Here is a 144,179-nt window from a genome sequence, read left to right on the forward strand (position 1 = left end):
ATAAGAATAAATTAGATATTAAACTTTAGACTCACAAAATAGGATAGATGATAGAGTATTTTCTTTAATTTTGATAAATACAAATAGACCAGATATTACAACTGTAATTCTTGCTTGATAACTGCTTTATTATATGTAATTTTACTATGTTAAAGTGAAAACCTTCCTTTTTGATTAGCTAGAAAAGGGGAAGTGCTATGGGATGGTCTTTCTTTATGCTGTGAATATGTATTGCTACCATCGGTTAATAAATAAGCTGCTTTGCCATAGGCCAAAGCAGCTTAGAGGCAGACTGAAAATCCGAGCAGAGATACAGGGAAGAGAAAGGTAGGGTGGGAGGAGAAACTGAGAGCTGCTTGTGGAAGCAAGATGTAATACAATACAGTTAAAGCCTAGAAACACGTCGCAATACATAGATTAATAGAAATGGGTTAATTTAAGATGTAAGAGCTAGCTAGTAAGAAGCCTGAGCCATAGACCAAACAGTTTGTAATTAATATATAAGCCTCTGGGTAATTATTTTACAAGTGGCTGCGGGACTTCAGGTGGGAGAGATTTGTCCAGACCGTGGGCCTGGGGAGGACTGAAAAACCTCCCCCTATACAGGGCTCTTCAACAAATTGTGCTAGAAGAACTGGGTATCCACATGCAGAAGAACAAAACTATACCCCTATTTCTTGTGTTGCTGCTCATTTTTGAGATTGTCATTTAATTACATTTCTCCCTTCAAACTTTCCCATGTACCCTTTCCCTATTCTTCAAATTCATGGTCTCTTTTTTCCATTATTAGTCATGTTAACAAGCACAGAATACATTTAAAAACTGAAATGTGAGACCTAAAAATATAAAACTAAGGGACAAGGGAAAGGGAAAGGAATAGGAGGAGAGGAGGGAGGGTAAACTATAGTAGAGATGTAAAATAAATGAATAAATTTATATATATATATAAAACTACTGAAAGAACACACAAGCACACACACAAACACACACACGCACACACACACACACACCCCAACTCATCAGATGTATAATTTGAAAATCCTAGATTTCTCATCTTATTCCATAATTGTCTTTTCACTCTATTGTTTTCTTAATTTGATTTTAATTTGAGTTAACATCTTTGTGGTCTTGTTTCTGGGCTCTTGTTTTCATCTAAAAAGAAAAGCCTAGGTTAATGTCAAGAAGCTTTTACTCTGTGATTTCTTCTGGCAGTTCTTACTATTCCAGGGCTTACACTCAAGTCTTTAATGCATTTGTGCTTGGCTTTTATGTATAGATAGTGGTCCTGGGCAAGAAGCCAAAGTTAAATATGGTCTTTCCCTATCCCAAGATTCAGAGCTCTGTGCTAGCTGTTTTCCAATGTCTGAAAACAGTTTCTTTATAGAATTTGCCTGATTTTATAGTTTTTTCATAGCAAAAGGGAAGTCCAATAACCATTTCTCCCCTGTGGCTGGAACTGTACCTGAACTGGAACATAATACTTTATTTCATCTCATAATAACTCTATGAAATAAATATTATCAAGCCACTTTGCAGCTGAAAAGATTAGCCTTTCTGTGATCCTCTAAGACCCTCAGGGGCAAAAAGGAATCATATTTGCTTTGTTGTTCATATCTGTTGACCAGGTGTTTGGTACACAATAGATACTTAAGAAATAAACCATGGCAGGTACTGCTTTCTTCATTATTTGGATGAAAACCTGAGTCTCTGAAAGGAAAAATCAGAAAAATGAAGATGCCACTGATATCAAGTAAGTGCTGGGATTTTCAAACAGTGGGTCACAAGACAAAACTTGCCCACTTCCCTTTTTTTCTTTTTGTAAAGTTGTTTTGAAACACAACAGTGCTTATTTGTTTATGTGTTCCATGTCTGCTTATTCACTATGATTATCAGCCACCTGAATATTTAGTCCTGCAAAACTTAAGATATGTACTATATGGTACTTGACAGGAAAAGCTTATCAGTTCCTGATTAGTGGCACTGTTATATACTTTTCACCTCATTAAATTTCACAGCTACCCTGTGAAGTGAGAAATAATATCATTAACTAGATGTAGATTCTCAGACCCAGAAAGGTACTTGCCCCAGGTTCTATGGTTCATAAGAAGCAGAGCACAAATTTGAATCTGATTTATCAGGCTCTGAATCCTATGTTCTTTCAACTCTTAACAGTCAGATAACCATGAAAAGAAAATGGAAGATGATAAACAGAAGGACCCCTTTAGTGATTTGTACATCATTATATATCAAGTGGAACAAAATCTCATGTAAGATGAAGAGTCAGATTTATATATTGCAAAGAGTAGTTTAAACACTTGTTATTTATTTTTTTAAAAACTTTTGTACCAAACTCTCTGCTCATTCAGAATTATGTGCTAGGTGTTTTTTTTATGTATATGCAAGTATTTACTTGATTATATTGCTTATAGGGTATATGTTCATGTGTGCATGTATGGACTATATTACATGTGCATAAACTTTTGCTTACTTTTCCTGGTCATTTTTTGAAGAAAAATCAACATAGGTATAGAAAGAAATGTTTTCAAGATCTGTAAGGTGGTAATTGATGAAGGATGGACCCTAGTTTTCCTAATTCTCTAACTCTCTCTAACTCTCTCCATTCCTTCTCAAATCTCCTCTGTGTATTCATGACCTCAAACATTATCCTGCATATGAGGAGGGGTAAGCTCTTAGTGTCCTCTAATGTCAAACAAAATATCAAAAGCACGCCTGCTGGCAGCCTTGTGGGCCTCCTGTGCAGGCCCCCAGCTACACAGCATCACTGTCCAAATCAGTGCTTCTCTCCCCTGCCTTTTTTAAGTGCCTTAAACTCTGATCAATTCTTACTTAACTTGAAATCATACTCTGATTTCCTCCACGTGCTGAGAATGAGAATGATTTGGGGAAAATAGCTGTGACAATAATTGAGAAGGGAACATTTGGAGAAATCTTCCCCCTCTTTTCAGGAAGAGCTATAATCAGGCTTTGTGACAACATGACTCCTTCCTTCGTCTGTAACAAAGTTAGAGAAAGTGCTGGTACTATAAATTGAGAGTTCAGGAGGTGATGCTATTGACCTGGTCTTTTGAACAGGATTGGTATTACAGTTTCCCGCATAGAAACCAGTGCAAAACATTTCTAAAGCAATTTCTTCTTTGCCGGTAGCCCTTCCCTCCCTCCTTAATACCTCTTTGCTCTCCTCAAGTGTTCCAGGTTCTTCGATCTTTCTGGGGGCTTCTGTGCATGACCCCCTCCCCCACCTCAACAACCTCCCATGGTGCCCAAGATCAAATCACTCAGGGGGTAGAATTAGGATCCTTTCTCACCGTTTGTCCAAGCAGGTTTTCTAATAATGATTTCAAAGAGAGTTCTCTGATAGTAAACAGACAAACAGATATTATACAGACATGAAGAATGTCAACTTTGCAATACAACTAGCAGTCTGATGAAATATAACCTGCTGAATCAATAGATAGCTTTCTTAAAGGATTCATGTTCTAATAAAGATAACAGATATATGGCACAGCTATCCCTTATGGATGCTCTGAGTAAGTAGCCTTACTGACAAAGATTCTCAGAGTGAAAGTTGGTAGTGGAGTAAGAGTGTAGAACCTGAAAGCAAATGTAATAACCCTCTACAGCCAATGAGGAAACTCCTTTGTGATAGGAGCTGGGCAGTCATTTCTCCAATAATAGACACTGCAACAACATTCTGTCCCACAGGGAGCAGAAGCAGATCTGACAGCCTAGGGGAGACCAAAGCATCAGAGAACCAGAACAAAGAAATGAGTCACTAAGTGGGCCACTGAATCCCATGGGTCCTGCAAAGCTGGCCACCATTTCAACTAGATCTTCACCAAAAGTTTTTAATTGAGTCTATTGAGGATTTTCTTTTTTCCCTTAGGGGGATAGACCCTTGATTTTATTATAGTCATTAACAAGGGTTCATTTTAGAGCCAAGAGATGGAACATATTTTTTCCATAACTTCAAAGCTAACCATATCTCCATGTGAGTTTCTACATAAAAGGTTCTATCCTGCCCACTGGATATCTACCCAGAGCTCACTTTCTTCCATCTTTCCCTTTTCCTTCAGTATTGCCTTTCCTGGCTTCAGACGTCAGCCTCGGCTTTGCAGCTCCATTCCCCTTCGCTCCCCTAAATCTAGCACAGTAATAGACCCAGCCTGAGAGCTTGTATCAGTATCTGATTAGAGTTACCTGAAGAAGTAGTAACAGTCAAGAGGATTAGAAGTTAACAGTCACTTGACCTTCATCATTCCCCTCCTCCCTGCTTCAAACGCCTACAATTAAAAAAAAAAAAAAAAATAGGTAGAAAAAAAGAGTAAAGGACCAGGGCACTCTTTTCTCCATTTCAGGTCACTTTTGGCTGAGGTTGTTGAGTCTGAGCTTCAGAAAGGAAAAGAAATGAGTCTAGAACTGAAGATTTCATAGTCTGGCTTTTGTCACAAAAAAAGGCCCCCAAAGCACTGAGGTCTTCTTCAAACATTAATGGAAAATAATAATGGAGGCATTCAAGAAAGCATGTGCAAGATGGTAACTGAGATACAACAAAGATTTTTCACACTAGTCTTGCACTGAATTCAGATGGATAGATAGATTATACTATTTTATCCAAGAGACTAGTCTAGGCCAGTGTGAAAAATACAGTTTTTGGGGTCTTATTCATCTGTTTTCTAATTTGTATATCTTAATACCTAGGTAAAAAGGAGCTCCTCACATCTCGAGCTTGTTTTCATGTTGTTAAGTAAACATATCACTTCTCCCTACTTCACAATCACCATGAGTGTTACTTAGGATAAAGCATGCAACATGACAGACACTACTCTGGACACCTATGTGTTCAATACATCACTCTTTTTTAATCACATCTGATTACCCTTGATCTGTTTCTCTCATGTCATCCAATCTAAATGCTGTGATTCATCTTTACATCCTACCTCTTTTCGAATCCATCCTCAACTCAGGTTTTGAGAATTTCATCAAAATATTTGCAAGTGATTGTCAGGATAAAAGTAAAGGTTGACATTCTATACAGCTCCCGGGCAGGGGGCGGGGGCAGTTTTAAAGAGAAATGAAAGGCAGCATTTGGCTCAGTATCTGGAGTTGCTTTCCAACAATTTAAGCTAATCAATAAAAGATTAGAAATTGTGAACGCCTCATCTCCCCAGGTAGGGATGCTGCTGCACGTTGCTGTATAAAAGCAGATATAAGCTCTGGTATTTGATAGACTCAAGTTCTAATCCCAGCTCTGTCACTTACTTATAACAAGACTTTGAATTCTGTAGCTTCTCTGAGTCTTTTCTCTTAATGTGAAAATAGGTCTTAATACCTGTCAGACCAGGGTTTGCTAAAGATTAAACATAATAAGACTCCTTCCCCACTGCCTTGGCAAAAACAACAGGAAAGCTACCTTGGCCTCCCAGGATTCCAGGAAAAAGGATGGAGAACCTGTGGTGCTCCAAAGCCTTAAGCAAAAGATAAGGTCATGATAATGTCAGCCAGTGTCAGAGAAGCCAGAAAGACAATAGCCAAAGACCAGTTCAGAGAAAAGCATTTTGAAATAGCATTTATAACACTTTCATTTGCAACATTTTCATGATATTCTCTTGACAGTAGCCTTACTATCATAATCCTTCATCCAATGATTAGAAAATAAGGGTACTTTTCGAAGGAACATGAACAGGGTTTGGAAACAGGACTTTATGTCCTTTCTAGAAGGGTCCATCTTTTATTTTTCTGGCTTAAGCATCTTTTTGTACATAACCTTTTAGGTGTTGAATTTTTGTTAAAGTAGGTTTAGATGCTGTATAATAATAATTTGGATGAATAGTGTTTGCTGCAGAATTGTTATTGGTATGTCGAAGTGCCTACCAGTAGTATCCAAATCATTTATTACACAGGGTAGAGATAATAAACCAAGTATGCAGTTTGGGGTTTCAACACCTCAAACCACTTGATGTGTTAGTGTGAGGAGTAGGAGGGATAAGATCCTTGATCTCATAGAGTTTATTATGCATTCAGGTCAAGATGGAGAAGGCAAAAAGCACAATATATAAACAAATGCAAATAGACAAGACTAGTGACATGTGCTACAAAAGTAACTAAACAGAATACTATGATTGAGAGCAACTGGTAGGAAGAGTTGGGGGATTGGGCTATTTCATATGGAGTAGCTAGGGAAATCCTTTTCTGGGAGCTAATGTGCAGGCTGAGACTAGAGTGATCCAGGGATCAAGACCTGCAAAAGTTGGGCAGAGTCAAAGGGGCACCTGTATATTGTGGCTTGGATGTAAAGTCTCTCATAAGTCATGTGTTTGAACATGTGATCCCAGCCCTTGGTGGTATTCTGGAAAGTTATAAAGCTTTGAAGGTGAAGGTCACTGAGAATGAATGGACTTGAGGTCCTTCAAGCTCATCCCCACTTCTTGTCACTCTTTACTTCCTGGATGCAGAGGCAAAGTAACTCTTGTTCTGTTGCTATGCCTTCCCTTCCATGATGGACTATATCCGCTGTTACTGTGAACCAAAATAAATCTTTCCTTTCTTAAGTTGCTTCCTGTATACTTGTATTTAGTCACAGCAGCAACAAGAAAAGTAACTAACACAGGGTACACTACCCCCAGAAAAGGAAGTAGCTAGGGAAAAAGACTAGGGTAGAAATGGCTTGTCCCATCCCAGGAATGAAAGCCGGGTCCTCAATAACAAAGTGAAAATCCACAGGTGAGGAATTTTGAAGAATGCCTACAGTAGACAATAGAATATTGAGATGGGTTTCCAGGATCCCAGCCAACAGCATCAATAGTGTGAAAATGTGGGACACTGGATAAAGGTAACAGGAAACAAAAAACAAAAACAAAAAAAGGCTAACTGTGGATATAACAATAGGCAAGGAAGTACAGATTCCCTGCACATCCCAGTTCATTCCAGTGACTCTCCTTGTAAATTAAGGGTTCTCAATCTTCCTAATGTTACAATCCTTTAATATAGTTTCTCAATTTATTTATTCTCATGTATCTCATATGTTATTCTCATATATTCCCCAACATAAAATTATTTTTGTTACTATTGTGCAACTGTAATTTCGCTATTGTTATGAATCATGATGTAACTATCTGATGTGCAGAATATCTGATATGCAACCTCTGTGAAAAGGTCATTTGACCTTCCAAAAAGGTTGAGAACCACTGCTAAGAGCTCCTGAGGAAGAGGCTCATTTAACACACAAAAGCCCTTTCCATCTCTCTGTCTTGAAAAAAGAAGTCAGAAAAAGAAACTGTTTTAGAAAGGCTCTAACATCCCTTTGGGCTCTACCATTTCCACAGTAGTTAATATTATAATACAACAGCTACTGAAATATCTAAATTTAGGTAAATTGTTTTGCTGTGTTGAAGGAGTAATTAAATTTCATGTGGAAATAACGATTGATTGGCATTACTTTAAAATACCAAAAATGGGATTTGCTGATATTTACAAACTCACTGAATATTCTTGGGGAGAAAATGCACATGTAGATTTCCTGATTCTAAATATTTCTTTCCAGCCCTTCAACTATTAACCTGTGAGAGGGAGCCTGGTTCACTACAGTGATGAACATACTGGGCTTCAAAAGACAGCTCTGTTTCTGTCATATTGCCTAATGTCTGTGCTACTTTGAGGAACTGACAAAATTCTCTTACCTCAAACTCATTAGCAGAAATATAAAAAAAGTAGCATGCTCTCCTTATACCAAAGACTAACCATTATAATTCTGCAACACATCTTTTCAACCAAATTATTTGTGCATGTGTGTATGTATGCATTCTATGTGCATATGTTTTCACAAATGTAGGAGTGCCACATATAAGAGTGCATATAAGTATACACATGTACATGTGCAGTCATATATGCATGTGTGTGGAGGCCTGAGTTGGACACAGGGCATCCTGAGGCAGAATTTTTCTGGAACCCAGAGCTCACTAGCTCAGCTTGCCATGTATGCAGTTTGCTCTGGAGATTCTGTCTATGCCTCACAGGGTGAGATTTCAGGTGGCCCTTCACATTTCCTAACATTGTGAACAGATTTTCTGAATTAGCTCATAGAGTGGTAGGTTTCATATGTCATCTTCCAATATCCTTAGTTTTATTAACCTGCCTCACCAACTCTTCTTCCACCTCATTTCCCCACCCTTCTCTCCTTTTAAATCTAACTACCCCAGTATTCTCCACCTTTGCTTTCCCCTGCCATTTATGTGGGTGTTGGGGATCCAAGCTCCTGTTCTCAGGTGTCCACGGCCAGCATCTTAACCATTGAATCATCTCTCTAGTTTCCTAAAGATTATGTTTTAATTCTTACATATCCAAAGACCCGGGTTAGGCAATACAGAGTTCAGCAGAACAGCAAACTGAAGCTAACAGCTCTCTATTATATAGAAACTGTAAACACCAACTTCTCTAAATTCTAAAATGATGATGTCAGGGAACCATCTCTACTTTTCTAGCAAATAATGATAGATGTTCAATGCATTTGAGGTATTTTGATTTTGTGAAATTCTGATTTTTTTTTAGAATATCAAACCCCTTTGGGAGAATCTTCTGAGTGAGAAGTTATAAAGAGCCTGTGGGACATGAAAAAAAATCTGGCAGAGTTGAGCCGCAGGAAGACTTGTTCGTTCCTGGAACTCATGTTGATCGGTTAGTTATCTTGGTACTGAAAATAGAGTACAGCTAAAAATATCTTTTATAGAGAAGATACAGGTCCATCAGGAGGAAAATATGAACAAAGAAAGATGCCATATTGTCTACAAGCTCTGTAAAGGCACCAACTTATACAAATTGTGATTGATGTGGAGGAGTAAGGCAAACAAATGGTTGTAAATGCTAGCATCCTCTCAAAGAAATATTGCCACAGGTCATAGTGACATATATCTGTGTGTGATAAAAAAAAATAGGGAGTATCAAAAATAAAACAAAAAAGCTTGAGAATATCAAGGACGATGATTTCATGTCTGCCTAATTGGGAAACCAGTAGTGTCGCTGACAAAGGAAAGGAATGAGGCATTCTGAAAAAGTGTGTATAGAAGGAAAAGAAGGGTTTTGCTTGGCAATTGTTCCATGGCATGGAGAAAATCAACAGCCTACTTGAGGTGTTCAAAACCAGTGTTAGAGAATGGGTTGAAAGTAAAGATATGGATGCCATTTTTAAAGGCACTGTGTAGGAAGCACAGATTGTCTTCAGCAAGAGAAAGTGTCCAGAGCCTATACTAACTTTCAGAAATGCTCATAACTCAGAGTTAGGTGGCATGAGGAAGAAAACGGAGGGTTTGAAATACATCGGGCAGAGAAGTAGAATGCCTTACCTCAGGAACAGAGTGTTTCATGGCAAGTAATCAAAATATTCTTGACCTTATCCAAAGATGTCACTAAAGGAAAAGAAAGATTCTAAGAAGAGAGTGCTCGACACATTTTGGTAACAATTCTACTTCAGGGTAAAGGAGAAAAACAATTTGGAAATCTATACAGAGGGAAGCTTTGGAAATGTGAGAGAGAATAAATAAAGCTAGCAATGGTATCCCAGATCATATGAAACTTCAAAGAAAAACAGAGTCACAGAAACCTTCAAGCTACACAGGACAAGAGAGATAAACATGAGGTGGGAATGTACTGGACTAAATAGAAGATCTTCCTAAAATGTGAATAAACAAAAGTGCAAAGTCATTTACTGTGAAGAATGTTGTTCAGAAGAATTATGAAATAGATGCTGGGAATTATTTGTTAAATAATTATATACAAAAAAGGAAAGAACACACAACTTAATTAATGCTTAATTGGGCACTAGTCACAAAATTAATATTTGCTGGATTCCTTTGTGTTATATATACATGTATTTGAATCCAAAAACACATAATTTGTATCTTTCATTAGTGACACTGTGTGATAGGTCCAGACAGACAGCCAAGTTTAAAAAAAAAAAAATCATTTAGAGTCAAAGGAAGAACACTAAAGAACATAGTGGGGCTGAAATTAGAATCTTGTGATGCTTAGAAAATTCCTCTCCAAGAGGCAGGTGGATCTCTGTGAGTTCAAGGCTAGCCTGGTGTGCAAAGCAAGTTCCAGGAAAGGTGCAAAGCTACACAGAGAAGCCCTGTCTTGGAAAAGAAAGAAAGAAAGAAAGAAAGAAAGAAAGGAAGGAAGGAAGGAAGGAAGGAAGGAAGGAAGGAAGGAAGGAAGGAAGGAAGAAAGAAGAAAGAAAGAAAGAAAGAAAGAAAGAAAGAAAGAAAGAAAGAAAGAAAGAAAGAAAAAATTTCTCTCCAGATTCTAATGTTTTTTATTTTATACAGACAAAAATTACTACCTTCAAGATTCCTCAAATATTCCACCTTGATCTGAGATATTATTCAATATAGTGTGTTTTAAATAGTGTTTCTGTGAGCTCTGGCCATGGACAGCAGCTCCACATGAATTCATTTTAAATACTTTGGTCTGTATAATATGTCTATACTAGTGAGAGTTCTCTTGGTTGTAACAGAATATCAACTTGAACTGACATAAGCCAAGCAGGAATCCAATAAATCAATTTGCTAACAATAGGAAAGAGAGAAGGCAGGGCCCTAAGATGAGTGAAGCCAGATATACAACCATGGCTTTACTTCTCTATGCTGTTCAACACACCCGCAATTTTCTTCAACTGCAGAATGACTTTTAATTTCATTGTGGACAAAAATCAGTTCCACACTCTCATGATCATTCTCTGTGCTTTACCCCAAGGTAAAAAATCTTGGAGGAATGCTCTGAATGTGATTATTCCTGGACTTAGGAATTGTACATACCATATGCGAACTACAATTGTTCACAACTGAATTGTTCAGGTGCCCAGACCTGAACTATCAATGAGAATTATGAATAGTACGCTCAAGGTATATTAAAAAGTGGCTATCCAGAATAAAGGAGAAATCACAGTTACCTATAAGAATGACTAATCTTGAGATAAATGTATAAAATAATTTTAATAGATGTCATTGTTTGGGGGGCAATTTTATTATGATTGATTTGATTTGTTTTCTTTTGTATCATTCTAAAACATTTACAAGTAGTAGAATTGGTAAATTAAATTATAGTTGTTTGTCCAGTGAAATACATAATAGCAACAAAAAAAAATGAATGAACTTCCAGTTAGATAGAGATGTATTTCACCAGTACAATGTTGAATGAAAAGGAAGACTATAGAAAGGGGCATGACATAAAATATTCCATTTATTGAAAGGTAGTTTGTGATGTTAAAAATCAGGAAAATTTTGTAATTTGGCTAGGAGATAAGGCAACAAAGGACTGGTAATATTTTATTTCATTTTATGATTTTTATTAATTTATGTGTATATTTATGTGTCTCTGTGAGGATTTGCCACATGTGTGCAGATGTCCATGGAGGCCAGAAGAGAGGGTCAAATTCCCTGGAGCTAGAGTTACAGGAGGTGTATACCACTAATGTGGGTGCTGAGAACTGAAACTTGGGTACTCCTGAAGAACCTCAAGCACTCTTAACTAAGAGCCATATTGTCAGACCCTTCTTTTACTCCTTCATGTAGATTATATGGCAAGCAGATGGTCACTTTGTAATAATATACGAAACCACATATTTATAATTTGTGTTTATCTGTAATGATGCACTTAAGGAAGGGTTGTGTCTACAAAATACTTGTTGATAATAGAAGGGAAGAAAAGAAATGTAAGGTTTCATCTAAAGAAATGACATACCAATAATCAGAATGTTATAGCCTTGCCTAAAATACAGACCAGGAAACAAAGATTCAGACATTAAATACTGGGTTCTTGATCACACTGAAAGCTAATCATAGATTCAGAAATGAAGACCATTCTTGTCCTCCAATCTAAAATCCAGAACTTGCCACCAGCCTAAAATAACTTATATGATTCTATTTCTGATGCCAATAACTGGTTTTATTCATTTATTTGATATCTATAACAGGGCAGCCAGGAAGCCTTGGTCTACCAGCTGTAGCCCAGTGAGTACCGAATAGGAATATGGACATAATACTTTATAAATGCATACAAAATACTATTCATTCTGAGTAGACTGGAGATGTCTTCACAGAGGTATATTTACATACATATTAGATAATCCAAGAGTTATATATTCCATAGTTAGGTAGATGATCTCATAAATAAGATTGAAACTATAACCATATCAATTACCTATTAATGAATATAACCTTAATACAATCACTCCATGCTTTGGTTCCCCTAGTTGTTAACTGAAGATGATCTATGGGAGCTGATATATGCAAATACTTAGAAAGTCTCTGAGTATATGCCTTAGTCAAATTTTGGGATACTAGCAGGATACAGGCAACTGCTTCCCCAGATTATAATATGAAAAGCCTTTAGTCCAGTCTTCAATAGAGTCCTTCTTCTTCTTCTTTGAAGCCTAATAAGGATAATCTTTACTGTCTGCCTTCCTATTATCATTCTGATCTTCCACATCACCACTAGAATCACCCATTAAACTCTCATTGTAGAATTAAAAGAATTATCTGGTCTGTATCTCCAGATCTTCTACATTTCTCTAATAAACCAATTCCAAAATCCTAGAAACCACATGGTCAGACTTATTGCAGAAATGACTCCACTTCTAGTACCAACTTTCAGTATTAGTTGATTTTCTCATTGTTATGACCAAATACCTTCAAAGCTTAAGAAAAAAGGTCCTATCATGGATCATAATTCATTTGATCTTTTCCATCCTAAGAAAGAAGGCATGGGAACAGAAGCAAGTTGTAGCTTGTATTTGTGGCCATGCTGTTGCATAACTAGTTTGGTATGAGCAGACTTGAAGGACATTGAGGACGGACCACTCTCTCATACTCAGCACTCTAGAAAACAAAGTACTGACACTTCAGGACTCTGATCAGAAAAATGGGGTCTGAATCATATCTCCAGCCCTGCTAAGGGATTTGACATGGTAAATAATCCAGATGCTCATTAACATGTAACTAATCTAAACATTAGAAGATTAGTATGTAAGAGGAGGTATTCTGATAAAGAACATTTTCATTGACAATTTATTTTAACCCAAGTGGGCTAAGCAACTACCTGGGCAAGAAAAACACTTTCAGGAAAAGTTACTTGTTCTAGAGACTTTTAAACAGTCTAAAGACTGCCTACAATGAGATCTGAATCCCTTTTGGCATTGTCTTCTCTCACTCCACTTTATTCTGTAATAAACACTACCTACTTTCTATACTATGCTCTGTATGACTCCTCCGAATTACTTCAAGGGAAATAATAAAAATGTGAGAGCACAGGGACGTTCAGACAGAAAGAGAACCTGTTGAGAGAAATAGGACTTTGTTTCATGACTCTTAACAGAGTTGGAAACAAAGATTGGACAGTAAGTGGGGTCTAGTTAGAAAACAGAGGGCCAACTTCCAATGATCCACTACCTCCAGCAATGCCCTACATCTTAGTTTCTGCAACATTCCAGAACAACCATTTCAGCTAAGAAGTATTATATATACAAACCATCACACCAACCCCAAAAGGGTACGGTGTTTTCCTGAGCAGAACAGTCCTGTTACTGAAAAGCAAATTGTATCATTGTGAGGCTTTCCTCTGATGAGCATCATTGAGATCACTCACAATTCACATGTGATCCTTCAGCCTGCAGTTCAACATTTTCCCCAGTCCTTAGCATTACACTTGGCTTCCTTTCTGCACTTAGGAGTCAAGGATGGTGTGACGAGATCTTCCCTGGAAAGCACAATTCTGCCAATGAACTATTGCTGTGCAGTGGTTTTCACTGCATCAATATAAGCACCTACTTTAGTGATAAGAATAATCAACTGCTTTGTCTTCTAAAGGGATCTTATAGACAACGCCTTAGAATTTCTCTCCATGAGTGCAGTTCAATAAAGGGAAAGATAAAGCCAGATAATCCATAAATGCACAAGCACATGAATACAATTTTATCTTGTTCTTCTCATCAGTGACTGGGCTGTCATCAAGACAAAAGATTCATTTATATAAAGAACCTAGCACACCATTAAAGTTCATACCAGAGGCAAGAAAGCTCATCCCAGGGCTGCATGGGAGAATGGTAAGAAAATACTAGATTCTAATGCCTTAAACAGGTGACCTGCAAAGTCAAATAAAGGAAATAACATATTTTTCTGTGGAAATATAGAATAAACTATAAATCTAATTTCCCCAAATAAGTAAGTCCTGTCTGTAAATATAGCTCACTTCTGACTCTTCTGTTTGTACTGAAAGTAGGAATCAAAATAAAATAATATGCTAACTCTAATAGGATTAATTAGAACAATGGTCCAGAATGTTTCCCACTGGAGAATGTGGATTCGATATGAGAAATTTGAAACCGTAAATTGTCTTTTTGAATATATAATCTTGAGAATGGTGCAAAGTAAGAGCCAAATAAATATGAAGGGCCTGATACATTGGCTTTTAAATAGTAAAACACCACCATCAAGCACATTGATAGACAGAGGTCTACAGTCAAGGTTATTCTTTGTACACCAACATGGTGCTCAGAAAAAAATCCCTTGAGTCCTCTTCCTCTGTTTCTACCCTGGTTCCACAACTGACTAATTACATGGCTTTGAACAGGCTAGCTAAACTTTCTGAGCTCTGATTACTTTGTTTATGAAATGGCTTGGATACTACCATCCCCTGCATAGAGCTGTCACTAAAATCAAATAAGGTTTTCATGGAAAACTCCTGGAATAGCTCTAAAATACAGTAAAAATGCTTTTTATGAATATTACCACCTTTATTCCACTCAGTAACCAATTCTTCAGCACACACAGGTTATATGACCAATGTACTAGGAAGGCAAGAGCCTAGTAAAATTAGCAAAGCACAACACATCCTAATTCGTCCTGTCAGACACCCAGGCAAGGAACTTGTGAATCCGTAGGATGCTCCATAGAGTCCAGCACCTTCTGCTACAGTCCGATCAGAAACACCAGCCTCAGAGGAAGTCAGAAGAAAAGGAAACCTCCCATGCTTGAACGCAACACACCCAAACTTAATCCATTCTCTTCTTCACCCTTTTCTGCTCTTGTTAATTTCAATATCCCCAGAGCCAAAGTCAGACATGCAGGGGTCAAATGGTATTTTATCCTCCTGCCTTAGCCTAGCCACTACTAGGACCATAAAAGATACCAGGACACAAATAATTTTCTTTCACCCCTCTCCAAGATCACTGCTGCTCCTTTGTGTTTAGTCAACAATTGCTCAGCTAGATTCTTGTAATAATGTCCCTCTAAGCAGATCTGCTTCTGTACTTGCTTCAGGCCAAGCATGCCCTATAAAACCTCATGAGGAACCTCTCAAACTTGAAGAACAACCAAGGTAGTTCACCATTTGAAGCTATTCTTTCTTTTCCCATGATCCTATTTAACACTCTAGCCACACAAAACCACTGCAGGTTCCCAAACCTCCACTCACCCACAGTCCCTCCAACTTCTGTGTTCTTTAGTCTGCTGAGGAATGTACCATTCACCACCCATCCATAACTCTCTACTGAGCATACAAGGCCCAGTTCAAATGCTGCTACCTCTCTGGAGCATCCCTGAACTCTTCAAGTTGCCAATTCAGATGCTGTATTTTCACAGGTTTACTGCATCATGCACAGACCGTGTAAAACAATCTCATTTTCTAGTGGCTTGCTCACAGAATATCTTCCAGTGCTGAAACATTATGGATCATGATAACAACAATTACATCATTACAATAGCAGTAATCAATCTTTGCTTTTGTTGACAACAAGGCTATTAATGATGAATCTTTGGCAGATTCTAGGCATTTGTTAAACTGTTTATTATCATAAATGAATATAACTGGGGTTTATATTGATCTAAATGGCTATATGTTGGTAATGAAGTATAGTCATTCATCATTTTATCAGATATTCACCATAATCCTAAAAGGTAGCCAATGTTATTGTCCTCAGTCTGGAATGAGTAAAGTGAAGCTCTGGGTTTTAAGCAACTTCTCCCAAGGTGATTCAATGAGGGGGAGTCAAGGCCATAATATATAGTGCCCAACTCATCACAAACTTCACCAGTTTTGTGCTACGACTCCCAGAACACATTAAGCATTTAACTAATGAACCAATGATATGGGATACCCAAATATATGGCAATGGTTCTCTAACATAAAATGGCAAGCTAGGATTCAGAAAATGCAGGGAAAGCAAATCCTGATGTCTGCTGTGAGTTGAAGCAACAGTTTGGGCAGTTAAATACTGAAATGAGTTAATAAGGAAAGCTACAGAATCTTCTTCAAGGGGAGGCTTTTGTTCCCCAATGGAAGACAGACACATCCTCATCTGTCTAAAATGGTTTAAATATAATCCTTTGTAAGGTCAATAAATTGGGCTTGCCAAGTCCTTCCTAAGGTCCTTATGATACCTGAATACACAGGCTTAATGTGGCTCAGTACACAGCCTGAAAATGAGAGGGTGCTGATCCCCGCCCCAGCCAGAAGTAATCCTTTCTTCCTTTAAAGTATCTCAGCCCTCTGACTCGACTTTCACTGTGACACAGGCACTGGTTTTTGTATGATGTTCTGCCTTCTGCCAAAGCAAAGCCTATCTGAAGCACTAAGCTTGTGTGCTCCGTTTTCTCATCTTCCACAGTGCCTGAAGCAACTGTACATTTTTTTTAATTTCATCAAATAAAATTACTTGTACTTATTCAGAAGAGTACTGGAGTATCAACTGGAAGTTTTGTCTAAAACCTGTTGTCAAAACTGAACAACCCACACCATAAAAATGTTGTCTATTATCATCAAAGATATAATCTAGTTTTATGCATTCCTCCTCTATCTGTCTATCTATCTATGTATCTATCATGTATCTGTCTATCTATCTATCTATCTATCTATCTATCTATCTATCTATCTATCTCTATATGTACTTCCATGGGTATGGATGGACAGGTGGGTATGGGTAGGTTGGCATGAGTGTGAGATTTATTTTAAAATATGATTATGAGATGGTAAATTGTCCCAGGTTTGAAATGTCTGAAATGAACCAGCATTTTAGTCAATAAGAGAGAAATTCAGGTGTATTACAAATCAAAAAGTACATGGCTAAATATTCAAGCAAGTCAGTCAGTTACTAACTAAAAATAGTTCTAATGGAAAGGATTTTTCCATAGTTGTCAATCCCAAATGCTTCATAGCAATAATAAATAAATAAAATAAAAACACTTATTCTCACCATAATAACTATGGTTATTTAGAACATTAAAGTGAAAAAAAAAAGAACTTTCAAATGTTTTGACTCATTTGTTCCATATAACAGTCCTTACCATTTATATCACCACTTTAGAAGATATTTACAGGAAACTTGGAATGGAGAGATGAAAAAAATCGCTATGAGTCACACAGCTAGCAGAAGCAGAGTCTAGCCTGGAACCCAGGCATTTTCCGTATTCCAAATTTCAGAATTTTTACACTGCGTCTTTTTGTCCACACAGTCTTTAAAAGGAAAACAGTTACCTCGGCAATATAGAAAATCTAGTTTTAGACAAAGTGACCCATTTTCTGGAACAGACAAGCTTTCTGAATGTTGGCAATTAAGCTTGAATACTAATTCTCCACATCTTATAAAAATATCAGTAGTTAGCATCATTGAGCACTATATACTGCCACAGTACTAAGCACAGGACAAGGAGTGCTCATTTAACCCATATATGTCTGGCTAGTTGGTCTTCTTCCCATGTTACAGAAATGGAAAGCAGCATCTACAGTAATTTTAAGTTAACTAACTTATTAAGTAACTTTCCTATGGTCATTTGAATGATAATAGCCTTCATAGGCTGTATATTTGGGAACTGTTTGAAAGGATTATGAAGATAAGGATATGTGGCCTTGTTAATGTGGGTATGGACTTGTTGGAAGAAGTGTGTCACTGGGGGTGGGCTTTGAGGTTTCAAAAGCCCATGCCAGACCCAAACTTGCTCTTTCTGCCTGAGAATCAGGATGTAGCTCTCAACTACTTCTCTACTGCCACATCTGCCATGCCTGCTAACATGCTTCTCAGCATGATAATGGCCTAAGCCTTCACAGCAATAGAACATTGACTAAGGTATTTTCCAAGGTTGCATGGCTGTGATCAGAATACACATCAGCTGATCCAGATCCAGGTTCTGTAACAGTCTGCTGATCTAGTGATGTGTCTGGCTCCAGGCTTAGTTAGCATTGGGAAGTGGCTGTGTTTCTGGGTATGTTCCAACGTGTTATGTTCTATGGACACACCAGAGAATCACAGGAGCTTCTGAAGGGGCGCCCTGAAATGTGTTTCAGTAAGTTGTCCAGGGACTTTTGAAGCACACGGAAGTTGAAGGTACAGCAAGAAAAAGCAGTAAGAGGCCATGGATCTGAAAGAGAGCAAGGAAGACATATGAGAGGGTTTACAGGGAGGAAAAGTAAGGAAGAAATTATGCAATTGTGTTACAATCTCAGAACAAAAGGAAAAAGCAGTAGTCATTTTCAAGCAATCTGTGACTTCTCTGTACCACCAGGGACAGCAAAAGTGAAGGTAGAGAAGTTGGGAGCAATTAGTAAGACTGTTGGAAATGAAATATCTTTAGGGGAAAGTAAAGCCAAAAAGGGAAGAATTAACCTTAAATGGTGCATGGGAAAGCTGAAAACAGCAACGATGAGCAATTAATCAGGCAATATGGTACACTGTAATCAAGATTAGAAAATTCCGGAAAGACCAAATGACACAGAGTTTATTGCTGCATGGTAAGTGATCATTAATAAATGTGGCTGTTAAAAGAACTAAAGAGATGAATAATTATAGAAGGAAATGTCAGCTTCTGAAGGAACAACTTGTGGTTTTAATCACTTGGAGAAATTACAGGTAGGGACAGTGCAGAACAGAAAGAAAGCTGTACTGTGAGAACAATATGGCATGAACTTGACACTTCTTTTATATAAAATCAAAGTGGTCACATAGACACCAGATACCAGTTAATGAAAGCTTGATCTGGCTAATATACCATCACTCAAAATAATAATTTGCATAATTTTAATAACACATTGGTTTGTATTGATATCTGTCTTTGGTATAGAAACAAGAAAATTCTTCATGCAAGTAACGCCTGTGATCCTGGCACTTGGGAGGTGAATACAGGATAGTCAAGAGTTCTAAGATATAACAATCGCCTTAGCTCCATAGTGAATGTGAGAATAGCCTGAACTGCACAAAGGCCTGTCTCAAAAACCCAAAACAAAAGACAACAACAACAACAAAAGAATTTTCTTGATAGAGTTGGTTAGACATAGAGATTATTTAACTGGGAATTGACAAGGGCCCACTGGCTATTCCCTGACTGTACTTGACTAAATAGCCCTGCTAGTGAGTAAGTATAATTTCTTAAAGGAGTAATAACTGCACATGAGTGCTTCTGAACCAGGGACAGTCAGCTTCAAAGGCCACCACATTCTACTAGCTTCACTAGGTCCATTTAGAGGACTGATTTATTTTTCAAGATACAATGCAAAGGGACCAGAAAGTGATTATCAAGAAGGAAGAAAAAGAATAAGGGTCTAGTAGGGCTGCAAGGGAATGTGAGGGAGGGGGATAAAAAAGAAAGTGCCATGGGATGTTCTGTATGTCAAATGTGTTGCTCTGATTGGTTAAAATAAATAAAGTGCTAATTGGCCAGTAGCCAGGCAGGAAGGATAGGGTAGGCGGGATAAGGAGGAGGAGAATGCTGGGAGGTGGAAGGCTGGAGGGACAGATACAGCCAGCCACTGCCATGGCAAGATGTAAGGTACTGGTAAGCCACGAGCCACGTGACAAAGTATAGATTTATAGAAATGGGTTAATTTAAGATAGAAGTAGATAACAAGAAGCCTGCCACGGCCATACACTTTGTAAACAATGTAAGTCTCTGTGTGCTTTCTTGGTTGGGTCTGAGTGACACTGGGACTGGCAGGTAAGAGATATTTGTCCTGACTGTGGGCCAGGCAGGAAAACTCTAACTACAAGAAACCATACCACAGAACTGTACAATAATCCTTTCATTTGATGGACACTTCTTAAAAACAAATGCAAACATGTGAGTGACCACACACACACACACACACACACACACACACGATTCCATCAGTTAAGGGGGAACAAATAAAGGAGAATGCATTAATTAAAGTCAAAGGAAATACTAACAGTGAAGTGGTCTAAATGTGCTTCAGCCAGCTACAGTACATTCTTCTCAGACTTAGCGTTTTGCAGCAATTGTATAACTCATCCATAAAACTCACTAAGATGTATTGTCTACTTACTACATGCCAGCAATCACTCCAAATTTATATGAACTATGCTTATAATTTCCATAGCGGTTTTATGATGAATTGCTATTGCTATACTACTCCATTTCACACTTTATAAAGACATTGGAGGCAGAAAGTTAAAGCTACTATGGTATATAGTCTCCATGGACAGTACTAAGTACTTCTGCCCCTATCTATATATACACAAGTAGCTCCCCCACCCCATGAAGAAGTGACATTTTCATTCCTCCCTTTGTACCTATGCTGGAGACAGAGAAACTGTGAGAGGTAGTATTTCAATATTTTTAGGATGCCATCAGTAGTGGGCTGGAGGATGAAGGAATAAAATTCTACCCACCCACTTGCAACTGGGAAGTCTTAGCCAACACTAGTCATATGGAATTGATGGAGACCATTGAGAAGAGGACAATTCCACCCATCTGGCCTTCAAGATAAACCTAAACATGGAAGCCACCTATCACAAAGGAAAGATTGGTGGCATTCTAATTTCATAGCACAGTATCTAAAATTTCCAGGACATAATAGATCAAAACCCAAGAAAGTAATAGCATGTCCATCATCCCCACCACCAAGAGATTTCAGATAATGGAATTAACGGAGGAATTATAAACTCTCTTGAAATGAAATAAATAAAAATGAGCTCCAACAAAGCTACCTATGGAGCTATTTAGATTAAGAATTGGCAGCTGTAACTGAAGCATCTTTTCTTCCTTTTGATACAGGAATTGTTTGTTTTTTAACCATAAGGGTAAGTTGCTCACTTGTAAGCACTTATTGATAGTCCTTATTTTCCAAAGAGCCTGAGAACATATTAGTACCCTGCAATTGAACCGACTGAAGAACCTACAGCCACTGCAATGTGCAAATGCCATAAAGTTAATACCATTGTTTCTTTGAACTTGCTTTTCTTTCTGTTTTCCATAAATGTCACATGTGCTCATTTACTTAGTACCTGTTTCCAATTCTTAAAACTTGTAATAAAAATCTTTGGGACATGCTAAAATGGAAGAAACAAGTAATTTTAACTTGACATTGCCTTCTGTTCACCCTTGTTGCCAATGAAAATGTACTTTCTCTTTCTGATGAAAACAATTGACAGATGTTTATTGAGGGATAAGACCTTGAAGACAGAAATGTCTCTCATGACCTTTTCTCATTGAGTGTTAGGTTTATATAGTGTTAGTCAAGAGGTGCTCCAAAGAATGCCTTTGCCTAATCCCTACCATAAACCCTCAAATTACAGTCTTTGTGCATTAATCATTTTTTGTTTAATTTTCAGGCCTTGTCTCTTTAACTGAAAACATTCTATGGGTAGCTGACTGTAAGTGAGGAGGCCTGAATAAGAAGGAAGGAACTTGAGCTGTATGGATGAACTGCTCCTTCCTGCCCCAGGTAAATTTTAACCTCTTCACTCCTGCTGAGTTCTTTTAAAAGTATAGATAACCCATTTAGCTAGCTGTTGTACTTGACAGAGTAACAAGAAAGTTAAATAGCATGTGCATGGTTGTGTTATACAAATATAGCAAGCTCTATGCATACAAGTGATTACAGTCAGCCGATAACATTTATAGAAATTAGTAGAGTTTTGAACAAATTCATTCCCATGACAGAAGAAACTGCCCAGTAATAAAAAGATACAAATATGATTTTAGAGGCTTCCAGGAAGATAGCAGAAAGATTAGAGGGCTAGGGTAATAACTACATTACTAAAATTCTTGCCATACAAGCATAAGACCTGAATTCCACCCCTAACATTTGCATAAAAAGTGGCATGCACCTGTAATTCCAACACTGGGGGTGGGGGGAGTTTCATGAGAGAACTTGTACCAAAAATAAGGTAGAGGAGCTAGAGTGATAGCTCCCTGGTTAAGAGTACCAGCTTCTCTTCCAGGGATGCAGGTTCAATTCCCAGTACCCACATGGCAGGCCACAACCATCTGAAACTCTAGCTCCAAGGGCTATGAAGCCATCTTATGATCTCCTTGAGCACAAGGCATATACATGGTACACAGAGTCACATGCAGGAAAAACACCCCAGACACACACACACACACACACACACACACACACACACACACACACATTAATGGGTAGAAGTTGATAAAGGAAGATACCTGATATTAACCTCTGGTCTACACATAAACATGTACCTACTCACACACACACACACACACACACACACACACACACACACACACACAGAAAGAGAGAGAGAGACGGGACAGAGACAGAGAAAGAGACAGAGAGGCAGAGACAGGGAGAATGAGAAAGAAACTACCATAAGCAAATTTTTTGCTTGCACCCATGTTGTTCATACAGAGATAGTTATGGTTAGTCAGGATGAGTTATCTTTGCAACAATCAGTGTGCATGATCAGAACCAAGAGGAGACCTAAATTTCTGCATGACCTTTGTGCACATCCAAGGGTGTGTCTGACCTTCAAAAGTGCCTGAACTTTAGACAGCTTGTACTATCTCTATGGTATGTTAAACACTCTACTCCACACACATTTATCTTTGTCTAAAAGCCATTACATGTCCTATTGTCTCAGTACCTGAAAGCTCCAGAGTTTATAGAAAAATACAGGGGAACAAACATCCAAAGGCTAGGGTCTAATCTTACTCCATTACTAATTTATTGTGTGACACAAGTGTTCATCTTGTCAGATATTTGAGCAAAATATTATACATATTTACTATCTGTGGTTGGTAGACATTTTTTTTTTCCAATTTGCTTTACTCCTTTAGCATCTGCTTTTATACAAAAAAAAAAAAAAAAAAAAAAAAAAAAAAAAATTTACTGGTCTTAAGGCCTGTTTCCTGAAATAGAGTTTAATTTTCTTGCAGCCAAACTATATGTAACATCACTCAGAGTGGTGACTCGCACTACAGTTTCACAAGTGTGTATATGTGCAGATTCTGATAATTTTGTACTCTGTAGGAGAGGAAGAAAAATACAACTCAAGTTAAGAAAAAAATTACCCTCAAAAATGTTTCTTTGCAATTGGTTTTAGAGATCTTTGATAAGGTTAGAGTTGAGATAATGTTGAAGTAGTAAAGTCTACCAAAAAATAATGGCAGAAGTTCAGGTTTAACAGTGGAAAGACCTGACTTGAACCCCCTGGCTCTGCTACCCACAGGCTGTATCCAACCTTCATGTAACTGGTAATTTATGATAGTATCTACCTTTGCAAATCATATTGTTTGTGGCAATTAAACATGTGACAATAAAACCCTTGCACAGGTAAGGAAGCCAATCACCAAAAAGTGGTGATTTTAGAATGATGAAGTGGTAATTACTTGGGTTAGAGAAAGAACATAAAAGGAAAATTCCAGTCTCCTACAGCAGCAAATTCATCCTCATCAACTAAGAACACAATGATCTTTGGTCAGAAAAAGATTTCAGATCAGCTCCATAAAGCCTTCAAAGAGAGTCTGTAATCCAGACTGAATCCATGACGTCTAACTTCTTTACCCTTTAAAATGTCAAATGTACCCCACAAATTTTGGCTGATACTCATTTCCCCATGAGCTGCAAGAGAAGACATGCTTTCCAGTTCTAGAACCAAAGATGGTGATTATAGCAATATAATAATAATAATAATAATAATAATAATAATAATAATAATAAATGCAGTATAACATCTACTATTTACTGAGTCCTTTTTATATAGGCCAAACATAGTACTAAGTCCTTTACATGTATTATCTTATTTAATTATCTCATCAATATTAGGTGGCAGGTATTATTATCTCATTAAAATATGAATAAAGGTCTCAAGGTTCAAAAAGGGTAATGATTCTGAATGCCAAGATACACACACACTTGCTTATTTAAGTACTTTATTCTGCCTTATGTGAGACACTAAAATACTTAGCCTTGTTGATACTTAACCCAAGCTCCCCAGCTGCTAGGAATTTTATGCAAAATTACATGATTATAATTTCAAATTTAGGGCAGCAACTGAGAATTCTTATACTTCACCATGTGACCTTACAAAAGTATTTACTATAATAAATTTGTGTGCACTGTCTTCACAGAAGTCTACAGAATCTGAAAGCAGAGTCACACACACAAAAGAGAAGAGACATAAGAATGAGACTACAGCCCTCACAAATAAAGTGCTCAGATTAAATAACCTTTTCCTTACAACTATTTTACAACATCCAACATGCTACAGATATGGCTTAATATAATCCTAACAGAAGTTCTGTGAGGTGGATGCTATCGAAGGTCCTCATTTGATAGATGAGGTCACAAAGGCACAAAAAATACATTTATTTTAGAAAGAACTGTTCCAACTGTTCAGGATAGGATGAAGTCCTTAAAAAACCAAATAACAGGAAATAAATGTAGAACCAAATGCCAATAGCATGAACAACAGTCTAGGAGCTGTGCCTTTATTAGGAGGCATTCATAATCAGTTTACAAATAAGTTAGACATGAACTTCCTAGCCATATTGAATTGCACACTACTGAGAAATTCACAGAACACTTTAGGTCAATCCAATTTAGAACTAAAAGCTCTAAGACCCAAATGTCTGCCATATCCCTGTAAGAAAACTTTAGACTTAGGGTATCCACCATACTTGTCATTCTTATTTTTCTGTACTTCTCTTTGAATTGTTTCAACAGTCCAGTCACCTAGATATCAGAATATAGCTAGACCTGTGTGGTAGTTTGAATGAGAATGGCCTTCCTAGGCCCATATATTTGAATACTGTCTTCAGGGAGTGGCACTATTTGAGAAGGATTAGGAGGTGTGGCTTTGTTGAGAAAGTGTGTCATTGGGGGTTAGGCTTTGAGGTATCAAAAGTCTACACTCTCTGCCTATTGCTCTCTCTGCCTATCGATCAGAATGTAGAACTCTAAGCTACTTCCCCAGCACCAAGTCCACATGCATGATGTTCTGCTTCCCACCATGATAATAGTGGACTAAACCTCTGAAACTGTAAGCCAGCCTCAGTTAAATGCTTTCTCTTATGAGAGTTGCTTTGGTCATGGTGTCTCTTCACAGCAAAGGAATGGTGACTAAGACAACCTGGTTTCTCATTTTTCTTATAAAATTTAATAAATTGCTTATGACACCTTCATATGTAGAACAGACAGACACATTCCTTTGGGGAATTAGTGATAAATATTAGGTCATCTAACAATTCCATAGCCTAAATTCTTTTCACTTTTAATAAGTTACTACCAGCTGGTGCTGCTTTTAGTGAGATTAAATGAGTAAAAACGTGATTTCTTTGTTATAGTGTCTATAGTCCTATAGTTTCAAACATCCCCAAAATGCTCTTGAATTTGGCATCTACTGTGTGACTTTGGTAATTCTTTTCTGTTTATCTGTTTTGTTTTACATGTGTACATGTGTAAGTGTGTGTGTGTGTGTGTGTGTGTGTGTGTGTGTGTGTGTGTCTTTGTTTTTGAACAAGGCACATGTGGGAAAGGCAGAGGACAACTTGCAGAAGTCAGTTATCTCCTTTCATACTGTGACTCCCTGAGCCATGTCATTGGACAAAACTCAGGTAATTCTTAATGAGAACACCTTATTCCAAAGTGGCATTCTAGGGCAGAGCTTGAAAATGAAATTAAGCAGACCTGGGTTTTGCCTTTTACTTTGTTAGTGCCTCTTCTCTTGTTTTCTAGAAATTGTGTTAGGCCTAGGAGACGTGCTACAAACGTGAGTTATGCTTCCCAAAAGCAAGCATTGCAAGATGCTGAGCATGCAAAGATGATTAAGACATACCCACAGAGAAGCAAACAAGACAGGCTACCAAAGCCGCTCAGCTGACTGTCACTGTGAAATGGCTGCTGCCATGTGGTGTGTGACACCCTAGCTCTGTTCCAGCTCAGCATTAATTTTCCTTCTCCGTGTCCTGACTTGGCCCCTCACATCCCATTCTTCTAAGGCTAAACCAGAACAAAGGTCACTTGGACTGGAAGCAAAATTCGGTGGCAACCAAAGACATCAAGATAAAAGTTGGCAGCTCCACTCAAGTTCAGGATTAAGAGACTTCCTCTTTAAGATAAAAATTCCAGATGATCCAAATATAGGCAAATGAGCCCCAGCAGAACATTTGGCTTTCTGTGCTGAATCCAGGAAAGAAGCAGAAATCACCACAGAAGCAACTCAGTTTCACTCTTTCCAACCCCGTGGGCTCTATGCTAATTACCTACCCCAACAGGGGGATCGCATTTCAAAATATGGTCAAACACAAAACAGCCAAGTCAATCAGGCATTAAGTATTCAAGCACAATTATCCCGACACATGCCCGAGTACCAGCAGTGATGCAGCTTAATTTGGGAGCCGCTCCGTAATCATCTCTCTAGGCAGCTGAGATTTTAACCTCTCCCCTCCGGCCTCCTGTTCCAGGGCGCTGGCTTGGCTCCCTCGGTGTGAGAGATCACAAGGGGACCTGCTGCTCCCAGTTCTGGGGCCTCATTGAAATTCATGCTGAAGGTGGGGGAGGGGGGCCCTGCAGAAGCTCCCATTGTTGGGGAGAGCTGTGGGGGAGCAGATGGTCAGACTGGTCACTCAGTCTGGCTGTCAGATGCTCCCTAAAGTGCCCCAGGGACCAGGATGTGTGTGTGGGGGGGTTCTTTCTACTCACCACTCTGGTCATGTGTGTCTGTTCAGTATGCTCACTTCTTTATTACCCCTCAGACTTCCAGGACCCACAGTTGTCTACTCCTCAACTCAGCCACCCATCCCCCACCATCCCCACCCCCCCCCCACACTCCTTTTCTGTGGTCTCTCAGCTTCTTCTGGATCAACCAATTGTGAGCTCCAAGGGCCCACTCACTGGAAAGGAGAGCCCATTTTCCTTTGTCTCTAGTTGATGCTGAGCTGTCTTATCCAGTTACTTAACCAACTACTCCATGGTCCTCATTAAGACTATGGACATGTAATATTAACCAACCCCTCACATGGTCTTTTCCTCCTTTGCAGGGGCATGTGATGGAGTGAGCCAGACAGACTTTGGTTAGTCTTACTTTCCATAATGACATAAAATGACAACGTTTAAAGAAAGAAATATGTAAGGCCCAAGTTACAGATGCAACTCTTGCATCAGGAAGGGACAGCTTCAGCTTTCTATGTAAGACTCTGGAAGCATTAGCTGTTGAACACAGCTCCTGCTCCCCAAACCTGCTCCCTTTTAAGACTGCACACAGCTTGTGCCAAGGTAGCTCTCCAGTTAAGATTCCCTCCAGCTCTGAATGCTGTTAAGTTTGTTACTTTCTAAGCCACATGGGCAGCCCAGTGCTTGCCAATGATATTCCTGTCATCTGAATGAAGTCAACTGGTATCTGAAATTAGGTGGCAACTTCAAAGTAAGAAGTATCATTCACGACCCCTCCTGTGGCTGGAATGAATCTTTTCCTTTCCCTGGCTATTCTCTGAACATAAACGTTTTCATTGTTCAGTTTTCAATCAATTGGATCTTCGTTCTGTGTTTATCACCCAGATTATGAAAATGTTGAATGCAGAAATGATGCCAGTCATATTTATTGGTATAGGACTTCTCCTGTTGTCCAGGTACATCAATACAGCTTAATAATTTTTCTAAGAAGGGGTCCTTAAAAATATTGATGTACCTTTAAAGAGAGAACGTTATCACTTGGACGAAAATAAAAGAAACCACTTTAAAATAGAATCAACAGACATGTTACAGGGCAGACTGCCACCTTCCCCTCCCAAACACATCACAGGCATTGCTAATCAATCAAGGTCTTAATTGTAGCCTTCTACTCTGCTTCTTGTGGCACACCAGCAGCCTGTACTAATCAATCTGTGCTGGTATTTTTGGTTGCTGGTATTTGTCACCTTGACTTCGATGATAATAATCATATAGTACAAATATAAAGCTACAGGAAATGGGTCCCGCTGCCCAAAAGGTAATGGGAAGACTCCATGAGGCAACCTTCATTATCAAAAGGGCATTCTTGTCACTATCAGAAACTTCATGGTGTTTTACAATCAGCCCTAAGACACAGCCTGTGGGATGGAGTGGGCAGCATCCTGGGAGTAAGAATAAGAATCGATGGCAACGTAATAAATTAACGTTTACTGTGTCCACACGTGTCCATGGAGATGATGGACATTCATTTAGTTGCACTGAACCAATACAAAGAGCTAGAAAGATCTCCAGTGAGAGGTGTTGTGGGATTAGCAGGATAGGAGACAGGAAGGTCATTTTCCTTGGATATCACTCCGTAAAAGTGATGAGGGAAATCACTGGGTTTGATTTCCTTCTTATTAGGACATGACTTTTAGAACGGCTAAGGAACCCTCAGTGAGTTTCTTAATCCCAGAAAAAAAAAGGTGTAAAAAAAATTAAAAAGTAAAAAACTACCCCCAAACACACAGAAAAGTGAAAAATACCCACAGCACACTGTAGTTGGAGTTTTCCTGCCTGGCCCATAGTCAGGACAAATGTCTCTTACCCGCCAGTCCCACAGTCGCTCAGACCCAACCAAGAAAGCACACAGAAACTTACATTGTTTATAAACTGTATGGTCATGGCAGGCTGCTTGTTATCTACCTTTTCTATCTTAAATTAACCCATTTCTGTTAGTCTATACTTTGCCACATGGCTTGTGGCTTACCAGTGTCTTTACATGTTGCTTTTCATGATGGCAGCTGGCGGTGTCTCTCTCTAGCCTTCTACTTCCCAGAATTCTCTTCTCTCTTGTCCCACCTATACTTCCTGCCTGGCCACTGGCCAATCAGAACTTTATTTACACAGAGCACTTCCCCCCCCCCTTTTTTTAAGGAAGGTTTTAACTTTTACATAGTACAATTACATATAACAAAACAATTATCAAGCAAGAATTACAGTTACAATATTAAAGAAGATATCCTATCTATCTTATATTCGTGAGTCTAAGGTTTTATATCTAACTTATCTTTTATCATAACTGAGGAAATTATAACTATCTAGTCTTCAACCACATCAAAGACCTCAGAAGGATATAATATTACCTGAGAACTGGGAGAAGGATGTAAGCATTTTTCAGGAGTCTTGCAGGGTAGACAGAGACAGCTGGCAGCCTGGACAGTCACCTAATGTTCCTTTGTAAAGTTGGGGTATTTGTCTTCAGCCCACAGGGCTAGAGTCTCTTAGTCACTTCTCTCAGTGTCCTGTAGAATGTCTGGCAGTTTCCTCTGCGAAGCAGGAACCTGAAGGACCATATTGTCAAGCAAAGTTTAGTGGTCACCTTTCTATGGGCCCTGCATGTCCAGTCGATTAAGCAGTCCAGGCAAGAACAGTTTCTTGCCCAAATGGCTATTTTTGCCAAGGTGAAGATAAACTCCATATGAAGTGTCTTCAATGCCCATCCCATCTCTGAAGTAAATCGGTGCTGCCAGGAGCAGACATGTCTCACTGTCCAGAAAGTCTAAATTTTAAAAGTATTTTAAATGCCATATTCTGTAGGTCTTTGAAGTATTTGAAGATTACCTATCTGTCTGAAATATCTCTATGTATACCTAGAAGACTTAACTAACATGGCTACGAGTATGATTATCGTAGATGACTAATTATTAATCTATTTTTAATTATCCATTACAATTTAAATGAGCTATACAAACATAATACCTTAAACATGAGTAGAAATATGCACACAGTATAACAAAATTAACTTTAAGTTTGTATCAATAGACTAAAGTCTATACCAATGTAAAACATTTTAAACAAGTTGTTGCTCTTTAGAAGTAAGTTCCTTAAACTACCCTTTTATCCTATTATATCTATATCATATCCCCCTTTCTTCTTTAGAAAGAGATCGCATTTATAATCAATCTGCTTTAAAGAAAAATATTGGTTTTTCTCTGTCCCACACCAGAGGGCTCTTCTGATTTGGGACACAAGAATCTCTTAACCTTTTCTTTTAGCAATATGTCTGGGTTTAGAGAAGGAGTGAGCCAATTCCATCTCCAAAGCCAGCTTGATAATTTGGGGAATGTGGGCGTAGTTTTTCTTACTACTTCCTGCTGGAGGGGGGCGCTGTATCTTATGGGGACACAAAGAAAATTTTAGGATTATGGAGTAGTCCATTAGGGTGAACCTCTGAGCCAGTTGCCTTGAAACCATTCTGGATGTTGGATGATCTGGGCCATGGTGTCATCGGAGACCTTTCAGGTGGTCTTGGCTGATCAAACCTGATATATCTTAATCTGGAACAAATCCACAGCCTCTGGCTTTCTGTGGAAACAAAAGCAGAGACTCTTTTCCAAAGCAACATATCCTTATATCCAAATTTTGAAGTCCAGTTACCTTTACAATTTACATATTTATTTAACTCAACAGCTTTTATGATCAAATCTTTTGCTGCAGTAAAAAATCCCAAAGACAACATAAACCAGATTCTCTGTGTAATATCCATCTTTGTAAGACTGAAACGCTGCTGTGGCTGCTGGCTCTGACCACCTCTGCTTCCCAACTTGGCGGCAGTTACAGTACCGCCAGCTCTGGGTCTGGAGCCATGTGTACCATCAACTATCAGAAGTAGTTCTATCAAAGCAGTGCATAGCCCAGAAACTTTTTTTCTTTATTTAAACTAGCAAAGGCTAAATCTACCATGCAGCAGAGTAAAGTGCCGCTTGTAGACTCCTCATTCCTGCCACACTGCAGGTCAGACGCACACGCCAGGACCCTCCATAGTAGTTCAAACCGGCAGGCTGCCACTAACTTGAGAGAGACAACTAGGAAGCTGTTTTTAGCTCCGTTTAGAATTTTTTTCTTAGGTTTTAGGTGGAAACTTTTGCCAACACGTTGGGCGCCATTTGTAGTTGGAGTTTTCCTGCCTGGCCCATAATCAGAACAAATCTCTCTCACCCGCCAGTCCCACAGTCTCTCAGACCCAACCAAGAAAGCACACAGAAACTTACATTGTTTACAAACTGTATGGTCATGGCAGGCTGCTTGTTATCTACCTTTTCTATCTTAAATTAACCCATTTCTGTTAGTCTATACTTTGCCACATGGCTTGTGGCTTACCAGTGTCTTTACATGTTGCTTTTCATGGTGGCGGCTGGCGGTGTCTCTCTCTAGCCTTCTACTTCCCAGAATTCTCTTCTCTCTTGTCCCGCCTATACTTCCTGCCTGGCCACTGGCCAATCAGAACTTTATTTACACAGAGCGATATCCACAGCACTTGTGCCACCCGACAGGACCTAGCAATTGCTCAGCCTTTTCTTCACACCACCAAAACTGAGAAATAAGAGTAAATTGCCTGCTTTATGGCTTTGATATTAGTTATTGTTTGTGTATTATCTGCTTTACATGTATGAATAACATCAAAATGACCATATAAATCACTCCATTAAAAATATGTGTATTAGTTCTTAGAGAATTTCTTACATGTATACAGTGGTATTTTGATCATATTCACTCCCCCACTTTTCCCCCAAACCCCTCCTACATCCACACTCCCACCCCTCCAAAATTTGTAACCTTTTTTTAAAATAGCTCACTGAGTCCAATTTGTGCTGACTACATACTCCTGGTAGTGGGGCCATCCGCTGGAATGTGGCCAACCTACCAACAGCCACATCCGCAAAGAAACTCCTTCCCACAGCAGCCAACAATTGTCAATAGGTCCTTAGTTATCATGGAGTTCATAAGCACCTTCCTACTACATGCTGCAATGTTGACTGGCTTGCTCATGTTCAGGCAAGGACAGACAGTTGATGAGCGCTCATGAGGACAGAGATCCTGTCATGTACAAAAATTACTGTTTCTCATCGTTCTCCCCAACCTCTGACTTTTGCAATCTTTGCACCTACTCGTCCTGTATTTTCCTAGAGACGTGGGGTGAGAGGTATAATGTAGGTGTGCCATATGTGGCTGAACACTCCACTGACACAGATTCTATACTTTGACCAGTTAAAAGGTTCCTTGTTATTTACTGTTCCCTGAACAAAAAATTTTCTCAGATGAAGTTGGAGAGCTGTGCTAATCTTATGGGAACAGAGATATTAATTTAGAGGGCAGTTTAATAGTATACCCATTTAGTAAAACACTGTGGTACGTTTACCCTTGGGCCTATGAGCTCTCCAGACTTGGCCAGATATATAGTATCAGGCACATATTTCTTCCAATACACTTGCGCTTTAATCCAATCAGAAAGTGGTTGGTTACCCCCGTAACATTTGTACCACTGCTGTATTCATGTACATACCTTGCCATGCCCACATGGTTCACCACTGAGTAGGACTTTTGATGGCTTTCCCTTGCCCCTGTTCCTCCAGAAGACTGCAGAGCACCTTCCTGGATAAGAAAAGCTAACTATCAAGGGGGCAGGTTCCCTGTCAGTATCAACTTTTTTTCTCCATGTCCTTTGACCAAAGAGTGTGGTATCTTCAGCCATAGAATCTTACTATCAAATTCTAGTGGACAACAACCAAGAGCTATAACAATAGCCTGTATTTTTTGGTCAGCCTTCAGAACACCCCTGACCCACTCATGGGGAAGTATCCTGCACCTGACACTGGGATTTTTACTTGTTAACCTATATCTTCTAGGCAGAGCTTTATCCCCTTTGTGGGGTAACTGCAATTAAACTCACATGTGTGCACACTTGTGCTTGGCAGTGGGGGAGGGGTTGCCACATTTATAAAACAGCAAGCTTCCATATGGCTTTTTCAAATATCCTAGTATTACTTATTCGTCTCCCACCCTCTCCTCTGTCCTACCAATCTCATAATTATTCCCATTTGTAAAAAGGTAAACAAGATGCAGTTAGATTAAAGTACCCATAGTCACAGATACTGACATAGCCAAATTGGGGTTCAGATCACATTGGAGACAACAAATCAGTGTTCTTTGACCACCTACTATAAACCCACCTCAGGAGTAAATGTCCTATGCACCTATTATACATTAGGGACTATCTATGGTCCTTCTCCCACTTTGGCATGAGCTTCCCAGGGTCTTCTCTTTCCTAGCTAATTTTGATTGGTTCATATAGGTCAATGTCAAGGTCCACACTAATAGGTTCACTATCTGCAACAGATAAAAATATTTAAGGTACTCTCCTCACAAAGTGTCATAACCCTTTTCCTATACAATGAGTACCTTACCAGGCTGTGAGGAGCCACATTTGAGCAATTGTAGTTTTAAGCCACAATTAGACATGACTACATTAAAGTTATAAATACCCTGCATAAGCTATTTCATTGACGGGAAAGAAGACAATGAAATAGAAATAAGATTATGCTTTCTGAGATTTAAGGTATTCTATGAATATACTGTGCTGTAATATTAAGAATATTTAACATCTAGTCTGAGCCAGGCTTCAACCAATGAGAATAAGCAAGTTAAGAAGGTTCCCTGCCGTGTCAGCATTATGAACCCATTGACTGCCAAAATGTAAGGAAACCTGGGAGGGTAGTGAGATGCCACCAGAAGAGTCAAAGTGTTGACCAGAGTAGTATAAATTCATCAATGTTTAACAAATTGATAGGGTCTAAGAAGTGGCACAAAGGAGAAAACCAATCCTGAATATACTTCTTGGACAAGGTTTCAATATGTCAAGAAGAGTACGTTGATGAAAGATGGTTGGGGTTATTATCACAGTGCACAGAATCTGAGCACAAATGCCAACAGTAGTTCCCACACTGCTGCTGCTCCAGAAGAGACAGGGGTCCATCCTGCAGTGGTCAGCATGGTGGAGACCATGCTGGAGTTCTGAGGATGTCCTCATTAACATTCAAGCTACATAACTAATCCCCTCTCCTTCCTTGTCTATTTTAGATTCTATTTTCTTTGAACTTCCATGCTGCTTTTTCTCTGTGAAACAGCTAAGATGAAAATATGTTTATACAATCAAGTACATGTTGAGCGAACTTGGAGGATATCGTAGATGTCTGTTACATCGCTGCTTTCAGCACCCTTTCCTAATCACTTTTAAGTACAATAATTAACACAGATATTGGGCAAGGAAACCTTCCTAGGGAAAAGTTTGATTTCATCATGCCTAGTATGTGTAACTTGGAGTCTTGAAAGAACTGCTTCAGTGATCCCAGCCAGGTTTCACATTAAATATGATAGTTAGAGGAAAAACATAAAAGGCAAGCAGAATTATTTCTCGAGTACTGATAATGCTGGAATGCACACAGGCACAAGGAGGATTGGATAAGCCCAGGGATACAAAATCAGAGCAGATTAGTGTTGTCTCAAGTCCTCTGAGATTTATGTGATAGAGAGAGGTCATCTTCTCACAACGTGGGGCTGTCAAAGAGGATTAAATGGTTGGCCCAAAGCTGACCCATCTGATGATAACCTACAAAACTGTGGATGTTAGTAGCAGTCAAAAGTTGCTGAGATAATCAGCCTCACATGCCAGTTCCCAGACTCTCCATCAGTAATGTACAAAGAGTTTGACCATGAGCGTTGCAGGTTTGAACAACCGTCAGAAGGGCTGAGTCAACAAGAATGTCAATGCTGACGAGCTCTGCCAGTAGCAAAACAGATATGCCCCCACTCAAAAAAAAAAAAAAAAAAAAAAAAGCTGCTAAAAAATCCAAACTCTTTCTCCAACCACCTCTAATGGCACCACCCAATCAAAGATTCAAAAGAGTCCATTGCGCATGCCTACTGCCTGGAGCACAAAGCAGGAGCTTGTCACAAGCTGCTGCAAGCTTCATGTCTACCATCTGTCCATACATATGCCTAAGCCACCTCTGAAACCTAACAAACTCCTCCTATCACATGAGTGGCTTTCGTTCGTGGCCTCAAACCTGGAACCACTGGGAAAGAGCTCCTAGAAAACAGGCTTCCCAGCCCATTGTTAGTAAGTTTGTAGATATGGGTAGAGCTGATTTAAAGCTGGCAATCAGCAACTAACAGTCCAGCACAGAGAGGTGGTCATGTATTCTGAGGGGACAGTAAACATAAGCTTCCATGCCGAACTGCTGTGGGATGTCTTTCTGTATGCTGTGAATATGTGTTGCTCTGATTGGTTGATAAATAAAGCTGTTTGACCTATGGCAAGGCAGCTTAGAGGCAGGCGGGAAATACAAGGAGATAGACAGGAAGAAGAAAAGAGATGGGAGAGAGATGATAGCTTGCTACCTAAGGAACAACACGCCAGCAGGCTGGCAAGCTACAGAACATGTGGCAAAACATAGATTAATAGAAATGGGTTAATTTAAGATATAAGAGCAAGCTAGCAAGAGGCCTGCCATAGACCATACAGTTTGCAAGTAATATAAGCCTTTGAGTAATTATTTTATAAGTGGCTGAGGGTCGGAGGGACTGGGCAGGACTGGAGGAATGCAGACCATGGGGCTGGGCAGAACCTGAAAAAACTTCGAACTACACCTAACTATCTTGAAGGTGCTAAATTTCACTCAACCACTTAAAAGCGAGTCAGTTACATATTAAGATAACAATGGGTACAAGACAAAAATCTTACTTTGCAACTATCTAAAGAATGGACTGTAATTGACCACTACAAATCTATGGTTCTCTAACTTATGAAAGAGAAGAACCTGGAGTGTATGCAAAATACATCATGTGAAACACAACCAGTTTATTGGGAGGAAATTCCTATATGTAGGAGTGGAGCCCACATGTCCACAAAGCTGTCAAACCAAGCATGATCAACTGTTTCCAAAGTCTCCATTAATATTCATTTGTTGCTTGCTCATTTCTCTGCCATCTGCTGGTGCTTGCTACCATACAAGTGATAGTACCAAAGCTAAAGAATGAATTTGGGGAGAAATAGTGAGAAAACCCTCTTCTTTCACATGACACTTCTTTTCTTCCAGCTACTGCTCTGGATTAATATTGGGCCACCTCACCCCAAGCATCCACTAAACGGTTTGCTATCATGGAAGGAGAGTGTATTACTCCACAGGGTGTTAAGTTTCACACCTAACAGATGTTTGAAAAGTTAGGAAAGCAGTAATAGCCTGGCATCCAATAACCTGGCCCTACCAGGAGAAGCACTAAAGATGAAAGCAAGGATTTTTCCTAACCAGATTATTTTAACTACACAGCTCTAAAAGTTCTACACCAAAAATCTTCTAAGTGGTTCAAAATAGTGGACATATTGGTGAATTTCACACAGACATTTAGAAGTGAAAGAATGTATGTGTACATATATATATATATATATATATATATATATATATATATATATATACACATATATGTGTGTGTGTGTGTGTGTGTGTGTGTGTGTGTGTGCACATTCACAAGCAAAGGTATGAACTATCTTTTCAATAGTTTAAAGGCATAGTCAGGAGTTTTGGCACTAAAGGGTCATTGTTATTAGTATTATGGGAGAAAGAAGATGGATTCCCTTTGGTTAACAATCTGAAAACCTACAACTCAGGTAGGGAAACCATTCCTATCTTATTGGCAAATGTGTTTACTTAAATACTTGTATGATGCACTATCTTTTTAAAACCAAAACAGTTAAAGAAACAAGACTCCACATGGCCTCAGAAAGGAACTATTTAGAGGTTAAGATTATGGATTCCCAGGCCCAATATTAAGATAAAATTTAGTAGAATTAAAGGCATGGTGTACATTGAAACTTTGGCCACTTCTGCCCCTGCCAACCTAGATTAATGTGTGATTTCTTGGTACCTTTGGAAGAACACGCAAGTCTCTTACTGGTGTTGGGTGGAACCTGAATGGTTAGTTAGCCTCCTGCCTACCAGTCCAGCCTCCTGTGTGTTCCTTCCTTTAGCTCAGCTGTAACCTTGATTCTTTCTTCACCCTGAACTTATTCCCACCTCATCAGCTTTCTACCTGCTGTTTTGCCTATTCTTCTCCTTCATGGCTCTTTTGAAACAGCCAGAGACCCAACTACTCCAGCTAAAAGAAATCCCACCGTCAGAACTCAGCCACTGCCATTCTAATAACCCTTCTAGACTTCATAGTACTGACCATCAGGTGAGACCAAAGTGTGTCCACATTTTGTTTCTCCACCTCCCCTACTAGAGTATAAGGCACTATTGTCATCCCCAAAATACATGAATGAGCTGAAAAGTTATTCCATCAATTGAGACAGCTCTCAGAGGACATGTACATTCTCAGCTATTGTTTTATTCTTACATTCATTCAAAAAGCATCTATTATACACCTGGTCTAAACCATTTATTCTACACCATTAAACTATTGTGTTTCTTATACAGAATAGAAAAATAGACAAAATTTTTCTCCTTCTGGTGCTCACATGAAGAGATGGTCAACAAATATATGGAATAATGTCTACAGGAGAAAAATAAAGCTTTGTATGGAAAAGGTATTGGTGGTATTTCATGTCACATGTTCTGTGACATCTTGAGAAAGTAACATTTCAACACAACCTTTAAAAATGGGGAAACTCCTATGTGATATCAGACGAGAGTAACTCTTCCTACACAATGAAAAACAGGAAATGCAAGGTCTCTAAGCTGGGAGTATGCTTAGCACGCTAAGGAATAGCAGGAATGCCAGAATGCCTGGGGCAGAAAACATGGTATAGGCATAGATGGAAATGAAGCTGGAGGCTTAGTGGAGTTATATCCAAAGAGCAGTAGCAGAAGCATACAGTGAGGCCTTGAAGGCCCTAGGAAAGCTAGGGCATGTCATCTGCTCAGGCTTGATCTCCTTGGGGTTTCTAGTATTTCTGTGTGGATTTTATCAAACACAGTAGCTTGACTAGAGGCCCACGCTGACTGTAGGGAACTTCAAGGGCTGCACCAGACTTTTAATTTTCCTGAGAGAAGGGGTCAGATATGCAAAGAAGGTAAACTCCTCTATATGCAATTCTGGCAACCATAGAGAAACTTAGGCAGGGAAAAAAAAATAGAGGTGAGTTTTTGTGACTCAGCCATTAATTAAACAACAGGCTTATTTTAACTGGCTATTTGTGACATATCCATGGGTGGTGTGTTCACTTAAGCTTCATAGATAATTTCTGGTGTTTCACTAAGGAAAGCTTTGGAGTCCACATCCATCTACTGTGTTAATAGTGGATTCCTAAGCATCCTCACACCGAAATGACTTGATAAGTATGCACAGCTGTTCAGAAGCCATGATCTTGCTCTGGCTTCTTCCATTGTCTGAGCTCTTTCAGGATGCTTCAGGACTTCCCCATTGACAGGGTCCACATAGTATAGCATAGTATAAGCAGAAAATATGTACTTTGAAGGAGAAAAGTTAAATAAGAAGAATAAAGAATTCTGAACTGTTGTCTTTATAGTTTCCAAAGTATTGATAGCAATACACCAGCCTTTTCTTCTTGTTCTACCGTATGACAGTATTAACTCTTCCCATTTCAGGAACTTGCTGTCCTCTCATAATCCCAGAGAAGTCCTATAGTAGGCAAAGGCATGCAGGATATTGCCTTGAAACTTGCTCTCCAAAACTTACCCTTTGAAACAGAGTTCAGCCAAGTTAGACCAAATCATCTGTGTGGCAGAGGGGTACTGTGTGTGTGTGTGTGTGTGTGTGTGTGTGTGTGTTCACTTACACAAGGCAGGGAAGAACCTATTTTTACTATACACCAGCCATCCTGCCTTGATGGAGTTTATATCTGGACATAACAATGGGCCTATAAAATATGATAATATGATGCTTTGGTTCTCTCTCTCTCTCTCTCTCTCTCTCTCTCTCTCTGTGTGTGTGTGTGTGTGTGTGTGTGTGTGTGTGTGCGCTCAGTTGAAATCCATTCTGAAAAATACACTTGAAGTAGAAGTAAGGCTACTCAGGCCTTACTTCTCCCACTAACCTGTGAACCCTTTGAGCATCATTAGGCTTTACTGATATTTCTCCCTCCTTTCCTAGTCTTTGTCAGTAGATCTCCATGCCTGGTTTTCCAGGTGTTTCTTCACCAGCAGATCCCATTTTTTTTAAACAACAGTTCTAAACTTCCTCTAGCTAGAGCAGCACACAGCTTTTAAAAGAAGCATAATCTGCCCTTTCCCTCCGTAATCCAACCTCTTGACTCCTTCAAGAAAATCATTTCTCTTCCCCCTACACTTGGGTAAAAAGCTGCACTGCTATATATGGTTTTCCAAGCTGTAAATGATCCCCTTTGACTCCTTTTCTCAAGCTAGTCGCTATCTTTCCTGGTCTTTCTCAAGTCTGTTGCCCTTGACTTTAGCTCACCTTCTACCTAGACTTTAACACAGTCCTCATCATTCTTCTTACTATGTGGCAACCACTGAAAGAAGTAACAACTCATCATTATTAATTTTCTTCAGAAGAAGGTGTGGCTGTCTCAGGAGGATTTCAAAACAGGAATCCAGCAAACCTTGGATGTGCAGGCTGAGCTAGCTTGCTTGCACTGGTCATGGACTAGCTCCCATCAGCATTTCTATCTTCAAAGACACTGAGAGCTGAATGTACAAAGACCAATTGGTTGTTCACAAGGACCATCTGTTGCAAAAAGAAATTTCCTTGATTTGGGGTAAGGACTACACTGAGCTGTGTATATAACGATAAATATGTAGAATGTAGTTAAGGATTATGCTGATTTAGTAAAGTGGCAGTTGTAGTTTCTCCTCCAAGATCCATGACTTCACTAGCCCAGGGAGTTGGCTAGGTTTCTGATACCAGACATGATTTCCCTCTTGTTGAGTGTCTGTCAACCAACAGAGACATTATAATCAATCAAAATGAAGAGTTGTTGAGCCCACTCCCCATGGATATTTCTACAAAACAACTCCCAAACCCAAGGCTCAGGAATCATTGTAGAAGAGGGGGCAGAAAGAAAGTAGAACAAGAGAATCAGGGGAGTTATCTGTGAGATTGTGTCTCTTTTTGAATGCCTGAAGCTACAGCCATAAACCAACATCAAGTCATCAATATGACTGCCTTATTATAAGCTGAACAAGGACAACAATAGTCATATTAAGATGAAGGGGACCAGGGGGCCTTAACCCTACACAAACAACTACAGGTAGCCAAAGAAAGGTGAGAGTTGTGAATCAGTCTTCTCCAGGGAGGAGCACACCAGTGGGTTGTCTAATACCAAGTAGTCAGCCCTGAAAACAAACATGCAAGGACCAGTATACAGAATGAGGAGGTGGACTTATGTGTGTAGGGGTGTGTGTGTGTGTGTGTGTGTGTGTGTGTGTGTGTGTGTGTGTATTGTGATAACAATTATTGCAAAAAAATGTCATGAATTTGAAAAAGAAGGAGGAGGCACATGTGGAAGGTGTAAGAAGGAGGAAAGGAAGGGTAAGTATGTCATGTAACTATATTATAATCTAAAAAATTACATATAAGATGCCGGGTGGTGGTGGCGCATGCCTTTAATCCCAGCACTTGGGAGGCAGAACCAGGCAGATTTCTGTGAGTTCGAGGCCAGCCTGGTCTACCAAGTGAGTTCCAGGAAAGGCGCAAAGCTACACAGAGAAACCCTGTCTCGGAAAATATATATATGGAAGAATTGTTAAGAAAGAATTTATCTCCATATACTTTCAATAAGGAAGAATATATCTTACTGTGTTATAGAAAGGGTAGTATATAGATATAAGACCTGCTTTCATCACTAAGCAGAATGCAATGCAATTTACTATGCATGATTTTACCTTCCTGTATGCTAAAATATCTTGCCCAACTAAGAATTTTGCTATTAATCAAGTATAAGTATAGGAAAAAATGATAAATCCAAACAGGAAAGACATGCTATTTCTATAAAAATTGAAATTAAATAAAGAGTTAATATAGCAAATGAAAACAAAAATTATCATCACCACCACCACCACCACCATCCCCACCACCACCATCATCATCATTATCATCGAGACTATCATCCTCATTACCTCATGCTCACTGAGAATGAAGTATCACCGGCATATTTTAGATTTTGAGATATCATTTGGGAATTACCTGATTAGTTTAATTTCAAGGCAAAAGACCTCTCACCACTTCAATCTTCCCACCTGAAAATTCAGATACGAATAGTGCCCATTTGGCAGGGGTGTTCTATTATGTGCCAGCATATACAATGCAGCACTCTCCCTACCTGGCACAGAATGAGCCTGCGGGGATTCCATTTTTCCCTGGGTTACTTCCTTCTCTGGGCTTAGGCTATTCTAAGAAGTACCTGGCCCACATACAAGAACCTGGATACTCTCTCAAACCTGCTGATTTTCAGGGGTCTTCAGGTGAGCAGCCTTCTCTTCTGAGTGCCTAGCCTGCCGTGTCAGGCAAACACTTTCGCCGGCTGGTTAACATATGTGACCTGCTGCAGACTAATTTCTTCTGACATGTTGCCTTGAATGCACAGTCACAGAGCATGTGCTGAGGTGCTAAACACCCCCAAACTGTGTGCTTTCCAATCTGTGAAAGCTTTTTGGTGGGTCCAGGCTTTTTCTCGACCCGAGGCATCATAATGGAGCAGCACATGGACACTTCATTGAGGCAATCTGTCATCCTGCAAACACTTAATAGCAGCGGCGGTACCTGTGTGCCTCTCTCAGTGAGCCAGACACCGCTGAACAGCTGCTCCTCTGTTGAAGTTGGTACTGCATTAATAAGCTTGCAGACAAAGAAGTGTCTGTGTGGTATATGGCTCTGCACACAGACTGAAAGTAAAGCCCAGAAGGAGATCTTCATTCAAAAAGCTTACGACCCCCATTACAGAAAATTGGTTTGGGACTCAAAGAAATTAATATCTGTTTTGATATTCGGGAGTTAGACATGCTAGGTTGTCCCTCTGCCATCTTTTACTATATACTATGGCAAGCTTGGAGTTCTTTGGCACTCTGCAGCTTATATACTGTTTTCACACTTCCAGCCTCATTTGAACCTCCTGCATCCCTAAAAATATACTATACTTATATATACAAATGAACAAATTTGAATCCTTGGAAGGTTCAGCCCCATGCACAAGTTCCTGTCACTAAGAAAAGGCAGGGGCAAGGGCTTGTGACATGGCTCAGTGACTAAAGTGCTGGCTGCTGCACAAGCGTGGGGATGTAAGTTCAGATCCATCTCAAGGACATAAAAGCCACAGGCAGCAGTGGACTTCTGCAAACCCAGCACTGAGGGGTGAGACCAGGACAGGCAAATCTCAGGAGGCCACTAGCCAGCCAGTTTAATCAAACTGATGAGTTTGGGGTTTAGCAAGAGACTTGGGCTCCAAAAACATGGTAAACAGCAATTGAGGAAGACCCTCATCATCAGCCTCTGGACTGTATACACACATGTGCAAGCATGTGCACATACATCCATCAACATCAAACACAGACGCATACACACACATACACACACACACACACACACACACACACACACACACACACACACACGGAGGGTAATGGAATCCAGAAGCCAAAGCCATCCTTGAATCTGAGGGACAACCAAGTGCCTTGGCTTTCAGAAGAATTCATCACACTTCCTCCCATTGCTCCAGTCAAACTGAATACTCACTGCAGTCTTCAAAGAAGGGCCTTTAAAAGGCTGACTGTCTTCATTACAGTCTGAAGTCCCTGTCTACCAGCAAATAAAAGAGGATGATTATGGCATCTCAGACTTTCAAATTGTTACTATTACACCATTCCAGAGTCCTTTTGCTGCCGAGCCTGTGGTCTTCATCTGGGATCCTCACGGAATGTTCCAAGCCATGGAAACAGAAGACCTAAGATAATACAACAGCAAAGAACACAGAGCAGAGGTGGACGTCAAGTCCCAAGCTGCCCCTACTCCTTTCTCCCAGTGATACTACTCATAGAGAAGCAGATGGAATATTATAGATCAGCATGTAGCATTTCTTCAGTGTCGACTGTAGGACAACACAGCATTTGTCTGCACTGTCTTTAGCCCTAGTATCCCATTGAACAGGTGCTTTTCTCTACCTGAAGACCTGAGTCCAGAGAGGTCAAACAACTTACTAGGAGTGACAGATTTCATACACAAAACAGTGATGCTAGATGTCCAGGTGTCTGGACTTCTAGGATGACCCATTTCTGCCAGTCCATGGCTGGTCCTCTCAAACAGGTTACCACTGAATGAGTTGTGTGCTGCAGGTAAGGGCATCTCTAAGCCATTCATGCCAAGGCTAAAGATGAGCAAGCAGGTCTACAGCTGTCCCTACTTGTTGTGCATGAGAAGCATGACCCCAAGGCACCCTCAATATAGTTTCTGTTGCCTGTTCTACATCTTCTGAGTTTGACCAAGAAATGAAGGACAAAGGACAGGTCCCCAAACTACCTGATTTCGGGCATGAGTTTAGTGAAATTCTCTGACATTTGTGTTAAAATAACTGTGTATTTGCACACACACACACACACACACACACACACACACACATGCACACACACACACACACACACACACACACACACACACCTATAACCATGTCATATGGGTGGAAGACAGGAAGAGGGAACGGTGGGCTGATTACACGTCCTCTCTTCCTCCTGACAGCTATGAAACTACAAGTGGGTAGCTTATAGTTGAAGATAAAAATAGACACGCTGCTGCTTTCTCATCCCAGCTTTTTAGTCCCTCCAGCTTGAAAGCATATTGTAGCATTTTATTGTAGTCTGGGCTCTTGTGACTTCCCTTGTTAGTTGGAAAACTAGAAACATTCCCTCACTGTAGAGAAATGAACTTAAGTGACAGAGGTGCAGGTGTGTGTGTGTGTGTGTGTGTGTGTGTGTGTGTGTGTGTGTGTGTGTCCCTCCCTGGCTCCACTGCTCAGGAAGAAGGCAGAGAATATGCACGTGTGTGTCTGAGTGTGCATGTGCCTGGGTCCTAGGGCCTCTGAGGGAGGAGAGGCGGTAGAGTGTGAATTTGAATAGAGCGGAAATTGGAAATTGACACAGCTGTTTTTGTTTCACTGTAACCATTTTTAGAAGCTCAGGATGCACTAAGCTTCCAAGCAAGGCAGCCCACTCATCTTGGGGATTAAACAGCAGCCAGAGATGAGAATTTATTTAAGCACACTGGACATACGTCCAAAGCCTACCATAGATCCTTCTCCCATACACTGCAAGTCACTGGGCACGAACCATCTTTGGCTCGTGTTCTGCCTGCCAATTAAACTGAATTCTGCAAGTAGCTTTATGAAGATGTCATCCCCAAACTCTTTTCTTCCCTCTCCACATGCCCTTCTTTTTCCTGAGACTTTATTCTAGAATCACTTTAAACTCAGCAAGGCACATTCACGATGGCCCATGTTATTTGACTTAACCTCCTTGAGCCACCTCACCTCCAAAACAGCACAGCTTCTTATTCTTGGTTGTTTTTTCTAATTTTTAAACTAAATGTGTTCAAGTATTTCTTTGTTTGGTGTGTGTGTGTGTGTGTGTGTGTGTGTGTGTGTGTGTGTGTTATTTATGATCATGAGGACACCATAGCTTACACATGGAAGTCACTGAACATGTGGGAGTTGGTTCTAGCCTCCTATCATGTGGTCCCAATGATGGAACTTGGGTCATCAGTCTTGGCAGCAGGTTCTTTTACCTACTGAGCCATGTTGCCAGGTAGATCTTGTGATGTACATTTCTGTTCCCACCAGGTAGCAAGTGGATTTGTATCTATCACAAACCAGAACTTTTCCATGCCCCACGCAAATGCCTTGTAAAAGAACTTCAACATTGAGCTAGCTTTATGCCAGTCAAGAACAACTGAGCCTAGCTTCACCCTCACTAGATCCACCTGGTCAAACATGAGACTTGATCAACTCACACTTTCTCTAGGGTCTGTTTGCTAATCTGTAAAATAGAAATGATGTTGGCACCTCATGTACAAGTTAGAAAGAAATGTGTAAGAACCCCCAGAATGGTAGCACATACTTGTGATCTCAGCTTCTGAGTGGTGGAGGCCAGATAATCATGAGATCAAGGCCATATCTGGCTACATTTAGCAGGATAGAGACAAGCATGGGCTGTATGATACCTCATATAAATAAGTAAATAAATAAATAGAAAGAACCAAATGAGAAAGCATATTAAAAGAGGACAGTACAGTCAAGAATGATGGGCTTGGGTGATTTTGCTAACCAGGTGATAAGTCACAAGGTCTGGAAACATTTTGGCTGTTATGATGGTTTATAGGTGGAAGGGTGACCATCACTTAGAACAGAGACCAGGTGCACAGGTATACCACAATGCACAGAGCAGCCTCCTGTTAAATAATGGCCATCCCTAAATGTCAGTAGATGGCCTTTTGAGACACCCAGGTGCAAAGTCCTGTACATCAGACCTGGGCTCTCTTTCTTGGTACCACTAGTCTCACTGTGGCATCACGGATAGGTAGCTCAGTCACTTTGAAATTTAATTTCTCCATCTGTAAAATAGGAATGAAAATGTCTGACTTAGTGGCTTAGTCGGGGGTACAGAGAAGCAATATATAAAACATGCCTGGCACAGATTCAGTAGGGTCTTTTCTCTTAGTTCCTTACTCAGGTGTAAAAGGGGGATGATTCATAAGAATTTAGGAAGCCCAAGGCTTCCTCACCTTTAATTTATCAAATAAGACACTTTCCAAGTTGGCACTAGGCAGGACACAGATGGCCCATCATCTGAGCATGCATGCATGGCCAGGCCCTGTTACTGAGGTTAGGAATCATAGGGCCTCCTATTGGGTGAATACTCCAGGACAACCCCAGAGACAGGCTTAGGGTGAAATCCCTGCCCTGGATGCTCTATTAACACCGTGATACTATTTTAAAATAATGAAGAAGCAGCTTGTTGAGAAAGGAGAGTACAAAGCCTAAAAATAAACCCTGGCAACAATTCAAGGTTTCCTTTTGATTTAAGATGTACAGAATTACCACCAACTGCAATTATCCAGATGAATGGGCGAGATTACAGGTCCAGACAATCAATGTGATGGTTTAGATTTTATGTGTGAACATAGATGCAAAGGATATGCAAACCTTGGTGGATACTCCCACACGCTAGCGTTCAGTCTCCTCACAAGTATGGTCCTGGCAATCCCAGGTCTAGTCAGTAGAATTACACTACTCTGGGACAACCTTAGCATATAATGATCAAAAACAGGACAGTTGACAGACCTCCGTTAACTTGCACAAGAAAAGAGACACCATCCAATTTCTCTTTACATCCCCAAATCACCCACTCCCATCAGCTTCACATCTCCTACCCCTGCTTTCTGGCAAAACCTACTCTAAACGATTGTTAGAGAACAGAACCAGCACCTTCTCCCACATCATGTACTCAAAGCACAGTATGACCAAGGGCATAGTTCAAACCCTTGAGGATTGGGAAAAGTGGAGAAAAAGACTTCTCCCAGAAAATCAAGGGCTGTTATACCCTATAAAAGGATACAAACCAGACCGGTGTTTTTACTCTTCATTGGCGGAGATTAGTCAGGTGCCTTCCTCTGGAGAAGGACTGAGCAGGGAGCTGAATAAGCAACTCTGCTACAAAATTTGTGCTCAGGAGAGAGGTGGAAAGGAGTAAAGAGCACACAACTGCTGCCCCAGCACATAGCCTGGAGTAAGTCGGCAGGCTGGTGCCTCCTTGTTCTCCCTCCTCCTTACCACACACAGCTGCATCTCCAGAGGCGTTTACTTCCTAAGCCTGTCACATGCACTGTCAATTCATCCTGTACCTCCGGATGTCTCCCTTTAAGGAAAAGAGACTCTGGGGCAATCCCAGTAGAGTGCAAGGCCAGAGAAGTTCAGATCCCCAGTTTGCTCCCTGGCTGGAAACCCTCACAAAATTTTTTGGGAGAGGGCAGGTGAAAGGCATATAACATCCCTATGGCATCTCTAGAGTGGGCCTGAGGATGTTGTGCATAAAGAACTTTGCCCAGTTTTCCTCAGCCCTGTCATCCTTGTCCAGAAAAATTGAACTCACTTTCCCTGGGTTTGGGACAAAAGGCAGTGTTGAGCAACCCTTATAACAGCCCTGAGGGTATGTAGGTGGGAACACATTTCATAGTGACACAAAATGAGTCTCAGAGGATAGACAAGAACACCCTTCAGGATGCCCCCTTGGCTATCAAATCCACTTTATATTGAAATCTGTGCAAGTGGTTTAAAAAGAATCTGATCTTGTTACTTTCTGACCTAAAACCATTCTGAAGCTCCCAGGTTGCCTGAGGTCATGCTTCTCAACCTGGGTGCACAATAGAATTACCTGGAAAACCTGCAAAAATGGCATTTCCCAGGCCACAACCCAGACCAATTAAACCAGCATCTGTGGGGGTGGAGCTCAGACTTGGTACAGGTGAGTTTTGAAAGCTGCTGAGTGATCCTCCTTTGCAGTCAAGATTAGGAATCACTGCTCTGAGAAAGTCAAATCAGGATTCTTCATACCTCTAACCATATCCTCCATCCTCTCCCACTTTATCCTCCATCCTTCATCCATTCTTATCTACCTGGGGCTCTCAAGAGGCACACACGCTAATGTTGGGGAATATTATTTTAAGGTGTGTTACTTTTTTTATGTTGCATTTGTTTAACTCTGTGAAGCTGTGTTACTGTGCCTCTCTAAAACACCTGATGGTCTCATAAAAAGCTGTACAGCCAATGGTAAGGCAGGGGAAAGGATAGGCAGGGCTGGCAGGCAGAGAGAAGAAACAGGAGGAGAAATCTGGGAGAAAAGGAAAAAGTAGCCATAGAAGGAGGAGGACATCAGGGTCAGCCAGCCAGCTACACAGCAAGCCATAGAGTAAGAAATAATGAAAGGGATATAGAAATAGAGAAAGGCAAAAACCCAAAGGCAAAAGCAAATGGGATAATTTAAGTTAGGTAAAGTTGGCTAGCAATAACAGTATTAACATGCCTTTATCATTCCGTTGCATTACCATAGATTGTTGTGTATCTCTTCCTTTACTGAAAGCAGTACCCTGATCAGATCAGAGCTTGTGGCTGTGCCTGTGCTCAGTACATGGAGCCCTTGAAGCAAAAGAATTGAAAGCTAGGATGTATTCATACATGCATGCCTTATAGATGTTCATTGAAACATTATCCCAAACATACAAAAGGGGAAAGCAAGCCAAATAACTATGTATTAATTGATGAATGGTGTGGTGGCTTAAATTAGAAACAACCCCCCTCCACCCCAGTTTCAGGCATTCGAATGCTTGGTTCTCAGTTGGTGCCATTGTTTGGGGGAACTTGCTGGAAGAGGCAGGCCACTGGAAGTGGGCTTTGAGAGTTTGAAGACACTAGCCACTTTTCACGCTCTGCATAGTGCTTTGGGTTAAAACACAGTTCCTGACGCCAATGCCTACCCCTTGCTGCCACACTTCCCTGCCGTGAGGGATGCCTGCCCCCCTGGAAATGTAAGCCCAGATACATTCTTCCTTCTCTAAGTTGCTTTTGGTTTGTGCTGATTATCACAGGCACAGTGCAGTAACAAGAACAGAGATACCTACCAGAGAGTAGCTTCTTCCTGTGACGGCCCCAAACATGCTGTTTATGGGAGGACTATGGAAGTGATTGGCTGAAAGTAGGTTTTGGTTAGTGTCATGTCATGCAACAGAAACCTAGCTAGGACACATGGGTAACCAAACCATGTAGTACAAGAGGATGCCATTCAACCTTCAAAAGCAAGGGAATTCTGTCCCATCAAACAGCATGAATAAGCTTGAAATACAAGGGTAAATATCATATGGACCCCTTTTATGAGGTACATAGATCATACAAATTTATTAAGCCTGAAGGTATAATCATTGCTAAGGAATAGGGATAGGATAGAAGAGTAGTAGGAGGCAATGTTAGGCAAGTATAGAGATCATTCACAGAACAGCAGAAAAAAATGGTGAAGGCTGCATGAACTTTGCAGCACTTTAAAAAATTTTTAAAAAGTAAAATTTCTCCTGTGCACACTGTAGTTTATAAACATATTTTGAAAAACTTATGGAATGTATAAATAATCACACTGCATTTACAAGAGCATGTAAAGCCATACCTGTGGCCACTGAATCTGTGGGTCTCATCTATTCTTCCCCCAAAACATTCCACTCTGGCTTTTTGACCTGCTGATTTTTCTGCAAAGGCATTGGCCTTTTTGCTTTGAAAGTTCCTTAAAATTGCTGTCCAATGACTAAAATTTGCTTCTAAATTTTCACAAGCCTCCCTTATTCCCTCTCTTAATTAAATATCCTACCTCAGAAGGCATTTGTGAGTACCTCAATACCAACTTCTCTCTGTAGTGGGTAAGAGGATGCTTGCTGGTACAAAACCATAACAACATCAATGACTTAAAACTGTCCTAAATTTTAGTATGAATCCAAATCATCTAGAATACTTTTTAGAAATGAGATTACTAGATGCCACCTCTCAAAGCTCTCTAAAGTTTCTAGTGTGGTTCCTCTGGTGTGGAGCCTAGTAGTTTCTACAGATGGCAAGTTCCCAGGAATGTTTGTGTAAATGTTGTATCTCCTCCAAAGTCCAATTTAAAGTTGATTCCCCAGTTCAATGATCTTAGGCTTTTATAGTGGTGATTGGTCCTTGGGCTTCACCCTAATCAGTAGAAATAGCAGCCTTACAGCTAGGCTCTTTTACCTGCCTGCCCTTCCTCTTTGCCAGGTAAGGATAGCATTCAATGAATCATCTTAGAAACAAAGAGAAGTCGCCATTAGTTATCCAGTATGCTGTAACTTTAATTTTGAATCTTCCTGACTCCAGAACTATGAGAAATAAATTTCCAGTACTTAAAGTGATCTAACCTAAGGTACTTTACTGAAGTAGTCTGAGACTGAGACCGTGAGTGATGCCAATGCTTCTAACCCAGCAATCCCACTCTGAGAATCATTCACTTAGCACGATTCAAGATTGTTCCATTCTGACGGAACATTCTACCATGGGAAGCATTCCTCTAGGCAGTAATTAAAAACACACAAAACAAACAAAAGTATTGATGGGAAAGAACTGGAAATTTTTGTGGTCCATGGCTAGAAGATGCACATGCTACTCTCATATTTCAATAGACAGAACTCAGTACGAGGGAGTCAAACAACCAAGGTTGATATTAGCTAAGATGTATGTCACCAAGGTAGTGCAACTGGTGCTCCATCATATGTTTGTGTATTATATTTATCATCATAATAAGGTTTATTTCCCCCTGATATTGAATCATACATGTATTTTCTAACCTTCATGTCCACTTGCCATGAGGGCACAAGCTACAAAGGATAGGAACTCTCTTCTTTCTAACCTTGTGTCTTCCAGACCTAATACAGCATTTGGAACACAGTAGGAACCAAAGTTTATTTCTTATGTTACTAATTGCATTTTTTCTTCCCTGAAGTATATTCTCCTCTTCTGTGTGTTTCTTAAACCGTGGTCTCTTTCTTGCTCATGTCACTGGGTTCCTTTTATCAATTATATCAGGCCCCTATCTTTTCTAATAGTCCTGAGGACCGGCTCTTCTAATAGTCCTAAGAAAGTTGTGCTGCCCTCTCCACTGACCCATCCTGGGTATGTCAGTAATACTAGGTATTATTCCCAGTGTTCATTTTTATTTTGTCTTGTAGCCTTCCATTCAGGGACAAAAAACAAACTAAACAAAAACAATTACTAAAAACCCAATCAAACAACAACAACAAAATGACTCAAAGTCCATTCCCAATCAGACTGAGGACCCCATGAGCTGGTCTACTACAAAGCACACTCTGTAACTAGAGGTGGGCATGAAGACAAACAGCTAGATACCCTGTGGACTGGAGAAGTTTAAAAACTGTCAGCAGAAAACCAGAGTAAATAGAGAGCAACAGACACACTGTAGCTCTGAAGGGATACTGTGTATCAAGAGGAACAGAGTCTGTCTTGGATTCTCAGATCTTTCTGCTTTCAAATGAAGTGAACTGCTGGCTCCCCTTGAAATAAATTCCCTTTACAAGAGAGTCTGACAGAATCACCACTCCTCATTTATGCATGAGCAGGACCAACCAACGCCAGCACCTGTTGGCAAGATGGTTGACATTTCAACAGGGTTTTCAGTGAGACTTTATTTTATTTTCATATGCCACTTAAAGTTGGCCTTGCCCCTAATAGGAGAGCTGTTCCCCACATACACTTAGGAAAGATGTCCCCACCCCTCATCTGGGAGGAGTGGTCCCAGTGTTGTGGACCAACAAATTTAGCTGCCATCCAGGTATACATTCAGGTCTTGGAATTGGTACACTTCAACATCTACCTCATTTATGACCTGCTGGAGTGCATGAGGTACTGACCCTGAGGAATAATAGCCTCAAGAGCTCCATGACTGGGCCAACAGCAGGATGTTGGAGAGGAATGTCAGTGGAGGTCCAGTATTGATGGTGTACCAGAGACCTTGAACCTGGCTAACAACTCATTACACAATGAATGTTTGCAAGGAAAGCTCTTTGGACAAAAGGGTATATATTGTATGATACACGACAGCTCTCAGTGCCACTAAGATGAATGAAGGGGTAATGGAGAGGTGGGAAAGGCAAAGTAGCAAAGTGTTTTTCCTTTTTTTAAAAGTATTGTTTTTTTTTTTTTTTTATCTTATTTTGATTCCTTTTTAGCACTCCTTTGGAGTGGACACTACATGACTGAGGGGTGGATTCAGAGGGACGGGGAGATGAGTGGATTAGGGTGCATGTGTGAATTCCCAAAGAATCAATAAAAAAGAAAGAAAATTTTAACAAAAGAATATGAACCCCTCTACACAGATATGCCCTGTGGGATGGTGCTCTGCAAGCAAGCTGTTAGTTCATACCTTACCACCTCTCATAAGGATGGCACTTTGGTATCTTCTTCTTTCTCAGTTTCTCTGTACTATGAACCTAGACTGCCTTTCCACATCTTCCAGCATTTGCCCACAAGCCACAGAACTATATATAGTTTGTGCCCATGCAGTAAAACCTCTCTCAACAGGCTATATGTTCCTTGTTTCACTTCCTCAAAACAATCCTACATTCAAAATTTCATTTTTTAGGTATAGAGACTGGGTTCAGGAAAAAAAACTGACTAAATTACCATAAACATGGATCTAGGAATGAGTGGAAAAAGATACATGTTCCTAGTTGTAAAGGGTCACTTGCTTCAACATGCATGCTTTCACCCATTTGAATGGATTTGTACTGAGGGTTAAACATTTGCCTCAAATTGTGCTAGGTATCTGGATTATAAGACATAATTTCCTGATAGATAACTTTGAAACATTGAATGATGCATTAAATCTAGCAGACAGTATTAGATAGGGAATACACATGCTGAAGGTGCCAACTACAAGAGTCCCTAAAAATGGCCTCAAGTTTCCAAGAAGCCTTTCCCTAGACAGGGCTGAGTTTCCACAAAGGTTGAACAGGAATGGAAGCCTGACTCTGTCAGGAATATTGTGCTGTGACTGAATATCTCCATGATGCTTTATGCAACACTCTGATTATCCTGGAGTAATGGACCAGGGAGAGGAGTGGGAGATACTGTGTGGAAGGGATGTGGAGAGAATTGTCAAATGATTTGACCAAAGTATATTTTATATTTCAACAGTTCCTATCCATTGGATTTACAATAGCCCCTGTATAATTTGAAATCAAAATCCATCTCCTTATCCAAAAGCATTTCTCTCTCTCTTCCATACAAAGATGCAGTTTCCTCCCTGGTCTATTGGCAGGGCTAATTATGTTCCCCATAACACATTCCTGATTGCACAGAATTAAGTAAGGCAGGTGTGGAGGTGGCAAAATAAAACAAAATATGTGACTTATATGACAGACTGATTGGTTTCAGGGGGGATGGAGTAAAAATAGAAAATGATGTATGGAGATTAGGGAAAGGCACGACAGTCATACTTTTTCAAGGATAAATCAAATCAATTTAAAAATCATTTTACCAGTTACTACTTTTATAAACATAGTCTGAACATAGTGTCTTGTTTTATTCCATCCTTTCATGGGCTCCTGATTTGTCTCCTATTTAAAATGCAACTAAGTTGGTAGAGAAAATAGTTTTAATAGAGTATGTTTGAAGGTTAAATCACAATCATCACTTCCCACTATGTCAAGACAAGAGTAGGCTACACAGCTTTCACCTTTCTGTGACTAGCACTTGATAGAAACAATTCATTTGGACCCATAGTTTCAGAGAGGTCAGGCCTCCCATGTGGAGTCAGCAGAGCCTGGTACATTACGTTGAGGCAGGTTCAAGCCCCTCCCCCTGCATCAAGGCTGTGTAAAGTTTCCCCCCCCATAAGTAGTGGACTCCAAAAAGCCAGCTCAAGTACCAGGATGGATCCTGAACCTAGTGCTAGAGGACCCCTTAAGCAGATCAAGCTACTCAGCTGTCTTGCTTATGCAAAGGGCCTAGTCTAGTTCCATGGAGGCTCCACAGCTGTTGGTCTAAAGTTCATGAGTTCCCACTAGTTTGGTTTGGTTGTCTCTGTAGGTTTACTCATCATGATCTTGATACTCCTTGCTCATAAAATCCCTCTTCTCTCTTTTCCACTGGACTCCTGGAGCTTGGCCAGCTGCTTAGGCGTGGATCTCTACATCTACTTCCATAAGTTACTGGATGAAGGCTCTATGACAATAGTTACGGTATTCACTGATTACAGGGGAAGGCCAGTTCAGGCACCCTCTACACTATTGTTAGTAGTCTACGCTGGGGTCATTCTTGTAGATTCCTGGGAACTACCCCAGCATCCAGTGTAGCTGGGGTTTTCTGCTGTCCCACTCATGCCCATAGCCACTCAGACCCAAGTAAATACACTGAGGCTTATGTTAATTAAAACTGGATGGCCTAATGACTCAGGCTTCTTGCTAGCTAGATCTTACACCTTAAATTAACCCATCTCTATAAATCTATACCTTGCCATGTGGCTCAAGGCTTACCAGTATCTTTACATCTTGCTTCTCACAGCGGCGGCTGGCAGCATTTCCTGACTCAGCCTTCCTGTTCCCAGAATTCTCTTCTCTGTTTGTCCCCCCTATACTTCCTGCCTGGCTATTGGCAAATCAGCATTTTATTTATTAACCAATCATAGCAACACATTCATTCACAGCATATAGAGCAATATCCACAGCAATCCAGTTTCTTCCTATCTCATGATGTCTCCCTCTATCTTGGTATCTCTTTCAATGCTCTCTCACACAGTCTGTGTTCCAGCTAGACCATCCCTTTCCCTTATGATCCCATTCCCCATCCCCTACCCTCTATTACCCCCCCACCCTCAGTTTACTCAGGAGATATCATCTATTTCCCCTTCCAAGGGATATCCATGCATCCCACTAGGGTCCTCCTTCTTAGGAAGCTTTTTTGGAGTTGTGGGTTGTAGTCTAGTTATCCTTTGCTTTACAACTAGTGTCCACTTATGAGTAAGTACATACCATATTTGTCTTTCTGAGTCTGGGTTATCTCACTCAGGATGATATTTTCTTGTTTCATCCATTTGCCTGCAAATTTCATGATGTCATTGTTTTTCACTGTTGAGTAGTATTCCACTGTGCACATTTTCTTTATCCATTCTTTGGTTGAGGGGCATCTAGGTTGTTTCTAGGTTCTGGCTATTACAAATAATCCTGCTATGAACATAGTTGAGCAAGTGCCCTTGTGGTATGATTGAACTTTCTTTGCATATATGCCCAAGAATGGTATAGCTGTGTTTTCAGGTAGATTGACTCTCAATTTTCTAAGAAACAACCATAATGTTTTCCAAAGTGGCTGTACAAGTTTGCAGTACCACCACAGTGGAGGAGTATTCCCCTTGTTCTGCATCCTCTCAAACTAACACTGTTACCAGTGTTTTTAATCTTAGCTATTCTGACAGGTATAAGATGGTATCAGAGTTGTTTTGATTTGCATTTCTTTGATGACTAAGGATGTTCAACAATTCCTTAAATGTTTTTCAGCCATTTGAGATTATTCTTTTCTTTTCTTTTATTTATTCTTCACTGTTATGGTGATGTTTTATTTGTACTGAAATATGATTTTATTTGTTTTTTTAATTTAACTTAATTTTACATATCAGCCATGGGTCCCCCTGTCCTCCCCACTCCTGCACCTGACCCCGCCTTCCCCCAGCCTCTCCCTCCCATTCCCATCTCCTCCAGGGCAAAGACTCCCCTGGGGATTCAGCTCAACCTGGTAGATTCAGTACAGGCATGTCCAGTCCCCTCCTTCCAAGCTGATGTAGAGAATTCTCTGTTTAGCTCCTTAGCCCATTTTTTTAATTGGGTTGTTTGGTATTTTGATGTCTAGTTTCTTGGACTCTTTATATATTTTGGAGATCAGCCCTCTGTCAGATGTGGGGTTGATGAATATCTTTTTCCATTTTATAGGCTGTCATTTTGTCTTATTTACTGTGTCCTTTGCTTTACAGAAGCTTCTCAGTTTCAGAAGATCCCATTTATTAATTGTTGTTCTCAATGTTCTGTGCTACTGGAGTTATATTTAGGATGTGATCTCCTATGCCAATGCATTCAAGACGATTTCCTACTTTCTTTTCTATCAGGTCCAGTGTAACTGGTTTTATATTAAAGTCTTTGATTCACTTAGACTTGAGTTTTATGCATGGCAATACATATGGATCTATTTTCAATCTTCTACATGTTGACATCCAGTTATGCCAGCACCATTTGTTGAAGAGGCTTTCTTTTTTCCATTGTACAGTTTTGGATTCTTTCTAAAAAAAAAAATTGAGTGTTCATAGGTGTGTGGATTGATGTCGGGGTCTTTAATTTGGTTCCATTGGTCCACATGTTGGTTTTTATGCAAATACCAAAGCTGTTTTTTTGGTTTTTTGTTTGTTTGTTTGTTCGTTTTATTACTGTAGCTCTACAGTAGACCTTGAAGTCAGGGATTGTGATGCCTCCAGAAGTTGCTTTATTGTATGGGATTCTTTTTACTATCCTGGTTTTTTTGTCTTTCCATATGAAGTTTAGTGTTGTTTTTTCCAGGTCTGTGAAGAATTGTATTGGGGTTTTGATGGGGATTGCATTGAATCTGTAGATTGCTTTTGGTAAGATTGCCATTTTTACTATGTTAATCCTGCCTATTCATGAGCATGGGAGTTCTTTCCATTTTCTGATATATTCTTCAATTTATTTCTTCAGAGACTTAAAGTTCTTGTCATACAGGTCCTTCAGTTGCTTAGTTAGAGTAACCCCAAGGTATTTTATATTATTTGTGGCTATTGTAAAGGGTGATGTTTCTCTGATTTCTTCCTCAGCCCTTTAATCATTTGTATATAGGAAGGCTACTGATTTTTTTTTTAGTTAATCTTGTATCCTGCGACATTACTGAAGGTGTTTATCAGCTGTAGGAGTTCCCTAGTAGAATTTTTGTAGTCATTTATGTATACTATCATATCATCTGCAAGTAGCGAAAGTTTGACTTCTTCCTTTCCAATTTGTATCCCCTTGATCTCCTTTTTTTGTCTTATTGCTCTAGCCAGAACTTCAAGTACTATATTGAATAAATATGGGGAGAGTGGACAGCCTTGTCTTGTTCCTGGTTTTAGTGGAATCACTTTGAGTTTCTCTCCATTTAATTTGATATTGGCTGCCAGCTTGCTGTAAATTGCCTTTACTATGTTTACATATGATCCTTGTATTCCTGATCTCTCCAACACCTTTATCATGAAGGGGTGTTGGGTTTTGTCAAAGGCTTTCTCAGCAACTAATGAAATGTTCATGCTTTTTTTCCTTTCACCTTGTTTATATGGTGTATTACATTGAGATTTTCATATGTTGAACCATCCTTGCATCTCTTGGATGAAACCTACCTTGTCATGGTCAATAAATTTTTTATGTGTTCTTGGATTTGGTTAGTCAGTATTGTATTGAGCATTTTTGCATCAATATTCATGAGGGAGATTTGTCTGTAATTCTCTTTGTGGCATCTTTGTGTAGTTTGGGTATCAGGGTAACTACAGTCTCATAAAAAGTGTTTGGTAAGATTCCTTCTGTTTTATTGTTTGGAACAATTTGAAGAATATTGGTATTATCTCTTCTTTGAAATTCTGGTAGAATTCCAACTTGAAACCATCTGTCCTTGGCTTTTTTTGTTTGAGAGACTTTTAATGACTGTTTCTATTTCCTTAGGGGTTATATGTCTATTTAAATTGTTTATTTGGTCTTGATTTAATTTTGGTATGTGGTACCTATCTAGAAAATTGTCCATTTCTTTTAGATTTTCCTATTTCATGGAGTACAGGTTTTTAAAATATGATCTATGATTCTCTGGATTTCGTCCTTGTTGCTTGTTATATCTTCCTTTTCATTTTTGATTTTATTAATGTGGATGTTCTCTCTTTGCCTTTTGGTTAGTTTGAATAAGGGCTTGTCTATAGAGAGCTGCGTGCCGCACCCTAGAGATGGCGCTGGCTTCCGCCTTCCACCTTCCTGATGGTGAGCGCTCTCGGTAGTAAACAACTCCATATTCGGCTTGGCTTTAGGATCTGGCTTGCTTCCGTATACCTGGACCTGTCCGTGATGCCCACATGGCAGGTTAGGGTTGGCTACCCAGAGGCTATTAGGGCTGAGGAGGGGCTCCCCCCGGGGTCAGAAGATTGTTCAAGGTTCCTGAATAAACTGCAGAAAGAAGAGCTCGGTGTTGCGTCTTCCTTGCTGGTCGAGGCGGTTGCGACACTTGTCTATCTTGTTGATTTTCTCAAAGAACCAACTCTTTGTTTCTTTGATTCTTTCTATTGTTCTCTTTGTTTCTATTTTATTGATTTCTGCTCTCAATTTGATTATTTCCTGGTGTCTATTCCTCCTAAGTGAGTTTACTTCTTTTTGTTCTAGAGCTTTAAGGTGTGCTGTTAAATTGCTAGTGTGAGATTTCTCCAACTTCTTCACGTGGGCATTTAGAGCTATGAATTTTCTTCTTAGCACTGCTTGACAGTGTGCCATAAGTTTGGGTATGTAGTATATTCATTTTCATTGAACTCTAGGAAGTTTTTAATTTCTTCCTTTATTTCTTCCTTGACCCATTGGTGATTCAGTTGAGCATGTGAGTTTGTAGGTTTTCTGTAGTTTTTGTTGTTGTTGTTGAAATCTAATTTTAAACTATAGTGGTCTGATAAAATACTGGAGGTTATTCCATTTTTTTAGTATCTGATGAAATTTGCTTTGTGATCAAATATGTGGTCAATTTTAGAGAAAGTTCCATGGGGTGCTGAGAAGAAAGTATATTCTTTTGTGTTAGGATAGAATGTTCTGTAGATAGCTAGTAAGTCCATTTGAGTCATAACAACTGTTAGATCCCTTATTTCTCTGTTAAGTTTCTACTTTGCAGACCTGTCCATTGGTAAGAGTGGGGTGTTGAAGTCTCCCAGTACTAGTGTTTGGGTTTGATGTGTGATTTAAGCTTTAGTAATGTTTTACTTATGTAGGTACCATTATATGTGGGTCATGTCAGGTGATGGTAGCACAGCCTTTAATCCCAGGACTGGGGAGGCAGAGGCAGGCAGATCTCTGTGAGTTCGAGGCCAGCCTGGACTACAGAGTGAGTTCCAGGAAAGGCACAAAGCTACACAGAGAAACCCTGTCTTGAAAAACCAATCAATCAATAAATAAATAAGCAAATAAGTAAGCAAGTAAGTAAATGAATGAATGAATGAATGAATAAATAAATAAAATATTTGGGTCATAAATGTTCAGAATTGAGAATTCATCTTGGTGGATTTTTTCCTGTGATGAATATGCAATGTCCTTCCCAATCTCTTTTGATTGATTTTATTTTGAAGTTTATTTTGTTAGATATTAGGATAGCTACACCAGCTTGCTTCTTAAGTCCATTTGATTAGAATGTCATTTCCTAGCCTTTTACTCTGAGGTAGTGTCTGTCTTTGAAGTTAAGGTGTGTTTCCTGTATGCAGCAGAAGGGTGGATCCTGTTTTCAAATCCATTCTGTTAGCCTGTGTCTTTTTATAGGCAAATTGAGCCTATTGATATTAAGGAATACTAATGACCAGTGATTGTTAATTCATGTTATCTTTTGGTAGTACTGTGAATTTCCCTTTTCTGGGATTTGCTGCTATGGGGTTATCTATTGCCTGTATTTTCATGGATGCATCTAACTTCCTTTGGTTGGACTTTTCCTTCTAGTGCTTTCTGTAGCACTGGATTTGTGGATTGTATTATTTAAATCTAGTTTTGTTTTGGAATGTCTTGTGCACTCCGTCTATAGTGATTGAATGTTTTTCTGGGTATAGTAGCCTGGGGTGACATCTGTGGTCTCTTAGTGCCTATGTAACATCTGCCAAGGACCTTCTGGGTTCCAGAGTCTCCATTGAGAAGTCCAGTGTTATTCTGATGGGTCTACCTTTATAAGTCATTTGGCCTTTTTCCTTTGCTGCTCTTAATAGTCTCTTTATTTTGTATGTTTAGTGGTTCAATTATTATGTGAAGAGGAGTTGTTGTTGTTGTTGTTGTTGTTGTTGTTTGGGGGGGGGGGTCCTAGTCTATTTGGTGTTCCATAAGCTTCTTGTATCTTCATAGGTATTTCCTTCTTTAAGTTGAAAAAGTTTTCTTCTATGATTTTGTTGACTATATTTTCTGTTCCTTTGAGTTAGTATTCTTCTCCTTCTTCTATCCCTTATTATTCTTAGGTTTAGCCTTTTCATGGTGTCCTAGATTTCCTGGACATTCTGGGTCATGATTTTTTTGGTTTTAGTGTTTTCTTTGAATGATGAATCTATTACCTCTATTGTATCCTCCATGCCAGAGATTCTCTATTCCATTTCTTGTACTCCGTTGGTTATGCTTGCATCTCATAAGTTTGTTTACTCAGATTTTCTATTTCTACCATTCCCTCAGTTTGTTTCTTCCTCATTGTTTCTATTTCAATTTCCAGTATTTGAACTGTTACCCTCACCTGTTTAATTGCTTTATTTTATTTTATTTTATTTTATTTTATTTTATTTTATTTTATTTTTGGTTTTCTTTAAGGGATTTGTTGATTTCTTCCAATTTTTTGTTTGTTTTTCCCTCAATTTCTCTTTAAAGGCCTCTATAAAGTTATTTTTAAGGTAGCTTTCTTCTGCTTCTTCTATGTTGTAATATTCAATTCTTATTGTTATAGAAATGCTAGATTCTGGTGGTACCATATTGTTCTTTATGTTGTTGTTTGTATTTTTGCACTGGTGCCTACCCATCTCTTCTTCCAATAGGGTTAAGAGGTATCTGTATCTGAGGGAGCTGCTCTTGATTCAATCTGTGTTTGCTGTGTGAGGGGCCACTCTTGGTCCAATGATAGCTCTTGGTCTAATTGTAGCTGGTGGATTCTGTGTCTCAGGGATCTGCTCTTGATCCAGTCAGAGCTGGTGGATTCTGAGTCTCAGAAAGCCACTGACATCATAGGGGCATGTGTAGGTTTGATGTAAGGAATGGGTTTTGTAGATTGCAGGGTCCAGTGGAGGGTCTTGGTGGAGAAGCTTGCCTTCAGTAGTCTTATCTGCTGGCCTACAACTGAGGCAGTGATGAGTGGGGGTTCAGGGGCATGGGTTGTCCTCAGAGCCTAGGTCCTAGAGGTAGGACTCTCTGGGTGGGAGAAGAGTCATTCATCTCTTGGTCCAATCAGAGCTGGCCAATACGATATTTTTTAAACAAAATTATTTTTAAAGGATTCTTAGAGATTGTATCCCTTTTAGGCTCAAATGCAGCATACATACAGTAGCACTTATAGAGGAAAGTCTAAAATCTCTGAAGTTGATATTTTACACACTCCATAATCTCAGTCCTGCTACATCTTTAACTACCTTCACCACAGTCCAGTTCTGCTTGTTCCATCCTGCTTCTGTATGCTTCCTGAACAAGCCCTAATTCTATTTTTGTTTTTTTTATAACACTACTTTTGTGAGGCACTTACCTCCATCTGCTATCTCAGTCTAATCTATAATCATCCTTCTAGGCTTGAGGTTAAACACTTCCATTTATACATAGCTTTGGGTGATACCTATTATTCTCAGGAGACATGCTTATTGAGCTTGCTTCTATTTATAATCACATGTATCACAGAGCTTATCATGAAAGCCACAGTGGCTATCTTCATTCTCATCCTAGGACCTACTACTCATGGGTCATAAGTGTCAAGAACTATTGTCTAGATGGTTGGAGAGGTGCTCAGAGTTAAGAGTACACACTGCTTTTGCAGAAAACCCAAGTGTGGTTCCCAGCACCCACATTAGCTGACCCAGAACCTCTTGTAACTCTAGGTCCAGAGAATCTGGTGCCTTCTTCTAGCCACTCTTAGTACCTACACTCACATGAGCAAACACACACACACACACACACACACACACACACACACACACACATACTTGAGTTCCTTACTCTCTGAACCAATCTACCTGTATACGCACCCATACCTACCCCACCCCACCCACCCCATCACACAAATGTATGAGGCAATAAACACATAAAACAAGGAATGTGTGAAAGTGGTGACTGGAGACAGTGAAATACATGAAAAAATATTACTAGGAACAATGCCATCAAACAAAGTCTGGGTTCAAGGCTGGAGTGATAAGAGCATATACTAAACTTCTAGAGGACCTAAATTTGGTTCACATCATCTTCCTCAGGCATCTCAGAACTGCTGTAACTCTAACTCCAGGGAACCAGGTGGCCTCCACAAATATCTGCACTTATATGTGTGACTGCACACACATGAAATGTGTACATACACACACAGGCACACATGATTTAAAATAAAATTAATTTTGGAAAGAAGCACAGTGGCTCAGGACAATATCCTGGCACTTAAGAGGCTAGGATGGGAGGGTTGCTATGAGTTAGAGGCCAGCCAAATTTACATAGTGAGTTTAGACCATTGTGGAGTACCAAGTGATTTCCTATCTAAAAGAAGGAAGAGGTAGAGGAGAAGAGGAAGAGGAAAAAGAAGAAAGAGGAGGAAGAGGAGGAGGAAGAAGAAGGAGGAGGAGAAAGAGAAGAAGAAGGGGAAGGAGGAGAAGATAGAAGAAAGGGAGAGTAGGAGGAAGCAGCCACTACCCAAAATACTTTGGAATAAGATTTACTTTATAGTAAGTCACTGTTGAGTCCAAATTAAACTTTGTAAATATATCAAGAAAAAGCTGGCATGAGTCATATAAACTTGCAGTATATAATAACAACAAAATATGAGCACTGCAACCTGAAAAGGGAGAGTATTGGAGGAAAGGTTTTCTTATCCCCAGAACTAACAGTCCTTTATGATGTCACACCTAAAAACATCATGTATAATCCTTTAAACCCAAAAGGGCTTTAGTTCATCTTGAAAATGTAAACACTAGAATTATCTTACATGTCCCATCATAGGAGTGGTAGTTAATTACATCATCCTCTGTAATGGAAGGGCTAGGACCCCCCCCCCCCGAGAAATAGTCACAGAAAGAAAATCAGACACTTTGTAAACTGTAGGCTCAGCAATGTGTATTTACAAAGTATGTTTACTTCAAATGGAGGTGAGTGGGGGTGGTAATATAAGAAAGTATACTTTGTGGTTTTATCCCAGCAGATTAGATGGTTGAACTTTCTTTCATATGCCTTCTAACATTGGTTTTCTGCATTGAGCACCAAATGCTTTTTAATTAGAAACCAATACAAGAATGAACTCAAGCCAAACTGCCTGGGTTTGAGCCCTCTCCCAAAGATTGTCACCATGACCAGCACATGAGCATGGCACTGCTCTATGATTTCAGCTTTCTCGTCTGTAAATGGAGATGGCACTATGTTATTGACTAGGTGGTCCTGAGACTATAGAACCACATAGAATGGAAATGGTAAGGCCCGCATGGGGAGGGTCTTCGTAAATGGCATCCAGCCTGGCTGCACGTGGAGGGGCTCAGGTATATGCTGGAAGGGGAGTGGACAAATAAGACCCAAAGACAGGTTCAAACAAGAAGCTTGCCTCATACACACTTTATTGATAGAAACTCTGGGCTTCAGTCCAACGAATTATTGGTTACAAAAAACTCAGAACCTCCTTGGATCAGCACAGCTGCCAGGAGAAGGAGGGAGGAAAGAGCAATTTTCATTTTATTCACCATTGTCTTCATCTCCATTCTCACTGAACCCTCCCTTTCATTTGTATTTTGTCTTAACTGCCAATTTCAGGCTTAATTGGTAGAACACAAAGAAGCTGAAGTAAAACAAAGTTCAGCAGAATATAAAGCAAAAAAAAAGAAGGGAAAAAATGAAAACATGAATGGCAGTCTCCGACCTAACTCTAATCACACAAGCAGGTTGCCACGGCACTGAAACATACGTGACCTCCTAGTGAAGTGGACTAATGTTTCATTTACTGCTCCAATTTTCTCTCAGTAGGGATAATTTACCTGTGTGATGATTGCATCCTGCCTCCAGGGCCTCAGGAACCCTTGCCTACCATTGTGTCTTGAATGTGGAAAATCTATCTGCATTCAGTCCAAGTGCTGAAGATGACTGAGGAGGCAAAGCAATCTCATTTCCCCTCCAACACTGTCACAGACTTGGATTCAATCTATTAAAGTCAATTGGTAGATTTGTGCAGGTAGTCTAATTAGAGATATTCAGATAGCAAGCACAGGTTCCGTTTGCATTCTAGGTTAAAAGAGAAAAAAAATCAATGCACTCACAGGAATAAAGCTAAGCACTCATTCTAAAGCCACAGATTGTAGCAATGCCATGCCCAGAAGCCCAATAGAGGAGCAGAAGGTCAATGCAAAATTACCACCTTATGGGAAAGAACGATGAAAAGGTACAGAATTTTTATCTTCAGCTTCAAACTCAAAATTCAACCCAGCCCTGTTTCTATGATGCTCACCACCCACTGACAGTCCACTTGGAACTATCTGGCTTAGAGACTGCATTTTCACTAGAAACCATCATCCTTTTGGCTGAGAGACCGAGAAACAATAGGATCCTCCAAATGAGTGTGTTCCAGCTAGCACAGCTGGGACAAATTATCTATTGCATGAAGTTCATTTCCAACAGTGGTGACCCAGGCTCAGTGGCTTCAGGCCCTGGAAAGGTATGGCTTCCAACAGAAAACATGGTTAGGAGCACTTGCTGTACTGCTGAACTCCTGGCCACATAATAAGAAAGAAAGAACAGGACAAACGAAGAGACAAATGTCAAAATCTCCTTCCAGGCTCTCTGGATCAGCTTCCTCTGAAGTACCAAGTGATACTAGAGATGAAACCCACTCTGCAGTTGAAGAAGTCCTTAACAACTGTTAGGATTTGTTTATATAGAAAATGAATCTACTAAACTGTAGCCACGTGACAAGCATTCTATCGAGTGTTTCCTAGACTATCTTCATTTTTTTTTTTTTTTTTTGGTTTATTTCGAGACAGGGTTTCTCTGTGTAGCTTTTCGCCTTTCTTGGAACTCACTTTGTAGACCAGGCTGGCCTTGAACTCACTGAGATCCACCTGCCTCTGCCTCCCAGTGCCACCACTGCCCAGCTGACTATCTTCATTCTACAAATGTCCAATGCAGCAACACTAAGCCAAGAAATAAAAACAAACATAAAATGGGAACTCTGGACATATGGGTTGGGAAACCTGCAGGAACCTTGAAACCTGAAGCAACTGTTACCTTTTGTCTCATTCCCAGAAGAATTTGAAGTGGCTGAGAATTAGTTAGTATCATGACCATCATCATTTCCATTTCACAAAATGGAAATAGAGAAATACAATGATTGGGGAAAATTGCCCAAGATCATATACTTAGCAATTGAAATGAACAAACCTCACAACTTAACTTGAACTGCCACACCTGTAGTTTCTGTTTTCTGCCTTCCAACATGGGATGTATTATGCTTCAGAAATACAAACCTCACAGAGACATTGCACGTAGGCTACAATGAGATACATAGAACTATTATAAAACCTGAGGAAATGAAAACTACATTGTGTGTGTGTGTGTGTGTGTGTGTGTGTGTGTGTGTGTGTGTGTGTGCATGTACGTGTGGGTGCCTGCATCCATGTACACATGTGGAGGCTAGAGGAGGGTATTGGGTGTCCTGTTCTATTCCTCTCTACCTATTCCCTTGAGATTGAGACTGTTACTGAACCTGGACCTAAGTTGACAGCTAAGATGCCTCAGCTCTGGCTTTGTCGACAAGCATATACATAATCATGCCCAGCGTTTAATATGGGCTCGGGATTTTTAACATAGGTCCTAGTGCATACACAAGTGCCACTAAGCCATCTTCCCAGGCCCCAAAGCTAACGTTGAAACTTTCTTTTTATCATAAAGACCTGAATCACACAAACAGGTCAGGGCCACCTCCAGGGATGTCAAGTGTTCCTCCACTAGAACCTTAGTTCTCATGTGAGATGGAAAATTCTTAATAGAATTCTATACTACACAAAGCAGATGCAGATATCTGAATCCTTGCCATGTGGGTGATCAAGACAAAATATTTCTTCACTGCAAAGAATCAAAGACAGAAAAGCAACATGGCAGGAAAGAGGGGGGCCAGACTAGACCCAAATAGCTGGCATGTGAATCCTGAATCTACCCTGGGGTAGATGTCTAGGCATACTCAGATTGCTGGACATTTGTATAAGGATGAGTCCCATGTTACAGGAATGCTAATAAAGCACATGCAGGGGTCCCAAGATGCTGTGAGAATTCAAGTTAGATGCTGTTGCTTTTGTTACAAACCCTTCTAAGCCTCTGAGAATAGACAGGCAGCACAAGAGCAGTTTCGTGGCCTGGTCCATAGAATTCTCTTTTCTGACCTTCCAGGAGCAGCATGTGGCTCTCCTCTTAGGGCACACATACCCTCCTGGAACTGAGCAAGTCACTCACTATACATTACTAGGGCCATCCATAAAAGCTAAAACATCCTCAGAAGTCATTGAGAAGTTGTTCTTTATGGAGTGCAATTCCCTGACCCAAATCAGTCTTTGCCTTTGAATCAGTTTGTGTTCCCAGTTATTTAGCAGATTGATTGCTGCTATGGCAACTGCACATCCCTCTGCACAGACTCAGGCATAAGTCCTTGATACGATCCTGGCTTAGTCACTCTGGCTGCATTCAGTACATGCCAAAAATTAGATAATATTGGGGAAATTAATTGCTTTCTGCACTATAGGCACCAGGGCTGCATTGTAGTACAAAGAACAAATGAAGCCTGGTGTGTACAGTAAAGACTTTGCTTATCACCTAGCAGCTTAAAAGGAGAAAGAACTGAAGAGTCCCCAGCTGTGCTCTGGCCACACTGCTCACCTTTGGTTACCACGGTTTCTGCTACATATCAGTGTAGGATGTACCCAGAGATTGCAAATGCCATTTGGCAGGGATCACAAGTCTTTCATGAAGGCTGTCCACTGGGGAGGAATGTACAGGCTTGCCCTGCATCCAGGAAATGTTGGGTATAGGCTCTGAGAATACCACTTAGCAGCTGCATGACATTAGGCAAGCCCTTTAGCCACTGAAACCTTAGCTTCTCTGTGAAACAGAATTAAGGTCGTATCCATACCTCACAGTTGCTGGGAAGACAGAGGGAAAGGTACAACTTTGGCATGTAGATGAAGCTTGTACCCTAGAAGCCCATTCTTCTTTGTCTTTCATAGGCTTCAGTGTGCTGTCATTTTATCCACTGCCCCAATGCGACTGATTGATTAGCATCTGGTTTTATGTTGTCCTCCAAGTATCTCTGATTTCTAACAGAATTCAAGAAGAGTATCACATTTGTCACAAATACATCCTAAGATCTGGGGCTGGTTTCAGCCCTAGAAGAAAGGTTACATTCTATAAGATAATTTTGCCCTGTCTTGTTTTAGCATCCCAGGCTTCTCCTCCACCCTCCAGCTCAAAGTCATTTAAAATGGCAATGTTTATCACAAACAAGACTGAAAAGCTGATATATTCATATAAACCCAGCACCCACCCCAGAGGAGCCCTTTAGTTTACCTGTTTTGCAAATGGACTGAGTGTTGTGATCTCTGTTTGCTGAGGAAACCATATTATTAGCAGCCACACTATTTTCGTATTTGAAGAAGCCTGGAGCACTTACAGAAATTCTCCTAAACCATATGTTGTGTTTATGTTTTAGCTACTCTGTATGTATATATAATTTTCACAAATACAAAAATAAATAGATGTCCTGTATTTTTCTGAAGATTATAAACTGCAAAGAAAGAGGTATGAATCTTCCCAATCTATCAGCCTTAATGGCATAGTTCTTTTGTGAAGAGTCAGCACTAGTCGATTTTCCAGTACTTAATAGATGATAATTTATAATGCAAATAGACTCTTAAATTTAATGTACTTCCTGCCATCAAGGGTGAGAAAGAACAACATCATCAGATCCTAGCACAAAAACACCATCACACCTTAAGCCAATACCAATTTCATCAGCTTAATATGAAGGTGCCAGGATTCAAGATCAGTTTCCTGTGATAGCAGAATCCGTCAGATAAGGTGGTGCTTTGGTTACCAAGTATACCCAGAGGCAAGTGTGGTCTGGGAGATTAGGATGGCTTTAAATTCAGAGACTTGGGGTCTGGGTTTATAAACCCAACTCTCAGATTCACACTTAAAAGTGACAGCATTTATGTCCATTTTCTTTCAGAGTATAGAATGTGATAGAAGCAAAGACTTAGCCAGTGTCTGATTGGATTCCTGACTGGTCCATTCAGAACTCAGGGAACCTCAGCAAGTGATTTATTTCTTAACAGCAGGATTCCTCTTCTGGAAAGGGAGGGAATCAGTGGCCTTTGTGAGAGGTTAAGAAAAATTTACATTACCTATGCAAAATTCTGCATAGTATAGTGTCTGACATACATAAAAACTCCATAAGCATGGCTCCCAGCAGTCATAGAGTACAGTGAATGCTGGGATTGGGATGGAGGGCCTTGCTCTTATCAGGCTTTAAACAAAAAGCAACTGAAATAAACATTGTCATGAACATTCCAGACTTCTTTTGGAAAATGCAAACTTCCTTGGAACCATAATGTTCAACAGGCATTAGTTACACAACATGAAAGAAATTCAATGACTCCACCATCCACTGAACCTACTTCAGTGTATTCATAGTAATAAGGAGATAGTGAGGTCCAGCAGGTCCATGGCCTCCCTAGTTCTGAAGCCATGTGTGCTAGAACAGTGGCCCAAGACACTGTGGGCAGATAGTAACTACTGACAAGGATGGGTGGAGAGGGGAAATAGAAAGAATATTTCTAGATGAGTCAACATTACAGGGAAGTGCTAGGGGGAAAAAAACCCACATCAACTGAAGGGCAGTCCACTAAGTCCCTGAGAGTAACAGGGCCAACCCTGAGGCCAGTCAGGTTGGCACACAAGTGGTAAAGCGGTACATAAAACCATGACTTTTCTAGACACCCACCTAGATCAGATTGCTGGTCATGCCTTTTCTGTTTTGTTTTTTCAAAGATACACCCACACACCTTTGGCAGTGTTATCCTCAAACAACAAGATGTTACTTCTAAGCTGCAAGACCTTAGGCGTTATCTGTCATCACCCACACCCAACTGTCTGCCATCTTCAGCACCAGACACATCCCTGAGGACAAAAATGGCCCTTCAGTTCCTAGGTCGTTTAACAGAAGAAACAGTTGATGTTCCCTTCCCAAAATAAAGCAGAGACATGGCCACTGGTGTGAAATACTTAACAGCTAGGAGACAAAGAAAAAGAAAGCCTTACTTCACCCAGTAGGCAGAAGCATAAACTAGCCTGCAGAGAAGCACTTTGCCCTAAAATCAGTCTCTCTGGGATTTCTACACAGACCTGTCAGTTGAGACAGGCCTGGTGTTATCTTGAACTGCTTCCTTCCTTCACCACCAGGAGTCCCTAAAGGAGTGCCATCTATCCCAATCCTAACATACTTCCTGAGTCCCGTTCTGCCTCTGCTGTTCAACAGCTCCTAACTGTGAACATCACAGGGGCGCCACCAGGTGTTTTGCATCCATACCCCCATTGCTCCTCAGACTACAACAGCAAGATTTTGAAGACATTTCATGACCAAGCTCTACCTACCTTCTAAACTTCATTCACTATCCAGTCTCCACAAAGCCCCTCAGCCCACCTCCTCTCCAGTTTCCAGAAACAGGTGATGTGTGTACACCATGATGTGTGTGCTCTTTTGTAGATGGCATTTTCTTTGGGCCACCAACCAGCTCCCAAATAAAGACATGAAGACTTCATATTAATTATGAATGTTTATCCTTAGCTTAGGCTTGTCCCACTAGCTCTTATAACTCAACTGTTTCTATTCATCTACATTTTGCCTCAGGTCTTTTTACCTTTCTTTTATTCTGAATGTCCTACTTTCCTGCTTCCTCTGTGTCTGTTTGTCTGCCCCCCTGGCATCTCCCTGTAATCCCCTTTTCTTTTTCTCTGAAGCCTCCTACAACTTTCCCTGCCAGAAATTTCTGCCTATATCTCCTCCCTTGCTATTGGCCATTCAGCTTTTTATTAAACCAATCAGGTGCCTTAAGCAGGCAACATAAAACAGCAACATACCTTTACATAACTAAACAAATGCAACATACCATTACAAATATTCCACAAGACACTTCTCACCATGGAGCATGCTTTTCTCTTCCTTCTACACAGAGTTGCCTATGTGCTGACAAATCCTCCTATGAATCCTTCCACTCTTAGGTCAAATGTCACCTCTTCTTTATCATGCTTTTAAACTTCCAGATATGAGCAAAGCTCCCCACACTGCTCTCTTTGCCCTTTATATAATACCTTCATACATACCATATGGAAAGCATGCTTATTTCTTTGTCCCTCTCCTGCTCTGTGTTCTGACATGTGCATATACTCTTAGTCAGGTACAGCTACAGGAAGACATGGAAGAGGCCCAGGGGAAAAAAATTCACCGTATTAACAGGTCTTAGAAATAGGAGGTATGCCAGCATGCCATATAGTGTCACAGGGCAAACAAGTTTTGGTCTGGAGATAAAAGACTGTACTGAAGGGAAAGTCTAGACTGCAGCCTTCATTGGGAAACTTTAATAGCTGGCTACTTTAAATACTTCTAGGGGGCTTTAGACTGCTCAGGAGTCTCTAATTGTTCAGTCTGACCTTGGGGTATTTAAGGCATACAGTCCAGAGAGAGAATATATTAAAGATTAAAGTCTGGGATTGGTGTGGTGTGTGGTGTGGGGTGTGTGTGTGTGTGTGTGTGTGTGTGTGTGTGTGTGTGTGTAAAATCTAGGATGGGCCCTGTGCTATTGTTAAGAATATCTCAAAGACTGGATTACCCCATGAGGTTTTTTAATTACAAAATATAATAATATGTAGAGAAAATATATAAACAATTAAACCTCCAAACTAAAATCTGGGTTCCTTCTCACTATGCTCTGTGCCCTCTTGAAGGCTGGGCTGTGTGTGTGTGTGTGTGTGTGTGTGTGTGTGTGTGTGTGTGTGTGGTTTGGGAAACACAAATGAGAGAAAATGTGATGTTTGTCCTTCTGAGACTGACTTAATTTGCTTAATATGATGATCTCCCATGTTAATTACAGATGCAAACATCCAGGACAGTACCTGCCATCCAGTAGGCATTTATTAAACACTTGCCTAATAAATTAAGGTAAATCGCAGCGAGTACAGATATTTTAAGTTTTTCCCATAGCTAATGTACTCTGTGGAACAAAAGGTGGGAAGGAGGCCCATAATTGTGATCAAAAAGCAATATGATGTAGACCTCCACTCACTACAACAGCCCATGCTTATTCAGTGACTCCCCTATAAGAAGCCGAGTCCACTACTTATCACAATCCCCCACCAATCCTGTATCTAATCCCCCTCATTAGACCAAGAAGCAGAGTCCCAGGGAGCATAAATATTGTTACCATCTTTTCATAGTTTGTAAATGGTAAACTCCTGTCAAGGGTAAGTTGCAATCACCAACTAACCTGTTCCTTCCTACCACACAACCATTTTTATCTCTATGTTAAATTTTCAGGAATAGATGTATAGCACAGGAACTAGAACACCATACTACCTGGAAGTCTCTGAGACAAAAGGTGCTACATCACCATTAAGTGGCCTTGTCAGTAATGGATTACTGCGGCTTCCATCTTCCCGGCCCAATGGAAGGTTTGGTCATGGGCTCAGGATCCACCTCCTGCTGGAATCATTAGTGCTTCCTCTGCACAAATAAGAACCGGTATATTGTGTTAAATTGACTGACACAAACAACCATGCTTTGTCCAGAAATAGAAAATGCAATTTTCTTTAGCAAAATAGAACATAGGAAGTAGTGGGGGTTAAAATGTCATGCATGGAACAAAGGTTTGGCAGAGGAGAAAGGTTAAAATCAATCACCCCACAGGGGAAGGGAGGGGAAAGTCTGCAGTATTCTATAGTAATTATTCACACAAAGTCACACTAGAGAATTGGAAGCCATTTCTACTCAAAAAAATATTTTAAGAGGAAAGAAAAAAAGTCTCTAAGCCTATGATGTTAATATTTTGCCTTTTGTAAGTCGTTTGGAAAGATCACAGACAGGCCACTGGAAATAAACAAAAGAAACCATTTCAACATTCTCACCTCTAGTGGTGGGAAATGACCTTTTCATGTCAAAATGAGGTAGGAAGAAAGCAAAATGCTCTCTTAAAAGAAACTACACTGTACATTACTGGTCTGACTTGTGTTAAATAAATATTGCATGCGGCCATTGTATGGGACTCAGCCCCTGCACGAGGTCCCAACAGGCCAGGCTAAAAATCATACTGGAGTTGCTCAACTCTAAAATTCCACATGATCAATCTGAAACCAAGTCTCTTGTCAGAATTCTAAGAAATCAGGATTAGAGAGATAATAGCCAAATTTCTAAGTTATAATTGGTGTTACAGTGAAGGTTTTTTTTCTCCATTTGATCCCATACACATAAAAGGGCAACCTGAAGTAAATATAACTAGTTAGTTACTTTTCTATCATTCTGTCTCCATGTCAAATTTTAACTTTACAAACACCAATTACTTTTTGTTTTTATTATCTGCTTTCCTGAGCTCTTTTCTATCTATAAAACCAAATTCTATGCAGTTCATTGGAATTAAACAGCCTAGATTATGGAATGAAGTGCTACTTTACTCCAGAATAAATCACCAAGCCAAATGAGAACTGTACATCACTGTGATTCAGTTCTTTAAATGTATATGCTAGAGAAATCTAGAAGGGGCATGACATGTGAAGGGTCGTGGACCACTCATGGTTTCTGTCACTAACCCCTTCTGGAAGAGAGTTGTCCAGTCCTAGCAGCTGGTCTCCAAGTGTTGAGTCCTAATGTTCTCACACTTGCTGGGATTGCTTTGTTTTCCTCACACAAGCGGAAGATGTGAGACATGACCATTTTACAAAGTTACCAAAGTATTGGTTTTCAACAATCAAATTTGGAGATCAAAAGTAAAAGAGGAATAGTTAAGAAATGGAGGTGGAGCCCTCAAGGAAGTACACATAAACTACTGGTATTTCTCTGAGAAAGAGATCTGCATTCAGACCCTCTGGTCAAATCTGGGAGAAGACTCAACAGATGATAGATGATAGATAGATAAATAGATAGATAGGTAAGTAGGTAGATAGATAGATAGATAGATAGATAGATAGACAGATAGATAGATAGATAGATAATGTGTGAGACAGAGGAAGAAAGAGAGAGAACCAAAGGTTATCTTTTCATATTTATTTCTTTAGGTAGTATAAGGTGGTGAGTAGGAACAATAGGTCAGGAAGGTCAAACTCTATCAGCTATAATACATGCCCAAAATGTTTGTTACTTCTGGGAGATAGAAGATTGATAGAACTTAACAGATCACTAACATTGTCACAGAGTGCAGAGAGGACACACATGTGACCTTTAGGTGTTATTCCTTCTTCAGTGTCGGTAGCAGAAAGCACATGGTCTGTCAACATGCATCTGAAAATGGCCATCTACACTATAAGAAAATGAGTTGCAGAAACCTTGGAGGTTTCACTGCAGACAGCTCCTCACAAATCCTGTGCCTACAGTTCACATTGAAGTTCTTGATTGTATTTGTATCCTTTTGTTCTCATCTCCTTAAACTTCGTTTCAAAACTCTTTCCTTGGCTCTAAGGAGAAGGATGGACTATGGGCTAGAATCTTCCATCTTAATCAGATGGCGTTCTTAAACAAACTTCTTTGCCTTAGCACCTGTCTTGCAACTTAATTGGCATACAACAGTGTGGCCAGCAGCCTGACCTGGGTCCACTTTCTGCTCTGAAAAGCAAAAACTTTGGTTTGAGCTGCAAGCAGAACAAATGGGGTGAGAAAACAAGGTTCTGCTCAGGAAATACTCGGTGTGCTTAGTAACAGCGACTGTCCCTTATCTACAGCCTCTGCTTCTGGGGGTGACTCAGGAAAGTGACTCTCACTAAATATAGAATTGGATCCTTGTCACTTCTAGCTCTTCTCCCAAATTTGTTTTTATCTTGAGCAAGTCATATGACACCATCTGTGTAGTGACTGTCCCCAGAAATCTGTGTCCCTTGCTTGAGAAACATGATATGAAATGAAAGGTAAAGACTACAAGATGCATTGACTTCTTAGAAAGAGGAGGCAGTAAAAGCACTAGGGGGTTGCAGGCCAGAGAAAAAAATTTACCTTAAAAGCAAGATAAGTCTGCCTGGGGTGGGAGTGGGAGAGAAACGTGGCCAGAATGGCAGTGGTGAATTCCGTGGCATCATTGCCTGGAGTGTGCAGCTGTGCCATCAGGGAGTCTTGCTGTGCTCATCTGTAAGATGCAGAGTTGACCTTGTGACCATCTGGTTGTAACTTTCATAAGTTAAATCAGAAGTGAGCTCAAAACCCAAGTTTAAATTTTTTAGTTGTCTGTTTACGATATCTTGAAGAACAATTTTCTTAGCAACTGCTACCTGCATCAGAGTTAGATCCAACATTGAGGAAGGATAACAGTGCCTCTCTGTCACCTGCATTCCACCTTGAGCCCTGGTCTGACTGCTGGCTAATAAAAGCAGAGCTGGGGAAAGCCAAAGGCAAGAATTTGGACCAGTTGCTCCATTCTGTGGACCCAGGTTATTCTGGCTTCTGAATGAAGTCACTCTTGCCTTCACCCCCATCATTTACCTCTTTGATTAGCCATTAAAAAGGATGAAGCAAAGCATCTCCCAGCTAGAAGCTCGCTGACAGAAATGAAGGGTAAAGATCTCCTGTCATAGGTCAAGTCTGCCTGACTTGAATGTAGAACATGTAGCACTAAGCTAGGAGAGAAAAATGAGACTCTCCTGCAGTTAAAACTGAAGAGAAAATGATTTTTAATTCCTTTCACCAAAAATCCTGATGTATTTGTGCCCTGTTACCAGAACCTTCAGGAACTCTCTGGCTTCTCCTTACTAATAATGTTATTATTATCAAAAGTATTATATTTTCATTTGCAGACAGCTATTGCCTGATAAGCTGAATAGTAACTTTCTTTAAAGCCTGCTGTCACACAGTACTACTGCACCCATGCCCTGAGGGCAACCTTAAACAAACAACTCTTCTCTCCTGTTTGTGGTCTAGGGGTTTAAGATCCTACCTGAATAGAGTTGCAATTGTCTGAGAAGCCTTCTCTTCTGTTCCCCTGGAGCCCCAGAGCTGTGCTGGAAAATGTCCTGGGATCTGTCACTCAGCATACAACTTGCTCTCGAAAGTAACACATACCTGTCTTAGAAATGGCTTTGCTTTGGCTTCCTCTCAAAATGGGAGTTGCTGATGCTTATGTGACCAGGGGAAGCATTGCTTTCTTAGCATAGTTTTAGTCATAGTAGGGATGCTCTTATTCTCCGAGAGCTAGCAGAAAGCATAAACTGCACCCACGTGCCAATATCCAAATGAAAGCCAGGGAACAGCAGTGAAGGGGGATCAGGAGATTAGAATGGGGAGGTCTAATCCTCAGAGAAGGAAGGATAGTCAGTGATGGAGACATGCTTGCTTTCTGACCTCATGAAACACAGGATTTAGGAGAAGGTCAGTCTCACTAAAGAACAATCTGAGGGAAAAGCAGCCTGAGGGAAACAAAGGTCTTTAATTCTAGTTTAACAGTGTTTTGTCAATGCATTGAGGAAGTCATCTGAGCCCACTGAGGAAAGGTTCAGAAGAAATAATATTCCTTGTAACCAGAGAGTAATCAGGAATTTGAGCTTAAAAGACAGTAGACAATTTTGACAAGACTGAAAGGGCATGGTTTGCTGGAAGGGATGAGCCTTTACTAGCCTCACTGTTTCCAAAAGCAAAGGAAAGAAAAAGTAAAAGGAGCCATGAGGCTGGAAAGTGGCTATCAGCAGGGCCAGCCAAGAGGTCTCTAACATGTGACCTCATTCTGAGAGAAATAAAATGCTCCCTGGAGTCAAGAACAGGTGAGCACACGTATAAGCACACACACACACACACACACACACACACACACACACACACACACATACACACACATACACACACACACATGCAAAACAAACAAAACAACTACAGTCTCCATTCATACTCAGCCCTTCCTTCCAGCCCAAAGAATGCAGCAGAGACTGGCAAAGAATGAGGAATTCCATCCATGAGCCCCATCAAGGTACTACTGTAATCTGACCATCCTACTAAGAAACACAAAGTATTATTACTAAATGTTCCTTTTAAAAATTGGTTCATTGAGGATTTCATATACTGTGTTTTGATTGCCTACACCTCCCCACCCCAACTCCTCCCAGATCCACACCTTCTCTACCCACACACATTTGTATCCTCCTTTTTTTATTGGTGTTTATACCCATCACATCCAATTTGTGCTGCCCATAAACTTTTGGATGTGTGGCCATCCACTAAAGTAAAATGTGTACCTACCAGGGGCCACATCCTTAAAGAGCACTGACTCTTCCAGCATCAATTAATTGCCAATGGCTCCTCAACTAGCAGTGGGACTTTGTACCCATCTCCACTCTCCATGCTGGAATTTTGTCTGGCTTGAGCTTTCAAACATCTTGTCTATACTGTCTATGTTCAGCCACCTCTGCCTCTTGCAATCCCTACTTCCCTCCATAGTGATCCCTTTGGATGAGGTAATCCAGACCCAGAAAGATAAATTTCTCGTGTTTTCCCTCATTTGTGGATGTTGGCTTTGAATATTCAGATACACATACTTCATTTGGAATACCCATAGAGGTCAATAAATTAGTAAGTGGACACAGAGTGGCTTTCAAGGGAGGGGAGATAGAACTAATTGGTATAAAGTGTGTTTGGGGGGGTTGTTTTTGTTTTTTTTTTCTTAAGAATAATGGAACAGGAAGCGTTGGTGGAAGATAGGACAGGGAAGTGGAGGAAATATGGGAAGGATTGTATAACACTAAAGACCTCTCAGAAAGTCATATGGGAACCTACTCCTATAGAAGCTTCTTAAAATACATGTCCAGACATATACAAAGAGTTTAAATGGAGTCACTTACCCTAAAACATGGTGGGAAAATTCTTACTTTACACCACAGACTAGCACATAAAAAGCTCACTGCCAGGAACAGGTTACTTCTTCTGGAGCTATTAATCAATGAAGTCCCACAGTCTCCCAAACATTATAGACTATTGCTAATGCTCTTAGTTATCCCCTGGAACTTGATGGTAAATCCTGTTGCTGAAGACATATACAACTGAAGCAAGGAACATGGAGAAATCAGGCTGGCACTGACCATGATGCTTCATTCCTACTACCTACCCTTCATAGTGTTGGAAGCTGCTATGCATACTACCAGAGGAGAAAAGTAATCATCAGTCTTACCCAGATGTGATCTCCAAGAGCTCCCATAACCACTAGCCTAGCAAGACATGCACATCAGCTTAAGAGTAGCATGGATGTCATGGGGATAACTAATCACTTTCTGGATGGATTTAAAGCTCTCTTTACAAGATAAAACTCACATCAGGCATTATTATCAGAGCCAAGAACCTGTAGTTCAACAAGCCATAGGCCCTAGGAGATAGCCTACTACTATTATTCTGCTAGATGAACCCAATATTAAACCAGCTCCTAACAGCTTATCATTAAACCCATAGATCAGGGCATCTCTCAAGACTCATCAGAAAAGCACCTTTATGTATTATATGAAGGTGAACACAGAAAACCACTAGCCAAAGTGCAGAACATAAGAGACTACAGAATATTCAACCCTAAAAAAAAATCTGTATCACATCTCCTCCTCTGAATACTCAGGAATCATTGTGGGAAAGGGAGCAGAAGGATTGTAACTCTGCTTTTTACCATTTAAGATAGTTTTGGTGCAGGGGTCAGGCTGGCCTTAAACTCACAAGCCTTCTTTCTCTACTTCCCAAGTACTGGCACTTATAAGAATACTCAGCATGCTCATGTATTACTGATCTTTTGACAGTGATGAAATTCTGTATCTGTGAAACTCAGCCTGATTTAGAAGAATAGGCAATGATCTGGGAATTAGGAGACTTGTCCCAGTGACTCTATAAATCCTTAAGGAAAAACTATGTCCTTCAAATATTTGCCCTCCTCACCTTATTCCTATGTGTACTGTGGCCCCCATTAGTATAGTCTAATGAGCTTCCATAATTGTCATGTACACTTCCAATGGATATTTTCATTCTTAACATACTTCCTTTCCTTCCCTTAGTTTCCCAGAAAAAGCTTTCCTACTCTTCTTTCAACTGAACCTTCTCCTCAACACTAAATGTCAGGCAAGCAAGACTCCTTCCATAATCACCTTTGTATTTCAAATGAGAGTATAAAGCTTGTTGAGCAGCTAGTTGAATGAAATGATTTTATTGTCTTTATTGCTTCCTTCCCTTTCTTTTCCCCTCCTTTCCTTTGTTTATCTCTGAAGCAGATTGTAACCATATAGTCCAAGATAATCTTAAACTTCAGATTGTACTGCAGCCTCCCAATAGTTGAAATTACTGTGTGCTGCCATGCCCAGCATATATCATCATCTTTGCAAATTAAAAATGGAGACCTCAAAATCTAAAATAAATGGTTGCATTGTATTCTCATAGACAGCCTATGGATTTAAGAATTGAGTATCCCACATTCAGGGAAAGACAGTGCCATGGAGAAATTCTATAATCTATCATAAAAATATAAATAAAGGTATGCTGGTACACACCTTTAATCCCAACACTCCAGAGACAGAGGCAGGAAGATCTCTCTAACTTAGAGGCTAACCTAGTCTATATGTTTACTTCAAGATAGCCAGGGTTACATACTAAGACCTGACTAAATAATAATAATAACTATAAAAAGATAAATGACATTTATTTATTTATTTATTTAAGCTGAGGATCAAACCCAGGGCCTTGTGCTTGCCAGGCAAGTGCCCTACCACTGAGCTAAATCATGATAAATGGAGCTCCCATCCACCCCAGAACTCCCATCTGGACCAGAGGTGAGTGCCTGGGGTTATAGCCAGAGAGGCAACTGCCCTTGGGTCCCACCACTGGACACAGGCAACTCTGGGAGGACCTGACCAACTTGGCCCCAGTTTCCTGCCAATCAGTGGGCCCTATGGGAAGGCTCCCCTTTTACAAGACTGCAGGCAGACATTGCAGTCTCCACACCCTGCCCCCACACCCATCTGCTGGAGACCCCAGACACTTCCTGAGAATCAGAGACCAGCTCTAAGCTTCCATCCTGCCCTGGAACTCCCATCTGGACCAGAGACCAGAGGAACTCCCATCTGGACAAGAGGAGCTCCCATCTGGACAAAATGAGGAGACCCCAGGGACTTCGTAAGACTCAGAGTCCAACCCCCCAGCTCCTATCCAGCCAGCACTCTCATCTGGACCAGCGCTCCCATCTGGCCCAGAGCTTCCATCTGAACCAGAGAGAGGCTCCCTAAATCTGTCAACTCTCTCTGGACCAAGTACACTGATAAGACCAAGAATGAACACAAGAGGAGATGGGCACACGTCAAGGCAGAAGTACATACAACAAAATAAAAAGCAATACAGCATCACCATAACCTAGCCCTTCTCCAACAGCTAGACCTGAACATCACGGAATGGAAGAAGAAGAAGAAAACAACCTTATAAGTAACATCATGAAGAGGCTAGGGCCTTATATAGAAGAAATAAAAAATAAAGTAGAGGAACAGACAAACAAAAAATGGGAAGAACACTATAAAAAACTAGAGGAATGGACAATTAAAGCAGGAGAAAACAATAAATACTTGAATGAAAATCATGAAAAAGCAAGGGAGATAATCCAAGACCTGAAGAGGGAAATAGAAAAAATGAAGAAGACACTAGCAGAAGGAATGTTGGAAATAGAAAATTTGAGTAAACAAACAGGAACTTCAGAGGTAAGTATAACCAACAGAATGCAAGAGATGGAAGACAGGATCTCTGGTGTTGAAGATACGTTGGAAGAAATAGATTCGTCAGTCAAAGAAAACACTAAAACCAACAAAGCCATGACCCAAAATGTCCAAGAAGTTTGGGACACCATGAAAAGACCAAACCTGCGAATAATAGGGATAGAGGAAGGAAAAGAATACCAACTCAAAGGCACAGAAAATATATTTAACAAGATCATAGAAGAAAACTTTCCCAACTTAAAGAAGGAAATGCCTATGAAGATACAAGAAACCTATAGAACACCAAACAGACTAGACCCCCCAAAAAAGTCCCCTTGCAACATAATAATTAAACAACTAAACGCACAGAATAAAGAAAGAATATTAAGGGCAGCAAAGGAAAAAGGCCAAGTGACTTATTAAGGCAAACCCATCAGAATAACACCCGATTTCTCAGTGGAGACTTTAAAAGCCAGAAGGACCTGGACAGATATAATGCAGAGATCATGGATAACAGTCTAGACTAATATACCCAACAAAACTTTCAGTCATCATAGATGGAGTGAACAAGACCTTCCAAGACAAAACCAGATTTAAACAATACTTATCCACAAACCCAGCCCTACAGAAAGCACTAGAAGGAAAATTCCAACCTAAGGAAGGCAGATACACCCATGGAAACACAGGCAAAAATAACACCACAGCAGTAAACACCAAAGAAGAGAAGTACACACACACTACCACCAAAAACTAAAAATTACAACAGGAATGAACAATAACTGGTCATTAATATCCCTTAATATCAATGGACTTAATTCACCTATAAAAAGACACAGAATAACAGAATGGATACGGAAACAGGACCCATCTTTCTGCTGCATACAAGAAACACACCTCAAATTCAAAGACAGCACCTCCTAAGAATAAAAGGCTGGGAAAAGACTTTCCAATCAAATGGTCTTAAGAAGCAAGCTGGTGTAGACATCCTAATATCCAGCAAAATAGACTTCACACTAAAATCAATCAAAAGAGATGATGAAGGACATTACATACTCATCGCAGGAAAGATCCACCAAGATGGAGTTTCAATTCTGAACATTTATGCCCCAAACACAAGGGCACCCACATACGTAAAAGAAACATTACTCAAGCTTAAATCACATATAAAACCCCACACATTAATAGTGGGAAACTTCAACACCCCACTTTCACCTCTGGACAGATTGGCCAAATTGAAACTTAACAGGACATAATGGTCTTAACTAATGTTATGGCTCAAAAGGACTTAATCAATATCTACAGAACATTCCACCTGAACAAAAAAGAATATACTTTCTTCTCAGCACCCCATGGAACCTTCTCTAAAATCAACCACATACTTGGCCACAAAGCAAATCTCAACAGATACAAAACAACTGGAGTAACCTCCTGTGTTCTATCGGACCACCATGGTTTAAAGTTAGATTTCAACAACAAAAACTACAGAAATTCTGCAATCACATGGAAACTGAATAATGCTTAACTGAATCACCAATGGGTTAAGGAAGAAATAAAGAAAGAAATTAAAGACTTCCTAGAGATCAATGAAAATGAATACACCACATACCCAAATTGATGGGACACTACAAAAGCAGTGCTAAGAGGGAAATTCATAGCAATAAATGCCCACATAAAGAAGCTGGAGAAATCTCACACTAGTGACTTGACAGCACAACTAAAAGCCCTTGAACAGTGGAAGCAAAGTCTCCTAGGACAAACAGACACTAGGAAATTATCAAATTGAGAGCTGAAATTAATAAAATAGGAATAAAGAGAACAATACAAAGGATGAAACAAAGAGTTGCTTCTTTGAGAAGATCAACAAGATAGGCAAGCCCTTACCCAAACTAACCAAAAGACATACAGAGAGAATCCAAATTAACAAAATCAGAAATGAAAAGGAGGACATAACAACAGACAATGAGGAAATCCAGAGAATCATCAGGTCATACTTCAAAAACCTCTACTCAACAAAACTGGAAAATCTCAAAGAAATGGATAATTTTCTGGATAGGTACCACATAGCTAAGTTAAATCAAGACTAGATAAACCATTTAAATAGTCCAATAACCCCTAAGGAAATAGAATCAGTCATTAAAAGTCTCCCAACAAAAAAAAAAGCCCAGGACCAGATGGTTTCACTGCAGAATTCTACCAGATCTTCAAAGAAGACTTAATACCAATACTCTTTAAATTGTTCCACACAATAGAAGCAGAAGGAATATTACCAAACTCCTTCTATGAGGCTACAATTACCCTGATTCCCAAACCAAACAAAGATGCAACAAAGAAAGAGAACTATAGACCGATCTCCCTCATGAACATTGATATAAAAATACTCAATAAAATTCTGCAAACAGACTCCAAGAATACATCAAAACAATTATCCACCATGATCAAGTAGGCTTCATCCCAGGGATGCAAAGGTGGTTCAACATACGAAAGTCTGTCAATGTAATACACCATATAAACAAACTCAAAGGAAAAAAAAAAAAAAAACCACATGATCATCTCACTAGATGCAGAAAAGGCATGTGACAAAATCCAACACCCCTTCATGATAAAGGTCTTGGAGCGATCAGGAATACAGGGAACATACCTAAACATGATAAAGGCAATCTACAGCATGCCAACAGCCAACATCAAATTAAATGGAGAGAAACACAAAGCAATACCACTAAAATCAGGAGCAAGGCAAGGGTGTCCCCTCTCCCCATACTTATTCAATATAGTACTTGAAGTTCTAGCCAGAGCTATAAGACAACATAAGGAGATTAAGGGGATACAAATCGGAAAGGAAGAAGTCAAGATTTCTCTATTTGCAGATGACATGATAGTATACATGAGTGACCCCAAAAATTCAACCAAGGGACTGATACAGCTAATAAAAACCTTCAGCAACATAGCAGGGTACAAGACCAACTCAAAAAATCAGTAGCCCTCCTATATGCAATAGACAAACAGGCCGAGAAGGAAATCAGAGATACATCACCCTTTATAATAGCCACAAATGATCTAAAATACCTTGGGGTTACTCTAAGCATGTGAAGGACCTATATGACAAGAACTTTAAGTCCCTGAAAAAAGAAATTGAAGATGTCAGAAAATGGAAAGACCTCCCTTGCTCATGGATAGGCAGGATTAACATAGTAAAAATGGCAATCTTACCAAAAACAATCTAGATATTCCACACAATCCCTATCAAATTACCAACACAATTCTTCACAGATCTAGAAAGAATAATACTCAACTTCATATGGACAAACAAAAAACCCAGGATAGCCAAAAGAATCCTATACAAAAAACAACCTCTGGGAGCATCACCATCCCCGACCTCAAGCTCTACTATAGAGCTACTGTAATAAAAACAGCTTGGTACTGGCATAAAAACCAACATGTGGACCAATGGAATCGAATTGAAGACCCTGACATTAACCCGCACACTTATGAACATATAACTTTTCACAAAGGAGCCAAAACTGTACAATGAAAAAGAAAGCATCTTCAACAAATGGTGCTGGCATAACTGGATGTCAACGTGTAGAAGGCTGCAAATAGATCCATATCTGTCACCGTGCAAAAGACTTAAGTCCAAGTGGATCAAAGACCTCAACATAAATCCAGTTACTCTGAACATGATAGAAGAGAAAGTAGGAAGTACTCTTGAACATGTTGGCACCAGAGATCACTTTCTAAATATAACACCAGTAGCACACACACTGAGAGAAACAATCAATCAATGGGACCTGTTGAAACTGAGAAGCTTTTGTAGAGCAAAGGACACAGTCAACAAGACAAAGCAACAGCCTACAGAATGGGAAAGGTTCTTCACCAACCCCACATCTGACAGAGGGCTGATGTCCAGAATATATAAAGAACTCGAGAAATTAGACATCAAAATGCCCAACAGTCCAATTAAGAAATGGGCTATAGAACTAAACCAAGAATTCTCCACAGGGGAAGTTCAAATGGCTGAAAGACATTTAAGGAATTGCTCAACATCCCTAATTATCTGGAAAATGCAAATCAAAATGACTCTGACAACTGTCAGAATGGCTAAGATCAAAAACACAGAAGACAGCTTATGCCGGAGAGGATGTGGAGCAAGGGGAACTCTCCTCCACTGCTGGTGAGAATGCAAGCATGTACAGCCACATTGGAAATCAATATGGCGCTTCCGTAGAAAACTGGGAATCCATCTCCCCCAAGACCCAGCTGTAGCACTCTTGGGCATATACCCAAAGAATGCTCAATCACACCACAAGGGCATTTGCTCAGCTATGTGCATACCAGCATTGTTTGTAATAGCTAGAACCTGAAAACAACCTGGATGCCCTTCAACTGAAGAATGGATAAAGAAAATATGGTCCATATACACAATGGAGTACTACTCAGCAGAGAAAAACAATGACATCATGAGGTTTGCATGCAAATGGATGGATCTAGAAAAAAATCATACTGAGTGAGGTAACCCAGACTCAGAAGGACAGACATGGTATGTACTCACTCATAGGAGGATACTAGATGTAAAACAAAGATGACTAGACTGCTACACAACTGTAGGGAGGCTATCTAGAAAATGGGACCCTAGGAAAGACACAGGGGATAGCCCAATGACAGAGAAATGGATGGGATCTACATGAAAACCTGGACGACAGTGGGAGTAATGAAGGTCAAGGTTTGAGGGAAAGAAAGCTTAGGGGAGCAGGAGATCCCAGATGGATCAAGAAAAGAAAGGGAGAACAAGGAATAACAGACCATGATAAATGAAGACCACATGAGAACAGGAATAGGCAGAGTGCTGGAGAGGTCCCCAGAAATCCACAATTATATATCCTCTGTAGACTGCTGGCAATGGTCGAGAGAAAGCCTGATCTGACCTAGTCTGGTGATCAGATAACTAAACACTCTAACAGTCGTCTTGGAACTCTCATCCAATAACTGATGGAAGTGGATGCAGAGATCCTCAGCCAGGCCCCAGGTGGAGCTCCAGGTGTCCAACTGGAGAAAGAGGAGGGTCTGCAAGAGCATGAATTGTTGAATCCAAGATTGCAAAAATCACAGGGACAAATAGCCAATCGAATGGAAGCACATGAATTATGAACCAAAGGCTGTGGAGCCCCCAGCTGGGTCAGGCCCTCTGGATAAGTGAGACAATTGAATAGCTTGATCTGTTTGGGAGGCACCCAGTCTGTGGGACCAGGACCTATCCTTAGTGCATGAGCTGGCTGTTTGGAACCTTGGGCTTACACAGGGACACATGCTCAGCCTGGAAGGAGGGGACTGGACCTGCCTCGACTGAATCTACCAGGTTGGATTGAATCCCCAGGAAGTCTTGGCCCTGGAGGAGATGAGAATGGAGGGGAGAGGCTGGGGGGAAGGTGGGAGTGGGGGTGGGACGGGGGGAGGACAAGGGAACCCATGGCTGATGTGTAAAATTAAAACACAAATATAATAAATAAAAAAGGAGGAAAAAAAGATAAATGACAACATTGCCCCCTTCTCCCTTTTGAGGGTCTCAGAGTAATGCTTTAGCGACTTCAGACCTCTGGCACTAACATACTTGGTGGATGCCAGGATCTGCTTGGTGTGTGAGTGAGTATTAATTGGTAAATACAGAACACACAGACATGCTGGATATGATGATTTCAATGTCACTCTTATCTCATCTCTTCTCAGAGTTCAGTCTAGCTTGAGCTGCATATTGTAATACCATCCCAACCTCAATTTGAGTAAACAGAACTGTTCTTTTTAGGCACTGTGTGCTTGTGATGCTTAATGATAATTATACAGATCTATTTATATAAACATATTGAAAATGGTTCTGCCATTCCTATGTCAATTCATTTGTCATGATTTGGTACTTAATTCTTCACACTTGTTCTTTATAGAGTATAAAAATAATGCTTCCTGATTACAATAAAATTAGAATAAAGTCAGAAAAGTGGGAAGAAGATTCTTTTAATCACATAAAATCCCAATGTTCAATGGCATTAGATGAACATTTGGTGTAGTTCCTTTTTGGGATTTTTCCTATTTAAAGATTTTTTTTATGTTTTTTAAGTAAGGGTTATTTTTAAAGACATACTTTTGTGTAGTTTTGAAAAGAATATGAGTATCATCATCTCCGAAAATACTAATACATAGCCCTAAAGGTATTCAGAGATAAATTGTCACTTAAAAAAAATCTCTATTTTATGAGGAGTCTTCATGTAGTTTTAAATAGAAGTCTCTAAGTATCCTATTCACAGTTTACTGTGGCAATGTACCTCTTAAATAAACAAAGCTAAATAAAGTACTCAGAAAATTAATGCTATCTGAAATTCTCATTTAACCAGCATAAACATCTACCATACTCTTCTTTCTCAATATCTAAATGCCAAATCCAGTGGCTGCAACAACCTCAGAGGAGTGCACAATGAGAACAGATCAGGTGCCAAGTTGATCCTGACATCCCACACACACACACTTAGCTACTCTCTTGTCACTCTGGAGGCTGTCCACTGCTCTCCCTAGGAAAGGAAATGGGAAGAAGCAGCAGATCACTCAATCTTTCCTGCTTGGGGCTGCTGGCCTTCTTAAGAAACCCTTGGTTTTCAGACTGAAGGAAAGACCCATGTCTCATTTCTCTTTGTATGCACAGACTAAGATCCTGTAAGGCACATTACATTCCATTAGCATTTATAGATTACTGAATAAAGGCCATAGGAAAATTATCACTTAGATTGCTTTCATTTATAAATATAATGACTTAAAGAAATGTGCTTATTGTTCTCACTTAGCAAATATTTGCTAATATTTATTTATTCATTTAGGGATTATAAGGTCTAAAATCATCTCAGCTTTTTCTTTATGGTCCCAATACAGTTATTTTAGATCTAGTCATAATTATATGTACAGCAGTTAAGAGTACTTGCTCTTGCAGAGGACCCAGTTTCAGTGACCAGCATCCATATAGTAGTTCACAACAATTTGTAATTCCAGTTCTAGGAGATTTGTTCCATCTTCTGACTTCTGTGAACACCATCTATGTGGTATGCATGCACACATGCAAGCAAAACACTCATACACTTAAAATATATCTAAAATAAATAAAATAGCTTTTTAAGACAAGAACAGACCTTGAAGAAACTCAGCAAAATTCCAGTTAAATCTCATTAGCAGTATTGCAAAAGTTCTACTAGCTGCAAGGGAGTCTGAAAATATGCTTATCTCCCCTAGACTGGGACACCAAGTCAGAATTATGTTAGCAAGAAAGAAGGAGAAAATTAACACTGGCAGTACTTGCCTTCAGTAAACTATCTTCTTTAAGTTTAAATGATAGAGAGGTATAAATTGAAATTATAATAATAAAATAATCAAGAAAATGATATACATTCACTAGCAAAGTTTTATAGGTATTATCAGTCATTGATAACCAGGATTTGGCAAAATGAAGGCAGCAGAAGGTTTATTGAAGAGATCAATTGAGAAATATGAGAATGCATAAGTCCACAGTAATGCATTCAACCAGTTTTTCAGACTTTCCTGTCTTTGGAAGTGAACTGATATAGGGTAGAAACAAATTTAATTTGTCAAATATGGCTGATTTGTAAATATCCTTCTTTGATTTTAATGTAGTTTAATATTATGGAATAATTCAGAGAACCTAGACAATAGGAATTGGAAGTATATCTGCCTTGCTTCCTCTTTTTCATAATACAGTGTAGCCTCTGTTTGAAATTCCCAGTGAGGGAGAAATAGCTGTGAAGTAGTTCACTCAATTTTCTTTTTTTCATTAATAATGTCTGTTACAACTTGAGTTAGCTTTCACCTCTCAGTGTTATAAACCCTTTATTTATATTTTCCCAGTAACCAAAATTAATGTCTCTCCTTATACATGGTAGCCCTTAAATAAATCAACATGTTAACACATCTGTCCTCTTAGCAAAACAATTCAGACTTTGAATTTGTCTGTATAGTTATCATAGCTCCCACTCATTCCTCCTTCAACTTAACATCCTCCTCTAGGCAGTCTGTTCTCATGCATATCTTTTGTTCCACAGGTCCTGCAATATCACAGTGCTCTGGATTGGCTCTGGCCATTTCCAAACAGACGCAGATGCCCTTGGTGCCAACACAATTTAATTACTAGAAAATGACCCTGTTTGTTTTGGTCCAATGCTGTGGCCTTAGATTATTATTTGAGAATCTCACTTAATAAATATAAATTCCCTCTCAAACATATTTGCCATAAAAGTTCACTATAACATCATACAAATCACTGTAAAAAAAAATCACTAAGCAACTAGAGCTTTCACTTATGATTATTAAGCCATTGATAAACATTTAGATGAATCTGTTGCTAGCCTGTCAGTGTACTTCAAAAGATAGCTCTCTGTATTTCTCCATTTTGTACCAAGGTCCCAGGAATTTCCTTTCCATATCTCAATCAGGTAACTTAGAGCTTCTATATTGACCATATTCTCCATCACATTACAACAGATGTGGGGGAGTCATTTAAAAAAAAAAGTAGGAAAAGGTCATGTGGCACTAATGTGTATAGCTTCTAGATATAAACCACTACCTTATAAGATTTATATAGAGTACTAAGGTTTTATGATACCACATTCTCACACACACACTTTTTAGAGATTGAAAACTGAAGTTCATTGCAGTTATTGAACTTTAAGATCTGTAGTATTTGGAACTAAGTATTTTATTTTTCTAACACACACACACACACACACACACATACACACACACACACACACACAAATGTATGTTCTTTCCCATACCACTTCTTTAAGTTTCTGACTCAACAGTATGTCCAACAATATGATACAATTCTGACATCACACCATACAATAAATGCTCAGTTCCCAAAGACTGCCCTTCAGCAGCTAACTGAAAATTGGGATTCTAAGGCTTCCCACACTGTCAATTTTACTATACACTAAGGTTTCCTGTGATCTTCTCCTTAATTTCCACCATTCCCAAGAATAACTGACAGAATTTAGAAAAACAATATACTTTAATGATATTAGGAAGGAAAAGGTGAAGGAAGAAATTTTAGAATAAAATGTGGTAGTGCTGAGGTGGTGCCAACCACTGTGCCCTCTCTAAGTACATCAGCTTGATGTTTTCTCCAGTTATAGAAGTTCTAACATTATCATTTAGGGGTATTGAGGGATATTTATAAAGGATTCACTGTGTAGACGTTGTATGACACTACTCCTGGGGAGATATGAAGAAAACATATACTCACCTCAGATAAGGAACCAACAACAAACCAGAATATGGAAATTACTCAAGCACAACTTAATGAACCAATGTGTTTTATTGGTACTACTTGTAGGATTTTGGTGAGAGATTACTTACAGGATCAGAAACCACTTTAAGGCAGCTGCGTAAACAAAAGCTCACCTCAGCATGGGTGACAGTTCACGAAGGCTGTAAAATTGGAATGCACTGCAAAACCTGCAGGCAGCTGAACAGTTTGGAGGGTGTCCATCCCCAGTGGGTCAGTTAGTTAGAGCCTTTTCAAGGCAGCCAGCTGGTCTGTGTTTTTCCTGCCCTGCTGGACTGGTCTGTGCCCCTTCCAGATTGCTCAGTCTGAGCCTCTGCTAAGCAACTCAGCTTGTCTCAAGAGTCCTGTTTGTAGTTTTCTTTATCCAAGTGTCTTAGCTGCTTGACTTGTCTGAGAGTGACTCTTGGCAGGTCTTACTCTTTACTCCTTACTTTGGAGAGGGAGGATCCTAGTGAATATGGTCAGTTTCAGGGACTTCCTCAAGCTATTGAGTTGTTTACTTCCTGTCTTAATGAGCTTCTGAGGAGGATGAAGTGTTTCATCTCTTCTCAGATCATTCTCCCTGTTTCACCTCCCTGTGAACACCCTGTCCCTTAAAGAGCTTCCCTCCAAAGTGGAAGTTTTTGTTTTGTTTTTATCTCAGGGGAAACCACTATACAACCATAAGCATGACTGATCACATTATTGACCATTGATGATTGAACTCAATATCTGGCCCCTCTCTTCTCTGTAGAAGTCAATAATCTAATCACATGATTACATGGGGGCATGTCTCTTCCCACTTCAGTCATCTCACTGGCAAATAAAAAAATTGCTACGTAGGTAAAATTCTGTATCAGGGACCAAGGACAAAATTACATTGCTCATATTAGTAGAGACACATTTCTAACCCAACTCTCCCTGGGTTGCATATGTCTATGTTCTCTTAAAGTTCACATGTTGGGAACTTAAACTACAATGCAATAGTGCTGGGAGGGATAGCTTAAGAAATGATAGATGTCTGGGACTTTGTCCTCATAATTAAAATAAAATCATTATCATAGGAATGACCTTGTGGGAAGAGTAAAATAGGGTTCCTTCTTGCTGTCTTTTGAGAATGCTCTCTTGTTCTTTCACCCTGTGTTGGAATGACACATGAGGCCTTTAGTCATTGACCCCCTCACCTTAGATTTCTCAGCCTCCAGAAACATAAATTAAAAAAAAAAATTACTCTTTGTTTAAATCCCCAAGCCGGGATACTCTGTTATAGCAACATAGCATGGACTAAGAGATATTTCCTTACATCAAATTTCCTTCTGATGAATAAACACATTTGGTAAAAGCTTGAATGAAAGGCTTTATCAGTACAAGATATTTTGAGATGTGCACCAAGTAGAAATATCTTGTGTACAAAGTCACATCAATCTAAAAATTGGTCATCAAGAAAATGAGGCTTGAGGAATTTGTTGTTAGGTTTTTTTTCATTTTGAATAATTATGCTCAGCACTTTCCATTGTCATGTTTACCCTTCATAAGCTAAAGCATGTCACATAGGTAAGGACATCCTTCCCCACCAAGTATCTGTCATTAATTGTAGGTGAAGGACCCCAATATAATTTCACAATAACCTTCACATTTATCATCCACCTGTCAATCCGCCCACATCCACTCACTATCACAGGTTTAAGTAAACACCTTTATTCAAAGAGCAAAAAGAATAGGTTTATCATATTTTTTTTAAAGTTTGGAATACTTTGTAAATAACTTGGAAAATACATGATTGCTGTACAGCATGCTCTATGTAATTCTATGGGCTGGAAAAATTAATGGAAGACTTTCTTAAGACCAAAAGAAGTGAAGTATTTTTATGAGCCTCCTCGTTTTCTAGGATTTTCCAGAAATGGACTGAGAAGGCAACTAACTCAGTGGCTCTCAGAGTTCTCACTCCAGATGTGTGATGCTCGAAACTCCAGTCCCCAGGACTAAAAGAAGAAAAAGAACTGAACATAAAATTAAACTTTGTAACAAAAAATGGCTATATTTTTCAAATTTCAGGAGTTTTGCATAAAAATAACAGAAATCACGCTATTTTTCTGTTTTTTCCAATCAACTAGGAGGAATGGAAGTCATGTTTTAAGTCTTTATAACCAGGCTTAGTCATTGCTCACCCATCTTACAAATAACAAATTTAAAACCTAAAGACTGAGAGGCAAAACATCTGAAACGCATGTGTATATGTGTGAGTGTGTGTGTGTGTTTGAGTGTGTGTGTGCACGCGTGCGTGTGTGTGTGTGTGTGTATATATGTGTGAGTGTGTGTATATGTGTGAGTGTGTGTGCGCGCACGTGTGTGTGTGTATGTATGTGTGAGTGTGTGTGTGTGTGTGAGTGTGTGTGTGTGTGAGTGTGTGTATATGTGTGAGTGTGTGTGTATATATGTGTGTATGTATATGTGTGAGTGTGTGTGTGTGTGTGTGTGTGTGTGTGTGTGCTATATCCAAGAGTATAAATGTTACGTAGGTAGGCCCACCAATCCATGTGCAAAGAAACCAAAGGGTAATATTAGAGTGCGCTGCTATTGCATTTTCCTTTAAAGGTCTCCCCCTAAACTTGGAGTTCACCAGTTTGGGGCAGGTGACTAGCCAATAACTCCCAGCAACATTCCTATAGTTTCTCTCCCAACTGCACCCCAAAACTAGGGTTACAGGCACAAGAAGTCACACTTGACATTTTTGTGGGTGCTAGGAATCTGAACGCAAGGCCTCAGGCCTGACTAGGAAGTTTTATATCCTTGTCCATATTTTTTAGAGTATCTTCCTATATACAAAACCATGAACTCTAGAAACCCTTCAAAAACTGATCCATGTGAATTAAGGCATATTTCCTTGAAAAGGAAAGGCTTCATATGATAATTCAAGAATATAAAATGAGGGAGAAAGCAAAGCAAAGAAAGAGATTTGAGGACAAGGCAAGAGAATGTGGAGCAAAATGTAACAAAATAGCTTAACCAGAGCATTCTCAAAAGCAGTCACCAAATGCTATCTGTCCCCGATACTGGAGCAAAGATCATTTAGTCATTGTGTCCCCACATGCTTCCTAATAGCTTGGTCACTTACTCAGAACACTCCTCGTGAGCTCTTTTGTCTTTTCAGAATGACCTAGGTGCTAGGGAGGACATGCATAACAGTAGAAGACAAAGCATGACATCAGTACCTTTGTGGCACCTTTATGGACCTAGCTGGGTGAAAAGGCAGGTGTATGGATGAGCAGGGGACTCCTGTGGCAATATCTATAGGATTAGTGTCTCTTGCTCTATCATGAATCCAGAAATCAGAAGTGCATTAGTCAGAGTCTCCTTCCTGAACCCAAACCTTCTTTACTCAATGTGGATATGAAGAGACCAGAAAAAGAGAACATGATGGCTAAGAAAAGCATTAATAGCAGGGCTTCTTCATTTTGCTTTGCACATGTCTACACACTGGCCATTAGACTGCAGTCAGATACCATTATGAAAAATAAGCAGTTCCTTTGCAGACCACAAAGACATCTCAGTCCTAAACACATTTTATGAACAGGATATGAAGTTCAGGTCCTGAGACACTTAGTGAGGACAAAATACTCTAAGCCCACCCTCTTTGTAGAGACACTCGCTGAAATGCTGCACCAAACCATCAAACAGATTCTATGTCTGTCTCAGTAGCTCACCAGCAGCCACCTGAGAAAATATCAGTGACAATGAACTCACATTTCATCCCATAAATGACTTCCTCGGGCCACAATGTGTATTTCTAAGACCAAAGTGATAGACAGGATGAAGATACTCAAGTGACAAACCGCTTACACTTGTCCTTCCTCCGAGTCTGTCCAGGTTTACACAGATATCAAGAGTTCTAGTCCCAGGACAATTATGGAAAAACAGAGAAGGAGATCTTCTTCTATTCAGGCCCCCTCATTACTGACATGGATATTCGGGTCATTTTGAGAGTGTTTTGTTTTGTTTTTGTTTTTTTAGTAATAGCTTGTGTATCTCTTAAAGAGGTCCAGTAGTCCTCTGTAGATCCTGACTCACAACTACAGGTGCAGCATTCCATGCTTATTGCTGACTTAATATCCCCTTAGAAAATGTGTCAGATAGTGAATGACACAACTTACATGTTGTGCCCATATTACTTCACAGTCCATTAAGAATACTGTGACCTTTTCTGTATATGTATCTGAAGTTGTGCAGCTATGCAAAATTGGAGCTGTTCATTCTCTCTGTACATAAATAGTCTGAACTTTATTTGTCATAAAATATTTGGCTATCCAGCTCTCTGAGTACTTTCCATCCAACATGACATCTATTGAGAGGCCACTATATGATAGGCCTTATGCCAAAGTTAGGATAAACAGATGAACAAGGCCCTGATTTCACCCTACTAAAGTCACTCAGAGCAAATGGGGCTATCAGACAAATGGGCAATTACAACTCAGGATGGAAACAGCTCAAGGGAGAGGTGATGTGGAGCAGAGGAGCAGAGGGGAAGGTGCAGCCCACAGACCACGTATGAAGGATAAGAGAAATCTTTCCTGCAGTAAACCCAGAGCCCAGCCAGATCAAAGGCTAGGACACTTTTTAACAGTGGGTGTTTGAATCAAATCTATCTACTTTACTGTTCCTACTCTAAGAAGTGATTCTTTTCTTTTTAATTGGTTAAAATGAAGATTTGTGATATGATACTTCTAGAGCTTTGAATTTACTGCTGGGTGACCTTGGTCAAGTGATTTTGCCTATTTAAAATTCAGTTTCTTCATATACAAAATAAAATCACCCCCATATCCCTGGATTTCCTTAAGGGTTGGCACAGAATAAGGTGCAGAAGGCATTTGTGTGGTGCCTGGCACAGGAAACGCTTTCCATAGTTGAAGTTTGTATTAGGAAGTGTAATTTGTGAATCTCTTCTCTTGTCTTCATTCCTAGTATGCAGTTAGTCTTCATTGTCAGCTTGACTGAATTTGGAATCACCTAGGAAACATACCTCCAGGCATATCTGTGAGGGAGTTTCCAGAGAAGCCTACACAGTATTTGAATCTAAATCCCCAAACCTGAGAGCTACTCTCTCCCATTAGTTGAGACTGAAGAAAAGGAGAAAACTGAATGAGCACCAGCATCCATCTTTCTGTTTCCTGAATACTAAGATGTGATTGATCAGCTGTGGCACATTCCCCTGCCATGGAGTCACATCATGGAGCTGCCTACTGCCATACCTGCCTCTCCATGATGGCCTGTATCCATGCAAATGGAGCCACACAAACTCCTCTCCCCCATCACTTCTTAAAGGGTATTTGGTCACAAAGACAAGTGACTCATGCAGCCAGCCCATGCCAGTTGTTGGTTTGGCAATAGTGCTGTTCTGCATCACCTCAGTGTCAACATTGCCCCATAATCTCAAAGCTTTAGAAGATGAATCAGCTCATGTCTGAAACCAAACTTCTGTTTTACTTGGTGAAGGAATAAGCACTCATGATTTTTTTGTTGTTTATTTTTTCTTTACTTTGCTTCCTATTTGTATTTTTGTTTTGTTTTATTTGTTTTTGTTTTTGAAACAAAGTCAAACTCTATATCCCAAGATGACCTTGAATGTGTGATCTTCTTGCTTCAACCTCCCTTGTGTGGAATTACAGGTGTGCATCATTATGACAGGCTCCTCAACAGTCTTTGAGGAGTGGTTATGCTCCATATTTTTTCCTTAGGAGTCATAGGGATAATTTCCTGTCCTAAAACTCTGTGTCTTTTCCTGTTGGACATCAAAAGGAAGTGTTACTTTCAGATGTCCATAGTAGACTACACACAACAACAGAAAGTCTGTGACCTAGGTAAACTGACATTAAACACTGGGGAAAGAAAACAGATACTTCCCTATGTTCCGTCAAAGGCAAGTCAATGAATTAGGCATGGAAACACATCAAATGTGATCTGAAATCTTAGTTCTGTCTAAACATTTGCAACAAAGCTAAATGATCTTGGTGTATGGCACTAATCAATCATACCAAAACATAACCTGAAGAATAAGCAGGGCCTACTAGAAAAGCATGTATGTCTTCACGATGCTTGTTCTCATTCCAGTTTGATGGTGATGTTCACAAAACTCACATAAGTAACTATACAAAGTCAGCATGGAAAACAAGCCGAACAACCTGCAATTGATCCTTCTGGTTTGGGGGTGGTCAATAAAGATACAGTAAATAAGATAGGCTTCAGTGTCACTTTATTAAGAATGGGAAATACATGGTCTAGAAGGAGGTGAATTTCCACTCTTTCATACTTAAAAACTATCACTGTGATGCAAATAAAGAAGGGGAGAGATCATCCTTCCCTCTGCCCACATGTGCAGTGGCAGCAGAAAGAGGCAGAAAGAACCCTGAAGTAGCCTTGAGTACTATTCTTGTCTGTGGGCTCCCTGCCAATAATTGCTTTTGTGAAGTCACTAGGAGCTGCTGACTGACTGCATTTCCTTGTTAATTCCAAAGCTATATTTAGAGTAACAACCACTGGAGATTTAGGGGACCTGGAGACAGGTCAAGAGATGTGGTCTTGTTCTAATCAATAGACACCTGAAATCATCCCTTGACCCAGGCAAAGAGAGTAAACTCCATTATGGGGACAGAGAACGGAAGACAAAAGAAAAGAACTCACCGGGTTCCAGAGGTACCATGCTACAGCCAGGGGCTCTGACTACACGGTATTATTAGATCTTAACAACTATGTAAATCAAGGATTATTTATTTTTCATGTTCTAAAATCCGAGGCCACCTGACTGAAGTGAAAGTGCCCATGTCCTTCTGGAACTAAAGCTAACTGCCTCTGAGAGAAGCACTCTTCTGGAGGCAGGTGCTCAGACTGAAGCTAAGGCTTCTCCAGATCTTTTCCTGAGGAAGACAGATCTGTCATACCTTCCTGGCTAAGTGGATCATGAGCCTGTTTGGACTAAAAGGAGCTACTGAGGCAACTGGCTCTCCCTCAGTGGTTCTAAGCAATTCAGCATGGTTGACAAAAAGTTTCAGGGAGAACACTCACTTCTTTGAAATGTGAATCCTTTTGAAGAAAAGCTGTATAATCAGATACATGTAAGTTCAATTTTTCCCTTTCTCCTGCTCTTCTTCAGTAAGAATTAGTGACAAACACCCATATTACAGAATGATGGAGAGTATTTTGAAAGAAGACATGGCTATCACATCTTTGAAGAGGAAGTAAAGCATAGAACCCTGACTTTTCAGTTCTTCCATAGACATGGACTCAATGGTGCTCAGAAAATAGAGGTATACGTTCTATTAACCATTAAACAGAACTTCACCAACTTATGTCAAATAGTTGGCAGGATCCAACTATTATATATGGCTTCCAAAGGCATGTGCCTCTTCCCAAATTCATGTTGAAACTTGATTCTTTGTGCAATGGTACTAAGTTGTAGAACTTTTGGAGGTGATTTGTGATGAGGTCCATGTGTTTTAACAGAATGGAGGCTGGGGAGGCAGCAAGTGTGACCTTCTATCCCTTCCATCACACGAGGGCACAGCTGTCATACAACCTGGAGGAATCAGCAAGGCATGATTTTGGAGTTGTCATGCTCTAGACTGGGCTGTGATAAGTAAATTTCCTCTGTTTATAAATTACTCAGTCTTTGACATTTTGTTATAGCAGCTCAAATTCACTGAAGAGAATTTCAGTGATACAGAGGAAAATGCTATCTATGTCATTAAAGAAATGGACACAAAGTGTGTTACCCCAGTGGGAAGAAAATAATGTCAAGGAGGGAAATACTGCAACACAGAAAGGGCATTTTTGGTAGCAATTTAACAGAGCCTTTTGTGAAAGATAAGATGTCAAGAATTCAAAACAAGAATCAGACAAAGAATAATAATTCAACCTCAGCAAGAATTGGAGAGATTCCTTATTATTCAATTATAGGTTGCATGGTAGTGAATGGTGGGAAATAGTTCTGGATAAAATCAGTGTGGGTCATATTGAATGGCTAAACCATGTAAAAAGATAGGATCTTTATTCCACAAATCATGTGAAGTCACTGAAGAACTATGGTTAGAGGACAGTATAATCCAACCTATCCTATTCTGGCATTATTGTGAGGAACGACTAAAATGGTGAAACAGAAGATGTTTAAAAGACTAGTATGGGTCATATGAAAAGGGGTCCCAATCAGGATATAATGATAGAAAGAGAAATGGGGATGCACACTACAAAAACGGTAAACATAGGTAGAGAAATTAATAGAACTCAGTATCTGACTGCATGAAAGTGAGTCCAGGGTGGAAATCAAATTTGTATAATAAAGACTGGAATCTACCAGTTTTAAAGGAAATTACAGAACTAAGGAAGAAAGAGTAAGCCTAAAAAGGAGTGGTATGGAAGAAAATATATAGTTTGCATAAATTCAGTGTATGTGTTTTTATCGCCTAGTCAGATTGAGATGCTCAAAAATTCTGGTGATATAAGGTGGATCTGAATCAGAGGCACAGATTTGGGCATCAATAGCATATGGAAAACAGTAGACCAAAATGGCCCATAAGAAGAAGTGAGAGCCGACGCAGAAACTCAACAGACCTATAAAGAAAACACACTGAAAGAAAGTGATACCCAGAGTGACAGAAGAGCAAGAAGAACACATGCCATGGAGTCAAGGATGTGAGGTAGACCTAGAAGCGGGGAAGATATTGGTGAGGTGACCATGGTTCTGTTGACCAGTAAGTAAGTGCTTGGCATGCAGAATGAAGACATGAGTTCAATCCCCAGCACCTACATACAAAGCCAGGCACGGTGGCTATAATCTCAGTGCTGGGGAGGTAAAGATTCGTGGATCTCTGGGCCTCATTGGCCAGAGAGCTTTGCTTAGTTAACAAGCTTGGGGTTCCAGTAAAAGAGCTTATCTCAAATAAATAAATATAGCTATCTACTGAAAATGGAAACCCAAGGTTGACCTCGAGCCCCCCTCTCTCTGTATATACATATACCCATATACATATGTGTACATACTTACAAACACACAGCCATATGTACACACACACACACACACACACACACACACACACACACATACTAGCCAACAGCATCAATCCCACAGACCAAAAGGATATAGGCTTAGACAATTAGATGATTTTCTGGTAGTTGTGAGAACATTTTAAAGATAAATAAATGGGATTATAAGAGGGATGGATAGTCTGCAACCCATAGATAACCATTTGGTTCTCAACTATCTTTTCAGCTTTGCTCATCATTTTGCTCAAAGAAGTAATTTCCTCCACAAACTTGGACACATAGCTACCATCTGCCTACCCCCACACTGATGTTGAATGTTTTGCATTCTTGCTAATTTTGTATCCTCTGCCCATTGAATCGCCCGAATTTTGCATGGCTCAGTTCCTGCCCTAATTCCTCCAGGTGCTCTCCACCTAGTTTTCCTTTACTGCTTTCTCAAGTCTCAGAAGCGGGACAGTAACTAAGAGAACCCAGATGACACACACTGCACTTCACTGTAAATAACTTTATATTGCTATTTAATTAGTTTACACACAAAGTAAAAAGACATAAGTCCCCTCATAGGAAGTAAAATCCAGCTTTATATGTGAAGGTTTTAACAACAGGATGAAGGAGATTTGAGGGAGAGGACAAGACAAAGAAAATTCCATCAAAAGTTGGTAAATTAGAAAAATAAAGAGCTAAATAAATTACAAATGGAATCTGAAAACTATGATAATATTACGATAACATTAGGAGTAAGTGAGCATATGAGCTGAATGTTAGTATTATAGGAATAGTGGACAATAGATACTGCTTCTCAGTATGGATAGAGTGACTTAGATGTATTTTCTAGTGTTTAACATAATGACTGTATAAAAGCAGCAACAGTTCAAAAGGTTGATTCTGGGTAGCAAAGCCAGAAGTGGTGAGGAAGAGGTCACGGCAGTGTTTTTAAAGCCAGAAGTGGTGAGGAAATTTTAAACAAGATTTCATGTCTGTTACATTTTAAAGTAACCCAACTTCCAGTAGGCTTTACCAAGAAAGGGGTGTATCTTTCAGATTCTTCACAGTACTTTTGTGAAAGAGCATGGTGACCAAAGTCCACCTTGAAAAGGAACATCCTGTCACCATGGCCGAGGATGTAAGGGAGCCCTCTGAGCAGCCTCACCTACTATGGTCAAACTGGACCACCCAGGCCAAACTGCCACAACTCACCAAACCTAGAGAAGTGCTTTCATTGGGGAATCTTTTATTACTCATTTACTTAGCACAAGCATACCTAATATGTAGCAAACCTCTATTTCCATATGCTATAATTCTGGTACCAATTTATAGCTACTTAGTAAGGAGTTATCAAGCCCTTAACCTGGTGGGCCTAAACATGGTGTCTGCCTGGTCCTGTTTAAGTCTGATGGTCTTTCCTAATCCCTCTGTTCTCAAACCACCAAAATATACTTTAAGATGTCGATTTGTCATATCAAGTTTATATTGCGAATTGCAACACCATTTTCTTTCTCTGCCTGCCAGTGATTAAAGTTCAGTGTGTGTGTGTGTGTGTGTGTGTGTGTGTGTGTGTGTGTGTGTGTGTGTATAAGAGAGAGACAGAGGCAGAGAGAGACAAAATTTTTTTAGCATGAATCATATTTATCAACAATGAGTTTAATTATGACACTTTATATATGTATATAGTGTATTTTGATAATATTCATCTCCCTGCCTTGTTTCCCCCTTTTTCTCCCACTAATTACCCTTCCTCATTCTAACCTTTCCAAAACACTTCCTTCCACCACCACCTGTGTGTGTGTGTGTGTGTGTGTGTGTGTGTGTATCTGTGTTTTCTGTCTCGTGAATTCATGCCCAGTGCCATGCAGAGTACATTTGGCACATTGCAGTGATTCAAGATTTCTTTTAATCTGGCAAAGCTGAAGTACTGAGAGGAAGGAACCTATGAGAACCTACTCAGCCTCCCCCAACCTTCAAAGTTCAAGGATGCAAAGCAACAGTACCTTATCACAAAACAAACAAATAAATTCCAGATATGCTTGATTTAAAACACCATATATGGCATGTACTGTGGAAGGAAAATGGGGAACTGGCCACTTGTTTGTGTCAGTTAACAGTGTCCATGGGAAGCAAGAGAGGCAGAGGGCAGAGAGCAGACCAACTCAAGGCACCACCGCTATTTGTACAGAGAGCTGTGGAAGAAAGACAAGAGCTGCCGATGTGGACGTCTGACCTTTAATCCAAAGGGAGTCTAAGGATTGAAAATAGATCGCTTCAGTGTGGAGGGAGCTTTCAGACAGGTGTGCTAACAGCAGAGGAAAGTCAGGCATCATGTTTTATAGGTAGCCACTGGCCAGAAAAACACATCTGCTAAGGGAAGAGAGCAAAGCAATCGGGTCTGCAAATGACTCTTTTGGTCACAAGGTCGAAAATGGGATTTCAGCAATCAGCATCAGACTGAACACCCAACAATTCATCACCTGCCATGAGCCCAGGGCTTGGGAGGCTCAGCAAACTCTTGGTGTGAAGCCTCTTCTCCAATGTCTGGTATGTTGGACTCAGGTGCCCTTACAGAAAGGTTTCATGCAGGGAAGGTAGTCCTTTCTGCCTTCTTCCATGTGAAGGTAGTCCTTTCTGCCTTCTTTCATGTGAGGTCACGGTACTCCTCCCTTCTGGAGAAAATATGGCCAAGCAACAATCTCAGAACCAGACATGCACGCCTGGCACTTTAACCTCCTAGGTTCCAGAACTCTGAGAAATTTCTGTTCATTTTCACCGAGTCAAGTGTTTTATTATAAACCCATTTTGAGAAGAATACTGAAAGTCAAAACTGCCCCCATTTTATAGACAAACTAAGGCTTCAGTGACAGTCCTACCCATCTGTCGTCACCTCCACCTATACCTAAACTTTCCAGAAGACAAAGCTAATGCTCTTTCAATTAAAAGAAAAGTATATCATAAAGCAAGATAAATATGAACTTGCCTCCTGGCTGTCTACTTAGAATTTACCTGATTTTGTATAAGTCGGTTGCTAGTAGTGTCCCTGGATCTTTACAGTTAGTTTCAATAAAACACCAGACAAATGGCTCTGTTTGATCTCCTTTTCCTATGCAATCACAGTTGTGAATTATATATTAACATTTTAACATGACTTATAATTATTTCAGTGACAACATGTGTGCATATAGTCACATATACTCGGAAAGCAAGGTAGTAAAACAAATGTGGAGTCAACTGTAGAGAATTCAATTTCCAAAGACAAATCTAAAGCATAGATAGATAAAACCAGTCAGTGCCATGCCTTTAAAAAGGACATGGTCAAAGCCATGGGAACTGGTCAAGAGGAAAATAAGGAACAAAGGAACAAGGACTTGGCACATTTTTTTTAAGAAAATTAAGAATTCAAATCCATCTGCTCAATTTCCAACAAAGTTTAAAAAATCAACAGAAGGCTAGGTCCACTCTACTGGCTGGACAAGAATGAAACAGAAACTGGAAACACCATTTGGCATCATGCAGCCAGCTGGAGCATCACCAGAAGAGCTAACATGGATCCAAAGAATGAGGATAGCCTGGGATAGATCCCAAGGAAATTCAGAAGAAAAAAGCACAGACCATGATAAGGGAGGGGGAGTTCCCACTTCCTTGTGACTATTGTGGCTTGCTTTTGTAAAATGTTGAATGGGGACTGGACTCAGCGGCACCCTGCCCTTTGATTTCCATATGCCTACCACTTGTCTGTTGTTTTAGCTGCCAAGACCACAAGCCACTGATGCCAGAGAGAAAAGTCAAAGAAGGGTCTCTTTTTTTTGTCCTGTATCAACCAGTTTAGAGTAGGCAGAAAGGAACTGATTGCTATAATTTGCTTTTGCATTAATTTGACAGAACAAGGGAGAATAATGTTTCCTTTCTTAATTCCAAGTCCTTCCTAAGCAGTACTAACAAGTAGAAGCAACAGTTTTCAATAATATGAGAGTAAAGCAAAGATGATCCCCCAAACTAATAGCATCCTCATTCTTCTCATAAAGCAAGATGAGATTTTTAGAGCCGGTTTAGTTTTATAGAAAAATTGAGCAAAAAATTACAGTTTCTATATCTACAATCCCCCCCAACCATGGTTTCACTGCTGTTAACATCTTAGTAGGAAGCTTGTGTTCCATTTGATGAACTTCTTTGGTTTGTGTAAGTGTCCTGGAGTTCTGTATTAAAGGTGTGCTCTTTGACCTATAGCGCTCTTGGAAAGTGATGGAATCTTTAACAGGAGGTACCCAGGAAGAGGTCTTCTGAATATCAGTAGTACGCCTTTGAAAATGATATTGGTGCACTCTTCCATTGATCTTCCTCTTTTCTGACACTGTCTTTGAGCTGAGTGACTTTGCTCCAGCATGTGCTCCTCTGCCATGGTGTGCTCCCTTGCCATAAGCCAAAACAAGAGAGCCAGCAAGTCCAGAACCGTTCTCATTGTTACACATGAGCCAATAGATGTCATCAGTAACAGAGCCCATAGTTTACAACCTATTTCAGACTATGTTTTCCAGTTCTATGGATATTGATAAATGTATAATGGCATATATCAGCCATCAGAATATTATACAGAAGAGTATATTCCCTCCTGTACCATCTTTTTATCTCTCCATCTTCAACCTCTGGAAACCTTTGATTTTTAAAATTATTCCTGTCTTTGTCCTCATTTGCTTTCTGTTTCTGTGATAAAACACTGACCAAAACAAACTTGGAAAGGAAAAGTTTTATATGACTTGAGGGAAGCCAAGGTGAGGACTCAAACAGGAACCTGGAGTCAGGAACTGAAGCAGAGGTCATAGAAGCTTTCTATTGACACACGCACTTCCCCTAGCCTGCTCAACTACCTTTTCTATACTATTCAGGCACTGCTCACAGTAGGCTGGGTCCGCTATTTAAATTAGCAATAAAGAAAATGCCCCCCACAAACGTGTCAACAAGCCAATCTGATGGAAGCAATTACTTAATTGAAGTTCTCTCTTCCAGAGTGTTTCAGAGTTGACAAACAAGATTAGCCATCACGTCTTCTCCCAGAACACCATAGAATTGGAATCAAATAAATGATAGCCTTTCTGAACAGAATATTTTCTGCATATGTGTGTGTGTGTGTGTGTGTGTGTGTGTGTGTGCGCGCGCGCATACTCCGTGTGAGGCAGTCAAAGGAGCTCAGCAGGTTCCAGTGCCATGTTCTTGAGCCTCTGGAACTCTAAGATAGAGAAATCCATTTTATTGTAAATTGTCTGAACCATAGCAGTAGAAAATAGACTAAGGCAAAAAATTCGGTTAAGTCCGTTATAAAGAGCTGTTAGGAAGCTAGAAAAACAACTTGCATGAAACGGCAATGGCAATGGAAAGAACCTTAATTGATCATTGCTAAGTGAAAACCACCAGCCTCGAGGTCTGGAAAGATGCCTTAGAGCACCCGGTGCCTGCTGCACAAGTGTGAAGACCAGAATTTGGATCGCAGCAACCATGGAAGCACTGGGCAGTTGTCGTGGGCCTACCTCTAATCACAGCACTTGGGAGACAGAGACAGGAAATCTGCAGGGCAAGCTAGCTAGTGAGACTAGCTGCACTAGTGGGCTGTGTTTCAGCAAGACACCATGTCTCAATAAATACAGTAAAGAGAAATCAAAGAAAACACCTCTGGTCTACACACACACACACACACACCTGTATACATGTGACCTTGTACATCTGCTGGGTTCATTTTACTGCCTCAGGGCAGAAAGCATTACAGTGTCATGAATGCATGAAAGCATGATCACAGGATAAGAAATAGAGGGAAAGAACCAAACCAAATACACCTCCATAGCAGTAGTATCTCTACTCTTAAAGATTCTTGATTCACTTCAATAACTGCTCCTTGGGCTGCCACCAGGTCTCACTGACTGTCTTTCTCTTCCAGAATGACAGAAGTCACATCTCCAGACTTTCTGTTGATGGAGCAAGAGAACACGGAAAGGCTAGCTGTGGATGGACTGGCTCTTACAGGGACCAGCACTAATCCCTGCCCAGAGCTGTGCGCTGTTGATGTTATTATTAACCAGTAGGTCCCATCTCCTTCACTTTCACCACACTGAGAATCAAAGTTCCAACACAGCAGGCCTAGGAGGACGTAATCAAACCAGGTATACGTTGTAACCATCACAGACATATTAACATGGTGTTGGAGAGTCAGCAAAAGTACCTCTGACATTTATGCTAGAACAAGTCTATACCATGGAGACCTCCCCAAATCTTGAACATTTTCTCTCAATTTCCATTTTCACAGGGTACTAATGTCTAACTGCAAAGGGCTTTGTCATGTCTCCCCTAGATTGTAGGAGTCCTTCTATGTTTCAACTAGAATGGAAAGGAAGCTATTCTTTTTCTCACTCCTTTTCTCATTTATATGCTTAATAAATTGTATATCAGACTTTGTACTACTGGGATGAAAGTTTTAAAAACATTAAAACCCCTCCCTTAGACTCTCCCTTAAAATCTGAGTATCTTTGGCTCACCTTGTATCTTCTGCATTCTTTCAATAAAAGCATTTCTCCTTGTCACTCCCCTTCTATAAAAACTGCAATTATTCCTTCTTGCCAAAGGCATCAAGTCAAACACTCAAGATTATACTGTATTGACTTATTTAATCTCCTATTATTCCCCAAATATGTTTGCAGTTGTCACAAATTCATGTGATAAGGACTTCCCTTAGAAAAGAGAAGTTTAATAAACCAAGATCATGCATAGCAATCCATCTGCTAAGGCATGCATGCTCCCATCTGGTGCCTACAATCATTATCCTTGTTCCAACTGCAAAGCCTCTCCAGCACCAATCAGCAATGTTCTGTTGCATTGCCCTCTGTAGCACAGAGATGGGACACTCTGAAGATGCCACATCCCCATGGGAGGATGCAAATCTACTAGCATAAACCATGGTGGTCAAAGGGTATTCTCTAAGACTGCTTACCTACCAGGCCTGACTGCCTAGAAACAGACTACCTGGGAAAATGAATCCATCCTGTTATTTCAGTCTTGTCTGTGTTGAAAGTTGTTATTGTTTCATAAACTCTGAAACCTCAAATCTGAACATTGTCTATTCCGTCATTTTAAATGCAGGATGCAGCACAAGTGATATAGGAACATCACTACTGCCTAAGGTAGAGCATAGTCAGTTTACAAGCACAGTTGTAATATTTCACCAAAGTCCATTGGGCAAGCTGAAAATGTTAGGTTTTCCTCAGGTTCAGTTAATGAAAGGATGATCTTCTAAGTAAGCCATAGTCAGTATGGGTGTCTATCTTATGCTTCACAATACGCTATGCCTCACCTAGAACTGCAGATATGCACTACATGGCTAGGGAGAAGTAGGTGGATATATTTAGAAACATTCAATAATTAAAATCACTTTCTCTTTACCTTCTGCAAACACTTCTTAACATCGAAGTTCCCTTCAATTCCATTAAAGCATGGTTTTAATGAAATCTGTTATCTCAGCTGCTTTTAAGGAGTTATGTTCCTAGTAATTCTATTTTAAGGGGCTATCATTTCTTTCCAGTGCTTTCACACACATACAGAGAGAGAGAGAGAGAGAGAGAGAGAGAGAGAGAGAGAGAGAGAGAGAGAGAGATCTATGATCTCTCAAAAAAAGAAAGAAAGAAAGAAAGAAAGAAAGAAAGAAAGAAAGAAAGAAAGAAAGAAAGAAAGAAAGAAAGTAGTAAAGGGGGAGATGAGCAGGAGGGAACCCAGGGGAAGCAACTAGCTTTTTAAGTATTTGGAAAAACAGCATAAACAAATACACCTTTGCTTTTTTTTTCAGCAGTGTAATCTTTAAATAACCTGAAAGATTCATGATTCACTCTCAATAACAGCTCCTTGGACACCCATTCAAAGACTCATCCTCTCAATGACTTTCCCTTTCCAAGGAGACTGAGGTCACACCTCTAGACTTTTCTCTTGACACAGCTCCAGCTCAAGAATAAAGACTGAGTCATGCAAAAATGCCTATTTACTCTCTGAAAAGCACAGAGATGGGAAGCAGAATTGATATGTCAACATGCCAGTCATTTATAACTCTTTTTACACATGACAACAACCTGCTTGTTAGCTGAAGAGTGTTGTCCTAAAGATTTACCCATTTATGTTGGGACTCCCTTATTCAGCAGGAAAGTCCAAAGGGTTGTGGAGATTATAAGGACAGGACCCAAAGCACAGGTCACTGGTAGCACTAGCAGTCCCCATATTCTGTGAGTACATATGGTCAGTTAATTCAGTTTGTCCTGGTTCCAGCCTCCCTTTGGATTTTGAGATCTACTAGAACTTTATTAGATAAATAAACAGTGGGTAGCCTTTTCCCTTATATCTCAGCTTAGAAATTCCCAGGAGATACTAGTCAGTGGTAGTGGTGGTTGTTGTTGTAATATCATTAAAAAGAACACAGCAGCTAGCATTTAATGAGTTTTATAAGGAGAGAACATGAAATTCTTACATCAAAGCTAAGAGACAGCTATTGATAATGTCCTGATGAGAAAGATACTAAGATGCAAAATCAGAGTAAGCAACACTGGTCATCATTAGTCAATGGCAGAGCCTAGATTCAAGCCTGCATATTAAGACTGTGGAAGCCCCAGGCTTCCTTGACATCATGTTACAACATGTGAGATTGGAAATTTAAAAACATTATTTTGGCTTCTAATTAAATATACACTCTGTGTCTGTTCTTCCTGGGTGACTTTGCTTCTTCTTGTCCTAGAGCTTTCAGGTATGCTGTCAAGTCACTAGTATGAGATTTCTCCAACTTCTGTATGTGAGCATTTAGTGCTATGAATTTCCCTCTTAGAACTGATTTCATTGTGTCCCATAAGTTTGGTATGTGGTATATTCATTTTTATTGATCTCTATGAAGTCTTTAATTTCTTTCTTTATTTCTTCCTTGACCATTATTCAGTTGAGCATTATTCAGTTTCCATGAGATTGTAGGCTTTCTGTAGTTTTTGATGTTGAAATCTAACTTTAAACCATGGTGGTCTGATAGAACACAGGAAGTTATTCTGATTGTTTTGTATCTGTTGAGATTTGCTTTGTGGCCAAGTATGTTGTCAATTTTAGAGAAGGTTTCATGGGGTGCTGAGAAAAAGGTATATTCTTTTTTGTTAGGATGGAATATTCTGTAGATATCGATTAAGTCCATTTGAGTCATAACATCAGTTAAGTCCTTTATTTCTCTGTTAAGTTTCAATTTGGCAGATCTTGCCAGTGGTGAGAGTGGAGTGTTGAAGTCTCCCACTATTAATGTGTGGGGTTTTATATGTGATTTAAGCTTTAGTAATGTTTCTTTTACATAGGTGGGTGCCCTTGTGTTTGGGGGATAAATGTTCAGAATTGAAACTTCATCTTGGTGGATCTTTCCTGTGATTGGTATGTAATGCCCTTCTTGATCTCTTTTGATTGATTTTAGTTTGAAGTCTATTTTGCTGGATACTAGGATGGCTACACCTGCTTCCTTCTTAAGACCATTTGATTGGAAAGACTTTTCCCAGCCTTTAATTCTTAGGTAGTGTCTATCTTTGAATTTGAGGTGTGTTTCTTGTATGCAGCAGAAAGATGGGTCCTACCTTTGTATCCATTCTATTAGCCTGTGTCTTTCAATAGGTGAATTAAGTCCATTGATATTAAGGGATATTAATGACCAGTGATTGTTCATTCCTGTTATTTTTTGTTGGTAGTATGTGTGTGCTTCTCTTCTTTGTGGTTTACTGCTGTGGTGTTATCTATTGCCTGTGTTTTCATGGATGTATCTGACTTCCTTAGGTTGGAATTTTCCTTCTAGTGCTTTCTGTAGGACTGGGTTTGTGGATAAGTATTGTTTAAATCTTGCTTTGTCTTTGAATGTCTTGTTCACTCCATCTAAGATGATTGAAAGTTTTGCTGGGTATACTAGTCTAGGCTGGCATCCATGGTCTCTTAGCGTCTGCATTACATCTGTCCAGGTCCTTCTGGCTTTCAAAGTCTCCATTGATAAATCAGGTGTTATTCTTATTGGTTTGCCTTTATAAGTCACTTGGACTTTTTCCTTTGCTGCTCTTAATATTCTTTCTTTATTCTGTACGTTTAGTTGTTTAATCATTATGTTGCGAGGGGACTTTGGGGGGGGGGTCTAGTTTGTTTGGTGTTCTATAGGCTTCTTGTATCTTCATAGGCATTTCCTTCTTTAAGTTGGGAAAGTTTTCTTCTATGATCTTGTTGAATATATTCTCTGTGCCTTTGAGTTGGTATTCTCCTTCCTCTGTCCCTATTATTTGTAGGTTTGGTCTTGTCATGGTGTCCCAGATTTCTTGGACATTTTGTGTTGTAATTCTTTGGCATTGGTATTTTCTTTGACTGATGAATCCATTTCCTCTATTGTATCCTCTACACTAGAGATCCTCTCTTCCATCTCTTGCATTCTATTGGTTATACTTGCATCTGAAGTTCCTGTTCACTTACTCAGATTTTCTATTTCCAGCATTCCCTCTGTTTATGTCTTCTTCATTTTTTTCTATTTCCCTTTTCAGGTCTTGGACTGTTTCCTTCACCTGTTTCATTGACTTTTCATGGTTTTCTCTAAGGGATTTATTGTTTTCTTCTGCTTTATTTGTCTTTACCTGTAGTTTCTTATAGAGTTCTTCCCATTTTTTTTGTTTGACTTTTCATTTTCCTTATTGATTTCCTCCACTTTTTTGTTTATCTTTTCCTCAATTTCATTTTTGATTTTTTTCTTTAAATGCCTCTAGCATCTTTATAATGTTATTCTTAAGGTTGCTTTCTTCTGCTTCTTCCACTTTGTGATGTTCAGGTCTTAATGTTGAAGGAGGGCTAGGTTCTAGTGACGCTGTACTGCTCTTTATGTTGTTGTATGTACTTCTGCCTTGACATCTATCTGCCCATCTCATCATGGATTCATTCTTGGTCTTATCAGAGCTCTTGGTCCAGTCAGAGCTGACAGATTTGGCATTTCAGGAAGCCTCTCTTGGTCCAATGAGAGGTGGCAGATTCTACTTCTCAGAAAGCTACCTTACACCCTTCAGAATGGCTAAGATCAAAAACACTGAAGACAGCTTATGCTGGAGAGAATGTGGAGCAAGGGGAACTCTCCTCCACTGTTATTGGGAACGCAAGTTTGTACAGCCACTTTGGAAATCAATATTGTGCTTTCTTAGCAAATTAGGAATCAATCTCCCCCAAGACACAGCTATACCACTCTTGAGCATAGTCCCAAGGAATGCTCAATCATACCACAAGGGAACATGCTCAGCTATGTTCATAGCAGCATTGTTTGTAATAGCCAGAACCTGGAAACAACCTAGATACCCTTCAACTGAAGAATGGATAAATAAAATGTAGTACATATACACAATGGAGTACTACTCAGCAGAGAAAAACAATGACATCATGAAGTTTACAGGCAAATGGATAGATTTAGAAATAATCATTCTGAGTGAGTTAACCCAGACTGAGAAAGACAAACATGGTGTGTACTCACTAATAGGTAGATACTAGATGCAAAACAAAGCTTGAGTAGACTGCTACTCACAACTCCAGGGAGGCTACCTAGTAAAGAGGACCCTAAGAAAGACACGGGGATCTCCCAAGGACAGAGAAATGGATGAGATCTACATGAGCAAAATGGACGTGAGGGGGGTTAATGAAGGGCAAGGGCTGGGGGAAAGAGAGCTTATGGAAGTGGGAGATCCCAGCTGTATCAAGAACAGAGAGGGAGAACAAGGAAAAGAGACCATGATAAATGAAGACCACATGGTAATAGAAAGAAGTAAAGTGCTAGAGGGGTCCCCAGAAATCCACAAAGATACCTCCACTGTAGAGTACTGGCAATGGTTGAGAGAAAGCCAGAACTGACTGACCTAGTCTGGTGATCGGATGGCCAAACACCCTAACTGTCATGGTAGAACTCTCATCCAATGACTGATGGAAGCAGATGCAGAGATCCATAGCCAGGCCCCAGGTAGAGCTCCAGGAGTCAATCAGCAAGAAAGAGGAGAGATTGAATGAGCAAGAGATTTTGATACCATGATTGGAAAAAACACATGGACAAATAGCCAAACTAGTGAAACACATGAACTATTAACCAATAGCTAAGGCGCCCCCAACTGGATCAGGCCCTCTGGATAAGTGAGACAGTCGATTAGCTTGAAAAGTTCGGGAGGGCCCCAGGCAGTGGGACCAGGACCTGTCCTTGGAGCATGAGTTGGCTTTTTGGAGCCTGGGGCCTAGCTGGGACACTTTGCTCAGCCTGGGTGAAGGGAGGAGGGGACTAGACCTGCCCTGACTGAATCTACCAGGCTGAGCTGTATCCCCAGGGGAGTCCTTGCCCTGGAGGAGTGGGTTGGGGGGAGGGGGAGGGTGAAGGAGGGAGGAGAGGAAATCCGTGGTTGATATGTAAAATTAAATCAAATTATAAAAAAAATCCTAAGTCAGAAAAAAGAAATATACACTTTGTGATAAAAGGAAGTGTGACTGCTACTTCATTAATATTCTACTTATAAAAACACCACTCAATAAAAGACACATGGTGTCTAGCATTCTGTTAATGGTATCAGAAGGTCTGACACAGAAGTTCCATTATTTAAAAAAACATCTCCATGGGAGTTTCACTCATGAGCTAGATCCAGATTAAGTATTGTACATTTGTTGAATGCTACCAAGAGACAAAGCACTAACCTAAGACTTTCCACAAACACCTGTCTATGTAGGCTCAGTAACAGATAAGGTAGGCTACATTAGTCCTGTTCACCAGATGTGAATTCAAGGAAAAACATAACTATTCATCCATTCTTAATTGTTCTAAACCACTTATTCAGTATTTACTGGCATCATCCTAGAATGCAGAGCAAACATCAGACCAATACCTCAGTTGACCAGGTTTGCGTCAAGGAGAACACATAATAAGACTAGCAAAATGGAAGATGCCAGATTATTGAAGCACCATGAAGAAAAAAAATTAAACAGCATAATGATACACTGAGATGGTGATTAGAAGAAACCTCTTGGAGAGAGAGCAGGCCCTCAGCTGACAGGAGTGAGCTGAGCATGGAGCACAGGTTCAACCTCTGAGAGAATGTGCACAGAAGACATACTTGCTAAATATGACTTTGTATCTCAACCAGGTTAGGCTCTGCAGAGCTTTGGTCTATTCTCAAGATGTCTGTATGTTGGGGGTGGGGGTTGACAATTAGGAACAGGGTTATAACTGTGATGAGAAAAGTGAGAAACTTCATTTTAAATGGATACCAGGAGAACTTGCCTCTTTCTCTTCCCTCAGGTTCCAGTGTAAACTTGTGACAAGGATTATCAGGCCTGGAAACATTTCCAACCATGGTTCTGAGGACTGGTGACCCAGAACTGATCTGTGTCATCACTGGTAACAAATTCAGTGCTATCCCAGAGTCATGGAGCCTATAAATGTACAAGAAGGATAAAGACACCATTTCAATTTTGAACACTGGTTCTGTATATCTGGTCACCATTCCTACAATGTGTTTGCAGAACATGGTCCCTCAGAGTGTTAACTGTGATTAGTGGTAGATAAAATGGCTTCAATGATCAAATAAATTCAAGAATATCCACTATAAGAGCTATAGACTATAAATAGACATAGAATAAATATGCCAGGCTTGGGTAACCTCCCTCTTGTGATTATTCATGAGCATTCAAGTATCAAAAAACAATATATTGGCATTGGCCTTGATTTTCTTCTAGAACTTGAAGGTAACATTCTATTTATTGTTGAAGACACTACACACTTCAGACACATGACTTGGCTTAATTGAGTTGGGACTGACCTGGAAGCCTCTTCCCTGAGGACTAGCTCTCACAGTATCCAAAGGTGTTATGCAAGCTGCCCAGGGAAAAAAGCAATTAATAGTCCTACTCAGCTATAAAGACTGCAAACACAACTATTACCAGGATGGCAAGATATACTCAAGGGTACAATAGAGTGGTACTTGTATCTCAGTAGTAACCAACAGCCATATAATTGGGCATAAGGCCTGCTCAACAGGAGGGAATTGATGCCTGGTACCATAAACCTAACTAACTATCCTTAGCTGATAAGGTCATGAACCCAAGAATTGAACCTACTCCTACCACTTCCGTAAACCAGTGTACTTTCTAACTGCATTCTAAATACTTATCCTTATACCCACAAGTGTGGCTCTCACCTCTCACCAAACATGCCTATTTCTGTAGCCAACAAAGACCATCACAGAAATCTACAAGTGATCACAATGAAGAGAACAACTGACTGTGGATGCCCATCTCTGGCTGATCAATCTATAAGGCAATCCCTACACCAAAGCACAGGTAATTGTGAGGAGAGGGGGCAGAAAGATTGTTAGAGCCAGAGGAACAGGGTATCTGCTATGAGATAGTGTCCTCTATATATGACACAGAGCTGCACCCATAAAATCTTAAAATATGCTCACCTAAAAAAGGATCCACTTGATGACAAAACATCAGTTGGCCTGCCAATGTAGATGGAGAAAATCTCACAAGCACCCAGCCCCAAATGAAGAACTATGGGCAATTCATGGGCCTGGTGTTGAGTGTTGTCTGTTTAACAAAGTCTCTGAAATGTTCCATAGTGAACAGGACTATTAAAATTCTTTTTTATTATTGTATTTTCATTATTTAAAATAATTTTTAAATTTAAATCTATTTTAATCATATTCTTCACCTTCCCCACTCACTGTTCAACACCAGGACTGGAATTCTGTTCTTAACAGAAAAAACTTGGTGACAAAGTCTACAGTGGAACCATGATATAGTTATTATTCATTGTGTGTACTAAATGCCATAGCTTTATGCATGTCTAATATATGCTATGAGGACTATTTGATCCATGTATGTGTCTGTCTGTATGTATTTATATAGAAAATTATCCTACAACAACTCTGTTGAAAAGATAGCTTTTTCTTCCACTGTCCAGCAGCAGAAGGCTGAAGGATTTAATGATTGTTAATCTATCCAAAGTTGTGTGACTTACTGAAGACAGATCCAAATACCTGGACTCCACTTGCAAGGGCTCTAACCCTATTCTATACCTGCCACCCTGAAATCTTGGAAATATTCAAAGACTGATAAAAGCTATCAAAATACATCTTGGATGGGTTCATGAACTTCACACTGAGTGAAAATAAAACAAATGCCAAAGGAGTAAAGCAAAGGATCTTGCAGAAGGAAGTAAGCTATGAATATCCTGAAAAGCACAAATCTGAAGGAGGCCTTCTTTCTGCTTGTTCTTTTCTTTCCTTTCTTCATCCCCTTCTTTTGTTTCCCTCCTTTCTTTTCTTATTAAACTTATAGTTAGAATATTTAATGTATTTCATCACAGCATTTCCCAACATAACTTGCTTTGTTGACCTTCTCTGCCCTCTTTGTCCTATCCCCTGCCACAACCTGTAAGCCCCAACTACTCTTTTCCACTCTCATGTCACATGTGTTTTCTTGCCCTTCACACATCCTCAACACATCCTCCCATCTTGCGGTCCCTTTCTAGTTTCATAACCTGTACCTGCACTCACACCCACATCATGCATAAACACAGACATTAAAAGCTGAGACAGGCACGTGAGAAAGAACATGTGGCATTTGTGTTTCAGGGCCTGGGTTACTTCACTAGTGTATTTTCCCAGCTCTACCCACTCTCCTTCAAATTTTATAATTTTATTTTCCTTTACAGCTGGATAAAATTCCACTGTACATATGTTCTGCATTTTCAATGTCTATTATTCTGTTGATAGACATCCAGGTTGATCCCATTTTCTAGTTATTGTGAATAATGCATTAGTGAACATGGATGAGCTATGGTCGTGTAGAGAGCCTAGGAGTGGAAAAACTGGATCTTATGGATCTATTTTTCATTTTAAAAGAAAATTCCACACTTATTTCCATAATGGCCATGTAGTTTACAATCCCACCAACACTGAATAAAGTTTTCTCTTTCCCGACATCCTTGTCAGCATTATTGTCCTTTGTTGTCCCAGTGGTAGCCATTCTGAACGGGGCAAATGAGATCTCAAAGTAGCATTAATTTGCATTCTCCTAGAAGACAACATTGTTCAATAGTCAAAATATTTAGTGACAATTTGTGTCTATTCTTTGGAGAATTGTCTGCTCTTTTCACTAGCTCGTTGGATTGGTAAGTGGGGATGTTTAATTTTTAGTTTTAAAAATAATATTCAACATGTTAAGTCCTGTTTTCTAAGTCTAACTTGCATCTAGCTGTTTTGTAGATTGGGTGTAATTATAATATCTTAGTATTCCATAGTGTTTTCCTCACTGGTAATACTGTTTCTATTCACACAGTAATGCCTCAGGTTCTATAAAGAATATCTCTTTAGACCACAGTAGATGCCTGAATCATAGATAATTCACACACACCACACACACACACACACACACACACACACACACACACACACACACACACGCTTGGCAAAAGTTAAGCGCAGTTAGAGAATAACAACTATGACTAATACAATAGAGCAATTCTAACGAAATACCGAAAGTGAAGTTATATGAACATTTCTTTTTCTCAGAATGTCTTAATATTTTATGGTATCATACACTTTTCTCTCTGTGATAATGTGAGATGATAGCATGCCTAAGTGATAAGATGAAGTAAGGAAAATGATACATAGACATTGTGATGTGGAGCTTTACTTCTCTGTGTTACTTGAATGCAGATATTGTGACAATAAGTTAAATCTGATGTCCATGATGGCTTCTTAGTGAACAATGGTCAGGTACCATATACAGCATGGACACACTGGACAAAGAATGATTATGATTCCAAGTAGGATGGAATAAGACAACATGGGATTTGATCATGTGTCTCAGAATGCTGTGCAGTTTAAAACTTATGGTAATTTATTTCTGACATTTTCCATTAAATATTCTTATGTTACCTAATTTTCATTGTTAGTTCCTTTGCTTGTTCATTTATTTGCTGTTTAGTGAAATCATCAAGTTTAGGGCCAGGTATTTGCTAGGCAAGTGATTTTTCATTGAATATAGACTCTGCACCTACCATTTAATATTTTCATACCATGGTTGGCCTCAAGAAAAACTACAGAAAGTGAAACTGCAGATAAGGAGTGACTGGTGGATTTTTCATTCAAGAACTAGTGAATGCAATAATCCACTGTATATTTTGAATTTAATCAGACTAGAATTATGGGCTATATCATCTTAGCCCCCCAACCAAACACCCAGATCAGAAGCACGCTCTCCACCCGTCCAAAAGAGTGTTAGTGCCATACCCACAAACACTTGATCCAGTCAGATTCCTCCCATTCTGACGACAGCTGAGCTATTAGCTCAAACTTGTAAGCAAAATACAGAAAAATAAAAAAGTGAATACAGGAGGGAGACCTGGGAGCCAGATGCATGGTGTTATTTTTAGACAGGCCTACAAAATCTTTTCGCCCTCATAAACAGTACCTCTCTGGACTCAGCCTTACTCCTTTGTAGAAGCTGATTAAATAAGAAAAGAGTGTTGCCACTAATAGGCAATGCCCAGCGAAAACGAGGCTCTTGTGGCTTGTCTCGCATGGAAAAGCTGCAGGAAAGTACTGAATTTGCAAAGAAGTGAGCTTCATAAATTGTGTGCAAAAAGGTTCTGAAGACTCAGATAAAAAGCTCAGTTCCAGCATGCCCATCTGTTACTCTCCTAAAAGAAGATAGCTAGAAGTTTATAAAGCCAATAAAACAGTTCTGGGGCTCAAAGGCAACAGCAAGAACTTACAGTTACAAGCAAGGAGCATACAGACTGGTGCCCGCTGAGCCTGCTTTCGCCTCCCCTATGCTCTTCTCCAAACAGGAGGGGAAAAAAAGAAAAACGAAAGATTTTCTGGTTCCTGGCTTTTGACCCGCTCTTTTTTTTTTTACTTAAAAAGATGATGGCTTGGAAATTAACTCGCCTTCTGTCTTAATTTGGGTCAGTGTTCATCACAGTGAGTGAATCCTTATATGCTCCTGGACAAATTTTTCAACACACACAGATCCTCTTTCAACCCATTCCCCATCACTCCACCTCAGCCCCTTCTAAAGCTCACCCACTTTTCTTTGAAGACACTTCCTGCCTCATTGAATGGATAGAAAGCCAGGACTGGAATGGAATCCTGTGTGGGGCTGTATGAGAAATTAAAATAATATACCATCAATCGACAGAAAATTTATCCATGAACCAGAAAAATCAAGTTCTTAAACTGACAAGCCAGTCTGCAACTGTTTCCTCCTCCCAAGCGTGGTGGAGCTCTGTAGTCAAGGGTCTGGGCAAAGATTTCTGCTGTCTAGACTGTAATCTTGGCTTTGCACTTAATGACCATGGGTGAGTTATTTGACCTTTAGATCCCTCAATTTCCTCACTGGTAAATTGTGCATAATAATGTACCTTCCTCTTGGGGTTGTTAGGATTAAGTGAAATAATTTATTTAAAGTGTTTAACACAATGCTGACACATTTTAAGCCTCCAATTAATGTTATTCATCATTATCAACAGCAGCAGCAGAATCTACATCTTTCTCTAATTAAACTGTTCTTTTCTGACCTTACTATTCTTTTTTTAGTAATTACTAAGATTGCAACTATATATTTTTTTATTTTTTATTACAATGCACACTAAAAATGGCTTAAGTAATAATTCAAGCCCAAGTTTGGCTGCTGATAATATCAGACAATGTGAGGAGGAAGCCCCAGGGATACCTGAGAAGCTCCAGTCTTTGGGCTTCTCTTTTGTCGGCTTACCAAGAATGGAGCCATATCTTAGGGGGAATGCAGAAATTATGCAAACATAGGAAACATTTGTGGAGCTGCAATGTATGTCTGTTGTGTATGTATGCACATGTATGTGCATGCATGTGGAGGCTAAACATTGACGTTGTGTTATTTTTTGAGACAAGGTCTTTCATTGAACCTGGAACCAGCTGAGATTTTGTTTGCTTGTTCTTTTGTTCTTTTGTTTTTTGAGACAGGTTCTCTCATTGAACATAGAGTCTGTCTGCTGTTTCAGTTGCACTAACTTGCCAGCAAGCAAACCCAGGAACCCTTTGGTCTCCCCCTCCCCAAGACCTCCCATTCTCAATTTTTACATGGGTGCTGGAGATTTGAACTTAGGTTCTTCATACTTGTACAGCAAACATTTTGCACACTGAGCCATCTTTTTGCCCCAATCTTTCGATTTATAATAATAAAAATAAATGTGACAGAGTTGTAATATTTGTGGCTACCCAATCAGAGAAACCTTTCCCCATTTGCAGATGTTTATAACAATCCAAATTCTGGCCAGTAGTCCTTGGGTGAACATAAAAGTAAAAATTAGAGTCTCATTTGATGGTATCTCCCTTACTGAAAATAATCTAATGTACCTACTTTCCAAAGAGACTAGAGCCTCTAGCTGGTTAGCACTCCCTGCCAGGGTATAGAACACAGGACACTGCCAGCAGACATCTAGGGAACTAATTTCCCATTTCCTCCATGTCTAAGGACTTTCTAACTACACCCTTCACTTATTAGTATTAAACATATTAACCCCTGTTTTGTAAGACTAGCATGTGTTCAGCTATCTTGGAGATTGGAGGTAATTATAAAATCTTACTATTCCATAGAGTTTTTGTAATTGGTAATACTGTTTTATTCACGCAGTAGTCCTTCAGGATCTATAAAGAATATCTCTTTAGACCACGCTAGATGCCTAAAACCATGGGTAGTACCAAACTCTACACAGATCTTTATGTATATCTATAATAAATAAAGCATGTTATAAATTAAACGCAGTGATATTTCTGTTCTGATCAATGTAACAAACTTATAGTTATGCTCCCTAGGAAAAAATTTCTGTTATACATAAATTCCTAGGATGAACCCTAGTATAATATAGTACTGTTAAGGTATAGTAAAAATACATGAATAAGGTTTGAGCTGGTGGAACTACTGTAATGCATGATATTACTTTATAGGGAAAATTAATCCAAGTTCCAAGTAACTAACTCTACAAATGTAATTGACACTTGTGGTCATACTTCCATCTGTATTAGTAAATTAACATTGTAGTAATTTCATCTTTAAACTAAAATATTCTTAACTCTAACATCTTTCTTTGCAATAAGTGTGATCAAATGCAATCATTTTTGGCACAAATGTGATTACACACACACACACACACACACACACACACACACACACACAGATATTTATGCGACCCATATAATATGCAAACATCACTAGAAGGTGTTAATACAACAAGAGAAGGTCTTCAAAAGATTAGGGGGAGAAATCAAGATTAAAAGAATATTAGTAACATGGGCAGCACAGCACAGTGTTATGCCTTTGCTCTGAAAGCTGCTATCTGAGCCAGACATCTTGTTCTGTTCTATCTGACCAAGTAAGCAAGGGACTGGTCTCTTGTCTTAGTTTCTACCTCATTGACATGGAAAGAATCCACCCAGTTTGTGGAGTAGTGAGAAATAAACAAGAGACAGTAAAGATAGCTTAGTGGGTAAAAATATTTGCTGAATCCAGGATCTGGAATCTGGGAGCATCTCTGGAATGAGCTAGAAACCTAGAGCAATAGAACTCCCAGAAATCTATGATTGTGTCCCTCGTTAAGACTTCTAGCAATAGGGGATATGGAGCTTGAGCAAGCCATCTCCTGTAACCAGGCAAGACTTCTAGAGGAGGCACTGGAACACCAACCCAATAACAAAACCTTCAACCTACACTCTCTCCTGCCTACAAGATGTTCTGTAGTAAAGATGATGCAGAAATTATGGGAGTGACCTATGACTGGCACAGCTAGAGACCCTTACCCTGAGAGAGAGCTCACCCTTGAGGGCCAGGACCCAGAGGCGGGATACTACAGAGACTTAGAATAGAACCAAATATGAATGGCAAAAAGTCAATGAAATGATTCCTAATGATATTCTGCTATATTCATAGATCGATGGCTAACTCAACTGTCATCAGAGAGGCTTCACTCAGCAACTGATTGAAACAGATGCAGAGACCCACAGTCAAACATTAGGCAAAGCTTGGGGAATCCTGCAGAAGAGGGGGGGGGGATGGATTGTAGGAGTCATTGGGGTCAAGGACACCACAAGAAAACCCACAGAACCAACTAACCTAGGTTCATAGGGGCTCACAGAAACTGAGCCTACAACCTCGGAGCCTGAATGAGATTTACCTAAGACCTCTGCATATATTTTACAGTTGTTCAAGTTGGTCTTTGTGTAAGACTCCTAACAATGAAAGCAGGGGCTGTCTCTGACTCTGTTGCCTGCTCTTGGGACCCATGCCTCCTACTGGATCGCCTCATCCAGCCTTCATAGAAAAGAAGGTGCCTAGTCTAGTAGGAACTTGATATACCATGGCCAGCTGATATCCGTGCAAGGCCTGCCTTTATCTGAGAAGAAATAGTGGAGGAGGAGTGGATGCTGTGGGTGGGTGGGGCTTGAAGGGGGAGGGAACTTTGATTGAGATGTGAAAAACAATAAATAAATAAACAACAAAAAAAACTTTTCTAACACAAACACAAAAGTATTAATAATATTAACAGCTTCATTAAGCTGTCCATAGTGTCATAATCCACACTCAGCTTTTATATAAATTTTTCATTTGATTTCAACAATTACATGTATGTGTGTATAGTTATTATTACTAAAAGATTTCTCTGTAAAGAAACAAAAAAATAGAATTAAATAAGGGGCTAGCAAGAGAGCTTAGTGGGTAAAAATGTTTGCTGAACAAGCCTGATGACCAGAGTTCAAATTCCTGAAACCCTTTGTAGAAGGGAAAAGGAACAAACCACCCCCATACACACAGACACACACACACACACACACACACACACACACACACACACAGACACACACACACACACACACACAGGGGCATTCTTTACTTCTTTTAAGAATGGAGTGGAGGGCTGAGAAAGGAGTGCGGTTAGTTATTGATGGTACACAGCAAGAGGATGAGCTTAGACACCACATCACCAAAACTGGGTGATGCTGGTGGCGGCGGTGGCAGTGGTGGCACACACCTTTAATCCCAGCACCTGGGAGGCAGAGCCAGGCAGATCACTGTGAGTTCAAGGCCAGCCTGGGCTACAGAGCTCGATCCAGGAAAGGCACAAAGCTACACAGAGAAACCCTGCCTTGGAAAAAAAAATAAAAATAAAAAAATAAAAATAAAATAAAATAAATATAATAAAAAAAAAAAAAAAAGCTGGGTGAGGCTGTGTATACCCAGTGTTGAGGGGATGGAAAAGGAAGATCACCAGAGCTTGTGGTCCTCTAGTCTAGCCAATCAGTGAGCTCCAGCTTTAATCAGAGAACCTGCCTCAAAAAATAAGGTGTAGAATGATTGCAGAAGATACCTACCATACATGTATGTGTACTGGAACATCTGCACACAAACATACTCACACACACACACACAGAGACACACACACACATGAGCACCTACACACATATTAACACACACATGTTTAAATTAGTAAAGTGCTTAGAATAGCCTAGAACCCAAAAGGTACTCAGTAACTCCTAGCACATTATAAAAATATGAATTAAAAACTCGGGGAGAAGACATCCAAATACTGCTATCTGATCTTTTTCTTGTTAGTATCCAAGGCCTACTCCAAATTTTGTGAAATTATCATATACTACTTAGATTATCATATAAAGAATAAACTTTCAAAAATAAAAGTCTGGGATCAGTGGGTAAATTTTATTCTGAAATCATGCTCATCTAAAAATCTCACTGAAAGAGGCCCTTTGAGTTGACAAGCACATTATTATCAGCAGCTTCCACAACAAACTACCACAAACTTAAGGACTTAAATACAACAACATCACTGTTCTGCACATTATCTGGTCCAGGTCTTGGTATACTGGAATCCAGGTGTGGGTGTGACACACCTTTCTGAAGGTAGGAGACCAGTGATGTACATACGCAAAGCCCAGAATAGCAGCTATTAGCAATACATGATGATTAACATTAAAATTAAATAAAATTATGGATTCTGATCCTTTCAAATATGCAGGAGCCACATGTGGATGGTAGCTTCTATGTTGGGCAACACAAATACAAAGCCATGCCATCCTCATGGAGCATTCAGTCAGCCATGCTGAGCTGGAAGCGGGCCTTGGCTGGCCTCAGCAGGCCTCGGCTGGCCCTCACACTGGTGTCCTTTTGCCTCAGAGGCCAGCATTATCTTTTCAGTACAGACTAGCTCACAGAGATCTTTTATTTTAACATGTTCTTTGGTCTCTCTGCATCTAACAGATTTTTAAAGATCCTTTTAAAGGTACAAAACCCTTTATTCAAATTAAACATTATATATAAACCATCAACTGCCACTGTTCCAGTTTCGCTTCTGGTAGGGGATTTGAGACCTGCATGAGCCCCTTCCCAAGCTGGTTAACTCCTGGGGAGATCACTTTGAAAGCCACCTCTAAAGACAGATACGAACTCTTTTTTATGGAAAACAAAACACTCAATCCAGCCCCCATCTTTTTGACATTCACCCTGTCATCACTTTCATCCTTTCACTGTCTATGAGATCCCCCTCTACTGCTGTGCTTCCCCTTTTTTTCTACCTAAAATGCTCACAGTCAACTCTACAGTCGACCATGAAAGAAAGCTTCCTGATGGGAAAGAATCATCAGAGGCCCCCAAGCCAGGCACTCTTGGCCTAAGTAGAGTCCATATGGAGGGTCCCTGGGGGGTGGTGACAGGAAGAAGGAGCAAGGCCAGAGCTTGTAGTATACAGCAGTCATTAGAGGTCCAAGGAAAGCACAACATCTACTGTGTGCTGGTGGAACTGGCAGTCAACTCCTGAGAGTACCAAGGTTTTGTAATTATCTCTACCTAACTGGTGAGCTCAGACACTGAAATCCCCAAACTCATCCAGATGTCAGCTGAACACCAGCCTTTTTGTTTGTTTTTAAACTTTCTGGTTATTTCTTCAGTTGTAGCTTCCTGGGGGGTTCCCTCCCATCCCTACCTCACCCCTACCCTAAACCCCAACCTCACTCCCAACCCCAGGCTTTCCAGATCCTACACACTTGCACACAACCCACCTACCAATCAGCATTCCCACTTAGGTTCAAACTAACCAATCACATTCATCTCAAGTCAATGTCTACTTTCCCTACCCTAAGTCCATCATGCTCATTTCCACAGGCTCAAAGAGCAACTACTTTGTGTCCCCCCATGCATGGAGTTGTTTATCTACTTGCTAGCTCTTTGATTATCTTCACTCATCATTTTGCTCAGAGTGGAGACAACAAACAAAAAAGAGTGGCTTTGGTGGCCATTGAGTTTTTCAGGACCCTAGTTCCCAATTCAGCTCACCATGAGCAAAGAAAGGCTCCATTGCTCTCAAAGAACCCCACAGCAATGTTTCTAGAGTCCCTAATTATGTGCATACTATCCTGTGTATGTATGTTTGGCAAGAACATGATCCCTAGTTCTCCTACAACTATCACTTGTCTTGTGACCCCAAATATTAATATTTAGGAGCATTGCGACAGAGACAGTTAGAGAATGATAATGCAGGAATGACAATCAGCTATTTTAAATCCTTTTAATCTCAGTTTCCAGAAATACCTCATATTTTAATTTTCTGCCCACAAATATATATATGACTGTAGATGTAACCGGCTTGTTAAATAAGAAACACAGAACCGATTGCAGAGTTAAAAACCACGAGGTCAGAGCAAGAGCAGAAAACCTTACCCTTCACTGCTTCTGCTGTTCTTCCTCTCCACAAGAGAGCTACCTCTGTGTGTCCTGTCTATTTATAGACTTTCTGTTCTGTTTTCTCATTGGTTGTAAACCCAGCCATATGACCTCCTTGTCACTGCCTGTTTGTACAGACCTCCAGGTTTTCTATGGTTGGTATTGAGATTAAAGGTGTGTGTCTGCCATGCTGGCTGTGTCCTTGGACACACAGAGATCTACCTAGCTCTGCCTCCCAAGTGCTGGGATTAAAGGCATGCACCACTACCGCCCAGCTTCTGCTCTGGCTTGCTCTGACCTCAAGGTGACTTTATTAACATACAAATAAAATCACATTTCAATACAAATAAAATATCACTATCTATGACAATACTCTCAATCATTTCTGCAGTCTCTAAGTTAGAACCATTTGTCCACCCTACTTCTTTCTTCCATTACTCCAACTCATGCTCTGTAAAAGAAGAAAAATGGTGAGATAGTGCATATTCTTAAACTGAGATAGAGAACTACCATTACTAATTCAAACACATATAGTTGAAGAGAAATCATTGCAAACATCTGCAGAACTCTTTGCATATACCATGGTTAACACTAACTGACTTACAAACAGTATCTGAAGTCTCACACCCATTGGCATGCATTATCTCAGTTTCCAAAGATGAGTAAACAAGTGCAAGTCACATTGCTAGTGAGTGCTGTTTGTTTGGGGATTTCATCTCGGCCATCCACTGAGGTACCGAGATCACCATATTCTCATGGCACCTGTGTTCTTCCTGAATAATCACTGCACAGGATCTTTCACATAGTTATGTTTGTAATCATCTAATTGTTGAGATCCAGTCAAGAATTACAATGATGGAAACCTACAAGTGGGAAGTATTTCCTTTAAGATGGAGGCAAAGGCTAACAACATTACATTTGGGAACAAAACACAGCAGGACCCTCAGATGACTGTCAGGGCTTCACTGTACACTCTTGGGAAGTTCCTTAAATTCTCAGTGCATAGTCTCCTGCTCTATATAATAAGCTTAAAAATACTTGGTTCATGGAGAAAAATCTGATAAAAATAGACACGATTATTAATTTTAGTGTTGACTCGTCAACATTAAGGATAACTGCCCAGATAACCAGTAAAACTATCTAGGTATGTCTGAGAGGGTGTTCTTAGAAGAGATTGGCATTTTAAAGGATAAAATAAGTAAAGAAGGTTATCATACCAGTTTGAGTAAGCAATGTTGAGAACAAATAAAGAGAACAAAAAGGTGAATAAAAGACCTTCTTGAGCTGAGAACATCACCTATTTCTCTCTACTCCTTTGAACCCAGACTGAATGTTTTTCTGGTCATCCATTCTGCAGATGGGAGACCCTGGGAACTCTTAGATTCCACAATGTGAGCCAATTTCTAGAATCAATTTCCTCTTAGACAGACAGGTGCAGAGATGGGCAGAGGGAGACAGCCTGTTGAATTCATTTCTTCAAAAACCACAAACAGCAAAGGTAAAGCACCGGGCCCTCAGCACTCAGCAGTGACTAACTATATAGTAGTATTGTTATGTTTTGGGGGGGAAATCAGAGACAAAATAACTTGGTGACTTCTTAAAGTCTATGAAAGGGAAGTAAGGTATTGTGCTGAAGATAGACCACCTGCCCCTCTGACTTTGTTCAAAAAGAAAACAGATCAAAGATGGGACTGTCCTTCACATGGAAGGATTGTATAGAAGAATGAGAAATGGGTTCTTTCTTAACTCTCTGGAGTTGGAGGCAGGAAGTCAGATAGATTATAATAATTCTATAAAATTGGGGCTCAGTAGCCTGCTTTGCAGCCACCATCAAAATGATATCCAGTCTTGCTCCTCTGGCTGTCTCCAAGAGGGGACACACTGGAATCTAAGAAAGCTGAACTCTTGCCCACAAGGGAACTCCGATATAACCACATCTATCTCCCCAAATCCTTCTTGTCTGATAAAATTTTCCATCCTGGAACCAGGAATGGCAAGGTATAGTGACAAATTAATTCCTGCCTTGTGGTTGGGCTTCTTTTTTAGTCAGTTTGTCTGTTACAACAGGAAATGGATAGTAATCGGTATTTACTTCTCACTATCCTCAGGGTTAAAAGTCTTAGATCAGGGTATCACCATGGTCGGGTTCTTAATGATGATATTTTTCCTGATTTTTCAGCCATTCCCCTTTCACAGTATCCTTTATGGTAGGGGTGAGAATAAAAAAGGAAAGGTGAAACAGAAAACTTGTACTCTTTAATAAAGGATGAAGGGGTCTTTCACCCCTCATTAAAGGCACTCATCCTTCATGATCCCCCAAGCTTCAACAAGCAAATGCCATTTCATTCATAACTTAGGCATCAGCATATGACTGAGATGTGGGTGTGCAATTATTCAGGGCACAAGGCTAATAAAAGTTCTTATACTTTGTTTTAATACGCATAGAATTAAAGAGGATAAAGATGAACCACACTGGATAACAGAAATATCAGCATTTACTTGGATGTGTAAAATTAGCCCACAGAAGGCATTTTACAGCTGCTTTTGAGGTAACAGAGTTATTCTGAAACTCTCAATGAAGAATTTTTCATAATTCCACTTACACCTGATAATCTAAAACCACAAAACACATCCTCCACTCCTCCACGGTCTCCTGTCTACTTCTTTATCACATAACATGATGAACACATTCTTGCCTCCTGGATTTAGCCCAGGCAGTGTTCCCTTTCCCACTTAAGATTCTTCTCTTACTCTGTCTTCATGTTTTACTCCAAGCCCCGTTGTTAAAACCCTGCCCCCACGTGGACTGAATGCATTGGCTGTGCCAGGAAATGCACTAGGCACTGGAGATATAGTCCCCACCAAAACAGACGAGTGAAGAAAGAAGGACCAAAAACAAAGCGAAAATTAATGCATTTATGAAGCAAAAAGTAGTATGACAAGGTGATTGTGTAGGATGGGTTATCTGGACAGACACTGATCCCATCAGCTGTCCCAGGATCTGGAGTGACAAAGAGCTTGGTCAGACAATATACTGTGAGCTGTTCTCAAAAACAAACAAGGCTTCAGACCAGAAATCCCCACTACCCAGTGGTGATTTGAATGATCATGCCCCGCCCCCCCAGGCTCATATATTGCAATACCTAGTTACTAGTTGGTAGAAGGATAAGGCGGTGTTATTTTGTTGGAGGAGGTGTGGTCTTGTTGGAGAAGATGTATCACTACGATGAGTTTTGAGATTTCAATAGCCCATGCTAGGCCCAATCTCTGTCTCTGTCTCTTTCTCTCCTGCTTACAACTTGCAGATCATATAAGCTCTCAGATACTGCTCCAGCACCATGCCTGCCTGGCTAATATCATGGCTGCCTGACACCATGCTTCCCACCGTAATGTTCATGGACTAACCCTCTGAAATTGTAAGGAAGCCACCAATTAAATGTTTGCTTGTTTTAAGTTGCTGTGGTCATGGTGTCTCTTTACAGCAAAAGAACCATAACTAAGATAACTGCTGGGTCAGAAAGAAATGAGCTGCAGGTATATACACTCTCTGGTTGCTGTGAAGTCTGCAGCTCATGAGAAACCCATCTTAACATTAGTCTTTGGACCTAGCCAGACTGCTAATGATATACATGATCTGCCTTCTTCATAAAATGAACAAATCTTTTAACGTCCTGGTAGTTAGAGCTCTTTCAATAGATCACATCAATACTATCTTTCTTCAAGTAGCATAAAGTGGATCTTGGAGTGCTTTATTCTGATGAGGTCCCTTGAGAGATACCCATTTGTTAAGTATCTCTCCTGTAATTTTCAGTTGAAAGTCCATCATTTGTAGGCAGGAGAGAGGACAGCACAATGGGAGAGAAGTTGAAAGCAGTGATTTTAAACAAACAGCCAGTTACAAGTGCTGGTGAGGGAGAGATTTGCCATTTGTCTTTTCATACACACACAGGTCTGTCACTGCTGCGTTTATGTCTCTAATCTGATTAGCTAGAGGGGTGTCCAGAAATCCCCTAGCTACAATAGCCACTTGCAAAATCCAAATACATCAAAACAATTATTAATAAAATATATCTATAAGCGTGTTTACAGTCGCAGGGGGTTAAAAGGGGAATGAAACAGCAGCTATTGCAGGCTCTTTCCCCCTGGAATTCATAATTTATTTACCTTGTCTATCCTGTTCCCGGGGTGGCTGCAATCAATTGCATTCAATGTCAGCTGCTAGTACAATGAGCTGCTGTGCCTGCGTTTTAGCTCTACGGGCTAAAAATTCTACAAATACTTTTCAGAAAACATCAGCATGTACATATTAGCCATTCAGATGAAATATAATTGCCACTAAAAAGTATTTAGGGCCTTACTCCTCCATACAGAGCATCCTTACAGACAAATACACTAGTCAGAGTAAGCCACCAACTGGAATAACCCTGAACTTCAATGATTTAACATAGTAAACATTTCTTATTAATGCTACATCCAACAATTGTATTACTAGTCTAGGCAGGTCTCCTGGATGATTCCCCTACACACAGACTCAGGAATCTAGCAACCTTCTAACCACATTGTTTATCTCGGCAATATGACCCATCACTATTTAATACAAGTATACAAGGATATGCAAGGATATGAGCATAGGCCACTGGAAATACAACTACTTTTTCCATGTCTTGTTTGTTCACATCCCTTTAGCCAGAAACAGTTCCAAGGCCTCACCTAGACACCTGAGCAATGTAGAATATAATTATCGTTGAGTGGTATGTTATAGTCTACATTATGGAAGGTGAGTGTCAACCTGGTGATCAGGTGACCACTTTAAGATTGTCTGGTCCCCTACCAAATCTCAACCTCTACAAATATTACAGCAGAGATTATGCCATAGGTCCTGAGGGCTCACAGTAAGACAACATGGGACAGTAATTTGAAAGATGATTTTAGAATAGTATGGTAGCATTTGCCGATATGTCACCTGGCATGTTGAGGCATATGGACAGGTAATTCAAGGCTAACCTGGGATACATAGAGGCCAACCTAGGCTTTTTAGTGAAACCTTGTATCAAAAATAAATAATACAAATTGATCTGTTAAAAATAAAGACCAAATTTGTTTTAGACAGTCTAATGATCAAAGACAAGGCTTTCTACACACTTGGGCTGTACTCTGCTGGTGACCTGTGTTTCTAGCCCATGAGATTTGAAGCAAACAAATCCAGATTTGCATTCTGGTCTACCTCTTTGCAATGGCACGGCCTTTACAGATAATCTATGTCATTTATGCTTCATCAGGAAACAGAGATAAACAGTGATACTTTATTCACATGATAGCTGTGGATTGGATGGAATATATGAAACACACCTCACGCAGGTACAATGAGGACTCACATTTTAGATATTTAGAGCTGTCTGTAACTAGGGACAACTGGCCACTGTAACAACTAGCCACTGTTGTTTGCCCTTGGCAGAGACTCAAAGGCAATTGATGGCTTAGGGAAGCTGGAGGTAGGACTACCTTAAGAAGTATCTTAACTGAGCACAACTGAGTGTATTTTACCTTCTCTGCTTGCCCTGAATTGTAACTGGGGGCAGAATGTGGTGATATTTTATTTGTGCTTTAATAATTAAAGCTTGCCTGGAGATCAGAGTGAAAAGGGCAGCCATTATAATTAAACAAAGATGTCAGGCAGCGGTAGCACACGCTCTTAATCCTATCACTTAGCAGGCAGGATCTCTGTGTGTTCAAGGCCACACTAGGGAACAGAGCCAAGCGTGGTGGCACAGGCCTTTAATCCCAGAACCAAACATAGAGACCTGGAGGTCTGTACAGACAGAAAGAAAGTGATAGAGCTGTGTAGGAAGATGAAATGATATAGCTGGGCTAAGAGAACCAATGAGAGAACAGAACAGAAAAGGCAAATAAACGTAGGCATTCATGAAGAAGCTGTCTTTGGAAGCTGTGGAGTTGCTGAGGTGAGGTTAGCTCGTGGTTTGTCCTATTCCTCTGATCTTTCTAACGGGCTTTCACCCTCATTTCTGGCTCCGTGTTTTTTATTTATTAAGACCATTTAGAAATTTGTCTACAACAAAAATTAGGGTTATAGTTAGTAGTCACTGGCCGAATCTTCTAGAACGGGACCAATAACATTGAGACTATGGGTTGGTTTGCCATATTGATGGCTGAGGAGGATAGACGTATGAGTTCTGTTGTCATACATGGTGTGGTATTCATCACTTTGTAAGCTTAGTCTCTCATGAACTTCAGTTATTTTAAGATGGATGGGTCTCCTTTTTCACATTGACACAGATGACTGTCCTAGGTCTATCTGCCTCTGGTTAAAAAATAAATTAATTAATCAGAAATTTCATTGTCTTGAGCTCTGAGCATATGGGATAATGGCAAGGAAACCATACAGCAGCATCAAAATCTGTGCCAACGGCAAAGCCGGGTTTACCACAATAGTATATTGCATTCAGCAAATCTCTCTGCAGCCACGTGAAACCATGGCTAAAGAGCGATAATGTGCTTCACAATGCTGTGAGTGAATGGGCTTTCCAGGCTGCTAGAGAGCTGAGCACTGAGAGAGGGGCTCAGCAATGCATACACACCCCCTGCCTTGTTCCCTAGTTCAGAATGGTATGCTCTGATTTGAGCTTGATTCAATAACCAGCAGAGCCTAAAGTTTGCAAACATCCCTTGAAAGGGAAGAATTGAGCATATGAATTCAACTGAAGTCTTATGTTTTAGGTTGTGAGCCTAGCCTTGGCGGTTGAGTGATCTCTCCAACCTAATCCATCTCTCCCAGTGGTGGGACTGGGATACTAATCCATCCTCAAAATATTACCCACTACCTGCCCTGGCTGCAAGATTCATTGGCGCTCAGGGCTTGTGGGGGTTCCCAGCCAAGGACTGGAAACTGAAAGGCTCAGAGACCTAGGGCAGAACCAATTATGACTGATCAAAAAAAGTCAATGAAATTATTCCTAATGATATTCCACTATATTCATAGATTGATGCCTAGCCCAATCATCATCAGAGTGGCTTCCTCCAGTAGCTGATGAGAACAGATAAAGAGATGCACAGCTAAACATTAGGTGGAGGCTGGAAAACTCAGCAGAAGAGGGAGAGGAAGGATTGTAGGAACCAGAGGGGCCAAGGACACTAGGAGAACAAGGCCTACAGAATCAACTAAGCAGGGCTCACAGGGGCTCACAGAGACTGAAGCAGCAAGCACAGAGCCTGCCTGGGTCTGCACCATGCCAGGCCCTCTGCATACACGCTGGGATTCTTTTGCTTGGAGTTTGTACTGTACTCCTAACAATGGAAGTGAGCGTGTCTCTGACTCTTTTGCCTGCTCTTGGAACCTATTTCCCCCTAATGGGTTATCTTGTGCAGTCTAGTTCAGCCTTGTGCCTAGTCTTATTGTATCTTGTTATGCCAAGGGAGGTTGGAAGGTGAGGTTGGGATATATTGTGAGAGAAAATAATTAATTAATCAATTAATAAAGAGCTTGGACTTTTTGGTCATGTTTAAAATATTTCTTCATTTATATAATTTCATATAAGAAAATACAGTGATTCTTTTAGAAAAATATTGATGTAGTATAAATTGAAACCATAAAGAACATTCAACTCTGGGTTTATTGTCTAGTGCTAGATTTACTTTTTCAAGTGAAATAAAAAAGTAAAATGGTTTACCTACTGAAAAACAATTCAGTTGAATATGTGAGTTCTTGAAAGACTCAATATAAAATGTGTCTGGTCTAGCACAAAATTTAGCTTCCTGGAGCCTTTACCTTAGACACTATTACTATTAGCTGCAGGCCCCTTTCTCACTAATCAGAGACAGGGCCATGGAAGGCATTCTGTGTCTGCTTCTGTCCTCTGTAACAATATCCTTTCTGCCACATTTCAGAATCCTTAACTAAAGAAATCTGACACTGACATGTGTGTGCATATGCCCGTGTGCGTGTGGGGGGTGGGGTAGGGGGGTGTTCACACATGTACAAATTTAACCTCCAGGGTTCCAGAGTCCAGGTGAGTTGTTGTTGTTGTTGTTATCACTAAAAAATAAACCACTTGAAATTTTCTGCAGGAGACCTGGATCAGACCACAGGTGGCAGCCAGCTAAGTGACAGATGTTAGAAGAGACTCAGAACATTCTAAGAAGGAACAAGGACAGAAGAAAGACTTGAATGAATAGGACATGGGAATGAACATTTGGTTCATGAAGAAGGTGGCTGAGTTCATGAAAACAGCATCATCCAACAATGGGTCTATCACCACCCTCCAGGGCAGGCCCCGCACCTGGGAGTAATCGGACAAAAGAAAATGAACTCTCTATGCATTTTGTGTGGTTTTTGTTTCATTTTCTTTTGTTTTAGCATTTTTATCTTATTGGGTTTTTGTTGTTATTTTTGTTTTATGGGATGAGAGAGAGAACATACTATTGGTGGTGGTGGATAGGGAGGTGGGAAGGATCTGGGAGGAGTTCGGGAAGGGGAAAACATGCTCAAAATATGTTGTATGGAAATTTAAAAAAGAAAAACATATAATTAATAAAAAAGAAAAGAGAATCCCCTTGCTTACATCAATACAAAAAGTAATTGTTTTCTAGATTTCTAAATATAGTTTGAACCTGTCTGATATTCCTATAAATTGTGTTATAAACGAAGTTTATAGTGCAAGGCTAGAATTAATTCAAATAACTTCCTTGGAGCTAATTGTTAAAGACCCAGGATTTCTGAGAGGATATTATTATTATTGTTATTATTAAATTTTTAATTCTGTAAAAATTGTTATATATTTTTCAAAAGGTAATGAATATTCCCTATACAATATTTACTGGTTATTTCTATGACATTTTACTATTATCTATGCTCCTGAGATGTGTCTGCTTATGTATATAGAGAAAATACTACAAAGCAGAGCAACGAAAAGTCTCTCTTATTGATTACAGAAATGCTGTACATTTCCATTGTCTCCTGTGTTGTTCCACATGACATCACATATACAACTGTATTAAACTCTTCACCATTTGACAGAATTCTAGAGAGTGGCGATCAGTTCATAACGACAACTATGTTTAAGTTATGTTCATGGGCCTTGATAGATTTAAAAATACACCCACCAAAAAAAGAACCACATCCCTTCCTTGCTGATTTAGTTGTAAACAAGGGGGAAGTAATAACCATGGAAGTAGAATAAAACTTTCTAGCAGAGTGAATGCAGACTCATAGAACTACACTCCACAACAAAAAGTTTAGACTAGTCAAACTGATGTCCCAGGGAAGAGAGGAAATAGTTTCTCGGAGAGAAAAGGAAAAACCATGCTCAACTTGTCCTTAAGTTATTGGAAGGTAATCACATAAAACAAAGATTGGATATCTTCTGCTCTGTATCAAACAGAATCTTAACTTTCTTGCATTTGCAAATGGACATACCCTGTGTATACAGTTACATAAAATGGGCATAAAATCACTTATTGATAATCACAAAGAAATGTATTTTAAAACAATTTTTTGGTATACACATAATATTAACATTTAACTGGTGTGTGTGTGTGTGTGTGTGTGTGTGTGTGTGTGTTATATTTGTATGTGCACATTTTTGTGCATATTCACAGGTGCATGCAAACAGACTCCAGAGGAGGATGTCCTCCTCAATTACTTTCTACTTTTCATTTTGCAATAGGGTCCATCACTAATCCTGGAGCCAGACCGACAGCCAGTAAGCCCCAGGAATTCACCGCCTTTATCCCCACCATGTCCACTTCCAGCACTGGGCTTTCAAGTATATAGGGCCACACTTGCTTTTTACATGAGTGCTGGGAATCCAATTTCAGGTCTCAGGTCTGCACAGCAATCTCTCTTATCCACTGAGCCATCTCTCCTGGATTTTTTTTCTTTTAATGGAATTTGTAATTTTTCCATGTTTTATGGTGTAACAATTCCTTATCTAATGAATTTCAGTTGTTTTCACCCTCCATTACTCTCTTGAATCACCTTCCCTCTCTCACTGAAATCCTTCTTCTCTCAAACCCCAACCCCAATTTTAACATCCATTACAGACAATGCAAACTTTCTCGCTGACAAGACCAACATGCCATTTATTTTTACATGAAAGATTAAACCTTGTCCAAATATTTGATTCTGAAGGACACAGAGCATCTTTGATTTTTTTCAGATTTGATTGATAGTTTTTTATTTTATAATTTAATTTAATTTTATATATCACCCACAGATCCTCTGTCGTCCTCCCCCCACCCCGCCTCCTGCCGTCTCCCCCATTCCCATCTCCTCCAAGGCAAGGACTTCCCTGGGGATTCAGCTCAGCCTGGTAGATTCAGTGGAGGCAGGTTCAGTTCCTTTCTCCCTTCACCCAGGCTGAGCAAAGTGTCCCAGCATAGGTCCTGGATGCCTCCTAAACAGTTCAAGCTAATCAACTGTCTCACTTATCCAGAGAGCCTGATCCAGTTGGGGGCTCCTCAGCTATTGGTTAATAGTTCATGTGTTTCACTAGTTTGGCTATTTGTACCTGTGCTTTTTCCAGTCATGGTCTCAACAATTCTCGCTCATATAATCCCTCCTCTTTCTTGCCTATTGGACTCCTGGAGCTCCACCTAGGGCCTGTCCGTGCATCTCTGCATCTGCTTCCATCAGTCATTGGATGAGATTTCTAGCATGACAGTTAGGGTGTTTGGCCATTAGATCACCAGACTAGGTCAGTTCGGGCTTTCTCTCAACCACTGCCAGTACTCCACAGTGGAGGTATCTTTGTAGATTTCTGGGGACCTCTCCAGCACTTTGCTTCTTCCTATTCCCATGGGGTCTTCAATTATTATGGTCTCTTTTTCCTTATTCTCCCTTTCTGTTCTTGATCCAGCTGGGATCTCCTGCTCCCCTAAGCTCTCTTTCCCTCGACCCTTGCCATTCATTATCCCCTACCTCACGTCCAGTTTGCGCATGTAGATCTCATCCATTTCTCTGTCGTTGGGTGATCCCCTCTGTGTCTATCTTGGGGTCCTCTTTTCTAGGTAGCCTCCCTGGAGTTATAAGTAGCATTCTAGTCATCTTTTGTTTTACATCTTTTTGACTGGTAATACTGAAAACACTGCTTCACATAAATGCACAGTACAAATGGAAAGAGTATGTTGAGAGCCATTCAGAATTGTTGGAAATTCTGTCCTAATCTTAAGCCAAAACTCATTTGATGAATTATAATAAACTCATCAGCAACTCAAACAGCAAATTTTAAAATCAAACATCCTAAGATAATAGGATCCAAATATGAACTATTTTGATATTTACATGCTGAGGAATGATAGTAGGAGAAACAGTAAAAGTTCTGTTGTCAGCAATTAAACCATTTTGTTCCTTTTTTTTTTCCACTAACAAGAGTTTTATTAAGATAGGAAAAAGAGAGACAGACGTGAACAAGCCTGCAGAAAACACACATGAATCAAGAGAGAGAAGCTGGGGAATATGGCGCCAGCTTATAAAGGCTGGGCTGCGCCTGTGCACACAGGCTCATGTGGCTACTCCATACATGTGTGTAGATCACATGGTTGCACTTCACGCTTTATGCAACCATGCAAAGCCACAGGGTTCTGGTCATGCAAGATGTTTTGACCTGGAAATGGCTAGGCAGAAGTGTCTATGTCCACTGGGCATGCAGAACCGTGGGGGCATGTTGTGAATTCATATCATCCCTGACTCTTGATTTTTTAAGAAAGAAAAAAATGGTGGATGAGTGGGTACGGGGTGCCGTTTTTCTCAAAAACTGCTTCCAGCTGAATGGTGGGCGTCGGTTGGCTCTTGGGGGAAATGGGTTGGGCGGTGGTGGGAGGGGGGAGGACAGAGGAACCCATGGCTGATATGTAAAATTAAAACACAAATATAATTTTAAAAGAAAAAAGAAAAAAGAAAAAAGATATCCAGGCGGTCCAGGCGTTGGTGGCGCATGCCTTTAATCCCAGCACTCAGTAGGCAGAGGCAGGCAGATCTTTGTGAGTTCAAGACCAGCCTGGTCTCCAAAGCGAGTTCCAGGAGAGGCACAAAGCTACACAGAGAAACCCTGTCTCGAAAAACAAAAACAAAAAAACCAAACAAAAAAAACCTAAAAAATTCCAGGCTGTAAGGATATAACAGTCTATCATTGTTCAATACTCAGCAACCTATGTTTCCTAAATGCTAAACTAATGAAGAAAACAGGTGCTTTAAACTACATCTAATAAGGCTTGTCTCAGGTAAAAATTAAACAGAGTACTAAAACACCATAATAATCATTAATTCTATCACAGCCACCTTTTTAACATGTCTCCATCTGGACAGGCCAGATTTACCTCAGATAAATGTCAACTCCAAAAATAAAATAATAATGATTCTTTTTTCTCTAAGCTTTTTCTATGTCACCAGTATCTTCTCAGACAAAAGGTTCCCAGCCACACCACAATGGATGGACAGCTACAGAACAAGGGATGACAGAACTTCATCCCAGGACTTCAGAAGCTACCCTCCCTATTTCCACCATTTTGTTTCTATAAGAGCAGAAAACTTTGTATGTTCAATAAATCACAAAAATTCAAAGCAAAAGAGAGTCTCAAGTCAGACCTGAGGTGTTTCAGGCAGTATCTGTTTGTGGCTCATGCTTGTGTGTGTTGCAAAACATACATGTTACATGTTAAGAAACTAGGCTAAACGCAAAGTCACATGGTGAAATATGAGTCAGTACTACTACAAACACTTCGAATTCATTTTGAATTTGTTTTTTTTTTTTCATTGAACATTCAAAAATCCAATACTATTGCTACATTTTTCTTTAGCCTCCACATTTACTTCTTTGACTGGTAATTTAAGAAACTAAATGCCAGACAATAGCTGAAGAATCAATATTTAGGTGTTATAGAGAGATACATGTTTTTATAATGAGGAAGTGACCATTGTGTTAAAGATAATCCAAGACACATGGCCAACCTTGAGAAGGAATGGATTCCCATTCCAGTGCTCCTCAAATGCAAACCCATCACAAGGTTGGCACATGGCACCAATTCAAAAGTATTGACACGATTAAATGAATAAATGTGCCAGTATTGGTTCTCAACTAGAGCCTCCTAAGGAGTATTTGGAAATGTCCCCACAATTGTAGAACTCTACCAACCTAAATGATACAAACTGAAGTTTCTTCTTACAAGGGGCTCAGGGCTGATGGCAGCAGACAGCAAAGTAAGTAAGGAGTTTCAAGAATGGTAAATAACTAATGTGGAGATTTAAACATTTGCTAGAAGAGCAAAGTGCTCCTCTAAATGCAGCTCTTTACAAGAAAAGGAACACTTCTCAGAAGCTCTGCAGAAATCACAGCGTGTTCAGGAAAGGAGTTACAAGAATGCTCGATGCTAGCCGTCTGGAAAAGAAAGTAGGGTGAAAAAATTCCAGGTAGAAAAAAAAAATGAGCAAAATAATTACATTTGGTCAACTGAATACTTAAAACAAACAAACAAACAACTTCTACTCAGATGTATTCTAATGTAAGCACAATCTGACTGGATGTTGAATACATGTAGTTTTTTTCTAAAAAAGACTGGAGTGTGTGTAACTGGAAGTTTCTCTGGTCTGTGGTCCAGCCAAATCTCTCCCACCCACATCCTGCAGCCATGTGGTTCCAAGTTAACACACACAGAGGCTTATATTATTTCCAAACTGTAGGGCCTATGGGTCAGGCTTCTTGTTAGCTAGTTCTTACAACTTAATGCAGCCCATTTCTATTAATCTATATGTTGCCACATGGCTGTGGCATTACTGTCTGCTGGCATCTTGTTGCTCTTTGGGTGACTGGTTGGTGTCTCCTGCCTTTCCACCTGTCTCTTTCCTGTATATCTGCTTGGATCGCCCACACACACCTCTAAGCTGCCTTGCCATAGGCCAAAGCAGCTTATTTATTAACCAGTGGGAACAACATATATTCACAGCATACAGAAAGATATCACACAGCAGAAGATCAGCTTTCATTGCTGTGACAAAATGCCAGAGAAAGACAACTTAAGGAAAAATTTATTTTGACTCAAGGTGTATATAGTCCATCATGGCAAGAACCATACTAGCTGTAATGACATGAGCATCTGCAGTCAGGAAGCAGAGAAAAATGAATATCAGTGCTCAACTCAATTTCTTCTTCTTCTTCTTCTTCTTCTTCTTCTTCTTCTTCTTCTTCTTCTTCTTCCTCTTCCTCTTCCTCTTCTTCCTCTTCCTCTTCCTCTTCCTCTTCTTCTTCATTTAGACCCAGCCCCCACCCCTACTGTATAGGCAATGGTTTTGCTACCCACACTAAGGGCAAGTCTTCTCTCCTCACCAAATACTACAGGAATCACCCACAGATGCACCCAGACTTCTGGATGATTCCAGATCTAAAGGGCAATGAGATTGTATTAACAATCATAATTGGGAAATGTCCTCTACAATCTGGAGAACCTTTGATTTTTGATCTTTGTTTGTCCAGAGGCAGGAAGAGAGGTATCAGAGTTACCACATGATCAAGATATCAACATCCCCATCTTAACCCCGTGTCCTCAGAGTTTCCTTTGCTTGAACTGCCAAGGTTTTCTTTCTGCTGTTCAGTATCAGCACAGCTAAGCAGGCTTCCACTTCAGCATCTTAACACATGTTCTTTTACTTCAGTTCAGACAGAGCTTTCTTCCCTAACACACACACAGTTGGTTCCCTTTCAGCCTGAGACTTCCTCTCAGTGTCAAATCAAAGATTCCTTCCTTGTCCACACAATCCCAGATAGTGTTATCTGAAATCTTCACATTCCTTAACCTCATGGTTATTTATCTTTAGTGCCAGAATGCAAGCTCTCTGTGCAGGCCATTTTCTGTCCTGTTACCTGTACACTCCTGTTGTAGTCTCCAGCTGCCAATTATTCTGTCTGAGTATTTCAACATAGATACAGAAAGTGATCCCATCAGAGGAGGGCACCCACGATGGCTGGGAGACTCGAAGCTTTATAATATGAATGAGGAACAGGAATGTGGTCCTAATATATGAGAGCCACCTGGGAGACTGTCTTATGAGAGAAAATTGTAGATGATGAGATATGGAGCTGGTGAAAATAACGTCAAATGGTGCATATTCTTGTATGTCTGTAAGGCACCCTCTAGAAGAAGGAATGAAATTGTCCTGAATTTGTCACCAAGGAGAAAACCTATAGAGTAGAAATCTTGTGAGTAGAGTATCAGCTGCCACAAGAAAAGATTATATAGAGAAAGCAATAGCCAAAGTTCAAAGGTGTCCTTTGGGGCAGTCAAAGTCGCCATATAAAGAGTGATTTGAGCAGAAGGCAGCCAACCCATTCAAAAGCAATGAAATGCTCAGCTTAGCCAGGGCATCAGACCAAATAAGTAGTATCTATATGTCACCCATTATATGCCAGAAAGTCTCCACCAGGTGTATGACAAATATTAACTCATTTCATCCTTACAAAGAACTGAGGGTTTAAGTACCGCTGTCATCATTTTACAGAACAACATATCAAGAAGCAGACACCGACGAACTTGACCAAGTTCACACCTTGCCAGTAAGTGGCAGAGCCTGCTTTGAAAATGACCTTTCATGTCTGCTGTCTATTTCACAGTAATTCTTTTTATGCCCCAACTGGAAATGAGTTGCTACCCTTTTTTTGTCATCCTCAGGGGAAAAAAAAAACCACCAACAACAAACCATTCCCAAGTGTCCAAGCGAGATGAACCACCTCCACAGAGGCTCAGATTACAAGTGGTGCCTAACTCAGGGCTTAGGGAATAGCCACCTTGAAATCCTGTGCTGAATAAGGGACTCTACCTCTTTCTGAACAGGCGCTCCTTTCCTTCACTGGTCTATTCCTCACTTCTTCAAATCCACAAGCAGAGCACTTCCATTTAGTGATGGGTATACCTCCTGTTTGAGCTAATGTTTGTTTAAGAGAGGAGACAAAGAATGGAGGGAAAGAGGAAGAGAGTTTGTATTTTCCTGGCTTCTTCCACCTGGACTCTATACAGTGGGATCTTCCCTGTTGTCTTTACCAGGAATCTATCAAGAGAAAGAAGCCACTAGAAGCCCCGACCTCAAACTAAATGTACAGCCCCTGTGGCTTTCAAAAAGAATCCATTGCAAATAGTTAGGTTCCTGGGTTAAGAGAAAAGGGAAAACACACATTTTGTTTTCAAGCAAGGTTGCTGCAGCATGGATAAAAGTTTAGAGTATATCTCTGGGTTGCTATCAAAAATCTCATTCTGATTAAATGTAATAAAATAGAGTCAATACTAAAATATTAATAAAATGTTGTTTTTCCCTAGTCACTGGCATCTAATAAAGGTGTTTTGATCCTATTTATGAAGTAAATCATATTACTTAGTACCCAAAGGTGCTATTTTGTCTGTGGGAGGTAATCACATTCTAATTTAATGACAGAGGAAAAGAATCATGCCTGATAAAAAGAACTGTAACCCAAGCTATCCAGCTTCAAGATGACCGCAGCTTGTGAGAGGCTGCAGGAATGCCAGTACTTGTTCAAATGTTGAAATTAACAGGTATATATTTCTGTTTACTATGTATCAGTTTGCCTTCTTCCAGATCCCACATGCCCACACTATCTTTTCACGAATATTTCATCTCCCCCTCACCCTCCTCCGGAAGTCAACTCTGAAGCCACCCTTATAGAAAAGGAACTATAAACAAGGCTGAAGCAGAAAGCGAGAGAGGAGATGAGGTGAGAGCAGATGCAAAGGGAGAGCTGAACATCCCAGAGTCACCATCAAAGGAGACCGGAGAAACAATTATGAGCCAGGAGGGGACAGATCCGTTCTGGAGGCACTCAGAGCTCTAATACATTCCCCAAGTGGAGAAGTGGGTTCTATTCTGAGGCCCAGGGGAGGAAGCTTATGAATACTTTATAATGTTTGCATTAGAGAGCCCAGAGTCAGCAAGAAGAGACTGCATCCTTCCGGTGAGAAAGCCACTCCCTGGTCAGTGGCTAGAGATGCTACGCCTTTCGTGAAGCAAACTTCCTGGAAGCAGTTGAGTCTCTAGACAACATGATTTATAGCAGACAGAAAACCTTTGGTGGAGGAATAAACTCCTTCATTAGCATCCATTAGGCCCTGGAGTACACTTGGCCTCCTAGAAGAGTTGAGCCGGAAACCATTAGTACAGCCACCGTTTGGATTGCTTGTAGATAATGGGAGAACAGCCTTGAGAGAGAGAGTCCACTCTTCCATCATCACGTCTACCTTAAGTTGGGAGTGGCATATCTGGGAGTTGATTTGGGTAGAGAAGTCAGGAGTCAGCATGATTTCCCCAGATTCTAATGGTTGGATCCAAATTTCTGGGAAGCACACTCTTGTCTAACGACCGGGAGACAATTACTTAGGCCGCTGCACTGTCAAAGCACACTTTCCTTTAAGAGAGTGTGGGAAGAACTGGGCCCAAGTCCTAGATTCAGGAGTTACAGGAAGTACTTGTTTTCCCTTAGGAAGAATAAGGCCCGTCTAAATTCTATGCCTAATTAATTTCATTTAAATTGCATTTGGTTCAAAAATATTTTATAGTTCGGGTTCCCATCAGAAACAGACCTAGTGCTGGATAGTGGAATGTAAACAAGAGGTGTTTTAAGAGCAACTCTGGCAAAAAGAAAAAAAAAAAAGAGTTTATTATTAACAAACTGTCGGGATGGCAATCTGCACTAGGGAATTCTGGGAAGCAGCATAGAAAACATGCCTGCCTCAAAATTAACCCTTCTGAGAGGAGGGGCCAGTATCAGACTCTTACCATGGGCTCATGGGGGCAAGGGTAGGGTCTTGACTGTCCAGCCCTGACAAGGTGCTTGTGCCTCTGTGGGGCTGAGTGGGGGATAGGTGGGCTCCAACAACCAGAAACAGCTCTCAGGAAAGAGGAAGCATCAGTCCAATGTGTGGCTACATTGCAGGGTCTAAGGCCCATGGGCAGGGCAGCGTGCTGCTACAGGTAAGAAAGGATGGGAACAACACAGGTGCAGGCATCCGCAGGTAAACTACAGTGAACTAGAAAACCTGGGCTTTAATTGTCTCACACACAGGTACTAACATTTGTTGCTGGGCTCAAGCAAGACCAAAACAGAAGTTACTTATATATCCTCTGCACCATCACCACAGTGCCCAGAATGCTTACGTGTGAAGCAAGACTGGGCTGCTCTGGTCAATGAAAAGGAGAGGACCACGAGAGACCCTAGGAGACTCTCTGGAAGGCTGGCGGGTATGTAAGAGCATGAGTCTGGGAGCCTGGGTCTGGCCACGGAATAGAGCAGAGGGATCACCCACACCCCTTGCCTTCCTGTTTCCTCCCAGGTAGAGGCCTATGACACAGGGGCCAGCATTGCAGGCGGACTGTAAGTGAACTAGAAAGCATGGGCTTTAATTGTTCCACACATAGGCACTGACAAACGGCTAAGGAGTAGGTGATGCGAAATTATACTACTTATATGCAAAACAATATTTATATTTTATTTATAGACAATACTTTTCTGTTATTTTATATTCTTTTCAGTGGAACATGAGCATATATATGTACATACAACAAAATTTCCTTTAAAATTGTTGTTGAACACTATGTTACACTCTAATGGTTTGGTATGATTCAGAAAGCTGCTGAGTTCTATCTCTCTGAGGAGGAATTTAAATGACACCCAAGCATATTACCATGGAGAGCACTTTTGCTTAAATACAAAAGTACTAAAACAAGTGACCTAAAGGCTAGTTCAGTCTCTGACATGGATTTGGCATACAGGCCAACTTCAATTTTTAATAAACATACCAAAAATTATTATGTTTGTGTCTATGTGTGTGGTGTGCATGTTAGTTCATGCTTACGTGTGCATGTGGATATATATATATATATATATATATATATATATATATATATATACACATAGATAGATAGAGAGATAGATAGATAGATAGATAGATGATATAGATATAGATATCTGCAAGTGTGTGTGTGTGTGTGTGTGTGTGTGTGTGTGTGTGTGTGTGTGTGTGTGTGTAGGCTAGAGGTCAATATCAGCTATCTTCCTCAATCACTTTCCACTTTATTTTTGAGACAGTCTCTCACTGAACCTGGAGCTCACTGACTGACTAGACTGGCTGGCCAGCAAGCCCTTAAAATGTGCCTTTGCTGCCATACCTATAGCCCCCAACCCCGACAGAACTAGGGTTAAAGTGCCTGCCATGTGCCATCAGGCCTATCTTTCTATGTGGGTCCTGGGACTGGGAATTAAGGTCTTCAAGCTTCCAGAGAAAGGACTTCACTAACTGAACCATGCCCCCAGTCTTGAACCCAACATTTTTCAATAGGAGAGATTTCACACTAAATTCTGATTTCTGGGTGTAAAAAAAGGGGGGAGTGGTTAGAAGTGTTTATACAATGGGACAACCAACCGCACAAGAGTCAGTTAAATACTGCCTCTGTTTCTTTGTTCAATGTCATGATTAAAATATCATGGCAAAAGAAATTGAAGGGAGGATGGGTTTAGTTTGGCCCCTAGATCTAGGTTATAATCCATCATGGCAGAGAAGTCACAGTGCAGGAGCTGAAAGGATCTCATTTTAGGGCATCCATCCACAGTTGGTAAAACAGCAACAAACCCTGTGGACAGCTAGCTTCCTCTTTTTTATACAGTCAAGGGTCCTCAGGAACTGGTGCCACCTCCTTGCAGTGTGGATCTTTTTACTTCCATTAATCTAGTCAACATTCTTCAACAGGAGTGCCCGAAATCTTAACTACTGGGTGATTCCAGATTCTGCAAACTTGACAACTAACACTAACCTTAATAACTCTACCCTTTGTCAACTTGACACCCATCCACGTTGCTTTTAAGCCTTGACCTTCTCCTCTTGTCCTCATAGACTCATAACCATCTCATAATGTGAAATATATTACATCCTACTTTAAAATTTCCATAATTTTAGTAATTCCAACACCTTTTAAAGTCTGTGCAAGCAGCAGAGTGGTGCAGTGGAAGTGTACCAGGGCCTAGAAAGGTCAAAATTCTGAGTCTCATCTAACACCTGAGGAAGTTTCTTACTGTTAGCCTCCATTACATCAAAACACAAGTTATGTGCTTCTAACATACAGTGATATAGAATAAATATATCATCCAAAAATGAAAGAATTGGAGCATAGCAAGACTGAAACCAACAAGGCAAACACCAAATCTTCTAGCTCCATGTCTAACATGTGGAAGCCATGACAGAATCATCTACTTTCAAAGGTCTTGAATAGCCCCAAATATTGTGGAATATTATTTTTTTTAAGATTTATTTATTTATTTATTATGTATACAGCATGTTTGACCAGAAGAGGGCACCAGACCTTATTACAGATGGTTGTGAGCCACCATGTGGTTGCTGGAAATTGAACTCAGGACCTCTGGAAAAGCAGTCAGTGCTTTTAACCTCTAAGCCATTTCTCCAGCCCTGTGGAATATTATTTTAAGATGTGTTACATTTGTTTATGCTGTGGATCATTTGCTTTAGTGATGCAAAGATGTGATACATACTTTTATGTTGCATTTGCTTAACTCTGTGAAGCTGTGTTACTTTGTCTGTCTAAAACACCTGATAGGTCTAATAAAGAGCTGAACGGCCAACAGCAAGGCAGGAGAAAGGATAGGCAGGACTGGCAGGCAGAGACAATAAATAGAAAGAAAAATCTGTGAAGGGGATCTAGGCATGAGAGAATAAGGAGGACTCCAGGAACCAGCCACTCAGCTACACAGCAAGCCACAGAGTAAGAAGTAAAGAAAGGTATATAGGATAAAGATAAAAGCCCAGAGGCAAAAGATAGATAAGATCACTTAAGTTAAGAAAAGCTGTCTAGAAACAAGCCAAACTAAGGTCTAGCTTTCATAAGTAAGAATAAGACTCCATTTGTACTTATTTGGGAGCAGGGTGGCAAAAGCTCAAGAGTAAAAAATAAAAACGACCAAAAACACCCAACCCTCCACATCTGCAATATGCAGCATGCTTTTCCATAGGCTTGCTCCATTCCATGCTTGAAACCTTCTTTAGTGGACATCCCATTGTAGCAGGCTTTCTTGAACAGCCAGCCCCCAAATAATGACAGGGAAACTTAATATTAGTTACGAATGCTTGCCCTTAATTTAGCCTTGTTTCTAGCTAGCTTTTTTAACTTAAATTATCTTGTTTCTTTCTGGTGATATTTTATTTGTGCTTAGATGTGGTGATACTTTATTTGTATGTTAATAAATAAAGTGTGCCTGGAGATAAGGGGGAAAAGGCCAGCCATTTTAAGTAAACAAGAAGTCAGCCAGCACACACCCTTAATCCTATCGCTTAGCAGGCAGGGTCTCTATGTGTTCAAGGCCACACTAAGAAACAGAGCCAAGTGTGGTGAAACATGCCTTTAATCCCAGTACCAACCATAGGGACCTGGAGGTCTGTACAGACAGACAGAAAGTGACAGAGCAGTGTAGGAAGAGGAAGTGATGTAGCTGGGCTAAGAGAGCCAATGAGAAGGCAGAACAGCAAGGCAATAAAGGTGTGGTTAGACAGGAAGTAACTTGCTTTTGGAAGCTGC

Source organism: Onychomys torridus, chromosome 2 (genome assembly GCF_903995425.1).
Source record: "Onychomys torridus chromosome 2, mOncTor1.1, whole genome shotgun sequence".
Taxonomy (NCBI): Eukaryota; Metazoa; Chordata; class Mammalia; order Rodentia; family Cricetidae; genus Onychomys; species Onychomys torridus.